Raw genomic sequence first — 144,179 nt, forward strand, 5'->3', positions numbered from 1 at the left:
AAGAGAGAGGATGCAAATAAATAAGATCAGAAATGGAAGAGGAGACATAACTACTGACCTCACAAAATAAAGGCGGTAATAACAGGATACTATGAACAACTTTATGCTACTAAATACAACAATTTAGATGAAATGGATGGGTTCCTGGAAAGACATGAACAACCAACTTTGACTCAAGAAGAAATAGATGACCTCAACAAACCAATCACAAGTAAAGAAATTGAATTAGTCTTTCAAAAGCTTCCTAAAAAGAAAAGTCCAGGACCAGACGGCTTCACATGTGAATTTTATCAAATATTCCAGAAAGAATTAGTACCAACTCTCCTCAAACTCTTCAAAAAAATCGAAGTGGAGGGAAAACTACCTAATTCATTCTATGAAGCCAACATCGCCCTCATACCAAAACCAGGAAAAGATATTACAAAAAAAGAAAACTACAGACCAATCTCTCAAATGAATATAGATGTAAAAATCCTCAATAAAATTCTAGCAAATCGTATTCAACAACACATTAAAAGAATTATACATCACGACCAAGTAGGATTCATCCCAGGTATGCAAGGATGGTTCAACATAAGAAAATCAATTAATGTAATACACCATATCAACAAATCAAAGCAGAAAAATCACATGGTCATCTGAATTGATGCAGAGAAGGCATTTGACAAGATTCAACATCCTTTCCTGTTGAAAACACTTCAAAAGATAGGAATACAAGGGAACTTCCTTAAAATGATAGAGGGAATATATGAAAAACCCACAGCTAATATCATCCTCAATGGGGAAAAATTGAAAACTTTCCCCCTAAGATCAGGAACAAGACAAGGATGTCCATTATCACCACTATTATTCAACATTGTGTTGGAGGTTCTAGCCAGAGCAATTAGACAAGAAAAAGAAATACAAGGCATCAAAATAGGAAAGGAAGAAGTAAAACTATCACTGTTTGCAGACGATATGATACTATATGTAGAAAACCCAGAAAAATCCACAACAAAATTAATAGAGCTAATAAATGAGTACAGCAAAGTAGCAGGTTACAAGATCAACATTCAAAAATCTGTAGCACTTCTATACAGTAGTAATGAACAAGCTGAGGGGGAAATCAAGAAACAAATCCCATTTACAATTGCAACTAAAAGAATAAAATACCAAGGAATAAATTTAACTAAAGAGACAAAAAACCTATATAAAGAAAAGTACAAAAAACTGTTAAAAGAAATCACAGAAGACCTAAATAGATGGAAGGGCATACCGTGTTCATGGATTGGAAGACTAAATATAGTTAAGATGTCAATCCTACCTAAATTGATTTACAGATTCAATGCAATACCAATCAAAATCCCAACAACTTATTTTTCAGAAATAGAAAAACCAATAAGCAAATTTATCTGAAGGGCAAGGTGCCCCGAATTGCTAAAAACATCTTGAGGAAAAAAATGAAGTTGGAGGTCTCGCACTGCCTGATTTAAAGGCATATTATGAAGCCATAGTGGTCAAAACAGCATGGTATTGGCATAAAGATAGATATATCGACCAATGGGATCGAATAGAGTGCTCAGATATAGACCCTCTCATCTATGGACATTTGATCTTTGATAAGGCAATCAAGCCAACTCACCTGGGACAGAACAGTCTCTTCAATAAATGGTGCCTAGAGAACTGGATATCCATATGCAAAAGAATGAAAGAAGACCCATATCTCACACCTTATACAAAAGTTAACTCAAAATGGATCAAAGATCTAAACATTAGGACCATAAAACAGTTAGAGGAAAATGTAGGGAGATATCTTATGAAACTTACAATTGGAGGCGGTTTTATGGACCTTAAACCTAAAGCAAGAGCACTGAAGAAAGAAATAAATAAATGGGAGCTCCTCAAAATTAAACAGTTTTGTGCATCAAAGAACTTCATCAAGAAAGTAGAAAGACAGCCTACACAATGGGAGACAATATTTGGAAACGACATATCAGATAAAGGTCTAGTATCCAGAATTTATAAAGAGATTGTTCAACTCAACAACAAAAAGACAGCCAATCCAATTACAAAATGGGAAAAGACTTGAACAGACACCTACCAGAAGAGGAAATACAAATGGCCAAAAGGCACATGAAGAGATGCTCAATGTCCCTGGCCATTAGAGAAATGCAAATCAAAACCACAATGAGATATCATCTCACACCCACCAGCATGGCCATTATCAACAAAACAGAAAATGACAAGTGCTGGAGTGGATGCGGAAAAAGAGGCACACTTATCCACTGATGGTGGGAATGTCAAATGGTGCAACCACTGTGGAAGGCAGTTTGGCGGTTCCTCAAAAAGCTGAATATAGAATTGCCATATGACCCAGCAATACCATTGCTAGGTATCTACTCAGAGGAGTTAAGGGCAAAGACACAAATGGACATTTGTGTTTATAGCAACGTTATTTACAATTGCAAAGAGATGGAAACAGCCAAAATGTCTATCAACAGAAGAGTGGCTAAACAAACTGTGGTATATACATACGATGGAATATTATGCAGCTTTAAGACAGGATAAACTTATGAAGCATGTAATAACATGGATGGACTTAGAGAACATTATGCTGAGTGAGTCTAGCCAAAAACTAAAGGACAAATACTGTATGGTCCCACTGATGTGAACTGACATTCGAGAATAAACTTGGAATATGTCATTGGTAACAGAGTCCAGCAGGAGTTAGAAACAGGGTAAGATAATGGGTAATTGGAGCTGAAGGGATACAGAGTGTCCACAGGACTAGATACAAAAACTCAAAAATGGACAGCACAATAATACCTAATTGTAAAGCAATCATGTTAAAACACTGAATGAAGCTGCATCTGAGCTATGTTTTTTTTTTTTGCTATTATTAGTACTTTTATTTTTTTTCTCTATATTAACATTCTATATCTTTTTCTGTTGTGTTGCTAGTTCTTCTAAACCGATGCAAATGTACTAAGAAATGATGATCATGCATCTATGTGATGATGTTAAGAATTACTGATTGCATATGTAGAATGGTATGATTTCTAAATGTTGGGTTAATTTCTTTTTTTCTTTTAATTAATAAAAAAAAAAGAAGCACCTAATTAATCCATATGTTATTCCCATCTGTGTTGAAGACATTTATGGAAGGAAAGAACATTGTATTCCTGTCTTCCAACTTGCCATTCAATTAGAAGTGGGATGTAATGTTTTGGCATTTGAATAGAAAAGACTGACTCAAGGCAGTAAGGAAATGAAGCAAGATTTTCACTATCCAAATACGGTGAAAGGGTAATACAAAAGATGTAGACAACCAGAAACCTACTGACTATAAAGTTGTTCAATAATGAGAAGCAACCTTCAGTTTAGGGCATCTGAAAGATCAGAAATGGCCACCCTGGTTCTAAGCATCTTGATTTGTAAATGATTGAACATAAATAGTCTAATAAAGAACATGCAACTATTCTAAAAAAAAAAAAAAAGAAATCAGCATAATTTGCACATCAATCTTAAATTATAAAGACATAAAGAAGACTTTGCACATTTTATCAATGCATTAATTGTACTATTTATCCAAGTGATTGCTTCTTTATTTTAACATAGAGAGAAAAATTAAAATGTTATTTTTAAAGAAGTTATATAAAAAGGTTACAGCTTACAGACTGGCTGTAAACCCAAATAATCTTAAATCTGTGCTCACAAACTTAATTGTGGATGTACTGTGATATTTACTAAATTTTAAAAAATTGGCTAATTTGATCATTTGAGTCCAGCATCTCATTAGATGAAAGGGAAACAAAAAAGAAGAGACAGAAAATTCCATTTGGAACATGGCTTTTCATGCTATGTCTCCCCTAAGAACTATCTTTTGAAACTTTGCAAATTATCTCAAAACATGTCCCATGCCTTTATTTATCTGTCAATTTGCTAAGGTACTTTAACATCCTCTCCACTTTCAGAAAATCAGACAGTTTTCGGCCATCCATCTCCAGCATCACAGTTCACATGCTCATTTTACATTGGAATATTAAAACTTCCCTCAAAAACAGTGATTTACTAGGGATTTGGTTCTCACTTGAGCTAGAGAGAAGAAAATAAAGGGTGGCAATGTGTGATGTGTCAGCACAATTAGTTTATGCTGTAGTTTGACACAGAAAATAAATATTTGCGTTGATATGAGCTCAAGGAACAATTTGTGTTACTATGTCATATGCTATTTCACATTTATTACTATCAGTTTTTTCCTTGGAATTTCTCAATGATCAACCTCCCTAAATATCCAGGGTATATGATTTGAGAAACGCTGATTTCATCAAGTGTCTTAGTCAACATAGTCAAATTACCTTAATTATTGTGATTTCTTTTCCTAGTTAATCAGCCAAATGCATAGAGATTTTTGCTATGGAAGACAAAACAAAAGTGACAGTTCACATTACACCAAAGTATCAGAGTAGTATTGTGCAAATTTGATTATTTACAACTCTCTGAGATACTGTAAAAAACTACATGGAAAACATATCCATTCATACTCAAGAACTTCAATTCAGGAAAAATATTTCAAAAATCTAAAAGAAATATCAAGTTTCTCCAAGAGAACATTTTTTATGCTTTATGTGTAAACATAAATTCATTAGAAAAATTAAAAATATATTTTTCCTTAGATTACACATAGATTAAAACATAAAAGTGAAAAGAAATTAACAAATATGATCACAATTTATATTTGTAGTAGAAATGAAAATAAAGATGTGAATTGCCTTCTAAATTCAACTATTGTTTTTCCATAGATGTGATACTGAGTGATAACAAAGAAAAAAGTATGGTAGTCTAACATCACTGATATCCATAATGTATAATTATGTGCTCATTGAAAGCACAGTGAAATTCTTATTGCAGATTCCAACTGTACATGATATCATTTAATGTTAAATCATAAATGGATTAAATGCCTATCGCAAGCAGATCGCAAATAAGTCTAATTTTTATTTTATTTGCATTCATTGTTATGAGATCACATTATAGTACAATAATAATCTTATGTTTAGATAAAAGTATATAATCATTAACATTTATAGCTCTCTCTAGTAAAAAGACAGATGACATACACTATCATTTTATGTGTAATTCAATTGCTGACACATTAGGGATTTTTAGTGTAAGGCTTATAGTGTAAATTTCAATTCTGTACTCTGTCAGTAACTAACAAATGCTGAATTTCCTTCCTTAGATATACGCCATTGGAATCCATTTGAAGTGCTTAATGATGTATTAATAAACCATGATTTTCCAGCAGAGTTTCTGAACTCCCCTTACTGGTACCAGCTCTGGTGCTGCCAATCAAATTAGAATGTCATAGTTTCTTAGTAAATAAAGGTTAATTGGACATATAAAGGGGCATTGAACATTAGAAATATCTATACTCACATTTTTTTCTTGCCTAAAACTGAATTATTAAATTTCTAGTTATTGTAATTTCAACTAAAATATCCTTAAGAGCCTATAATATATTTTTATTTCTCATTTTGAAAACAAAAGGCTATGCTGTTATAATTTCAGGAAGTTCAGATGTTCCAGGCTTACTATTTGCATATTTTCCATATTAAAATTTTTAATTGATTAGTTCTTAGGAGAAGCAAACTTATGTGGATTTATTTGTATTTGTGTAGCTTCAAAATAAATGCTGTTCTTTCAAACACCAAAACCCTTTCATCTGTAAAAATAAAGATATGAAAACTTATTTACAAATACTGCCATCATTTCTTCTAAAAATCTTCTATTTACAGATCAGTTTATTTAAGCTACTTAATTACATGAAACCTAAAATAGAGAAGGGGATTTTGTTATTCTGTATAGCTTATTGTGATACCCTGATACATTCCGAAGTATGTTTGGCAGAAAATTTAAAAAGTATTTGCAAAGTCCCTTGAGGGACTGGAAGAAAAAAAAAGTGGAAGTATTTAACTTCCCCAATTGAGGAATTTCTGATAATTTCTTAAGAATTAAGGACTCCCAGTTTAATAAGCCAAGCCCTCAATCTTGAGACTTGCCCATATGAAACTTGGTGAAGCTAACCTTACTCATAATTATGCCTAAGAGTCATCCACAGAAGACTCTTCTTTTGCTCATATGTGGTTTCTCTCTCTAAGCTAAACGCAGCATACTGGAAAGTATGATGAAAAGGGACACAGGACAGGGGATGAAGCAGACGGAAGGATACCCTTATTCCAATTCCATCCTCCCCAACCTCACATCTCGCACCTCTAAAGAAGCAAACCTGGACAAGGTATAAGAAAATTTAATACAATTTTCAAGAGAGTATGAATTTAGGAATTCAAGCTATTCTCACTCTTGGTTCTAAACTCTAAACAAATCTGTTGTCACACTATCTCTGTATACCCCAGACCACAAACTTGAAATGTAATTGAAAGTAGATCTACATTATTATTATAGCTATAATTATCTAAGCACCTGGGGAAAACAAATGCAAGCCATTTCTATGAGTAATAATTTCAAATATAAGCCTTAAAGAATTCCTACAAAGTTCCAAGGAAAGTGGTCTCAACATTGAAATCACTAAATTATAGAAAAACCTAACCCCATGGTAAACATTCAGGTAAAACAACAGGACATACTTATGAGTCATTAGGCACAAAACAAATTCAGGTACTAAAATGAGTGAGCAGATGCAGAATATAAATTATATTTTTAAAGAAACCTAGGAAAGTACTGAAATAATGACATACAGGAGGTTATCAATACTGACTAGCCAGATTTGAAATAGAAATTAAATAGCTAATAATTGAAAAATAATGTTAATTGTATACTCTAAATAACTTCAAAGTACATTTTAAAAATGACAGAAATATATGAAGAAATAATAATAGCTAACATTTATGGTGTTACTATGAGCAGATGCTTTTCTATGTGGAAAACATATCCACTTATTTAATCCTCAAAAAAAACTATAATAAAGGTATTATGTTACTTAATATTACTTATTTCTTATTATCAAAGGTAATTAATTAACTAGGATGACTTAAAAAATGACGCAGTTTACACAATCAGTGGTAAAACCCGAATTTGAAGTAAAGTAGGAATTTACTTCCAGAATCCAACTATTTTTCATCTCTAAAGGAAAATTGTCAAAACCTCTAATAAACATTTCACAGAAGAGATTATATTAATGGCAAATAAACAAATAAAAGGATGTTTAATCTCAACAGTAATCATAGAATTTAAAATTAAGTGTGAGGTACTAGTCTATGTCTCCAAAAAGGAAAAATAAGTCTGACAAAACTAGATGTTCATAACAATGTAAAGTAGCAGGGATCCTCATATATTGCTTATAGGTATGTAAATGTATATATAGGCAATCTAGAAAATAGTTTCATTACCTGTTAAATTAAAAATATGTGTACTTGACTATACAGCAATTCCATACCTAACATTATAACTTGAGAAATTCTTATACTTATTTGCCCAGATATCCGTACAAGAATGTTCATAGCAATGCTATTTATATTAGTTCAAACTTGGAAACAACAAAAATATCTATCAATGGGATGGATAAATAAGATGTGATATATTCTAACAATGGAATAATACAGTACTGTAAACATGAATGATCTCTGTAAATCAAATATGAACGCATCTTAATAATTTAATATTAAGTGGGACTCCATTCATGTACATTTCAAAATCAGGCTAAATTAAAAATAATTATTTAAGAATCTGTACTTCTGTATGAAAATGTAGGGAGAAAACAGGAGAATAATGGATACAAACTCAGGAGATTGCCTATTTTGAGGGGTCAAAGGAGAATGCAATTGAAAAAGTACAGAGGAATTTTTAAATGTTTTTATCCAATTTTATATACAGAAGGTAGGTTTAAAATTCTGATTTGCTGAATAGTATTATATGCCCTCTTCAGTACCTCTGCTATATAGGACATTATTATAAAGTAATTTTTGAAAGAAATAAATATTTTACTATGAACCTTGTACACTAAATAGCTATAGGTTTGGGAAAGTAAATATCTTGGATTTTGTTTCTTTTATACAAATAAATGGAGTGCACTGGATTTATTCACTTATTCATTTATTAATTCATTAATTATTATAAGTAATAAGCATCTTCTATGTTTCAAGAAGTCTTCTACCTTATAGGAATATAAAGATATAAGATATGCTTTTTTTCTTTGAGCAGCTGACATTCTAGTATAGGAACAGATGATGCCTCCCAGTTCTAAAATTTTATTTCTAGATAAGCATCAGCTCAATTTATTTCTCTAGTCAAGACAAAGGAAGGAACTTGGCAGGCACTGCAAACTGGGCTCTTGTAAGTTAAGGTGTATAAATAGAAGAAGGTGACATAAAGGCAGAGGGAGAAAGAGGAAGAGAAACTCTTAGTTTCTGTTCACATAAAATAAGACAATAATCATGCACATGGAATATAAATTCATTGCATCCTCACCTTGGGTAACAATAACTTAATGGTGCCCTGGGCTCATGAACCTCATATTCAATTTTACTACATTTACTAATTTCCAAAGCTGTAATAGGAAAAACAAACAAACTGTTAAGGTATAAAATGCTGCTGCCAAGGTTGAGTTGTAGTTTATGATGTTGTAAGGAAATAAAATCTATGCCTGATAGTCATGTTGTATTTGCACTTTGCAAACTTTATACCATTTCTATTAGAAAGGTGAACTGTTTTGAATGTTTTAAGAACTGTGAATTCATGTACAAGTGATAAATCTTGCTCTCCTATTCTAAATATTAGAGTAAGTATTTGCAGGGTGTCTAAAACTGAGCTTCCTAATTTTACACAAGTTTGTGGTGTATGTAGAAGAAATCTCCCTGCAGCTATAAATATCTTTCTAATTGAGAAGTGAATATGTGGCTGTTGCTAAGCATTTACTTGAAAATTTACTTGCCATCTTTTGGTAAACTGATTATAGTGATTGATTGTTCAAGTTTGGAAGGGATACTTTGTTTCACATTTAAATTTATACAAACCTAGGAATTTCTATGACAAAATTGAGGAATCTGATAAGTAACTTTATTTTCAACACTATCAATGTGTTCCCAATAGGTTTGATGTAGTTTGAAAGAAAGATTTTTTAAAAAATGAAGTTACTGTTCTGAAATATTTAAGATATCTAAAATATCAAACTTTGGTTTGCCCTTTTATGATTTTCTTTCTCAAAACTGTGTGAATGCTTCTTTTTATGGAAGCTAAAACAAACTATTTTCCTTTACGTTGGCCTCCTGTGCGTCTACTAGTCAGCTGATGTATGAGTTAATTGACAGGAACATCATTGTAAATGCTATGCAAACGAACTCCCTCTGGGACTCCTCTGAGTTCACTTGATATCCCTGCAAACATAGCACTTTGTAATGTTATTCCAAGACATTTAATTTTGTGGTTTGTTTTGACACTGATAGATTGGTCTCCTGTACTATATATCTCTGACATTCTTTGCTTTACACACATCCCTGTGGCTGATAAGTTTGAAACACAAAAAATAAAAGCTGATAATATTATAGCATCGATGATAAAATTAACAGAGAATTTAAAGTGGTGATCACATGGCTGCCCCATATACTTTGATATGAAAACTAAAAGAAGCCAAGATATCCCAAAGTTTTCAGTGAAGATACAGGATTATTAGCAATAAGAAAATCCAGTGTCCAGATTGTTCAGATTCAAACACTCCATCTTAAAATGTGGCTATAAGCAAGGTGGTTTATTTACTTATTTTAATATTTTATCTCTTCTGTGATTCAGTCCCTGAAAGTACTGTGAAGAGAATTTAAGATTCATCAGTCTGTTTCCAAGGATGATGATCATTTGTTACTTCATAGACTGTTGGTTGAGCTCATTGTTACACATTTTTAGCTCTAAATTGCAAATGTTTTAAAAGGATTTCTAGGTGCTTCTGTTTCTGTCTTTCTTCCTTTTCTCTTTTCTATCTTTCTCTCTTTCATTCTTCACTTTGTCATCAATTTTATTTAGGAATAATTCGTATATAATAAAAGGCATCCATTTTAGCTGTAGAATTCATTGATTGCAACCCCCAGTCATAATAAAAATGTAGAATATTCTATTACCCCCCTCATACCCCTTTGCAGTCAATCTCTGCCCACACCCCTGACCTTAGGCAACCTCAGACTCTCTATTAATATAGATTACTTTTCCAATTCCAGAACGTCAAATGAATGGAATAAGACAAATTTTACACCAGGGACTCTTTTATGTTGGCTTTTTTCTCACAAAGAATGATGTTTTGATAGTATTTTTCCATATATCAATAGTGTGTCTCTATCCAGTTACATTTTTTGTATCAGATATTGTAATTTTATCCTGGGCCTTCCCATTTGTTTTTTTATATATATACATATTCTTTTATTTCTTATTTTTTATGTTTATGTTTTTCTTTAACACACTTATAATACTTTTTAACTCCTTGGTTGTACAATCTGTCATTTCTGGGTCAGTTCCTATTAAACGTTTTTCTTTTAATTATGGGCAGTGTTTTCTTGCTTTTTCACATTCCAATCAATTTTTGATAGGCGATGGGCATTGTGATTATCACACTGCTTAATGTTCGGGTTCTGTTTTTACCCTTAAAGTGGATTGAGTTTTAATCAACAGTGGGTTAAATTACTTGCAAATCTGCTTCTTCCTCTCCTAAGATGATTTCAACCTTTGTTTGGGCAGGTTAAATCCGCCTTCACTCCAGGGCTAGTTTAGATATACTGCCAAAATAGGTTTTCTCAACCTTAGCTCTATTCACATTTGGAGCTGTAAATTCTTTGTGGTAGGGCAGTGTCTCCTGCCTCTTCCTCCTGGATGCCAGTGGGAACAACTTCCCGTTGTGACAATCATAACCATATATCTAGACATTACCAAATATCCATTAAGAGGCTAAGACATCCACATTTGAAAAACATCTGTACTCTGGGTTTTCTACTGGATGTTTCACAGGTTCAATGAGAGCACTCTAATTGAATGGTCAGAACTCAAATGTGTGAGCTCTGGGGATTTTTCTCCCTATGCTTTCTTTCCTATGTTGTTCTTTGCCAGGTCTTGCAGTATCCCACCCTACAGACATGTTGCTTAGAATTAGTTTAAATTCTTACACAGATCCATATGAGAATTTTCCATATAGCTCTTTCATCTTTTACACTGCACCAAAAATTCCAGCCACTTTGGAACTGTTTTCTCAAACTCTGTCTCCTCAAATCAGTGGACTGGATGTGCCCTGCTTACAATCCTCTCCTGGCAGCCAGCAGGAAGCCAAGAAAATCTCAAGGCTCATCTGTTCTATTTTTCTTCTCTTGAGATTCACAGTCTTGTACTGCCTGTGGTTCAGTTTCTGAAATAGTGGTTTTACATAGCTTGTCCAGTTTTCCACTTGTGTATACCAGGATGGCAAATCCAGTAAAAGGTACCACTCCATAGCCAGAAGTAGAAACTAATGTATCTCAAGCAATAAGCTGGTATGTGCTCAGTAAATACATTTGGTGAATGAATAAGTAAGTGGTAAGGTCTTAGCCTAGTCCACTTGCCTAGTCCTTAGAAATAGTGGAAACAATAAATAGGTGCTTATCCAACAGTGATGCTTTTTTAAAAGTAATCTCTGCGAGCTTGGCAAAGTTATAAATGGCACATTAAGAAGTCAGAAATTCCTAAGCAATTTCTTCAGAACACCAATATAGTAAAATCATGCCAGGAATTTTATATATATGTGGAAAGATTCTAAGATTAAATACTTTTTTGAGAAAAACCTGGTAAACGCAAAATCCAACAAATGTTTTGGTAACCTCTAAATGGTTTTAATCAGATAACTAAAGTCTAACTCAATTATTGCAGGTCTAGACAGAGATCAGCAAACTGGCTCACAGTTTAGATCAGGCTACCTGCACCTGTTTTTATTTTTGTTATTTATTTATCTATTTATTCATTAATTGTTATTTTTTTAGGTACATGGTCTGGGGATCGAACCCAAGGCACCCACAAAGAAGGCGAGCATTCTAACATGGAATCACCCATGCACCCTATGCTGCCTGTTTTTGTAAATAAATTTTATTGGAACACAGTCATGATTAGTCACACACGCATTGCCTATTACTACATTCATACTGTAAACAGCAGAGTTGAAGAGTTGCTACAGAGATCACATAAAATGCAAAACTAAAATATTTACTATCCGGACTTTTATAGAAAAGTTTGCTGACCTCTGGTAGGAAATATTGGCAATAAGAACAAAACAAACTCTTCAGCATCCTCAATACTACAGTGACTAACATTCTAAGAGGGTATGTGCCTGTTAATTCAATTACTTGCCATATTTGTATTGGTATGTAATAAATAGAGCTAAAGGGATTTCCTCCTGAAGCCAAATTTTGTCAACTTTGGATAAGTATAATATATATAGAATTAAGTATTGTACACAATTTCAAGTGTATACTTTGGAGTTTTGACAAAGAATGTAGTTCTGTAACCACCTCCCAATTATGATATAGGGCTTTCCATCACCCAAAAATTTTCCTTATGGAAGTTTAACCAATCCCCTCTCACTCCCTGGTCCCTGATAACTGTTGATGTGCTTTTTGTAATAATAGCATTGTCTTTTTTTGAAGGTTGTACAGATGAATCATAAAGCATGTGACTAACTTCTTTCACTTGTTATAAATCTTTTGAGAAACACTGATGTGGTCACCTAGATCATTGATTTATTTCTTTATATTGCTTGTAGTACTCTGTGATATGGATATAATATACTTTGCTTATGCATACACCAGCTGATGGGCATTTGGGTTATTTCCAATTTTTATTATCATGAATAAAGATGTAGTGAATATCTGTATAAAATTATCTATGGGAATGTATGGTAAATTGGGTAAATTACCTAAGAGTGGAATTGCAGGGTCATATGATGTATTTAAGTTTAAAAGAAACTACCAGACTGCTTTCCAAAGTACCTGTACCATTTTGCATTCCAAGCAATGCATGAGAATTCCATTCGTGTGGCATAATCCTAGCATTAGGAATTGTCAGTCATTTTAGGCATTAGTGTGATTATGTAGCAGTATAATATAGTAGTCATGATTTGTATTTTCCCAAGTATTAATAACACTGACCATCATTATTTACCATCTATTTATCTTCTTTGGTGAGGTGTCTGTTCAAATCTTTTGGCTACTTTCAAATTTGGGTTGTCTTTATATATTTGAATGGTAATTGCTCTTTATACATTCTAAGTACTAATCCTTAAGTGGATATATATACTAGTAAAAAAAAAAAAGAAAAAGTCTCCCAGCTTGCCTTTATACTTGCTTAATATTTTGGAAGAGAAAATATGTTTAACCTTGGAGAAATTCAATTTACCAAATTTTCTTTTATAACTCATGTTTTGTGTGTCCCATTAAATAAATCATTGAGTAACCTATGGCTACTAAGATTTTCTCTTGTGTTCTCTTCTAGGGGTTTTATATTTTTAGCTTTTACATTTAAGTCCATGTGCCTTTCAAATTATATACGAGGTAAAGTAAGCATTGAGGTTATTTCATTGCATATAAATGTCCAGTTGTACCAGCACAATTTGGAGATATTATCATTTCCCAACTGTATTACCTTGACACATATCTTGAAAATAATTTTGCCATATAAATATTGGTCTGTTTTTGGATATTTTATTTTGTTTCTTTTATTTTTATATTTATCTTATGCCAATGCCTTGTTCTCTTGATTAATTTAACTTGATAGCAATTCTTGAAATTGGATTAAACTAATCCTTCAATGTTATTTCTTTTTTAATGCTTGTCTATTTTGTAGAGTTTGTACTTCCATGTAAATTTAAAATCAGCTTGAAAATTTCAAAAAAAATGTTTGGGGATTTTCTTTTTACTGTATAGAAAAAAACAGGTTTTTTTATGTTGATCTTGGATGTTGAAACATTGCCCACTCAACTATTATTTCTAGTAGCTTTTTTTTGAAATTTCTCATGTCTATGTGGTCTATAAATAAACTATGTTGTCTGTGAATAAAATATGATTTATTCATTTCTTTGTAACATGTGTGCATCTTATTTCTTTTTCTTGCCTTATTAAAGCAGCTATGAATGACCTTCAGTAAAAGGTTGAAAAGATATCTTGAGAGCGGATTTTTTAGAGTGAAAGATTAAGGCTATGTGTAAGTTTCTGTAGATGCCTTTTATCATGTTGAGGATGACTTCATGTTTTCCTAATATGACAAAAATTATTATGAAGAACTTTATTAAGTTGATGTGTTGTCTGCATCTATTGTGAAGATCATATGATCCCTCTATTTAATTTTTGAATATAATTGTCTTGTTGAATGATTTTGAAAGGGCAAACTAATTTTAAATTCCTGGAATAAAATTCACCTGGTTATATTGCAATATTTTTATATATTGCTACAGCAGGCTTTGATTTGTTAAAATTTTGCTCATTGTTTAATCCATGTTCATTTGGGATGTTCTTCTGTTATCTTCTGTTACTATCTTTGATTTGGATCTAAAAACAATGTTGGCACATTAGAGTGATGTGGTTTGATTTTCTTCCAATCTCTCCTAGTGAAGAATTCCTGTTATTTTTCTTTAAATATTTGTTACAGCAAATTTTCCCACTGTAAAGCCATCTAATCTTGGAGTTTTCTGTGGCTTTTAATTACAGCTTTAATTTCTTTAATGGTTATAAAACTATTAAGATTATCTACTTTTTTCTTAATGAGTTTTAGTTTGTGTTGTTAATGGAATTTGAATAATTCACCTAATTTTTTTAATTTATCGGCAGAAATTTTTTTTATATTTTTGTTATCCTTTTAATATCTAAAGCATATATTCAATGAGCAACTTCTTTCCATCTGCACATTGGTCATTATTTTTTACTTCATAATGCTGATTAGAATGATAAACTCAAGAATTATAGATAAGAAATTTAATATAAAATATAAAAATATATGAAAATATTTTCAAAGAGCTCGCTTTTATCCTCATTAGTTTTTCATTACTGTTATTCTACCTTTTTTAGTTACTTCTACTCCTATCTTTATTATTCTTTCAGTCTGGTTAATTTGACTTTATTTTGATCCTTGTTTAGTTTCTTAAGATGGAAGCTAAGACTATTGATATGAAATCTTTCTATTTTTCTAATGTAACTCTTTAGTGCTAAACAATTTCCTTCAAATCACAACTGAGTATATCCAACACATTTTAACAGTTTGTTTCTTAATTCTCATTCAATGGTGAATGCTTCTTACTTTCCTTTCTGGTTCCTTCATTGATCAAGTGTTATCTAGAAGTGTGTGTGTATGTGTGTGAGTGTGTATCTGTAATTATTTCTAAGTATTTGGTGATACTCCAGATATCTTTCTTCCATTTGTTTTTAAATTATATCTACTAGCATCAAAAACACATTTTGTACCATTTTACATATTCAATATTAAGTAAGAATTATTTCATAATCCAGAATATAGCACAACTCAGTAATTGTTCATGTGCAGTAGAAAAGAATGTGTCTTTTGGTGTAGTTGTATGGAGTGATTTACAAACATCAATCAGATCAAGTTGATTGATCTTATGGTACAACTCTTCCATATTCATACTAACTTCCTATATTTGTTTTACCAATCATTTAGATAAGTGTTCTGACATATTCAACAACAATCGTGGATTTGCTATTTCTCCTTTTGGTTCTCTCAGTTTTGCTTCTTGTACTTGGGCGATCTGGTATTACGTTCATATACATTTAAGATCATATGCCCTCTTGATCCCTTTATCAATAATCTTTTTTCTCTGGCATTATTTTCTCTCCAAAATTAATTTTTGTCATATCAATATACCCATTCTAGGTTACTTTGAATTGTGTTGTGTGATATATCTCTATTCTTTTTATTACAACCCCACCTAATATAACTCTTTGGTGTTACATCTTAACATGAAATTTCACCTATGTTCTTTTTTTTTTTTTAATATGGAATGATTCACGAATTTGTGTGTCATCCTTGAGCAGGGGCCATGCTAATCTTCTCTGTATCGTTCCAATTTAAGTGTATATGCTGCCAAAGTGAGCACCCACCTATGTTTTTATATTTTAAATTGTGGCCAGAATTTAATTGGGTCTTTGCTTTTCTATACAGTCTTGCAATCTCTGTCTCTTAATTGATGTATTCAGAGTATTTATGTTTAGTGCTATTATCTATGTGTTTGGGTTTAAATATGTCATTTTGCTCCTTCTTTCTATCCATTCAATTAATTTTTTGTTCTTTCTTTCATCTTTCCCTGTTTCTCTTAGATTAACAGGGTAATTTATACAATTCTCCTTCATCTCATTATTAGTTCATTAGTTATACTTAATTGTTTCTTTGTTACATTGTTGCATTAAGTTACAATATGGATCTTCAACTTACTATAGTCAGATTATATTATAATATTTCATATAATGTAAAATCCCATAACTTTGTAATTCTATTTTCCTTCCTCCCAGAATTTATACTATTTTTTCCTCATAGATTTTACTTCCACATTTCTTAAATTCACATCATATTGCTAATGGTTTTCCTTTAAAGAAAAATTATCTTTTAAATAGACTTTTTAATGAGATAACATATCTCTTAAATTTATCTGCATAATACCTTCTCTTGTTTTCTTCATTTCTTTGTGTAGATTCACATTTCCACTAGTATAATTTTCCTACTACCTTAAGAGCTTCTTTAATTTTGGTTTTATTTACCTTCTGCTTGTAATTAATTATCTAGGCTTTTGTTTGTCTGAATAAGTCTTTATTTCCACTTCAATTTTGAAAAATATAATTGCAATTTATAGAATTCTAGTCTGGCATTTTAAAATCTCTCTTCATTGTCCTCTAGCTTGTATTGTTTTTAATATGAAGTTTATTATCATTATTTTTTCTTCTATACATTTGCACCTTTTTTCATATTCCCTTAAGGAATTTTTTTGGCCGTGTTTACAAAATATTTGATGATGATATAACATATTTCAGATGTTGCATTTTTCACTTTTATAAGTGTGATAAGGATCATTTTTAAGCTTCTATAACTCTTCTCATGCTCATACATTTCTGTACCTTCTTGAACATATGAAATAATATTCATAATAACAGTTTTAACTTTAAGTATCATCATCTCTTATTTCTGGGTATGTTTCACTTGATCAATTTTTCTCCTGGCTATAAATTTTCTTGTTTTGTGCATGCCTAGTCATTTTCAATTTGGTGCCAATTGTGAATGTATATTGTTGGTTGCTGAATTTTCTTTCATTCCTTTTACAATTGTACTTTTTTTTCCTGTTGTGTCATTACGTCTCCTGCAATCAGTTTGATCCCCTGAAGAATTCTTTCTAAATTTTCTTAGCAAAGGCCCTAAGCAATATTACTCTAAGGCTGTGCAGTGATACCCTTCTGTGAAAACACCTTTCTTAGAACTTTGTTTATAGCCCCATGTATTAGAAAGTCTTTCTGATCTGCCTGATATGAATACAAATTAATCTAGGCCTTGGGTGAATCAGACTTTTCTCCCCTCCCCCCCCTCGTGGTACTTCCCTCATCTCAATAGCTTCCTCACATACATGCACATATCAGTACTCAGCCAATTAAATCTCAAGGAACCACTCTATAATACTAGTTCTCTCTCTCTCCGTACAGCTCCCTGCTCCCAGTATTCTATTCTGCAAATTTTAGCCATGTTGGACTCAAACTCTGTGTCTTCCTCCCAACATGGCAAATCCACAGATTAGGCTATCTGCAAACCTTTATTTCACATGGTTTTTTTTTCCTATTTTTTAGTTACGATTTCATCACGTCAGAAAGTGAAAGTCTCCCAATAGAGCGTTGCATAAGATAATTTATTTAAAGTCCCGAACATTTGCTTGGTTTATAAAATGAGCTCAATAAGTATTAATTCACTTTCTACTTCTATATGCTCACTTAATTCCGTTTTATAGTCTCTGAAAGTCAAGCCATATATGATATAACAACTTGCTTTAATATATAAATATTTCACTATTGAGAGTTGAAGGGGAAATTCTATTAGCCAATGCCTGATTCTTCTGGGAGCAATAACCATGTGCGCATGACCAGTGACGAGAACAAAGTAGGCGGATAATCTTCTCAATATCCATCCTTACATCTAAAGTGTCTTGCCCTTAATTTTACTACAAACTCTAGTCCCATGAGGCAAATCTACTTCATTTTATAGTCGAACTTTCTCAAATATTGCTTGTTCTGAAATAAATGCATAAGATTGCTGTTATGTTGATGGCAGTCAACTCTCTTATATTTTTGATGAAAATGTTTTAATCCACAGTTCCACAATCTAAGCCATATATCCTGAACATAGCTCTTCAGACAGTAATACTCCCTCTGGAACAATAAACTAAATGTTAATAGGGCAATTTTCCCTTCTTAATTCCATTCAGATTTCATATATTGAACAATTCAAGCTCAGAAATTAAATTCAATGCTTAAAGTATTAAATTAATCTAATATTTTAGGAATTAGTATGGGAACATCTGGTGACCTCACATTTGACAGGCAATTCCATACTTCTAAGTGTATATTTTAGCAACTGGAACAGAGGAGACAAAGTGAGGGAATCCTCCCCCTTTTCAAGAGAATATCTGGATGCTATACATGATCACTATTTAATTCACAGAAAGTGGATTCTAGAGCAAATATCTACCCACACCCACCCTCACCACATGAAGGAGTAATTTTACTTTTCACCCAGACCCTTCAAGCTATTCTTAAAACTATGATTTAGCTAAAGTTTTGCAAAAAAGTAAAATAAAATGAAAAAACTTTAAAAGAATACAAAAAACATGAGGCTTAGAATCTCAAATCCTCTCAGCTATATGACCTGAAGTTAGTGTGCTATAAGCTTTCCAAGCTTCTCCATCTCACATAGCGAAAGATACACGCTGATTATAGACGTTATTAGGAAATAAAAAAAAGATAAAGTGCATGTATTTTGAATATGGTTGCTTTTAAAGACAAAACCTTATAAACTATACTGACAGTTTTTCTTTTACAAAATTCTTTAATCATTGACTTCAGGGGATCTGTGCTTAGTAAGAATCTAAAACAGAAAAACTTGCCTTTCAGGGAGATAAACATAAATTCAAAGAGAAAAAGAAGACAAATGTATGCCTTGGATATTCATAACTCTAAATTCAGTTTTTATTTTTGAAGGTTCTATATATTTATTTAATAGAAATTTCATTTCTAAAAAGGTGGTATATAGTACTGCTGAGTGCCCCCATAGAATGTTTTAACCACCCATGTCCTACCACTTGGCACTTCTTGTGCATATCAGTCTCAGTATTATCACGGTCATCTGGAGAAGAGTTTCATAAGGTCATCAATAAGGCTGTAGCAATAGCCATCTCTAAAAGATCTAATCAGGACTGCAACAGGATCAGAACAACTGTTTGTTTATCCACTTAATCTTTAATTTAGTTTTCAAATTTGTTATTTTGAGTTTATCACCTATTTCATAGTTGTATAATAAGGTTCAAAAGATCTTATATTTTTCATACTGAATTTTTGAAATACAGCAATATTGTAATATCTGAGCAATCTATCACAGTCTTTGAAATAAAGGGTAAATGTTTTCTCCTAGGTTAACATGAGACTACCATTTGAACTTAGTTTTCTGTTGAACTGATTTTGATATTATGTGTTGCAATATTGGGTTCCATATATGGAATACCTTATACACTAATGTTAACAGTTGTTCAAGACATGTCCTGAACTTGTGTTATATGGTTAAATTTTTAAAATAATTATCCCAGAATTTAAGACATGCATGCTTTCTCCATAATGTGTACTGTTTCTAAGCAGATACTGTAGACTACATATGTGTATGCATGAGTGTAAGTAGATAGGGAGGGTGGAGGGAATGCAAATTATACTGTTATATAGCTACATAGTGTGTGTAAATACATATATATACACACAATGAAAGTTTTATAGTTATTTAACGTGATAGGCTGAATATTGGTCACCAAGAGATCTTCATACTCTGATGCCAGAAACCTGTGAAAATATTACCTTAGGTCATTAAGGGGACTTTGCTAATGATTAAATTAAGGATCTTCAGATAGAGAGGTTATTTTGGATTATCTGGGGGATGGGGGGCAATGTTATTTCAAGGTCCTTATAAGAGGGAAGCAAGAGTCAGAGGTAGAGAAGGATATTTGATGATGTAAGTAAAGGTCGGAGTGATGTGAGGAAGGAGTCATGAGTCAAGGAACACAACCGACTTCTACAAATTGGAGATCACAAAGAAATGGATTCTTCCTTAGAGCCTCCAGGTGGAACACAGTTATGATGGATAGAATTGTTCACCCCAGTTTGAACACGTTCGTCTTCTTGGTCTACATTCTGGTGAGTGTGGACCCACTGTAAATCAGATCTCTTCAAGATGTTGCTTCAGTTAAGGCATGCCCCCCCAAATCAGATTGGCTTTAACCTGGATTACCAGACTCCTTTATAAACAGAATGAAAGTCAGATGGAGAAAGAAGTCACAGGGAGCAGCCTGAAGCTGGAAATCAATAGAACCTGGAAGATAAAAGGGAGATGCTACAACATGCAATGCTGGCCAGCCAGAAGGCACCAATCCCAGAAGGAAACAAGCCTTCTAGCCTCCGAAATCATGAGCCAATAAATTCCTGCTGTTAAGCCAGCGCACTGTATGGTATTTATTTTAGCAGCTGGGAAACTGAAATACAGCCCTGCAGATCTTTGTCAACCTTCTGAACTCCAAAAATATAAGAGCATAAATTAGTGGATTTTCTTAAGGCACTAAGTTTTTTGTAATGTGTTAGTGCAGCAGTAGGAAATTTATATGTGTATTTATACATATATCCCAAAGTGTAAGGGGGAACAGAGAGAGAGAGAGAGAACAAGAAACAGAATGAAAGTTATGTAATTATATAATGAGTTCTATAAGGACAGAAATAGAATATTAAGGTTTTGTTTTCTACCTTTAACACTTGCTTTTCATTCATGCTCACAAAGATGGATTTGGTTTTTCCCATTGAAGTAATGAGAAAACAAAGAATCTTGGGTTACACTTTGGTTTTTTTCCTATATAAATTTTGGATTTTCGGAGAGATGTAAATCATTTCTATATATTAAGGGTGAACTGTAATATATGACAACAAAGAGTCCAATTGGACATCTCTAGCCTGCCCATTATTTATGTTCTGTGGTGTGAAGTTTCAATGAATGTAACGTGTAGCTAGCAATAGGTTTTTGGATGTGGCAATTTGGCTTAAGCTTAAATTTGCATTTAGGATTCTATCTTATGTCTTTCCAGAGCCTTGACATAAGTTACCTACAGAGCTAATAATAGCAAGCCCCTAAATGTTCTATGTCTTTCAATATTATATGCTAAGATTTTATTATTTGCCTCTCAATTTTATTAGTTCCCTTACAGAGTTGCTATTTGACTCAAATATATTTATGGAAGATAAAAAATACATAAATAAAGCTGCAAATATGTCAAAGAATATCAGTCTCGGTAACTATCATTGAATTACAGAAATTCAAAACTGGAAAACAGCTTCAAATATCTGACCAAACTCCCTACCTTCATAGAAAAGAAGCCTAGCTTAGAGGAGCTATGAGCATTCGAGATCTTACAACAAATTAGTGGTGTTTATACCAAAGATCACATTGTTGCGATGTAGCTAATATAATAAAGATAGTCTCCTTCTTACAAGTATTAATTGAGCTGAAAAATGCATCCATAGTACAGGCATACTTTATGATTATTCCTGTCATTGTTGTTATTGATGTTATTATTATGATTATGGGCATGCAGTTACTTAGACAACATTGTACAGTTGGGTAGTGATCTACAAAATAAAGCCTAAAGCAAAAAGTGCTGGGTTAAATTATGAACTTCACCACTAGCAAGCTATGTGACCTGGACAAATATTTGAACGTACAGGACTCTTCCTTCAAAATAAGACATAGCATGACATTTACATACTTTCCCTTTTCTTGAACGCTGGTTTCTAGGATATGAACTCGACTCTCTATATTTTTTATGTCCAATTATCCATCATTATGAGTATGGATAACCTAATACAATCTCAACTCTAAACTTTTAGTAATTTGGTGAGATTTCTATGCAGGAAAAAAATGAAATACCTGTAATTTCTCAGTCAAGTAATATATAGAAAATTTAATTTTAGTAACAGATACCTGGAAAAATAATTTTAATCAAAAGATGCAGCAACAGACCAATATTGCAAAAACTCAACACGCTAAAGCATAGAAAACAAAGGTTCATTAACTTTACCTGTGGCAAACGTAGTCTGGTCATGAGCAAATCATACACACTTATTTTTGAGAGTCAATGGTTTTTGTTGGTTCAGTTCTATCAGGTGGCATCTAGTTAGGAATAATGTGTAAATTCTAGACATCACATAGCCCTCAAACTTCCTTATTCTACAAACAGGTATAGCATGGAGAGGCTGTCAGAATGGTCACTTCTTTTATGATGATTGTTGTAGTTAGATTCAGGTGTCAACTTAGCTAGGTGAAGGTGCCTGGTTCTGTTGCTGTGGACATGAGCCAATGGTACATGAAGCTCATCTGTTGCTGATTACATCTGCAGTCGGCTAGGAGGTATGCCTACTGCAATGAATGATGTTTGATTTAATTGGCTGGTGCTTAAATGAGAGAGTTCAATGTAGCACAGCCCAAGCAGCTTAGCATGCCTCATCTCAGCACTGGCAGCTCAGCCCAGGCCTCTGGACATGCAAAAAAGGAATCACCCAGGGAAAGTTGTCAGAACCCAGAGGCCTGGAGAGAAGGCCAGCAGAGATCACCCTGTGACTTCCCACGTAAGAAAGAACCTCAGTTGAAAGTTAGCTGCCTTTCCTCTGAAGAACTGCACATTAACTAAATAAATCCCCTTTTATTGAAAGCCAATTCATCTCTGATGTTTTACATTCTGGTAGCTAGCAAACTAGAACAATGATCAAAGTTGCTCAAAAGAAAATAAAATAGATTGCCACCTAAAATGGATTGCATTGTTCTCAATAGCAAATAATGCCCAGAAAGAGGATACTGTCTCAAGATTATGGCAGATGGCAAGCAAAAAGAAAGAATAAAAATATAAAAAGAGCCTAGTGGAGAGAATATTACCATTTAATTAAGGTCTTATGGGGTTCTGGATGGCTTCATTTTGCCTGTTTTTAATTGATGAAGAAAGGAGCTTATGCTCAGGTAAAGTTTATAGGCTTCTTGTTGTTTGAGTTTTGGAAACAGAGTACTGATAAGCTCTTCTATCTTTCATCAGCTGTTTTGAGAAAGAAAGAAGGGAAGTCAAATATCTACTAGCATGAATACTGGCTCTAGAGAGTCAGTCTTAATCAGAAAAAAAGATAGTTCCAGTGTGTGTGCTATTCAGGAAATTAAGCATTCCATTTACCCATCAATGATTTTAGCATCTGATTTTTATAATTAATAAGTGGATTTTCTAAAATTTCAAAAGAAATCATCTCTAGGATAAGACCTTCCAGGGGGAACTTTATAATCTACTGCAAATAGATTTTCAAGAAAAATAGGCCAGCTAAAACACATGAATAATGATAATAAAAAGTCTAATAATTGAAAGCAGTCTTCTGAGAGTAAATAAAATTTGAAAAACCTTCATGAGCCAAGTCTGGAGTTAGAGATTAATATTGGTGAAATCACTGGTGAAAATGATTTTATTTGTAAGTAATTTGTTCCATCAAGAAGCTGATTAAAGAATAGGAATAAAAATTAGCTAAAAATGTGCAGTTTCTTGATGCAGAAGTTGTATTTGAGTTGTAAATATCTACTAATCATATAATAGAATCCCTATCAAATGTCTGTACCAATACTCTAGGGATATCATAGATTCTGTTGAAGAAAAAAGCAGATAAAAGCCAGTGCATTCAGCCTCTGCTCTTTTTAAATCAGTAGGTAGCCAGCTGTTCCATTGCAAAGGATTCTGTTCTTTGAGTAGACACACGACATCTATCAAAACAGTGTTTGCATTTACTTAATAATGTTAACTTAAGCATTTTATTGCCATGCTCTGCAAACTGTCTGAGAGCACTAAAGAAATTTGCTCATGGGAAAAGCAGGTGAGCAATAGGCAAACTACAAAAAAAGCCCAGCATCTCTAGAGGTTAGCTGCGTGACACCTGGAATGACACAAAGACTCTGTAGCCTTTGTCCAGAGCCAACTGGGAATCCCTGTGGTCAGGAAAATGCTGGTGAAAGCAAATGCCCTTCCGCACAAACATCTGGAGCCCTGTAGTTTGTGCAGCTTTAAACAGAGGATGCAGAATTGCTTAGAATCCCAATAAAGTGATGAGATGCAGATTGCTGTTGTTCCTACTTTGTTTTTTAAATGCAAGTTGTGAAACAAGGCATCCATTCTTCCTATTCAGAACTTTGAAGAGCAAATGCCAAAAATCAGAAGTTTTGTAACTAATCCACTCTTGAGTTACCCAACCACAAAATTATATTTGAGTAATTGCCTTGAAGCTAAAACAGAGCTTATTTTTTCTCTATGCTCAAATAATTCAGAGATCAAATTTCAGATGAAAAAAATACAAGAATGCATCATTCCCTCTTCTCATGTCTAATAGTAATAATAATAGCAGTTTTAAATGCATGATAAGACCTATTATTAAAAGTACCGTCCACCATTTTTAGTATCTTATAAAATTCAGAAAAATTATTTTACAGGTAAAATCTGAACCTTAACTTATATGACCTTATGAAGCTGGGAAATCTAGAGAGTTTGAAATTGAAATTTGGGGGGTTTTATCCCAATATCATTTTCTTCTCTTAAACTGATAGAAATGTAATTTCTAGTCTTACTTTGGTGGCATGAATATTACCGTTACACATCCTTAACAAGAATTACATACTGTTGAAACAACAGTATAATTTCTATCTTTCAAGAATTAAAAGCACTTTATCATTTCCACATTGTCATGAAATAACATCAAATTGTTGCTCAGTCAAATGGAATGGGAAAAAGAAAAAGCAGAAAGAATAAACTAAAAGATACCATATATAGTATTGCTGTGCATTTCCAAGTCAATTGGAAAGACAAATTCATTTATTTGTAATATTTTTAGAGAACTCTGTTAATTAATGGATGTTTCTAAAACAATGGGTGGAGTTTTGAGTGCTACACCAGGTAGTGAATGTCAATAAGTTAGTTGCAGCTCAGTCCTTAACTACTGACTATACTTCCTAAAATCTGCAATCAAATCAGGTCAATTAATAATAAGGTTAAAGTAGTAAGGAAATGCAGTATGTCATGGAGTACTTAGCTAAATAAGAAATTTCAGATGGCATTAACTTAAACTCATAATTAAAGTCGAATGCCATGTTTGAACCTATCAACTCAGAAATGCATAATTTTCCTACTTTGTCATAATTAAGTAAATAAATAATAAAAAATTATAGCAATGTTTTAGTATATAATAAAAAACCATCTTCTTTACAAGCTAAAAAATTATATTTACACTTCAATACAATATAAAATCAGAATTGACCATATAATCCTATTGAATCTTTTTTTTTGATTTTGCACACTAAAAATTCTACTATTACTGGATATTGTCAATAAATGAGTATATAACATAGTAGAAAACATAGTTAAAAACCAGCAAATGCTGTTTCTGTAATTAACTTTGGTGATAATTTTTAAATTGTTTTGTATCATTTAGAAAGATCAAATTAAGATCTTCAATGATTAATTTCCCTTTAATACAAATAAAACACATTAAATGTCTATTCATTTCACTTTTTTTGGTCACCAATTAATATACTCCATTATATAATGCATATAAGAAACTGCATGTTTTGGAGGACCCAGTCTACCACAAACTACACATCCATCTTAACTACTATATCACCAGTAAAATACCACTGACAACATTATAACCCCACTTCCACCACAGCAAATGCAGCTTTGTGATTAATCAGGTTATTGGGACTGTATTCCAATCCATCAGTTCTATCCTCTTTGAGTCCAATGCTAAGGCATCTACATGTCACCATCTTGGAGCAGTATTTCACCATTTCATTGGTAAATTGGCACATGAAGCTATCATTTTCACAAAAGAAAAGAAAGAAAACTTGCCTTCTTCCTGGAACTCTACCTTAATGTGGACACCAGTGAGTCTGTCACCCTATCTGAAAGATCCCTGAAGTTCTCTACCAACTGTATTATGAAATTTTATCTCAATGTATTTTAGCCTCTCATCCATTTTGGTATTAGTAAGGGATGGCACAGAATATTTATTTTTCTTTCATTTGGTAATTCTTTCATCAGTTTACGTGGTCTGAAATGACAGATGGATTCTTGAATACCCTGGCCATTATCAATTTCTTGAACATTTTCATTGAAAAGTGATTATGGTCTCTCTGAAAGATTTCCTAATATGACATCCTGACATCTTGTATGTTATGCTCTCTGGAGCTCTGTTGTGAAACTACCTCTATGACAACCTACAAAAATATGTATCCGAGAGTCTCATAGTAGAATTATTGAGCTGTATTTTATTTTGTCAACTCAGGTCAACTCAGGTCAACTGAATAAGATTGAGGATTTTCCAGATATCCTACAAAGTTCAATTTCTACTCTTTCACTCTGCCCAACTTATAACCAACCTTTGCATAAAAGATTATTTATCTAAGTACCACTGAAGTCTATTTTTGATGAAAGTTGAAGAAAATTTATCACTAGTGTTGACTGTTTCATAAATCAGCCTAACTAAAATAGGAATGACTTAAAATCCTCACTTCTTCAAAGACTTTAAAGCACTAATTCTAAGATTCACTCTATCTGCTTAAAGTACCAACAGATCACCGGTTTGATATCAGTTAGATTAAATCAAACCATCAGACGGCACTAGATTTTTCAGGCTATGACCACTAAATGCCTTGAATTTTCTACATAATATGTGTTAGGTTCTCTACAGTTAACCTGAAAATTGGATATTGTAGAGGTAATCCTGAGACATCACCTGACCTGATCATTTCTGACCTTGTGGTTCAGCCTACCTGATATGAACAGATACCTACTCAACAGAATCTATGAACTATCCAGGTCAACAAGAAAAATTCTTATATAGTGGTAAGTTGTTAATGAAATGTACTCAAGAGCTTTGAGTGTACCATGTTGCTACTGTAGGTTGTTCAAAATGTTGAATGTAGCCCTAAGAGACATTTAGAAGCCCAACTTCAGAGAAAATTCCTCTGATATCTGTTCAAAATCAATGGTAACCCAAATACCTAGGGCTATTATCATTTTCTTACTCTGAGTTCAATCTGGGACAACATCCATCATTATTTGATCTCTAAACACATGCCTTAAATGGACCCCAAAATATCCTAGAGACGATTATGCCCTTACAAAGATCAATTACTTTTATCATATTTGGACATCTGTTTCATCAGAGGAAGTATTACCATCCACATTGTCAATAAGATCTGTTACCTAATTTCCAACCATTGTCCTTACGTTTCCACATTCTGCAAACTGTTTCATAAGGCCTGCCGATTATACATGTACATGTCCTTCTTTCTACTATCTGTTATCTATTTACCTACTGTCTGCTAGCTACTTCAAGTTAAATAGCCTAAAGAAGTACATAGAATGTCATGATATGGTTATGGTAACTGTGTTATATTTTATTTTTGACATCAGGAAGTTTTAGTATATATAGTAAAAAGATTTCTACAAACAATGGCAAAACACAAAATAGCACCTTTTAGAAACTGTGTATTATTTGGAAATATATTTTTATGAGGTACTTATAAAGCTCAATTCATTCCCTGGTGATGCTGTGTAACTGTGGAAATATAATAGGCTCCTATGTAAAAAACTCGACAGTATAGTGAAGCTTTCCTAAAGCAATTTTAAGGTTTGTTACACAGTTTAAGGGTTTCCTTTAACATACTTTTACTGACCATAGAAACTGTCTAAAAAAATTGCATCCTCTTAGTACTCTACTCAATTAAGTATTCAGCATAAATAAATTAAACAAACTGCAATTTAAATATAATGGCTGGAAATGAACATGTAGTAATATGTGTGTTATTTTTTAAAGAGACTGAATTATTTCTAAGGACACACTTTAACACTAACAAGCTGCACATCTTTTCTTTTTTTTTTTTTTTGCAGTACAATATCCCACCATAATTAAGACTAATTTTAAACCTCTTATGATTTGCATTTTTATTTGCATTTTTAAAAGCATGCAGGTTTTAGTCCATTGAACAGTACAGATGAAATAATTCTCTGCATAAAAGTTTCTGATAAATTGAGGACCCATTTATGTTCAACTTAAGTATACATGAATTAGTATACCTCTGCATATATGTATGAGTGTGTGTATTTGTAAAATACTTTTCTAAGTTCTTATTTAAATTACCTATAAACTTTCAATTTGAAGTATGTTCTGAAAGAGTCCAGAACAGCTGGAGTCTAAAATATAGCATATCAATGGGATTGGGTTAGCATGGAGCTAGCCAATATTAACTCAAGACAAGTTACAAACAAACACACATGAACCAGTGAATGGTTGAGATTGCTGGCATGATAAAGACTGAGCAGGAACTCTAATGCCAGTCCATAGATAAAGGCTGGAAATGGGTAACTAATTCTGTTTCACAGCTTGTTACAAACAAAGCATTGCACCAAGCAAAATATGAGTATTATTTCATTAAACAAAATTATGAAGTAAATATTTCACAGATTTATTTCACAGGTGAGGAGACTGCTGATGCACAAATTATTGACTTGTCTAAGGTCAAATGTGCTTTTTTCTGACTCCACATTTCACCTTCCACACCACTATGCTGTAGATATCAAGAAGAGCTGAGTGCAGTTAGCAGGGGTAAGAAAAGAGAAAAACAGTTCCATGACATGAGGCAGGTTTCCACATTACATTCTCAAACATGAAGGTAAAAAAACAAGAAATAAGTTCAGGAGAGGACTGAGTAACAGGAGCAAAATAAATGTCTCCCATTATTCGAGGTAGAAATGAATCAGGGGCAGCTATAGGGTTGACTTGAGACTGAGAGGCAAGAGTTGTGAACCAAAGTTCCTTAAATCCCCACTGCTAAAAACAGAATTGTTTCCAGGGTGTAGATGTAACATGAATGAAAATGTAGGGAAAAAAGAGTCTTTGAGGCAATCAACTTATTTTAGTGTTACTATTAGAATCAAATGTGTTCCTATACATTAGAGTAATGTGTAAATGAAGGTGTTTTATTTTTGTTATTGAAATTATTGCCATTATAATTATCAGTAGTCTGTAACTTGTCTTTCTCCATTTGTGGATAATAAACCTTTACACAATAATTCTGGCATGATGCTGTGCTTTACAAGTCTTGTTTCTTAATGACTGGCAAATGCTGACCTATTGTTTTCTAAACCATCAGACACAGCCAGTACATTATGTTTTAATTCTCCAACTCTGCAGGTAGCAATGGTTGCTGTTCTGTTACACTTGAATTTCCATAGACTAGTCATAACACAAGCAACAGTTTCTCCAATGCTATTTATTCTAGCTGGACAGAGAATGTGTGGGTGTTGCCTATGAATTATAGGAAAATATTTTAAATACAGAGAATTTAATAAGTTTTCTAAAAATGTGCTTTGATAGAGAGACCAATATCTTATACAGTAAAGTCAATTAACCTTTTCAAATGGAGAGATTCTCTGATGTTGTTCATGCCCAAACAGATTCAAATGGCAGATTCCACGGTCTTAATACCACAAATAGTGCAGGAATTCTATAACAAAATTACTTCTTTTTATCTTACTAATGAATATAGTTATTAGGCAGGATATTAACAGCATCTGAGATTTTATCCCAAAATATTTAAATATTAAGCTCGGATCTGACTTATAGAGCTACCATAGCATTCTCAAGGTAGGTAGAGCTAGAATAAACCAGTGCTTTATTTAAGCCTCTTTGGTGGTGGCAAGTGACAGAAACCCAACTTTAACAAATGCATGCAAAGAAGGGGGGTTATTAGTTGATGAAACATTTATTAGGAAGGCCTGGATCATGCTGCAGCAATGGACAACTTCAAATTTCACTGGTATGTCTGGTCAAACTATTTAAACAATCTTGACAGGAATCTGTTTCTTTTTGTATCTGTAGACCATACTGGGCTAGCTTCATTTTAAGAAGGATGGAAAAGATGAATAGTACATGTCTCCAGTTTTCATAGTTTAGAATCCCCAAAAGAAAGATCCTGAAATGATCCTGGCATTCATTTTAGTTCACAAGAATAAACTCTTCTTGACTCCACTTCAATCGCTTATACTTCCAATCCCATCACCAATAATTAAAAGCCAAAATTAACATCTCCCTGTGCCGGTAGAGAAGAGGTTTCTTGATGAAAGTTCAGAGAATGAAATAGACAAAGGGCAGGTCTTAAATGAAAAGGAAAAAAGGGCATGCAATATATAATAGATGGCCACTATGTAATTCTTATTTAATTTAGCAAACTGGTGTAGTTCCAAGCACATGCAGAGAATATAAACATTCAAAATAAATTATTTTTCCAATACAAAAGATCTCATGCCCATTAAATAATATCTGGAAAAGTTAGAACAGGAGAAATAAGAGAAAAAAATCCTGTAATTTCCCAACCTGGGAATTACTAATGGTGCCATTTGACAATTTTCTTCTAGTTTCTTTTATATATACCTATTTTCATACTTAATGTTCACACTTTGGCAAGACATTTGTCACAGATAGACTCTGGGCTGTGTTATATAATTTTTCTTCCTTCAGGGCCCAGATTTAATGGAACAGTCACTACCTGAAATACTGGTAGTCAAATATGGCAGAAGGAAAGAGAGCCCTGGAGGGCACACACAAGCAGCTGAATGCGCTGTTCAAATATCCCATGAGTCACTTCTACTCACAATTCATTGGCCAAAATGGATCATATAAATCCCCCCAAACAAAAGTGTCTCAGAACTGTACCTGGATGGCAGGAAGCCAGAAATGCCTATTGAATAGCACATTATAATAGCTACCACAGTTCTTAACTGAATAGAGAGTCAACATTATGAATCTTAAATATGACTGAAGTAAAGGGCAGGAAACTAAGAGGGTGGTTTCTTAGTATTCTCTGCCTTTCAGTGACTCAAAACTCTCTAGTTATTCATGATTCTGCTTCTAATTTTGCTTTCCTGAGCTGATTGAGTCAAATAAACAGAGATTTGCCTGGATTATTCTAACAATGGTGTTATTTTGTAGATTTATATCATGTACATTAAAACTGAATTTTGCAAACGGTTTATAGCACTACTGCTAAGAAAGCCAGTCTGATAAGTGAATGTTATCTGTTTTTCACACTTATAACTGGAGAAATGAGGGAAGAAGTGGGTAACAAAAGTGCAGGTATTTTGCTTAAAATATGCATAAAACTGATTCTAAAGTAATTGGAGAGGTAGAGAGGAAGAAAGTTGAGGATTTTCAAATGATGCTCTTTTTCTTCTTTCTGAAGGAGAAATCAAGTTGAAAAAATGTAAAATGCAATGAATATTATTTGAAGAGATTCCAATTCTCTGTATGTTTACTCTCCAAGCTGTGCAAGACATTTTGGTTACTTTTGATGAAAAAATATTCATGTAAGAGGCTCTATAAGTTAGTTGTTGCTGCTTAAAGAAATCACCCCAAAACTCAGTGGCTCAAAACACTTTGCTATTTTTCATGAGTCTGCGTAGTAACTAGATATTAGCTTGTTCGGGCTAGTTCAGCTAAATTGTTCAGAAACACTCAAGTTAATTCACTTATGTGTCCTGGGCCAGCTGGGCATGTCTCCATGTGCCTCTCAATTTCCTGCTAGGACTGGTGGGCTAACCTGGGCATATTTTTTTCGTAAACATAGCAGAGACATAATAGCAAACAAGCTAGAATATGCAAGTGTTTTCCAAATCTCTGCTTGAATCATATCTTTCAACATCATATTTTTCAAAGCAAGTCAACTGGTTACAAAATTTGTCTTGCCTTAATGGCAAGTGGCATGGATACAAAGTGATATTAAGAATTGGGGTCATCAACTCAACTAACATAATAGCAACTTACTTACATTTTTTTGAAGTTAAAAGAAACATCTTTTTAAATACCAAAAAAATTTGGCACAGAGACATGGCAGGGCATTCTCATCATGCTCATAAATAAATAAGCCGCATATTCCTCCTTATAATGTTCTACCTTTTAATGACAGGTTATTATATTTTTGGCACTTCCCTAAGCCTTTTGGTTTTGGTAATTTAAATGAACTGACCAAACTCTACCAATAAGTGAACAGAAAGAAATACATCAAATTCAAATATTTCCCTAATATTTAAAATTCAACAACTTCACCTATACCAATTCATTCATTGAAAAATATTTACTGAACTCTATATTTTAAATAAACTTATACTTTCCCACCTTCCAAATTCTCTTTTTCAAAGAACATTGCTAAAAGACTGGAATATCTAGTAACTGCTGAATCAAACATTTTTGATCTACAGACAGATTCCTGTACATCTTTTATTTTACTGTTGTGGAACTAAACACTCCAAAATATAAATGAAGCTTATGGGCTTAATATTTTCCAGGACTTTTGATTCAAGAGCTACATTATAAACATTACAATGTTTACATTACAAACATTATAAATTTGTCCAAATAAGGATGATAATGAAGATTATTGCCTAGAATCATGTAAACATTGAGAGTGAACACAGCTTAGTCCCCTAATATTTAATAAGAGACAGTAAAGATGAAAAATATAATAATTCCAATGTTAAGACCCAATATTTATACTACTGTCACAGCAATAGTTTGTAATTAGAATAACTGAATCTCTGTCACTCCCTCATATTCATCTCTCTAATTTTCATATTGCATAACTATTTTCAAAGTAATTCACTGCTTAAACACTTCCAATGACTTCTTATTTCGAGAAGTAGAAGTTTGAAAGTGGTTATGTTAGACTCATCATTTTTCGACTTCAGTTAATTTTCAACAATTTTACTTCACATGCAAATTTTTTGGATAAAGAAACCATTAATACATTTTAATATAGCCCCCAATTTTTCTAACTGATACCATTGAATAATTCTGAGAATATCCTGCCTGCATTCTATGGCAAACTTAATGTCTGGCAAAAAAGCCAAACCCTTTTGGAAACACTTTCATCCTGACCTTTATAGGAGGTAGCCATTACTTCCTCTGTTTTCAGGAACATTTGATATGCTACTCCTCACATTCAACTTCCTATAACAGCTACTTGCCTGTCTATCTATCTATCCACCTCATTTTCCTCCTCTGATAATGAATGCCTGCTTGCTTTGCTTCATTATACTCCACATAATTCCAGAAACTTGAAGAACATAGTTTTTAATGTATTCTCATTTCCATATTTTTATTTCAGGACTTTATTTTATTCAATATTACTATAACTGCCTGCGTTTTTTTTAACTGTCTCTTTTTAAAAGTTGTAAAATATCACATATAAACAAAGAAGAGAAAAAAGAAAAAAACAATAACTTTGATACTAAAATGCTTGGCTGTAAACCCCAACTGTTCCATTTATGACTTTTATAATCTTAAAGATTTGACATAACCTCTCTAGGTTTTAAGTTTACCTCTTTTGAACTAGAGAAAAATAGTAGTACTTACTAGTTCAACTAATTAGTTATTGTTATCTGCTAATCACTACTCTAAAAACTGAAGTTATGGAGATAACATCTTCTATCCTCAATAAATTTATAGACTAGTTGAGGAATAAATAGGTAAACCCCACAATCTCATTTTATGGTCATGATCAGACTCTTCACATGACTGGGGTCTAGAGAAGGCCTTCATGAATAAGTGGTCCCAGAATAAGGTATCAAGCCAGAGTGGTAAAATAGCTTATTATTTTTCTGAATCATTTATTTTTAATCACATGGGATATTGGAAATACAAGCAGGATTTGAGCTCACATTTCATGTTCTCAGTCCAGGGCTCTTTTAATTATAGCATATGAACTTTGTCTTCTTTTCATAAATACTTAGAGAATGTTAATATACTATCATCTGATTTAAATATTTGACTTAATATTGCATCATAAAATAATAACCTTTTCATACTATGAAATCTTAAACCTTGATCTAGAAAAAGGAACATTTTTCCCATTGGTCTTGTGTTAATATAAACCTCTAGACTACTAATCATAATATTAAAGGTTTTGAAATATTAACTAAGGTGTTTTTCATTGTCTGTATTACTTTTTACAAATTTTATATTGTAGTAACATATAAAACTCAAATTTTCCCATTTTAACCACTTTCAAGTGTGCAATTCATTGATAGTAATTGCATTCAAATAAATCCTCCTCATCATCTCTCCCCTGGCCCTTGGTACCCTGCAATCTATAAAATTTCCTTATTATGGATATTTTATATAAGCAAGACATTACAGCATTTGCCTTTTTGTGTCTGGCTTATTTCACTCAGAACATGGTCATCAAGATTCATTCTATTTTTATGTGTAAATATTTTGTAAACCTCATACTGTTCCCTTAATAATCAAATCCAAAGGCCTTTTTTCAAAACTCTTATTCCCCTTTATTTATCTCTTGTGTTCTTGAAAGTTTTCCTTAGTGTTGTTTTGATTTTCTTAAATCTCCTTATCTAAGCAATTTCCATATTTCTTTCTCTTAAGTCAGTGCTTCTCCAAGCCGATTAGATCTTTTAAAAATAGAGAAACCCAAGCCCTATTCCTGGTATATTGAATTGCAATATTCAGTGTGGCACTTTGCATACGTATTTATTAAAAATTCCATAGGGAATGTTTAAATACAGCCAGATTAGAGAATGCCCTCAAGGTGGGCATTATCCAAGGTGCTGTTCAAATCCCTTTTGCATTGCAGATTTTTCGCTTCTGCTACTCCATAGCTGGCTTTATCCTTGAACTACAGTAAAGAGTACTGGAGCATCCATGTGAATGCCTACACTTTGTTCCTTTCCCTTTGAAGATAAAATGAAATCTGTCTCAATTTTGAATGCTTCATAGTTGGAGGCATTCAACTTCAAATCCTCTAGTTGTGTCTTGGCCATCATTTATAATGTCAAATATGACATAACAGAAATAATGAAAGAGAATACAAGACGAGTGAGAGAGTGAGAACACAGTGATAATTGCAACAACTGGAAAGAAAAGGATATAGACTAATGTAGATAGCCCATATAAATGAATTCTTGAAATGCTAATGCCAGAGCACTTTCTGACTCTTGAAGAGCTGGAGAGGTGCTCTTAAATAAGAATGCTTATAGAATCTGAAATCTGAAATACTGGAAGAAGTTTTATCTATATACATTATTCAGTTACAGCAGCTCAATTTCTGTTCATTTCAATATTTATTGATACAAGTAATATAATTTCTATAGCACATAATAGGGTAACTACTTTGAGAAGTTCATTATTCCAAATATATAGATTAATATATTTTTTGTTCATTCTAAACCAAAACTAGTACTTAGTTTTTCTGTATTAGATTTCAGACAAATAGCTTTCTTAGTCTCTGAGAAGTTAAACAGAATTAATCACTGCCTCTTCAGAATGAATTCTCTACCTGGTCAACTTTTAATGACCATCTCAAATCCTCTTTAAAAAAATTAATGCGCATTTATTCCACTAGACTGGGAGCAGGGACCATGACTTCTTTTTCTTTATCTTCCCAATATCCAGCACAGAAAAATAATTACTAAATTCACTGCCATGCACACTTCTAAGTAGTATATATATATGCATATTTGTGTGTATGTATATATATATATAATATTATATATATAATATATATATCATATTTATCATTTTTGTCATACAACTTATAAATTCTATATATAATTAATTAATTAAATTCTCACAGCAATCTAGGAAGATAATTAATATTATTATCTCAATTTTAGTCATGGGGAAACTGATTCTAGAGACATTATCTTGCCATAAGCAGGTTTAGAAAGAGATTCAACCAGGATTCAAACCCAAGCCATTTAGGTGTAGAATCTACTACATGATGCTGGTAAACACCGAAAATATACTTTCCACAACCTTCACATTTTATGGTATTTTCTAAATGAAGAAATTAGTTCTCAGATAAGTAAAGTAATAAGACTGATAGTGCATTTTATGTCTCATCTGTATCCTCTGTCCTTGAAACAAATTGATAATAATCCAAGGGATACTTCAAACTAAAGGTCAATTCTTTTCTTTTCCTAAAATATTATAGAAATTCAAAGTTATTCCTTAAGGAAATTTATATTTATGAAAATATTTGCCACATTTCTTTAATACTATATATGACAGAGGAAAATATTTAAAACATTTTAATTTCTCAAAGTTCTTAAAAATTTAGTAAAAAAATCACTATAAAATATCTATTAAACATCTCATGACTTTGGCACAACATGTCATATAAAGACAATTGGAGAGGCCTAAAGAATCACTCTTCAGATAGTCAAGCTGTTTGGGGTTATAATTAACAATATAATAATAATTAGACAAAAATATTATATAGGTAGGTATAATGTTTCAGGCTTTCAAGGAATTTTGTTCATGTCATAAAATAATCACAATTATTTTTATAATATCTAATAATGGATTTTTATTATTTTATGAAGGAATGTGAAGTAGGGTTGAAGGTAGAGCAGTCATTTCAAAAGAAGAAAACAGTAAAAACGAAGCATAGAGGGCGGTTCAATGGTTGCTCAGAATTCTCACCTGCCGTGCCAGCGACCTGGGTTCGATTCCTGGTGCCTGTCAATGTAAAAAATGAAAAAACAAACAAACAAAAAAAGCACAGAGGTGTTAAAGTAGCCCTTACTCATTCTTTTATCCACTCAGTCAACCCATAATTTGTGAGTGTTACTATGTGCCAGGCATTTTTTCAGGCATTGGTGATTCTGCAATGAAAAAAGAAATCTTTACTGTCATCAAAATTAAACTTCAGAAGGGAAAAAACAATAAACAAATAATTGAAATAATTCATGCTATTCAGTTATTAAAGTTGCGAGATGTGATAAAGCACTACCAAGTGGACACCCCAGGCTGTGTGATGTCAGTAAGATACACTGTGGCGACATTTGAGGAGAGTGAACTGAATAACACCAGACAGTGAAAACAATGTGAACATAACGAGTACCATTCCAGACACAGCATTCAAGATATGATGAATTTAAATGATGAAATATACAAAGACAAGTAAAGAGTTTGGAATATAGTGCTCTGAGGAATGGAGCAGGATAAAGATGAAGAAAGAGGAGGCAGAGTCCATATCTTATAAGCAAGAAAAAGTAGGGAATGATCTGATTTATTTTCATCAAAATTCCTCTGATGAGGAATTTGGGTTAGCAAAACTAGACATAGGGTGATTAGGTAAGAGACTATTGCAGAAGTCCAAGAGAGAATAATGACTTACTTTTAAATGGTTAGTTAAATCTAGAGATGGGAAGAAATCGATGGATATAATATTGGAGTTAAATACAACAGAATTTGCCAATTAATTGGATTAGATAAGGTGGATTTATTAAAGACAAGTCAAGAATGACTTAACTTGAACAAGGGGATAATTTACTGTGATATGGAAGTCTGGGGAAAGACCAGTTTTGGAGAGGGTATGAAAATGAAGAGCACTGTGATAACTTTTATACATCTATTAGAGAGATGATAGATAGATGATAGATACATAAGTAAGTAGTTAAGAAGGTAGGTAGGCAAGTAAGCAGGTAAATAGTTAAGCAGGTAAATAGATACATTGAAGGCAGCTGGATATACATTTCGAGAATTTCAAAAAAGGCATAAGGCTAGAGGTATACGGCTGTGAGTCATTAGGACATAGAACGTAATTAGAGTGTAGAATTGTATACAGCTCCCCAAATACATTACATGTACAGGAAAGAAGAGCAAGACTACACTAGTTACTATAATATTTAATAGATGAACAGAAGAGGAGGAAGCAGCAAAGAAGATTGAGGGCAGAGAAGGTTGGTAATTTGGGTCTGATTAGTGGATAAACAAAATAGTATGAACTGAAGATCCAGATATTGAAAAATGACTGAAGGCTTGGGGTTCAACCTTGAAGTCAGGAGTTATTTCTTGAGGAAAGATGAATTAGATAAAGTTGGAGAGTCTAAAGGTAGTACTGATTGTCCTCTTCTGTAACTTCTTATATCATGGTTGCCAAAGACTGAGTAAAGACTTCGGGTGAACTTCTGTATAACCAGTTTTTCACTTTAGATCCTAAATCTTTCTTCAGAAGAAATTTCTCACAGCACATGCTTTATTTGAAGACCCACCTGATTTTGTAAATCATCTTATTTGTCTTCCCCACATTATGTCTAACAAAAAACTAAAAATAAATAAGGAAACAAATGCAAATCCTAATTATGTCTAGGGCAAATTAAACTGTTTCTTTTTGAAGACCATCTCTCTCAGAATACAGAACTTTCTTCATATGGAATGGTTGAACCCTTTAAAAAATCAATCTGCAACTGCTTTTTAAAATTTACTTGTACATTTGTACAAACTGTATAGAAAGCTGCTTATGTTTTTTGGATATCTTTGGTTGCAAATTTATTTATTTGAAAAATCTATGTGGTTATTTCACTGTAGCAAGTACAGTGCTGTTAAAACCAAGAAGGAAAAGAGTAGCAGTTCAGTTGGACGGTGGAGCCATGGCAGGAGATTGTATATACATTGCTTCAATAGGATAGGAAAAGAACAATAGGAAGGGGGCATCCTGAATCCAGTCTTCATGTAGGATTCTAGGGAGATAATAAAACAGAGAGGAGAGTTAGGTTAAGCCCATTTTGAGCATTTAAGAGTAAAACCATGTGTAGTACTCCTAGAGATATTGAAATCTTTTCTGGAATCTTTTTGTTTTTTATTTCAGGAAATGTTAGAAATAAAGGAAATGGACCAAAATAAACAATATGAAAAAAAAGGGCTTTTCTGAAGTCAGAAAAGCAGTTTAGACATCATTATATTTTCCATGATTGTATTTTTTAATGAAAAACTACTTTTTTATCAAAAGTTGCAAGTTTACTATTTAGACATTGTAAGATTTCAGGGAGGAAATATCTGATTTACAAATAGATTATTCACTTGAAAACTCATTTGCATAAGTTCCTTTTCAATAATATCTCCTTCAGTTGATTAACAAAATGACTTATTTTACAAGAGAACATTACTCAGGATCACTGTACAGCTGCTCCAAAGTGGGAGATATACATGCAGTGTTAAAAAAATGTAAAAAGTAACCCAAATGTCAGAACAAAATGTAAATCATGTGAAGTAACTAAACAATAATGTGTACTACAATATCAAAAGGGAAGGCTTTAATTTGCTATAGCTTAAGATTTTTAAGACCTGAAATTAAAGATAGTTTATTAAATGCTATTTGTTCATTTCTTACAAGCACACAAACACACATATCCTGCCTACTTCCAAGAAAAAACTTAAAGTAGTAATCATATTTAAATTTGCATATATAAACAAATCACAAGAGAACAAATATTAGTAAGTGAATAATTGAATTAGGAAGCCTAGGCTGAGGATAGCGCCTATATTTCAGAACACAACTTGGTTCAATCTTCCTGGAAACCAAGGCTAAAAGAGAAACAGAATGAATTACAGAGACTAAATTATAAAACCAAAGATAAACAGTCTAATTTCAAAAGGGGGACTTCCTCTAATTGTTTTTAATCTTATCTCTAAATTTTAAGAAGAATATATTGAAAAAAATATTTTTAAAAATAATAGAGAGCGGTGTAATGGTGGCTCAGTAGCAGAATTCTTGCCTGCCATGCTGGAGACCTGAGTTCGATTCTCAAAACCTGAACACACCAAAAAGAAAATGAAAACTAATAGAGAATTTTGCACAATAGTAAATACAATAGTTCCTAAACCACCTCACCAAAAAAAAAATCTGCATAGAACCTATTCATATGTTCAATGTCTTTATCCACATAAGTGGAATAATGGCAGGGTACTAAATAAGGATTCTGTTCCAACATTTCTGAGGTGGCTTACAGTTCACACAATACATATTTACATAAGCTTTAGCAGTAGATTGATAACTTAATTTTCTAAAATGGGACATTGTCAAGTTAAAAAGGGTGCTATCAAAACATAGCCAGATAACAGAATTAAAATAGGGCCATATCTTTCAAATCAAGAACTAATGTCATCCAAATTTTGTGAACAAAATGGCATTATCTGTACTGAACCTTAATTTAACAATCTTAGCTCAAGTTAAATGTGAAACCAGAGATTTTTAGAGGCAGCTAGCTCCTGGAGTTAAAACTATTGTGGGCCCCACATTTCATTCGTGAGTGACTCCTCCTGCAGAGAGCTATTATACATACATTCAGCTAGTGAACTGCTCAAGGTTGGTCTAGAATCCTAACCTGTCCATAGTTGTATTAGTTAGGGTTCTCTAGAGAAACAGAATAAACAGGGAATACTCACAAATATAAAATTTATAAAAGTGTCTCATGTAACTGTGGGAACACAGAGTCCAAAATCCACAGGGCATGCTGTGAAGCTGACGATTCCAATGGAGGGTCTGGATGAACTCCACAGGAGAGGCTCACCAGCTGAAACAGGAAGAGCCTGTCTCTTCCGAATCCTTCTTAAAAGGCTTCCAGTGATCAGATAAAGCATTACTCATTGCAGAAGACACTCTCCTTTGGCTGATTACAAATGGAATCAGCTGTGGATGCATCTGACATGAACATGATTTAATTCTATGAAATGTCCTCATCACAACAGACAGGCCAGCACTTGCCCAACCAGACCAACAGGTACTACAACTTGGCCAAGTTGACACATGAACCTGACCATGACAGTTCAGCCCTTGTCAACTTGGCAGCTATACATACCACCTTAAACCATACCTAATTTCCAAACAAAAAACAGTAAAACACACATTTTTTTTTCACCTGACAATGCTCAACTGTCCTGCACATAACTGGAAACACATTAAATCTCTCCAGAATAGAGTGCAAGTCCTTGGGTAATATTCACTCTTAAACTTGATATCTTACAACATAAATAGTATAACAGGAACAAAACAGCATCATGGTCCTCGTTTCTGTAACTGATTACGTGGTCGTAGTTCATATTCATCACTACCTTCTTCCACCACCCTTTCCATGTTCCCTTTACCCTCAGCAAGCACTTAAGCTGGCCGTGGTTCTTTGCCTGGTGGGGTGACCCAAACCTTCATTCCTGAAATATCAGACCCATTGGTAGTATTGCCTGGATTGGGCTGTTGCAGTTTTCCATTGGTTTTAATCACAGGGGATGTTGGTACTAAAAGACGCCCTAGGGGATCTCCTATATTCCAAGAAAACTCTTCTTTACCTCCATTGTATAGTTGCAGTCCTATTTCCCCCTGATAGTCAGGGTCCATCACCCGAGACAATAATGTAATCCCCTTCTTGACTTGTTGATCCAGAGGCGAGAGTAGCCCAAAGTGACCAGGTGGCAGTTTTAGATTCCAGTTCAATGGAATCATTGTTCTTTCTCCTGGTGGAAGCACTCCGCATTTTGGACTAAAACCTGTAGGCCAACATAGCTCAGGGTCGCAGGGACAGGAAGCAAAACTTTTCCTAGTGGATCACTAGGGGTAATAGCGAGTAGTACCACTCCCATTTCCACCGCTTGGCTCCTGGACCCATGGATCCTGGCTATGGGAGAAACAGCACCATGCAGCGGATGCTGATTCAGAGCATACACAGCTTCCTGGAGAACATTACCCCAGTCCTTCAAGGTATTGCCACCTAGTTGGCACCATAATTGAGTTTTCAAAGGGCATTCCACCGTTCTATCAATCCAGCTGCTCCTGGATGATGGAGAACATGGTAAGACCAGAGAATTCCATGAGCATGTGCCCATTCCTGCACTTAATTTGCTGTGAAGTGTGTTCCTTGATCAGAAGCAATGCCATGCGGAATACAATGACGATGGATGAGGCATTCTGTAAGCCCATGGATGGTAGTTTTGGCAGAAGCATTATATGTAGGGAAAGCAAACCCATATCCAGAGTATGTGTCTATTCCAGTTAGAACAAATCGCTGCCCCTTCCATGAAGGGAGTGGTCCAATATAATCAATCTGCCACCATGTAGCTGGCTGGTCACTTTGGGGAATGGTGCCATATCGGGGACTGAGAGTGGGTCTCTGCTGCTGGCAAATTGGGCACTCAGCAGTGGCTGTAGCCAGGTCAGACTTGGTAAGTGGAAGTCCATGTTGCTGAGCCCATTTATAACCTCCATCTTTACCACCATGACCACTTTGTTCATGAGCCCATTGGGCAATGACAGGAGTTGCTGGGGAAAGAGGCTGACTGGTATCCACAGAACGGATCATCTTATCCACTTGATTATTAAAACCTTCCTCTGCTGAAGTCACCCTCTGGTATGCATTCACATGGGATGCAAATATGTTCATATTTTTAGCTCACTCAGAAAGATCTATCCACATACCTCTTCCCCAGACCTCTTTGTCACCAATTTTCCAATTATGGTTTTTCCAAGTCCCTGACCATCCAGCCAAACCATTAGCACCAGTCCATGAGTCAGTATATAAACACACCTCTGGTCAGTTTTCCTTCCAAGCAAAATGAACAACCAGGTGCACTGCTCGAAGTTCTGCCCACTGGGAGGATTTCCCCTTACCACTGTCCTTCAGGGACACCCCAGAAAGGGGTTGTAGTGCTATAGCTGTCCACTTTCGGGTGGTACCTGCATATCATGCTGAACCATCTGTAAACCAGTCTCGAGTTTTCTCTTCCTCAGTCAATTCACTGTAAGGAACTCCCCAAGAAGCCATAGTTCTTGTCTGGGAAAGAGAAGGTAATGTGGCAGGAGTGGAGACCATGGGCATTTGGACCACCTTTTCATGTAACTTACTTGTGCCTTCAGGACCTGCTCTGGCCCTATCTGGTATATGCCATTTCCATTTTACAATAGAGTGCTGCTGCACATGCCCAACTTTATGGCTTTGTGGGTCAGACAATGCCCAACTCACAATAGGCAACTCGGGTCTCATGGTAACTTGGTGGTCCATGGTTAAGCATTCAGTCTCTACTAGGGCCTAGTAGCAGGCCAAAAGCTGTTTCTCAAAAGGAGAGCAGTTATCTGCAGCAGGTGGTAAGGCTTTGCTCCAAAATCCTAAGGGTCTGCATTGTGATTCTTCTATAGGGGCCTGACAAAGGCTGCAAACAGCATCTCTATTTGCAAATGACACTTCCAGCACTATTGCATCTTCTGGATCATACGGCCCAAGTGGCAGAGCAGCTTGTACAGCAGCCTGGACCACATCTGGAACAGCAGCGGCAATTGGGGTTACCACCTGGTTGGGCTTACGATAATCCACTGTCATCCTCCAAGACCCATTTGTTTTCTGCACAGGTCAAATAGGAGAGTTGAATAGGGATGTGTTGAGAATCACCACCCCTGCATCCTTCAAGTTCTTAAGAGTGGCAGTAATCTCTGCAATCCCTCTAGGAATCCAGTATTGCTTCTTACTTACTATTTTGCTTGGTAGGGGCAACTCTAGTGGCTTCCACTTGGCCTTTCCCAGCATAATAGCCCTCACTGCACAAGTTAGAGAGCCAATGTGGGGATTCTGCCAGTTGTTCAGTATGTCTATACCAATTATACATTGTGGAACTTGGGAAATAACTACAGAATGGGTCCAGGGACCCACTGGACCCACTGTGAGATGGACCTGAGCTAAAACTCCATTGATCACCTGACCTCCATAAGCCCCCACTCTTACTGGTGGGCCAGAGTGATGTTTTGGGTCTCCTGGAATTAATGTCACTTCTGAACCAGTGTCCAATAATCTCTGAAATATCTGATCATTTCCTTTTCCTCAATGCACAGTTACCCTGGTAAAAGGCCGTTGGTCTCTTTGGGGAAGGCTTGGATGAAGATTAACAGTAAAAATTCGTGGAAGTAACAGGGTTCTCCCCCAAAGGGACCTGGCCTCCCCTTCTTTCAAGGGGTTCTGGGTCTGTAAACTGTTTCAAGTCTGGAAATTGATTAACGGGCTGTGACTCTGTGTTTTTGTAATTCAGGTTAGACTTCTGTTCACTTGACCTAGAACTCTTTTGTTTATACAGCTCAAACAAGAATTTAGTAGATGGCCCTTCTATTGTATTTCTAGGTACCCCATGATTTACTAGCCAATGCCACAAATCTCTGTGAGTCATATAATTTTGACTGTTCTGCTAAAAAAGTGCATCCTCCAGACATTCCTGGGGTGTAAGAGCAGGCTTTGCATGATAAATCCACTCTAACATTCCAATCTCTCTAAGCCTCTGGATCCCCTCATCTACAATATACCAGCGCAGTTCTGGCATTTCATCCGCAGTAATGTCGGCCACCTTTTGATCCATGTTTCAACCAACCATCCAAACAAACTGTTAATACCTTTCCTAACCCCTCGAGCTATAACATTGAATGCAGAATCTCTGCTTAGTGAGCCCATATCAATAAATTCAGCCTGATCCAGCTTTATATTCCACCCACCATTATCCCACACCCTTAAAATCTATTGCCACACATATTCCCTGATTTCTGTCTATATAGATTGGCAAACTCACACAGTTATTTTGGAGTATAATATACCTCCTCATGTGTGATACTTTGTACCTCATCTTTAGGGTCCTGTTGGGACTTTAGTCTAGTTAAAGGTCTGGAAGAAATGAGGAGTGGTGGGGGTGGATCATGAAAGGAATTAGAAGTATCTTCCAAGCCATTTGCTTCAGGTCTTCATTTGCAATTTCATCTGGTGAAACAGGATTAATCACTCTAGGGCTAATCCCGTCAGGAGGAGGTTGGGTGGCCAACTCCTCAAGGCAGGCCGGAGGCAGGACAGTTATGTCCTCAGGGCAAACTATTACAGGGTTCTCTAGAGAAGACTCAGCATAACTTAGGGTTTCACCCTCACCCCTGACATCATTATCAATCCATATGTCACCATCCCATTTTTCAGGGTCCCACTCCTTTCCAATCAATGCCCTTACTTTAATGGCAGACACCATGAAACACTGAGATATCAGTTTACATTGCAAAGTTGCTACTCTAACAATAAGATTCTGAGTCTGATTTTCAGAGATCTCAAGTCTACGCCTATAGGAAATCAGATTTTCCTTCAGGATAATCATAGAAACATCTACATCTGTCAGACAGTGCTTAAGCTTCTCATTTGAAGCCTTAAGCCCATCCTTTTCACTCCTTAATGCAGCCAGTGAACCTAACAACAACCAGCCAACATCTCTATACCCCTTATTTCCACAAAAACTCTGTAAATGTATCAAAAACATTATCCCCAGAGCCTGGCTTCATACAAGCAAAGCATTAGGAGAATTGAAAGGTGATATTTTGACTATCTCTTTTGCCAACTCACTCCATGGATTGGGAGTGTCATTCTGATTATGGGAATCAGAGTCCTTAGTGCCTTTGAGTCCAGTCAGAGTAGAAAATCATTCATAAAAACCCATTCTTAAGATTCTGTTTCTTAAGAACCACTCCTGGTACCAAGATGTATTAGTTAGGGTTCTCTAGAGAAACAGAATCAACAGGGAACACTCGTAAATATAAAATTTATGAAAGTGTCTCATGTGACCACGGGAACACAGACTCCAAAATCCGCAGGGCAGGCTGTAAAGCCGACGATTCCGATGGAGGGTCTTGATGAACTCCACAGGAGAGGCTCGCCAGCTGAAGCAGGAAAAGCCTGTCTCTTCTGAATCCTCCTTAAAAGGCTTCCAGTGATCAGATTAAGCATTATTCATTGCAGAAGACACTCCCCTTTGGCTGATTACAAATGGAATCAGCTGTGGATGCATCTGACATGATCATGATTTAATTCTATGAAATGTCCTCATCACAACAGACAGGCCAGCACTTTCCCAACCAGACAAACAGGTACCACCACCAAATTGACACATGAACCTGACCATGACAATAGTTAATTGAATAAATTTTCAACATATAGAACTTATTTTCATCTATACCAGATGTCTATTTTCATAGGTTGTTGAATTTAGAACTCCTTACAATTCTACTTACATAACCTGATTTTAAAAGCTGTAACTGTACATTGCTACTGTGTTAGTTTGCAAGCTACTGGAATGTGATATACCACAACTGGAAAAGCTTTTAAAAAGGGGAATTTAATAAGCCATGAGTTTACATTTCTAAGCCTATTAAGATGTCCAAACTAAGTCATCCAAGGAAAGATGCCTTAATTCAAGGAAGGTTGATGTGTCAGGAACACCTCTGTCAGTTGAGAAGTCACGTGGCTGGCATCTGTTGGTCCCTCGCTCCTAGGCTCTTGGCTTCTGTTCCTGTGGGGATTCCTCACTTTGCTTCTCTGGGGCTGGCTTTCATCTCTTGGCTCTCTCCAGGTTTTGACTGGCAAACATCTCCAAAACACCATGTGTCTGTTCTGCAATTCTCTGCATGTGTTAGCTCTACTCTGAAGTTCTGTTCCCTCTGTTATTTATTATGTTTCTGGTTCTCTCCAAAATATTTCCTCTTTTAAAGGCTTCCAATAAACTAATCAAGATCCATCAGGAGTGGGTGGGGTCACTTCTCCATCTAACCAAATGTCACAACCACAATTGGGTGTGCTACATCTTCATAGAGATAATCTAATCAAAAGTTTTTTGAATCATCTTTAAAAGAAATGTCTGCCCTCACAAGATTGAATCAGAATTAAAACATGATTTTTCTGGGGTACATAGTATTTTCAAACCAGCACAACCAGTTTCCTCTTCTTTCATCAGTCTACTTCACATCTCCAACAAACAAAAAATATTATGTTTTTGATAAACTTCAATGCATTTCCAGATGGGAAAATTAATACAAATTCAATCCATATATCCCTGTAATCCACAAATTAATATAAATTCCTATCAGATTTTGATCAGCATTATTTTGTAGAATATTTTTATATTTCCAGAAAAATCTAAGAGTGTTAGAAGAGCATAGAGAGTTCCCATGTCATTCAACATTTACATTAGTTTGGCACATTTGTTAAAATTAATGAAACAATATTGATATTTTCTTATTCACTAAAGTTTATGCTTTATTCAGATTACCAAAAGTTTTGCTAAACATCCTTTTTTTCTACATGATTCTATTTTCAATACCACATTGCATTTCATTGTTTTATCTACTTTGCCTCCTGTGTTCCGTGACACTGTTTCCCACTTCCCTGTTTCTTTTTGCTTGATTGTGTTTGTTCTTTCTTTACAAGAGAAGTTGCATGATTTCAGAACAATCATGCATACAATGCACTATTCCCATGCACCACCCCACCATGAACACCTTGCATTAGTGCAGAATATTTGTTGCAATTGATATAGCATTTTTTTATAATTGTACTATTAAAGTTCACAGTTTGAATTAGGATTCACTGTTTGTGTAGTATACTTGCATTTAGTACAGTATATAATTTAATTTTTATAGTTACCATATATGCAATCTAACATTTCCCCTTTTAATCATATTCAGATATATATTTCAGTGCTGTTAATCACATTCACAATGTTGTCTTATAATCATCCCCATCCATTAACAAAACATTTCCATTATTCTAAATAGGAACCCTGTACATTTTAAGCCTTAACTTCCCATTTCCTATACACACCATATTCCCTGGCAACTTATTTTCTAGGTTCTGACTCTATGAGTTTACTTATTCTAAATTTTTCAAATCAGTGAAATTATAAAATATTTGTCCTTTGTTTCTGGCTTCTTTCACTTAATATATGTTTCAAGATTCATCCATGTTTTCATATATCAGGACTTCATTCCTTTTTATGGCTGAATAATTTTCCATTGTGTAAGTACCCCACATATTATTTATCCATTTGTCTGTTGATGGACACTTAGGTAGCTTCCATCTTTTGGGGTATTATGAAAAATGCCACTATGAACATGGATGGGCAAATATGTATTCAAGTCCCTGCTTCCAATTCTTTTAGGTATATACTTAATAGTGGAATTGCTGGGTCATATGATAGTTCTATGCTTGGCTTTCTGTGGAAATGTCAAAATGTCTTCCACAGTGGCCACCAGCAATGAATGAACATTCCTATTTCTTCACATCTTCTCCAACACTTGCTATTTTCCATTTTCCTTAATAGAAACCATTCTGATATGTATGAAATAGTATCTCCTTGTGGTTTTGATTGCATTTCCCTGATGGCTAATGATATTGAGCATCTTTTCATGTGCTTTCTGGTCATTTGTACATCTTTGGAGAGCTGTTTAAATTTTTTGCCCATTTGTTAATTGGATTGTTTGTCTTTTTGTTGTAAAGTTAAAGGATTTCTTCTTATATTATGGATATTAGAGATTTATCAGATATGTAGTTTTCAAATATTTTCCCCCATTGTATAGTTTATTATATTACTTCCATGATAAAATTCATTGGAGTGCAAAAGTTTTTAATTCTGATAGGTCCCATTTATCTATTTCTTCTTTTCTTGCTTGTGTTCTGGGTATAAGGTCTAAGGAACCATTGGCTACCAAACCATCCTGAACATGTTTCCCTACATTTTCTTCCAAACATTTGATAGTTCTAGTTCTTATATTAAGGTATTTAATAAATTTTGAATTGAGTTTTGTATATAGTGTGAGGTAGGGACCCTCCTTGTCTTTTTATATTCTTTTTGCAAATGGGGATCCAGTTTTCCCAGCACCATTTTTTAAAGAGACAATTCTTTCCCAATTGAGTGGTCTTTGCCACTATATCAAAAATCAGATGGCACAAATATGAGGGTTAATCTCTAAGCTCTCATTTCTATTCCACTGATCTATCTGGCTTTCTTTGTGCCAGTACCATACTACTTTGATTATTATAGCTATGTAATAAGTTTTATAATTATGAAGTAGTGCTCCAATTTCATTCTTCTTTTACAAGATGGCTTTAGCTATTCAGGATCAATTACCCTTCCAGATATTCTTATTGATTGGCTTTTCCATCCCTGAAAAGAAGGTTGTTGGCATTTTGATAAGCATTGCACAGAATCTATATATATTGCTTTGGTACTTTTTTTAGTTTACTAAGGCTGCCAGAATGCAATACACATGAGTTGGATTGGTTTTTGCAAAGGGGATTTATTTAGCTATAAATTTATTAATTTGAGAAGGCACATGATGACATTTGCTGGGCTTCTCTCCCAGCTTCTGGGTTCAAGTGGCTTTCTCTAGGGCAGTTCCTTTCTGCATCTCAAACGTCTGGGTCTGAGCTTCCTCTGGGCACTGAGCTTCATTGTTGTGAGTTGTTTCTCTCTCTTCTGACTACTCCTTTTTCTTTTTTTCCACATGGTTAGGCACTGGAAATCGAACCCAGGTCTCTGGCATGGCAAGTGAGAACTCTGCCACTGAGCCACTGTGGCTGCCCTGACTTCTTTTAAACCTCACTCATTGCAGAAGGCACTCCTTTTAGCCAACCATAGATGTAATCAGCCATAGATGAAATCCACATGCTGATGATTTAAGACAACAGCAACAGAACTACTGGGCATTATCATCTGGCCAAGCTGACACCTGAATTTAACTACTACAGTAGTATTGTAATCTTAACAACGTTTATTCTTAAAGTCAATAAATACAGAATGCTTTTCCTTTTTTCTTTTTTTTTAAGGTATTCTTTCATTTCCTTTTGAAATGTTTTGTAGTTTTCCGTATAGAAGTCCTTTCCATTCTTGGTTAAATATATTTCTAAATATTTGATTCCTTTAGTTGCTATTACGCATGGATTTTTTTCTTGATTTCTTCTTCCAATTGTTTATTGCTTGCATATAAAAACACTACTGATTTTTAGGGTTTGATCTTTATATCCTGCCATTTTGCTGTACTCATTTAATAGCTCTAGATTTAGTAGATTTTACAGGATTTTTTCATATAAGATCACCTCATCTGAAAATAGGGAAAAGTTGACTTCTTTTCCAATTTGTGTACGTTTTATTTCTTTTGCTTGCCTAATTGCTCTGGAAAGATCTTCCAGTTTGATGTTGAATAACAATGTTGACAATGGGCATCCTTGTCTTATTAAAGATTTCAAAGGGAAAACTTTCAGTATTTCAACATTAAGTAGGGTGTTAGATGTGGACTTTTCATATATGCTCTTTAAAATGTTGAGAAAATTTCCTCCTATTCCTACTCTTCTAAGTGTTTCTATCAAGAAAGGGTGTTGTGTTCTGTCAAATGCATTTTCTGCATCAATTGAGATGCTCATGTGTTTTATCCCCTTTATTCTGTCAATGTGGTGTATCACCTTAGTTGACTTTACTATGTTGAACCAACCTGACATATCAGGGATAAACCCCACTTGATCATGGTGTGCAATTCCTTTAATATGCTTTTGGATTTGGTTTGCTACCATTTTGTTGAGTATTTTTGCATCTGTATTCCTAAGAAATATTTGTCTTTAATTTCATTTTCTTGTGGTATCTTTAATTGGCTTTAATATGAGGATGATTGCTGGCCACATAGAATGCATTAGGAACTATTCCCTCTCCTTAAATATTTTAGAAGAGTTTGGGCAGAATTGCAGTTATATATTCTTGGAATCCTTCTTAGTATTCCCCTGTGAAGTCATCTAGTTCTGGAAGTTTTCAAATAAGTAATTCAATCTTTACTTGTAATATGTCTATTGAGCTCTTCTATTTCATCTAAAACAAATGTAGGCTATTTGTGTGTTTCTAAGAATATTTGCATTTCATCTAGATTATTTTATTTTAGCGTCTTATTGAATTGTCCCTTATATGAGTATGTAATGACCATCTTTGCCCCTAATAACTTTTTTACTTCAAGTCTATTATATCTGATATTATTATAGTCACTCCATCTCTCCTTTGTTTAATAATTGCATGGACTATTTTTCCATGCTTTCATCCTCAACTTGTATCACTGAACTGAAGATAAGTCTCTTGCAGACAGCATATGGTTGGGTCATGCTTTTTAATTCAATCTGTCAATCTTGCCTTTTGACTGGAGAGTTTAATCCATTTACATTTAAAGTCACTACTGATAAAATAGGTCTCTCTTCTGCTATTTTGTCAGTTCGCCTTTGTAAATCTTATACTTTTTTCCCCTGTACTTCCATAAACACCTATCTTTATATTTTATTTGCTTTTTTGTCTTGTAGCATATTGGGTGTCTTCTCATTTCTACCTGGATATTTTTTTTTCATCTATTTTCCTTGTGGTTACCATGGGATCAAAACTTAAAATCCTAAATATATGATGATCATATTTGGTTTCATACCATCTTAATTTCAAAAGTGTGTATACATACTTTTTCTATAGCTCCTCTGTCCTCCCATCATTTTTTTGTACTTGTCACCACTTATATATTTTTTACCGTAAGTCCAAAAACATAGATTTATCATTAATTTTTATGTATCTCCAATTTAGCACCTGTAGGATGCAAGAAATAGGGCTACATCCCCAACAGTATAATATAATAAAACTGGCATTCATAATTACCCAAATGGCTACTTTAACCACAGATCTTTTTTACATTATACTTCTTTGAAACACTGTCTAGTATCCTTTCTTTTCATTCTGAAGAACTTGCTTTATTTCTGATTGTGGGGCAAGTCTAATGGCTATGAACTCCTTCAACTTTTATTTATCATAGAATGTCTTAATCTCCCCCTCAATTTCAAAATAAAGTGTCTCCTGATATAAAACTTTGACTGGCAGTTGTTTTCTTTCAACTTACTGCATTCTTGCCTCCATGGTTTCTGATAAGAAATCAGTACTCAATCTAATTGGGATATCTTGCTTTTCTTCTGCAGATTTCAGAACTCTCTCTCTCTTTGTCTTTTGCAGTCAATAATTTGGTCAATATATGGCAGGGTATATTTTTCTTCATGTTTATCCTGTTTGATGTTATTTAAGCTTTTTGAATATGCATATTCATGGTTTTTGCTAAGTTTGGGAAGTTCTCTGTCATTATTTCTTTGATTATTCACTCATTCTTTTCTTCCTTCCTTCTTCCTTCCTTCCTTCCTTCTTCCTTCTTTCCACCTTCCTTACTTCCTTCTTTCCTTCCTTTCTTCCTTCCTTATTTCTTTCTCTTCTGGGTCTCATATAATGCATGAATTTGTGGTTTTGATTGTGTTCCAGAATTGTCCTCGGTATTTTTTATTTAAATATTTCTTTTTCATTATGCTTATCAGCCTGAATTATTTCAAGTATCTTGTCTTCAAATTCATGGATTTTTTCTTCTGCCAGCTCCAATCTGTTTTTGAAAGCTCCTGGGAAGTTTCCATTTCAGTTATTGTGGTCATTAATGGCAGTAGTTATGCTTGGTTCCTTTTGATTTTTTTTTTTCTTTAGTTAGACTCTCATATTGCTCATACATTGTTTTCTTTATATCCTTAAGCTCTTTCTCTGTATTTTCCTTTATCTCCTCAAGCATTTTTATGGTCATTTCTTTTAAGGCTTCATTCAGTAAGTCCACACTTTTTTTGTTCTTCATAAGTGTTTTCTGGATTTTTATCCTCTTCCTTTGGATAGGCCATCATTACTCATTTTAGTATTTTAAAATATTAACTCTGGGTTTTATTTCCTGAGATGTCTGTTTCTTGGTTTTGTGACCAGCTGGTGATGAGACAGAGATCGTCTTGTGCTTTAGCCCTTCTATCAGGAAGGCTGCCCAAGGCCAAAGCAGTGTGCAGGGCTTTTCTAGTTTTCTGGGTCTCTGCCTTGTCCTGGGAATTCACGTGCCAGTTGTTTTGGAGTTCCTCTATCCACAGGAGTTTGGGTGTCCACTCTAGTTCCTATTAGACAGACTTCCTATTCCTGAGTGTTTGAAGCCTGCAGGACTTTCCAAGACCGTCCACTTCTCTATATTTAACTGTGCCTTCATTGTCTTAAGCAGCTTTTGCCCAGAGGGCAAATTTTAGGGGGAGCAACATCCCAGAAAGGGCTTTTCTGAGTTAGTCTTTTCCAGTCAAACAGGGCCAGTGATCCATTTGTGAGGTGTAGACCAGATCCAAAAGTGCCCTGGGGAAGGAATCAGGAATGGTTTGAAGATCTCTGATGGCTTCGGAAAGGTGAGATTTCCTGGCCTGCCCAGCAACTGCAGCCCTTCAGCTAATTCTCCCCAGCATCCCTGAAGAAGCACTGCATCTTTAAGTCTCCACTTCTTCCACCCTTGTCCAGGCAGGGTGGAAACAATGGTTACCACTTTGTCAGGGCAGCTCCAGGTCCCCATGATCCAAATACATTAATCAAAAGCCATGATCAGTGATCAACCATGTCCAGCAATATTCTTGGGGAAGAATATATTTACATTCTTTTCTGTCAGCAGCAAACTATCCAGGGCTAGACCTTATTGTGGTCTGCCACAAGAGTCAGGTATGAGCACCAGTAGCTACTATAAGAAGAAAGTAATTTATTGTTCTTTACCATTATTTGTCAGCCTCTCCTTCCTATTCTCCCCTGGATCCCATGCAATGTTCTTCTGGCTTCCAGTCTCAGAATTGTTGTTTCCAACATTTTCTGCCTGTTTAACACTGGTTTTGTGTAAGGGCTGAGTCTTGGAGCTCCTTATTCTGCCTTCTACCCCCCCAGTCTTTACTCTGAAATATTCTCCACAGACTCTTTTCCTGTTTTTGAATGACTTTGGCATTTTTGAGGAATATGTATCAGCTATTTTGTAGAACACCTCTTACTTGGAATATGTTTGATACTTTTCTCAAAATTAGCCTATGGTCTTTTGGAGGGAGTCCTCAGAAGTTTCATTTTCATCATATTAAATCAAAGGTACCATTTTAGTTTGCTAAGGCTGATAAAATGCAATATACCAAAAATGAACTGGCTTTTAACGATGGGGATTTATTTATTGGCTTACAAACTACAGTTCTAAGGCCATGGAAATGTCCAACTTAAGGCATCAACAAGGTGATAACTTCTCCCTGAAGAAAGACTGCTGGTGTACCTGAACACTTCTGTCACAAAGTGATGTCTTCTGGTCTCTCCCTTCTTTCCCATATTTCATTGCTTCCAGCTTCCAGTTCAGGTGCTTCCTTGCTGAGCTTCTGTGTGTTTCTTTCTTATAGCTTCTGTCTCTCTTAGAAATTAAGACAGAAATTAACACAACATTAGAAATCATTCCATTCTACATATGCAATCAGTAATTCTTAACATCATCACATAGATGCATGATCATCATTTCTTAGTACATTTGCATTGATATAGGAAAAGAACAAGCAAAACAACAGAAAAAGATATAGAATGTTAATATAGAGAAAAAAATAAAAATAATAATAATAGTAAAAAAAGACACAAACAAACAAACAAACAGACAAACAAACAAAAAAAACCTATAGCTCAGATGCAGCTGCATTCAGTGTTTTAACTTGATTACTTTACAATTAGGTATTATTGTGCTGTCCATTTTTGAGTTTTTGTATCTAGTCTTGTTGCACAGTCTGTATCCCTTCAGCTCCAATTACCCATTATCTTACTCTGTTTCTAAGTCCTGTTGGACTCTGTTACCAATGACATATTCCAAGTTTATTCTCAAATGTCGGTTCACATCAGTGGGACCATACAGTATTTGTCCTTTAGTTTTTGGCTAGACTCACTCAGCATAATGTTCTCTAGGTCCATCCATGTTATTACATGCTTCATAAGTTTATTCTGTCTTAAAGCTGCATAATATTCCATCATATGTATATAACACAGTTTGTTTAGCCACTCGTCTGTTGATGGACGTTTTGGCTGTTTCCATCTCTTTGCAATTGTAAATAACGCTGCTATAAACATTGGTGTGCAAATGTCTGTTTGTGTCTTTGCCCTTAAGTCCTTTGAGTAGATACCTAGCAATGGTATTGCTGGGTTGTATGGCAATTCTATATTCAGCTTTTTGAGGAACCGCCAAACTGCCTTCCACAGTGGTTGCACCATTTGACATTCCCACCAACAGTGGATAAGTGTGCTTCTTTCTCCGCAACTTCTCCAGCACTTGTCATTTACTGTTTTGTTGATAATGGCCATTCTGGTGGGTGTGAGATGATATCTCATTGTGGTTTTGATTTGCATTTCTCTAATGGCCAGGGACATTGAGCATCTCTTCATGTGCCTTTTGGCCATTTGTATTTCCTCTTCTGAGAGGTGTCTGTTCAAGTCATTTTCCCATTTTGTAATTGGGTTGGCTGTCTTTTTGTTGTTCAGTTGGACAATCTCTTTATGAATTCTGGATACTAGACCTTTATCTGATATGTCGTTTCCAAATATTGTCTCCCATTGTGTAGGCTGTCTTTCTACTTTCTTGATGAAGTTCTTTGATGCACAAAAGTGTTTAATTTTGAGGAGCTCCCATTTATTTATTTATTTCTTCAGTGCTCTTGCTTTAGGTTTAAAGTCCATAAAACCGCCTCTAATCGTAAGTTTCATAAGATATCTCCCTACATTTTCCTCTGTTTTATGGTCTTAGACCTAATGTTTAGATCTTTGATCCATTTTGAGTTAACTTTTGTATAGGGTGTGAGGTACGGGTCTTCTTTCATTCTTTTGCATATGGATATCCAGTTCTCTAGGCACCAGTTATTGAAGAGACTGTTCTGTCCCAGGTGAGTTGCTTGACTGCCTTATCAAAGATCAAATGTCCATAGATGAGAGGGTCTATATCTGAGCACTCTATTCGATTCCATTGGTCGATATATCTATCTTTATGCCAATACCATGCTGTTTTGACCACTGTGGCTTCATAATATGCCTTAAAGTCTGGCAGCGTGAGACCTCCAGCTTCGTTTTTTTTCCTCAAGATACTTTTAGCAATTCAGGGCACCCTGCCCTTCCAGATAAATTTGCTTATTGGTTTTTCTGTTTCTGAAAAATAAGTTGTTGGGATTTTGATTGGTATTGCATTGAATCTGTAAATCAATTTAGGTAGGATTGACATCTTAACTATATTTAGTCTTCCAATTCATGAACATGGTATGCCCTTCCATCTATTTAGGTCTTCTGTGATTTCTTTTAACAGTTTTTTGTAGTTTTCTTTGTATAGGTTTTTTGTCTCTTTAGTTAAATTTATTCCTAGGTATTTTATGCTTTTAGTTGCAGTTGTAAATGAGATTCATTTCTTGATTTCCCCCTCAGCTTGTTCATTACTAGTGTATAGAAATGCTACAGATTTTTGAATGTTGATCTTGTAACCTGCTACTTTGCTTTTCTCATTTATTAGCTCTAGTAGTTTTGTTGCGGAATTTTCCGGGTTTTCAACATATACTATCATATCGTCTGCAAACAGTGATAATTTTACATCTTCCTTTCCAATTTTGATGCCTTGTATTTCTTTTTCTTGTCTAATTGCTCTGGCTATAACCTCCAACATGATGTTGAACAATAGTGGTGATAATGGACATCCTTGTCTTGTTCCTGATCTTAGGGGGAAGGTTGTCAATTTTTCCCCATTGAGGATGATATTAGCTGTGGGTTTTTCATATATTCCCTCTATCATTTTAAGGAAGTTCCCTTGTATTCCTATCTTTTGAAGTGTTTTCAACAGGAAAGGATGTTGAATCTTGTCAAATGCCTTCTCTGCATCAATTGAGATGATCATGTGATTGTTCTGCTTTGATTTGTTGATATGGTGTATTATATTAATTGATTTTCTTATGTTGAACCATCCTTGCATACCTGGGATGAATCCTACTTGATCATGATGTATAATTCTTTTAATGTGTTGTTGGATACTATTTGCTAGAATTTTATTGAGGATTTTTGCATCTATATTCATTAGAGAGATTGGTCTGTAGTTTTCTTTTTTTATAATATCTTTGCCTGGTTTTGGTATGAGGGTGATGTTGGCTTCATAGAATGAATTAGGTAGTTTTCCCTCCACTTCGATTTTTTTGAAGAGTTTGAGGTGAGTTGGTACTAATTCTTTCTGGAATGTTTGATAAAATTCACATGTGAGGCCGTCTGGTCCTGGAATTTTCTTTTAGGAAGCTTTTGAATGACTGATTCAATTTCTTTACTTGTGATTGGTTTGTTGAGGTCATCTATTTCTTCTTGAGTCAAAGTTGGTTGTTCATGTCTTTCCAGGAACCCATCCATTTCATCTAAGTTGTTGTATTTATTAGCGTAAAGTTGTTCATAGTATCCTGTTACTACCTCCTTTATTTCTGTGAGGTCAGTGGTTATGTCTCCTCTTCCATTTCTGATCTTATTTATTTGCATCCTCTCCTTCTTTTTGTCAATCTTGCTAAGGGCCCATCAATCTTATTGATTTTCTCATTGAACCAACTTCTGGTCTTATTGATTTTCTCTATTGTTTTCATGTTTCCAATTTCATTTATTTCTGCTCTAATCTTTGTTATTTCTTTCCTTTTGCTTGCTTTGGGGTTAGTTTGCTGTTCTTTCTCTAGTTCTTCCAAGTGGACAGTTAATTCCTGAATTTTTCCATTTTCTTCTTTTCTGATATAGGCATTTAGGGCAATAAATTTCCCTCTTAGCACTGCCTTTGCTGCATCCCATAGGTTTTGATATGTTGTGTTTTCATTTTCATTCACCTCGAGGTATTTACTAATTTCTCTTGCAATTTCTTCTTTGACCCACTCATTATTTAAGAGTGTGTTGTTGAGCCTCCACGTATTTGTGAATTTTATGGCACTCCATCTATTATTGATTTCCAACTTCATTCCTTTATGATCCGAGAAAGTGTTGTGTATGATTTCAATCTTTTTAGATTTGTTAAAACTTGCTTTGTGACCCAACATATGGTCTATCTTTGAGAATGATCCATGAGCACTTGAAAAAAAGGTGTATCCTGCTGTTGTGGGGTGTAATGTCCTATAAATGTCTGGTATGTCTAGCTCATTTATAGTAATTTTCAGATTCTCTATTTCTTTATTGATCCTGTGTCTAGATGTTCTGTCCATTAATGAGAGTGGTGAGTTGAAGTCTCCAACTATTATGGTATATGTGTCTATTTCCCTTTTCAGTGTTTGCAGTGTATTCCTCACATATTTTGGGGCATTCTGTTTCGGTGCATAAATATTTATGATTGTTATGTCTTCTTGTTTAATTGTTCCTTTTATTAGTAGATAGTGTCCTTCTTTGTCTCTTTTAACTGTTTTACATTTGAAGTCTAATTTGTTGGATATTAGTATAGCCACTCCTGCTCTTTTCTGGTTGTTATTTGCATGAAATATCTTTTCCCAACCTTTCACTTCCACCCTATGTTTATCTTTGGGTCTAAGATGTGTTTCCTGTAGACAGCATACAGAAGGATCCTGTTTTGTAATCCATTCTGCCAGTCTATGTCTTTTGATTGGGGAATTCAGTCCATTAGCATTTAGTGTTTTTACTGTTTGGATAATATTTTTCTCTACCATTTTGCCTTTTGTATTATATATAACATATCTGATTTTCCTTCTTTCTACACTCTTCTCCATACCTCTCTCTTCTGTCTTTTCATATCTGACTCTAGTGCTCCCTTTAGTATTTCTTGCAGAGCTGGTCTCTTGGTCACAAATTCTCTCAGTGACTTTTTGTCTGAGAATGTTTTAATTTCTCCCTCATTTTTGAAGGACAATTTTGCTGGATATAGGAGTCTTCGTTGGCAGTTTTTCTCTTTTAGTATTTTAAATATATCATCCCACTGTCTTCTAGATTCCATGGTTTCTGCTGAGAAATCTACACATAGTCTTATTAGGTTTCCCTTGTATGTGATGTATTGTTTTTCTCTTGCTGCTTTCAAGATCCTCTCTTTCTCTTTTACCTCTGACATTCTAACTAGTAAGTGTCTTGGAGAACGCCTGTTTTGGTCTATTCTCTTTGGGGTGTGCTGCACTTCTTGGATCTGTAATTTTAGGTCTTTCATAAGAGTTGGGAAATTTTCAGTGATAATTTCTTCCTTTAGTTTTTCTCCTCCTTTTCCCTTCTCTTCTCCTTCTGGGACACCCACAACACGTATATTTGTGCAGTTCATATTGTCATTCAGTTCCCTGATCCCCTGTTCAAATTTTTCCATTATTTTCCCTATAGTTTCTGTTTCTTTTTGGAATTCTGATGTTCCATCCTCCAATTCACTAATTCTAGCTTCTGTCTCTTTAAATCTACCATTGTAGGTATCCATTGTTTTTCCCAGCTTTTCTACTTTGTCCTTCACTCCCATAAGTTCTGTGATTTGTTTTTTCAGTTTTTCTATTTCTTCTTTTTGTTCAGCCCATGTCTTCTTCATGTCCTCCCTCAATTTATCGATTTGGTTTTTGAAGAGGTTTTCCATTTCTGTTCGTATATTCAGCATTAGTTGTCTCAGCTCCTGTATCTCATTTGAACTATTGGTTTGTTCCTTTGACTGGGCCATGTTTTCAATTTTCTGAGTGTGATCCATTATCTTCTGCTGGCTCTGGGCATTTAATCAGATTTCCCTGGGTGTAAGACCCCGCAGGTTGGAAGATTTTTCTATGAAATCTCTGGGCTCTGTTTTTCTTATCCTGCCCAGTAGGTGGCACTTGTGGCGCTCATCTGTCTGCGGGTCCCACCAGTAAAAGATGCTGTGGCTCCTTTAACTTTGAAAAACTCTAGCTGTAGGGGGGTTCACCAGCTGAAGCGGCTTGGGGGAATGTCTATCCATCATTCCCAGCCGGACCGGGAAGCCACGTGTTTGGAAGGGACCCTGGTCGCCGTTCTCCACGGCTTGGGAATCTCCGATCCAATTCTCCCAGCTGGTCTGGGGGGCCGCGCATGGGGGGAGCGCCAGCTGCCATGGCTTGAGGGGACCACCTGTCCAATTCTCCCAGCCGGCCCGGGAAGGAGGGAGGGAGGGACTCCGGCCGCCTGCCTCCCCGGCCCGGGGAAGCCTGCACCCCTCGGTGATCTCACCAGAGCGGGTTCTCCCAGCCAGTCAGCCATTCCAGAATGGGGTACACTGTCTTCTTGGTCTCTGTCGTGGCTCCGGGAGCTGTTCTGTATCGTTTCTACTTCTCTAGTAGCTGTTCTGGAGGAGGAACTAAGACCTGCATGTCTTACTAAGCCACCATCTTCTCCGGAAGTGGGTGTCCTTCTTTTTAAACTTCTTTGGGCTTTTTTCTGTCTTAACTTCTGTCTCTTAACTTTTTATAAAGGACTCCAGTAAGAGGATTAAGATCCACCTCAAACAAGGTGAGCCACATCTCAATTGAAAGAACCTAATCAAAAGGCTCCACCTATGAGAGATTTACACCCACAGGAATGTATTAAAAGAACATGCTTTGGGAGGGGTGCATACAGCTTCAGACTCTCACAGGTGCATATTACCATTGTAACCTACCACTGTTGATGGTTGACTTTGATTACTTGACTGAGGTGCTATTTTTTATAAATCTCCATGGTAGAGTCACTCTTTTTATCTACTCTTCCACACTGTCCTTTTTGGAAGAAAGTCATTTTATGCAGTGCGTTCTTAAGGTCTTAGGAGTTAGGCTTGACCACCTTGAGGTTGTGACCTTTACAAAACTTATTGGGAATTCTTTTGCCCAAGTGATTTCCATCTTCTCTCTCATTTATTCATTTATTCAAAAATTTTATATCAGTATGGACACATGGATTATTATTTTACATTTGTTTCGTTGCTCAAGTTGTTCCTGCTTTGGTCATTGGGATTTCTTTCAGTTGGTTCCTGTGTCACTTTGACCTATTTCCATCATTTTGTGTGTCTGTATGCATGTGTGTGTGTGTGTGTGTGTGTGTGTGTGTGTGTGTGTGTGTGTTTTGACTTTTGAGCACTTCCTTGTTCTCTGGCACTAGAAGATACTCAAGTCTCATCTTACATAGTCCTTACTCCAGTTTTAGAAACAGCCATTTCTCAAGGATTCCTTGTTCCTTTCATTGGAGAAATATTAAAACTAAGATCTGGATAGTAGTTGTGCTCATTGCTACCAGGGTACCATTTTAACTTAAAATCTATTCTTTTTAAATTTATTCCATGAATATCTATCAAAATCATACTACATAACATGCACATTTTTAATTATTTAATATACTTATTATATTGTAAAATAGTTTACTTAAGCAAACATAAAGAATGCTAAATGTTTGTTCAATATTTTTGACACTATACTTTCAAAGTGTGTATCATTTGAGTGTACTCTAACATTATTTATCCATTTATATTTTCGTCCAGCCTTCAGATTTCATCAAATATTATATTGTCAAATGATGAGGAATTTAGCCTGCTTTTATTTCTTTCCACCAAAACTTCACATTTTTGTTATATTTTGCAATGTTTAGATGCAGGTAATTAAGTTTTCATTATATAACATTTCTAAACAATTATTTGCAAAATACTTATAAAACTCTCACATGTGGAATATATCATGAGAAAAATAAATGCAGTATGCATTTTGACCTTTAAATATGGCAATATCATTTTATTGTCTTTAGAAGAAGAAGAGGAATTGGCTATGTATAACAATCTGAGGTCACAACATTTTCCTTGCAAATATCTAAGGATATTGCTTTGTTGCCTTAAAAGTCTAAATATTATGTAGTAGAAATCTGAGGCCATCCTAACCTGGTAAACTTTTTAAGTGGCCTCTTTTATCCCTTGAATATTTACAAAATGCTTCTTTAAATTCAAATATTTCACTATTACATATATTGTGGAATTGATTCATTGCAACAATTTGCCTGTTATTTACTATGTTTTTTCAACATGCAAACTCATGTCTTTTCTCTACAGAAAGTTTTTTTCTTTTATTTTAGCATGACATCTAACGTATTTTCTTTTACATTTGTAAAATCAGTTATTTGAAGTTCTGGGAAGATGAAATAATAGTTCCCTGCTCCAAGGAACAGCTAGAGAAGAGACGGGAAGTTGACTGGGATGGCAATTCCAGGGTGTAAGTGACCTGGGAGGGTCTTCAACCACATAGGGAAGCCCTGGATGCAAAAGCTGAAGAACTGAGATGCAGAGAATCAGAGACTGTCCAGCTAGTGCAAACAGCCTAATGTACCTCTTGCTCCTTTCCAAATGGAAGCCCAGAGCCCTCAGGATTCCAAGGGCAGGGAGACAGGGACCTGGACATAAGCCAAGCTGCATCCCTTGAACATGCTACCCTCCCATGCACAGCCCCCACCCAATGACCTGTGATTCAGCCCACACCCCACGCACCTGAACCAGGTCAAATGACCCCCACCGTACTCCAAGTCCCTCTGTCCCGACACCCCCACCTGCAAATCCCTGCCCCAACTTCAAACCCTGCGTACCCATGCTCCAGCCCGACCTACATTTCCTGTGCAAGCATACACTCTTGCCCCATCCCTCCCTCGATACATGTGCACCTGTGCCTAGTTCTTACAACCTCACCTCTTCATCCCTAGCCCCAGTAAGCAGTTGCCTGTTGTATTAGTTAGGGTTCTCTAGAGAAACAGAATCAACAGGGAACACTTGCAAATATAAAATTTATGAAAGTGTCTCACATGACCATAGGAATGCAGAGTCCAAAACCCACAGGGCAGGCTGCGAAGCTGATGACTCCAATGGATGGCCTGGATGAACTCCACAGGAGAGGCTCACCAGGCAAAGCAGGAATGCAACCTGTCTCCTCTGAGTCCTCCTTAAAAGGCTTCCCATGATTGGATTTAGCATCACTAATTCCAGAAGGCACTCCCCTTTGGCTGATTACAAATGGAATCAGCTGTGGATGTAGCTGACGTGATCATGACCTAATCCTATGAAATGTCCTCACTGCAACAGACAGGCCAGAGCTTGCCCAATCAGATGAACAGGTACCACAACTTGGCCAAGTTGACACCTGTCCCTAACCATGACAGTCCACCCCTTGTCAACTTGGCACATATATATATATATATCACCTTAGACCATACTTAATTTCCAAATGAAAACAAATAAGCACACATTTTTTCTTTTACCTGACAATACTCAACTGTCCTGCATATAACTGGAAACACATTAAATCTCTCCAGAATAGCATGCAAATCCTTGGGCAACATTCATTCTTAAACTTGATATCTTACAACTTAAATAGTATAACACAAACAAAACAGCATTACAGTCCTCGTTTCTGTAACTGATCACGTGGTCGAAGTTCATATTTATCACTACCTTCTTCCACTATCCATTCCATGTTCCCTTTCCCCTCAGCAAGCACTTCAGCTGGCCGTGGTTCTTTGCCTGGTGGGGTGACCCAACCTTCATTCCTGAAGTCTCAGAGCCATTAGTGGTCCTGCCTGGATTGTGTTGTTGCAGTTTTCCATTGATTTTAATCACAGGGCATGGTAGTACTAATAGACGCCCCAGGGGATCTCCTATATTCCAAGAAAACTCTTCTTTACCTCCATTATGCAGTTGCAGTCCTACTTCCTTCTGATAGTCAGGGACAATTACCCCAGACAATAATGTAATCCCCTTCTTGGTGTGTTGATCCAGAGGCATAAGTAGCCCAAAGTGGCCAGGTGGCAATCTAAACTTCCAGTTCAGTGGTATCATTGTTGTTTCTCCTGGAGAAAGCATACCCCGTTTTGGAACTAAAACCTGTAGACCAGCAGAACTCAGGGTAGCAGGGACAGGAAGCAAAAATTTTCCTAGTGGATCACTAGGAGTAATAGTGAGTGGTACCACACCCATTTCCACCCCTTGGTTCCTGGACCCATGGATCCTGGCTATGGGAGAAACAGCACCATACAGCGGACGCTGATTCAGAACATACACAGCTTCCTGGAGAACATTACCCCAGCCTTTCAAGTTTTTGCCACCTAGTTGGCACCGTAATTGAGTTTTCAAAAGGCCATTCCACCGTTCTATCAATCCAGCTGCTTCTGGATGATGGGGAACATGGTAAGACCAGAGAATTCCATGAGCATGTGCCCATTCCTGCACTTCATTTGCTGTGAAGTGTGTTCCTTGATCCGAAGCAATGCTATGTGGAATACCATGACGATGGATAAGGCATTCTGTAAGCCCACGGATAGTAGTTTTGGCAGAAGCATTGCGTGCAGGGAAAGCAAACCCATATCCAGAGTATGTGTCTATTCCAGTTAGAACAAATCGCTGCCCCTTCCATGAAGGGAGTGGTCCAATGTAATCAACCTGCCACCATGTGGCTGGCTGGTCACCTCGGGGAATGGTGCCGTATCGGGGGCTGAGTGTGGGTCTCTGCTGCTAGCAGATTGGGCACTCAGCAGTGGCTGTAGCCAGGTGAGCCTTGGTGAGTGGAAGCCCATGTTGCTGAGCCCATGCATAACCTCCATCCCTACCACCATGACCACTTTGTTCATGAGCCCATTGGGCAATAACAGGAGTTGCTGGGGAAAGAGGCTGACTGGTATCCATAGAATGGGTCATCTTATCCACTTGATTATTAAAATCTTCCTCTGCTGAAGTCACCCTCTGGTGTGCATTCACATGGGACACAAATATCTTCATGTTTTTAGCCCACTCAGAAAGGTCTATCCACATACTTCTTCCCCAGACCTCTTTGTCACCAATTTTCCAATTATGGTCTTTCCAAGTCCCTGACCATCCAGCCAAACCATTAGCAACAGCCCATGAGTCAGTATACAAACGCACCTCTGGCCAGTTTTCCTTCCAAGCAAAATGAACAACCAGGTGCACTGCTCGAAGTTCTGCCCACTGGGAGGATTTCCCCTCACCACTGTCCTTCAAGGACACCCCAGAAAGGGGTTGTAATGCTGCAGCTGTCCACTTTCGGGTGGTACCTGCGTATCGTGCTGAACCATCTGTAAACCAGGCCCGAGTCTTCTCTTCCTCAGTCAATTCACTGTAAGGAACACCCCAAGAGGCCATAGCTCTGGTCTGGGAAAGAGAAGGTAATGTGGCAGCAGGAGTGGAAACCATGGGCATCTGTGCCACTTCTTCATGTAACTTACTTGTGCCTTCAGGACCTGCTCTGGCTCTATCTCGTATATACCATTTCCACTTTACAATAGAGTGCTGCTGTGCATGCCCAACTTTATGGCTTGGTGGGTCAGACAACACCCAACTCATGATAGGCAACTCAGGTCTCATGGTAACTTGGTGGCCCATAGTTAAGCGTTCAGTCTCTACTAAGGCCCAGTAGCAGGCCAAAAGCTGTTTCTCAAAAGGAGAGTAGTTATCTGCAGCAGATGGTAAGGCTTTGCTCCAAAATCCTAAGGGTCTGCATTGTGATTCTCCTATAGGGGCCTGCCAAAGGCTCCAGACAACATCTCTATTTGCCACTGACACTTCCAGCAGCATTGGATCTGCTGGATCATACGGCCCAAGTGGCAGAGCAGCTTGCACAGCAGCCTGGACCTGTCGCAGAGCCTCCTCTTGTTCAGGTCCCCACTCAAAATTAGCAGCTTTTCTGGTCACTCGATAAATGGGCCGGAGTAGCACACCCAAATGAGGAATATGTTGTCGCCAAAATCCAAAAAGACCAACTAGGCGTTGTGCCTCTTTTTTGGATGTGGGAGGGGCCAGATGCAGCAATTTATCCTTCACCTTAGAAGGGATATCTCGACATGCCCCACACCACTGGACACCTAAAAATTTTACTGAGGTGGAAGGCCCCTGTATTTTTGTTGGATTTATCTCCCATCCTCTGACACGCAAATGCCTTACCAGTAAATCTAGAGTAGTTGCTACTTCTTGCTCACTAGGTCCAATCAACATGATATCATCAATATAATGGACCAGTGTGATGTCTTGTGGGAGGGAGAAACAATCAAGGTCTCTGCGAACAAGATTATGACATAGGGCTGGAGAGTTGATATACCCCTGAGGTAGGACAGTGAAAGTATATTGCTGACCTTGCCAGCTGAAAGCAAACTGTTTTTGATGGTCCTTACTAATAGCTATTGAGAAAAAAGCATTTGCCAGATCAATAGCTGCATACCAGGTACCAGGGGATGTATTGATTTGCTCAAGCAATGATACTACATCTGGAACAGCAGCTGCAATTGGAGTTACCACCTGGTTGAGTTTACGATAATCCACTGTCATTCTCCAAGATCCATCTGTTTTCTGCACAGGCCAAATAGGAGAGTTGAACGGGGATGTGGTGGGAATCACCACCCCTGCATCTTTCAAGTCCTTAAGAGTGGCAGTAATCTCTGCAATCCCTCCAGGAATATGGTATTGCTTTTGATTTACTATTTTGCTTGGTAGGGGCAGTTCTAGTGGCTTCCACTTGGCCTTTCCCACCATAATAGCCCTCATGGCACGAGTTAGAGAACCAACGTGGGGATTCTGCCAGTTGCTCAGTATGTCTATGCCAATTATACATTCCGGAACTGGGGAAATAACTACTGGATGGGTCCGGGGGCCCACTGGACCCACTGTGAGATGGACCTGAGCTAAAACTCCATTGATCACCTGGCCTCCATAAGCCCCCACTCTGACTGGTGGTCCAGAGTGACGTTTTGGGTCCCCTGGAATTAATGTCACTTCTGAACCAGTGTCTAATAATCCCCGAAATATCTGATCATTTCCTTTTCCCCAATGCACAGTTACCCTGGTAAAAGGCCATCGGTCTCCTTGGGGAAGACTTAGAGGAAGGTCAACAGTATAAATTTGTGGCAGTGTAACAGGTTTCTTCCCCATAGAGACCTGGCCTCCCCTTCATTCAAGGGGCTCAGGGTCTGTAAACTGTTTCAAGTCTGGAAATTGATTAAGGGGCCATGACTCTGGGTTTTTGTAATTCAGGTTAGACTTCTGTTCCCTTGACCTAGAACTCTTTTGTTTATACAGCTCCAACAAGAATTTAGTAGACTGCCCTTCTATTGTATTTCTAGGCACCCCATGATTTACTAGCCAATGCCACAAATCTCTGTGTGTCATATAATTTTGATGCCTCCTTTGAGTTTGTTGTCTATTATAATAGCCGCGTCTACCCTGTCTTTGGTGATTAAGTGCTGCCACCTGGCTTCTGCCAACTCGGGATCCTGTCATCCCCATTGTGTTTAAGGATTCCAGCTCAGTGACAGCAGTTCCTACAGTAATATCTGACCTACAGAGAAGTGCAACCACAGAGCTCTTGAGGGATGATGGTGCTAGTCTCATAAACTTATTTCTCACTGTTCTGGTAAAAGGTGCATCTTCTGAACATTCCTGGGGTGTAAGAGCAGGCTTTGCATGATAAATCCACTCTAACATCCCAATCTCTCTAAGCCTCTGGATCCCCTCATCTACATTATACCAGGGCAGTTCTGGCATTTCAACCTCAGGTAATGTTGGCCACCTTTTGATCCATGTTTCAACCAACCACCCAAACAAGCTGTTAACACCTTTTCTAACTGCTCTAGCTATAACATTGAATGCAGAATCTCTGCTTAGTGGGCTCATATCAATAAATTCAGCCTGATCCAGCCTTATATTCCTCCCACCATTATCCCACACTCTTAAAATCCATTGCCACACATATTCCCCTGATTTCTGTCTATATAAATTGGAAAACTCACACAGTTCTTTTGGAGTATAACGTACCTCCTCATGTGTGATACTTTGTACCTCACCTTTAGGGACCTGTTGGGACTTTAGTCTAGTTATAGGTCTAGAAGAAATGAGGGGTGGTGGGGGTGGATCATGAAAAGAATTAGAAATATCTTCCAAGCCATTTGCTTCAGGGCTTTCATTTGCAGTTTCATCTGGTGAAACAGGATTAATAACTCTAGGGCTAATCCCTTCAGGAGGAGGTTGGGTGGCCAATTCCCCAAGGCAGGCTGGAGGTGGGGCAGCTATATCCTCAGGGCAGACTATTACAGGGTTATCTAAAGAAGGCTCAGCATGGTCTAGGGTTTCAACCTCACCCCCAACATCATTATCAATCCATATGTCACCATCCCATTTTTCAGGGTCCCACTCCTTTCCAATCAATGCCCTCACTTTAACAGCAGACACCATGCAAGACTGAGATTTCAGTTTACGTTGTAAAGTTGCTACTCTAACAATAAGATTCTGAGTCTGATTTTCAGAGATCTCAAGTCTACGGCTACAGGAAATAAAATTTTCCTTCAGGATACTCATAGAAACCTCTACATCTTTCAGACGGCACTTAAGCTTCTTGTTTGAAGCCTTAAGCCCATCCCTTTCACCCTTTAATGTAGACAGTGTATCTAACAACAACCAACCAACATCTCTATAACTCTTATTTCTACAAAACTCTGTAAAGGTGTCAAAAACATTATCCCCCAGAGTCTGGCTTCGTACAAGCGAAGCATTAGGAGAATCGAATGATGATATTTTGACTATCTCCTTTGCCAACTCAGTCCATGGATTGGGAGTGTCATTCTGATTATGGGAATCAGAGTCCTTAGTGTCTCTGAGCCCAGTCAGAGTAGAAAACCATTCATAAAAACCCATTTTTAAGATTCTGTTCCTTAAGAACCACTCCTGGTACCAAGATGTATTAGTTAGGGTTCTCTAGAGAAACAGAATCAACAGGGAACACTTGCAAATATAAAATTTTTGAAAGTGTCTCACGTGACCGTAGGAATGCAGAGTCCAAAATCCACAGGGCAGGCTGCGAAGCTGATGACTCCAATGGATGGCCTGGATGAACTCCACAGGAGAGGCTCACCAGCCAAAGCAGGAATGCAACCTGTCTCCTCTGAGTCCTCCTTAAAAGGCTTCCCATGATTGGATTTAGCATCACTAATTGCAGAAGACATTCCCCTTTGGCTGATTACAAATGGAATCAGCTGTGGATGTAGCTGACGTGATCATGACCTAATCCTATGAAATGTCCTCATTGCAACAGACAGGCCAGCGCTTGCCCAATCAGATGAACAGGTACCACAACTTGGCCAAGTTGACACCTGTCCCTAACCATGACACCTGTGCATCTGGGCTGTGAATGTGTACTTCATATCTCTACTACATGCCCCCTAGCACATACAGTCATACAACCCAGCCTCACCATCCCCAGGCTCTCTGCACATGTTCATTAGTGTACAGCCTTCCCAGATCCATGCACACATACTTGTGTAGCCCCACCATGGCCTCCAGCTGTGGACAAGTGCAGATCTGTGTAATTGGGCCACACCCACACCTGGCATATGAAGGTGCATCCTTGGCCCTCTGCCTCTGAGCTCTGGGCATGTACACACCAGGGCCTATCCCCTAGAACAATGCACACCAGGGCTTCACCCTCCATGTACAAACATAGCCACATCCTCCACACTTCCACATCTGGATACCTCTCCTTGGAACCTTCCCCCTCTGCAAAAACACACCCATGCTCACTCTGTCCTTTCTGTGCCCCAACCTCTGTGTCACTTACCCCACACCCTGATACCCACAACCCTCACCCTCCATGCACCTACCCACATGCTGCTTGCTCCCTAGACCCTGTGCATCCACACAGCCCCCTCCGTCCATCAGCCTCTGGCATTACCTTACCTCTGTGGCCCCCAGGCTGTACCCTGCCCCTGCACTTCAAGACCTGCCTGCAGGACCTGTATCTTGTCCCCACAGCCTCTGTTCCACACCTCCACAACCCAGCACCTATACCCTATGCTCTCAGGCAACAGTGTAGCATCCCTAACACTTGCTTATACCTGCACTGCAACCTGTCACCACATTGTTGCCTTCCACCCCATACCCTGCATCCTGCTCCATATACATCCCACAAATACAAAGCTTTAGACTACTGAATGAAATCAACTTCCAAAATAACCACATCAAGCCATTTACATGTCTCAAAGGCAACAGAAGATCACTAAGCATATCAAGATGCAGTCAGATATATAGCCCAGCCTAATAAACAAATTAAACACCACAGGAGATGCAGACTTTGGAAGAACTAATCAAAGATTTTCATATAGCACTAATAAATAAAATCAATGGGATGGTTAATGACATAAAGGAGAACAAGAAGATGATAGAAGAGCATAAAGAGGAATTTGAAAGAATAAATAAGCAATAGCAGATATCACAGAGATTAAAGATGCTGTAGACTAAATCAAAAATATACTAGAGACACACAACAACAGTTAAAGAGGCAGAAGGAAGAATAAGTGAACTACAGGTCAGGGTAATTGATTTCAAATGCACAAAAGAGCAAATGACAATATAGATGGAAAAATTTGAAATGGATTTCAGGGAAATACCGGACAAAACAAGCACACAAATGTAAGAATCACTGGTTTCCCTGAAGGAGAAGAGGAAAGTAAAGGGCTAGGAAGATAAATTGAGGATATATTGTGGTAAAACTTTCCAACCTTCATAAAGGACATAAATACGCAAATCGAAGAACCCCAATGAACTCCAAACAGAATAAATCCAAATAGATCTTCCTTAAGACACTTACTAATCAGTCTGTCAAATGTTGAAGAGAAGCAGAATATCCTGAAAGTGGCAAGAGAAAAATAATCTATTATATACCAAGGAAACTGTATAAGACTGAAGTTTAGACTACTCAACTGGCATTATGGAGATGAGGAGGTAGTGGTATGATATTTAAGATCCTGAAAGAGAACGACTTCCTGCCAAGAATTCTGTACCCAGCTATATTGTTGTTCAAAACTGAGGGAGGGATTAAAATTTTCATGACAACAAATGCTGAAAGAATTTGTCAACAAGAGACTGGCCCTACAAGGAATAGTAAATGTGGGTGGGCCACAGTGGCAAAGCAGGCAAGAACGCTTGCCTGCCGTGCCTGAGGACCAGGGTTCGATTCCTGGTGCCTGCCCATGTAAAAAAAAAAAAAAAAGAAATACTAAATGAAGTTCTGTTGACTGAAAAAAAAAATACAGGAAAGGGAAACACAGAGGAGGACACAGAATTGAAGACTACCAGTAAGGGTAACAAGAATGATAAAAAGAGAAAGAGGGAAAAGAATATATAAATGTGACAAATAAAACCCATAGGATGCATGCCAGAGACCTGGGTTTGATTCCTGGGCCTGCTCATGCAAAAAAAAAAAAAAACCCACAGGATAAGATGGTAGATTCAAGAAAACACCTTTACAGTAATAACTTTGAATGTTAACAGACTAAATTTACCAATTGAAAGATACAGATTAGCAGAAAGATTAAGAAATATAATCCAGCTATCTGTTACCTACAAGAAACTCATCTTAGACACAAGGATATAAATAGAATGAAAGGGGAAGGCTGGAAAAAGATGTATCGACATAAACTTTAACCAAAAGAAAGAAAAGTAGTGATACTTATATCAGACAAAATAGACATTAAACGTAAAGATATTTTAAGTGACAAAGAAGGACATTATATATGACAAACCCATAGCCAGCATTGTATTCAATGAAGAGAGACTGAAAGCTTTCTCCCCAAGATCGGGGATGAGACAAGCATGTCCTCTGTCACCATTATTATTCAACGTTGTACTAGAAGTTCTAGCCTGAACAATCAGGCCAGAAGAAGAAATAAAAGGTAGACAAATTTGAAAGGAAAAAATAAAACTTTCATTACTTGCAGATGACATGATACTATCCTTGGAAAATCCTGTGAAATCTACAGCAAAGTTACTTGAACTAATAAACAAATTCAGCAAAGTGGTGGGATATAAAATAAATGTGCAAAAATCAGTAACATTATTATACACAAGAATGACATGAGGAGTAAATTAAGGAAAAAATGTCATTCAAAATAACAACTAAAAGAATCAAATACCTAGGAGTGAACCTAAGTAGGGATGTAAAAGACTTGTACACAGAAAACTATGTAACATTGCTAAAAGAAATCAAAGAAGATCTAAATAGGTGGAAAGGCATTCCTTGCTCATGGATAGGAAGGTTAAATATAGTTAAGATGTCGATTCTACCCAAATTGATTTACAGATTCAATGCAGTACCAATAAAAATTCCAACAACCTACTTTGAAGACTTGGAAAAGCTAGTTACCAAATTCATCTGGAAGGGGAAGAGACCCTGAATAGCTAAAAGCATCTTTAAAAAAAAGCATGATGTGGGAGGATTAACACTTGTTGATTTTAAAAAGCCATAGTGGTCAAAACAGCATCATATTGGTGCAAAGATAGAAGTATTGATTAATGAAATAGAATCAAGAGCACAGAAATAGACCACCAAATCTATGGTGTACTGATTTTTTAAAAGGCCTCCAAATCCACTGAACTGGGGCAAAATAGTCTTTTCAATAAATGGGCATGGGAGAACTGGATATCAAGAGTCGAAAGAATGAACGAAAACTCTTGCAACCTATACAAAGAGGACCTATACAAAAATTAATTGAAAGTGAATCAAGCACATAATATAAAAACCAGTATCATGAAGCTCCTGCAAGAAAATGTAGGGAAATATCTTCAAGACCTAGTAATAAGATGTAGCTTCCTAAACTTTACACCCAAAACAGAAACAACAAAAGAAAATATAAATAAATGGGAATTCCACAAAATCAAATGCTTTTGTGCCTCAAAAGACTGTGCCAATAAGATAAAGAGGTGTCCAACTCAATGGGAGAAAATATTTGGAAATCATACATTGCTTAAAGGTTTGATATACTATATAGATAAAGAAAAAATACATCTCAACAACAAAAGAACAAAAACCCAATTATAAAATGGGCTAAAGATATGAACAGGCATTTTTCTGAAGAATAAATGGCTGAAAATCAAATGAAGAGATGCTCATTCTCATTAGCTATAAGGGAAATGCAGTTCAAAACTCTGAGATACTACCTCACACCTTTAAGACTGGCTGCTATTAAAACAAACAGAAAACTACCAATGTTAGAGAGACTGTGGAAAAATTGGGGCACTTTTGCACCGCTGGTTGGAATGTATAATGGTATAGCTGCCATGGAAGTCAGTTTGGCAGTTTCTTAGGAAACTAAATATCTAGTTGTCTGATGACCTGGCAATAACACTACTTGGTCTGTACCCCGAAAAGCTGAAAGCAATGACATAGACAGACATTTGCATACCAATGTTCATAGCAGCATTATTCACAATCGCCAAAAGATGGAAAAATCCAAGTGCCCATCACCAGATAAGTGGATTAACAAAATGTGGTATATACATACGATGAAATACTATGCAGCAGTAGGATGAAATGATGTCCTGAAGCACATGACAAGATGGATGAGTCCTGAGGACATAATGCTGAGTAAAATAAGACAGACATAAAAGGATAGACACTGTATGATTCCCCTTTTAGGACCATTATAAAGGTAAAATCAGAGGCTTATAATACAGAATATAGGGGATTTAGAGATATATGGAAGCTGGAGATGGGTGAAGAGTTAGTTAACTCTTAGTTAACTCAACTAAGTTAATGAGGTTAAACTCAAATATAAGGGAATAAATAGAAGTGAAGGCAGTTCACTAGTGGGTCTATAAGTAATATTACCATATTGAAGGTGAACATTATTGAAAAGGGTTGTATACATCCATGTATACTATCAATTAACACTACAAATATAAATTATTTCTTTCATGAACTACTTCAAAAGCATGAATCATGTACAAAGAGCACATACACTTGGGGAATAGGGGCAAAACTGCTATTGCATGCTATGGGCTATGTATAACAGGAAAACATCAACAGTACCACAGCAACAGCAGGGGTAAATAATGGAGGGGAGAGACAAGAGATAAGGGGAGGTTTAGATTTTCTATTTGGTCAGGTTGTGTTTAGTGGTTATCTTTCTCTTGGGAACAATGAAATTATCTAAAATTGAGAGTGTTGATGGACTTTTGACTTTGGAAATTATACATGATGCCTGATCAATGGAGGTGGCTGAAGGATGCACTGACTGAGAAATAGATTGGCAAATGATGGTGGATACATATGATCTAATATTGTGCTGCTACAAAAAGGAACTAAGTCATGAGGCACACAACATTGTGAATGAACCTGTTGGACAATTGGTGAGGCAAAATAAGCCAGAAAAATAAGAGCAATTATTGCATGGTCTCATTTATAAAATACTTATAAGAAAACAGGGTCTTTGGTTGTAAGCTCTTATAGCAGTCATATCTAGTCTGGAGAAGTAATTATTATTTCTGAATTTTGAGAGGCTGTTTTATATATACATAACCTGATCTTTAGAGATAAAAATGAAGCTGATCAGGTCTGGATTAGGGTAATTCAGAATACCAGGGTAAGGAAGACATTGTCTATATTTTAGAACCACATCTACTCTTTGAGACCAAAGGAAAAAAGTTTTATCTTGTCCAGAACCTAAATTTTCTGCAGCACATAATCTAACTCAGCCTGTCTAGATAGATCATTTAAACAATTCAAACTCAGGGATCCCAGAATAAGAATGAGAGCTGTTAATTCTGTATAGCTTAATATAATGCTTGGATACATCCCAAAGTACATTAAGCAGTTAATCAAAAAATATTGGCCAAGTCCCTTGAGGGATGGGAGAAATAGAACTATTAAACTCTACCACTGGGAAAACCCCAGATTCTGTGCCAAACATTAAGGACACCCAAATCAACAGCCTAAGACCTTTATCTTGAGGCTCGCTCTTGTGACACTTATGTAGGTAGTGGAGAAGCTTAACCTACTTATAGGTAAGCTTAAAGTTACTTCCAGAAGAACTCTTTTGTTGCTCAGATGTGGTCACTCTCTAAGTCCAACTCTGCAAGTGAAATCACTGCCCTCCCCACTATATGGGGCATGACATCCAGCGATGAAAGTCTCCCTGGCAGTGTGGGAGATGACTCCCAGGGATGAGTCTGGCCCTGGCACTGTGTGATCAAAAATTCTTTCCTGACCAAAAAGGGGAAAAGAAGTGGAACAAATAAGGTATCAGTGGTTGAGAGACTTCAAATAGAGTCAAGTGGATACTCTGGAGGTCACTCTTATGCAAGCTTCAGTTGGACATTGCTACCTACCATAATTTGCCAAACCCCAACCCAAACCATTCCTGTCCATCCTAAAGAATACTAAGGTGTTATATAAGATTCTATAAAGTTTTCATGCACTAGGGTAACTTTCCAGAACCTACAACTTCCAGATGGGTCCCTAGACCAGATAAGTCCTGGAATGCAGAAGGGCCAGCCTCTCAAGCACATCAACTAGTTCAATCTCCTTATTCCATATTATCAACAGCCTCCTTCAAAGTGAAAAAATTAGAATGGGTATAGCCCAAATACCCTAAAGAATGAGCAAAAGATCAAAGTTGATGGTGGAGTTATACAGAGAAGTGGGTTTAACAAATGAGTATGGTTGCTGAATCATTATACTGATATTTCTTTTAGTCTACAGTATCTCAGAAGAAATAGAAGTAAAAATATAAAATTGTGGTAGTGTAACCCAAACCAAATTATGAAATCTGTCTACAACTAATTGTTGTGATATGCTTTGAAATTTATTATTATTTTGTATATATGTTACTTTTCACAAAAAAAAAGGAAAAAGAAAAACCAGACAAACCAAAAAAAATTGTGTGTTATAGGATGTTGGCTTGAAGATTGATTTCAAGATCTTTTTTGATAATTTAAATATGTAAAATATGCAGGAAGTGTTTTGATTATGGAAAAACAGTATTTTTCCCCTAAAGTAAAATAACTGATTTCTGCAGAATGAGAAATAGGAATGTGTAAGACAAAAATGATGGATATAGAAAGTTGTAGAAGTACTTTTCAAAGTGAATTTTATTGGTTGTGGTTAAGGTTAGCTAAGATTTTATAGTTTTATAGGATTTTTCATAGTTTTCTTGTCAGATATATCTTCATGCAAAACAAGAATTTGGTTTTCACTCTGTTAAAATGACAATGTTTTCTGGAATTGCTTGTTTGCTTTTAGTGAGAAGCTATAAATGAATTTTAGCCATCTGTGTAATCTGCCTGGATGAAAAAATTCTGTCTTATCAGACCAATATACTTATTAATATGTATTTTGACCATCTCCTTCCTTATTGTTTTAGACAATGCTTCCTCACTTTAAAAAAATCATGTCTTTTAGAAATCATGTTAACTCCTCTATTTACTTTCAAAGTTTTATGTCACCTTGATGAAGTAAAGAACGACAACAAAAAAAAAAACAGTCAGTTGGATGTTGAACTTCCATTCTCTCATTTATATAGCTCTCATCATCTGCTTTACCGTGTCATCTTCTTTATACATTCTTCCATGTTTAAGGCTGATTTGTCAAGATTGTCCTCCATATTATATATTTGATACTATGCATATTTAGTTATATTCCTCAATTCACAGTAAATATTTGATGTTGTATACTTATCTCTCCAAGTTCCATTTCAGAACTGCCTATTTCATAATCTACTCACTATTGTCATGTGTCTTCCTTTTTTTTTAGTTTTATAATGTTCACTTTATTTCATATAACACTTAACCAGGTATCATTTACATCTGAGGAAGAGATGGTCCGTGAAATTGATCTATGGTAAAACACTTTAAGAAATATAGTCCCAATTTCATATATTTCCAAGTATCCTTAGACATATATATCACAATGCATGAATGTGGGTATCAATACTACATTTTACAGAAGATAAAGGAAACTATCAATGAACTTCAGAGAGTAACAAATTCACTTGCCCCTTAAAATATGGTTAGCCAATTGTTACAATGCCATAGTAAAAAGTTCATAAAATATCATTTATTTTATATTATGTTACTCTGTTGTTACACAGGGTATAACATTTTCACAAGGTTTTTTGGGGGGCTACGATCAATGATTAGCAACATGCAATAGTGGACCAACTCTCTAAACGACAATCAATAGACAAAGTGGATACCCTCTTACATCTGTACAAATCTGCATAGAAAAGTACTAAAGTTTTTGACTCGAACTTGTATTCTTTAATTTATATTCCCTTTCTAGTGTATCAAGAAAAGACATGCAATTAAATTTGCCAAAAGCAATGCGTGTATTCTGGCAGCAATAGGCTACTTGTATTACATAGTAAAGTAAATACCAAAACTATAAAGGCAGGATTCTATGCATGACCACCATACTATATTATGTAGGAGGCATTTCAACTTATGACCCTCCCGCTCAGAAATTTCAATTGTTTTTCCATTTGAGCTATTACTTATGGATTCCTACTAAAAAGGAATATATTAAGAGCATGGAAATGTTGCTTATTGAAAGGAAATCCCTGAAGAAGAATAAGGGAAAGAGTGTAGAAATTAAGAAGTTATGTAGAATACTCTTTAATTATAATTAACTACATTTTCACATCTTCAAAGTAATACAAAATACAATCACTTGTAGAACTGGTTCAGATTACTTAAATACCAGCTACATTTTATTCCCCTATGTAAGTGTTGGGAAGTTACTTATGTTTATATAAAATGAAGCTATTAATACATTTCCACAGCACACAGCGCACCAGGAAGACCAAAGCAAACACAAATCAAGGAATAACGTTTCCCCAAAGCTGCAGTGTGAAAAGACAATAAACAGTTGACTCCATACACATGAATGGGTTTCTTTGCTATACAAAAACCAAGTGGAATAAGAAATGGAGATGTGTAAAAAGGTTTCTTGAGGGGAAGAAGGATGTCACCCTGTATGTATTTAATTTTCTGCCCCTTCTGCTGCATCATATTCTTCTCCTGCATTCTCTGAGGTTCATAATGTTAAGTTGTCTGTAAGCAACTACATGATGAGGGTGCTGTATGAGTCTTCATTTGCTGTCCTAAGTTCTGAAATGGCCTCAGAGAAAGCCATTTTAGCTAGTGTACAGATAAACTCTGGGTTATTAAGGATCTCATAGTAAAATAAAGAGAAGTTAAGAGCCAGCCCAGGGAGGATTGGGTTTGTGGGTTGCACCTCTTTCTTGCTTCTATCATATGCTTCTTGGTAAATTCCTTGGGAGCTTTCTATCTTTTGTTTTCTGGTGTCACTGCATAATGCCACTTCAGCAAGGTACCAAGTTATCTCCCTTTAATTTCAGATAAATGAGTTTACTCTCTGGATTAGTTGCGTTGACTATCCAAAAATTCCAGGACCATGGTGCAGATGGCTATCAGTTCCGACTCCAGTTTCTCCTGATAGTCCCTAATCTGGACAACTTCTTGTCGGAGGTATCAGTTCTCGGCTCACTAGGGTAGATGACCCACCAGGGGGTCCCGGGGTCCCCTGAGGAAGTTCCTGTGGGCCACCAAGAACACAGTGCACTCCTAGTTGGACGTCTTGGGCCCCTGCTCCTTCAAGGCCTTCATGCAGGTGACCATGTGGTCAAAGGGCTTGGCTTGCTCGGCCGGCTTAGCCTTCTGGATCCATCTTCTCGACCACACGTGAGACTGGTGGGAGGGATGAGGGGTGGGGGCGGGAGCTGGTAGCATGTCTTTTCATTTCACCATTTATTTATTCTTAAACAGACTCCATTTACTGCTATAACACAAAAGAGATGCTTTGAAAAACATTTTCCGTAAATATTTTCCCAAAATATATTTTGCCTGTGCATATTGAGCACAGCACCCACATTACCATATAAGAAAGAACACAAAACTGCTCATTATTCATGTGATTTGTTGATTCTCAAATTAAATATGTATGGGTATGACCTGGGAGGATTGCTAAAATGCAATTAATGGGCCTCACTTGATGCACTTGATACACTGAAAAATATATTCTCGTGTTACGGGAGATTACAGTACTTTTCACACTGATTTTCTCTCTCCTTTGTAAAAGTAGAATACACCCTGCCTCTTGCTATATGGTTTGTAGTACTTTACAATGGTCCTTGCTTTGGCCAATGAAATGCAATTTTATAGTACACATATCACATTCAAGCATGAGTTTTAAATAAAATTATGTGTCTCTGATCCACCTCTTAAAATTGCCCTCTGGTTGTCCTGGGAGTAGTTTCTTAGCTATGTGACATCTAAGAATAAAAACACATGTAGATCAGAGATCCAAAACACCTGAGTACTAGATGGATGTTTGTAGTTCTAAGTCACTGATACTTCAGGTTTGTATCACAACAAAGGTGACAAATGTGGGCAAAAGGAGGCTGGGGAATTTATATGTTTAAAAAGCTTCCAAAGTAATGCTGATGCAGGTGGTACATGGAGCACATGCTGAGAAGTAGCAGCCTAGTGGCTGTTAAAAGTCTCTCTCACATCACTGATATTTCAATGTTTTGTTTGTTGCTTTATTCCAAAGCCAAATTTGCAATATCCAGCAGCCATTTATCTGGCATGGCCCTACTGGATGGAGAAGAAATTGCCTGCTCACCGTGCTTGATCTTCCGATTGTGAGAAGGCACTTTTTCCAGACAATTTGAAGCAGTCTGTAATTCTTTTCAGCTTGAAACAATCCAATAAAAGTGCACCCCCAGAGGGCTCTGTTCCACCCATTTTCTGTCACTGATTCCACATTCCAGGATGTAGCGCTCTGCTGCTTTCCCACTCCTCTTTCTGGTAACACTGCTGAGAAATTTATATGATAAGTGATGCAGGCTAAAAGAAATACCAATGGGGGAAATAGGGAAATGAAGTCATTCTTATCGCCTGCCTGCCTCACAGAGCAAATCCAATGTAGAAAGAGGTGTGGCTGCCCTCCTGCAGGCCAGCAAATGCTTCTAGCAACTTTCATCTGAGAAAGAAAAATACTTCTGAAAATAATTCCTTACAGGGCCCTGGCCAAGACAGGAGCTAAATTTGCCCCCTCATTTCTTGCATACAGTGAAATGGAAGCTTTTGGATTATGTGGAAATATATTGGGGATAGGCTGTAGTCTATTAATTTCCTGCTTTGTCCTGTTGTTCTAGAAATCCTCTTAGGGGCTAATAGATATTTAACCGATTTTCCTAATCTCCATTGTTGCTGCCACTTTATTTCCCTTTCTTTGTTTTCAGTGGAAGGCTGCAGAAGAAAAACTAGCTAGCTACCATCTTAACCTGAAAATCGAAAATGACCTTCTTTATAAGATTAAAAAATGTCACAGGAGCTAAATAACAACTAGCATCTGAGGGAGAAGAGATGAACAATCTTGAGTTGAGAATATGAAGTAAGCAATCAGTGGGTTGTAAGTAGTACTGTTATAACGTTGGTCATGTGAAGCTCGGCAGGACATCCTAACCCCTGCAGGAAGCTGCAGTCGAGATTACTCTATGCCCTGCAAGTAGAAACAAGTCTATTGTGACTAAAAAACTTGTCTTAAAAGAGTCAAAGTCAGTTTTAAAAAGGAAACACAAGTAATTCATTGTATTTATGATGCTTATCAAAGGCAACTAGAACAAAGTTTTGACATAAATAATCATTTTCAAATTCAAAGAGTACAAATTTCCAAAAAACAGCCTGTCTGGAATATAGATACTGTCTTAAAACATAATTTTTATTACTATAGTCCTAGCAGCTTTCATCTGAGTAGGAAGAATAATTCTGAAATTAATTCCTCACAGTGCCCCTGGCCAAGAGATGAGATAAATTTGTCCACTCATTTATTGCATATAGAGAAATTGAGGCATTTGAATCATGTGGAATAGACACATTATTAGCATGTTTATTATCATAATTTTAGGGGTGAAGGCATATGGCATTTTATGGGTTTTTTTTGGCACATGCATTGTGAGCTTTCTAAATTGACGACAGTAATATCCTTCTTTTGAAATAACCCCATTCCCCCTTCTTCTAAAAGAACAGCAAACAGTCATGTTTCTTTTCATTGGAAAAACCTCTGGGCTCAAATTGAGAACATGCCTGTCCCTGATGGGTTATAGCCAACAAGGCAAATCTTTCACATATAATCTGATGATGCTCTTCTAGGGAGATGCATTAAGAGATCCATGCAACAGTGGTACATCTCAGATTGTTTTTTAAGGGAACTCATAAAAATTTAATTTATACATATACTTACTACTCTGGTTCTCTGACCCAAGTGAAATAAATTTAGGGGAAATAATTCAATAGAGAAGCCTTCCCCAGCTAGGGCATTCAACTTCAGCCTACAGCATAAAGAATAAGGACAGAGTTTGTTCCCTAAAGGAATTTTGGGGTAAAATTGTTGTGCCCTGCAGAGCTCAAAAGGAAGAAGCAGAGTGCATGTCTTGATTTTTCTGGGAGTAAAACTTGCAGTTGAGCTGCAATATGGTGCATGCTATGCCTTCTGAACTGTGTGGAACCATTTTCAGCTGTATATATTTCACATTTATGTTTTTCAGAACATTCAAATGTTCTAATGAAACTTAAATATATTTAGTGGTTCATTAAATTACATTAAATAAGATCATTTTTATCATTATAATATATGTATAAAGGATAAGAGCTGTTAACCAAAACATAGTAATGATCTCTATATACAAATTGCTAATGAATATAATTTTATTTCCAAATTTAAAAACTAACAAATAAATTGCTTATCCCAACCTGTGACAATCTCCTAAGAATGGTATTCTGCCATGTGTATCAATTTAAAAAATACAGTTTAAAAATTAAGTAGGCTAAAATTATAGATAAAACTGTAACAAACCAACATAAGTCAAAGTTAGATTTAGGGATTGCTGTCTATAGTTAATTCAACACTCTTTAAGTGTTGGATAACATAAAATTTTAGGTGGCTTAAGTGAAATTCTGGAAACCCTTAGTTATCATAATCAGATTTATGAAATTAGCAAAAATATAACCTATGTCTTGGTGAGACCTAATTTTCACCAACCCAGAAGCTCTTGAAGTTCAAATCAAAGCAAAATTTATTTCTGTTGCATGAAGCCCGCTTATCTCATAACAAACATAAATGGTAGAGGGCCTTTGGAATTGACTGGCAGAAACCCACTACTCCAGAATTGTAGCTTTTGAAAAAAGAAACTACATTATTGTGGTAGTTAGGCTCAGCTGTCAACTTGGTCAGGTGAAAGTGCCTAGTTCTGTTGTTGTGGACATGAGCCAATGGTACGTGGACCTCATCTGTTGCTTATTACATCTGCAGTCATCTAGGAGGCGTGCCTGCTGCAATGAATGCTGTCTGATTTAATTGGCTGGTGCTTACATGAAAGAGCACAACATAGCACAGCCTAAGCAGCTCAGGATACCTCATCTCAGCATCGGCAGTTCAGCCCAGGTCTTTGGAGATGGAGAAAAGAATCACCCCAGGGAAAGTTGTTGGAACCCAGAGGCCTGGAGAGAAGGCCAGCAGAGATCAGCCTTTGCACGTAAGAAAGAACCTCAGTTGAAAATTGGCTGTCTTTCCTCTGAAGAACTGTATGTTTTAAATGAAATAAATCCCCTTTCATTACAAGCCAATTCATCTCTGGTGTGTGGCATTCTGGTAGCTAGCAAACTAGAACAATTATGATGACTCACATTATGTAGAATAAAGTTGAGGGAGTGGACTTCATTTTGAGACAATAATAGAGGGTCAGTTAGAAATACTGGGGCTATTGAAGATAATTGGGTCAAACAATTCCAAGTCCAATTTTGAAAACACTGAGGTAGCCAAATGGACTTATAAAATGTGTTAAGTTATGAACTGCCAAAGCTTGAAAAGAATTTGGGGATGTAATCTTTCTCATGATTCTTCAAATATCCAATTATGTTACCAGCAACTAGATCAAGAAGAGTTCTTATAATTGGATATCTAATATAAAAAATGGACTGCAGAATTAGAGCTGGAGAATACTGTAATTTTAGAAATGGCCATACCATTATGGTTTCTATGACTTTGCAAACCTATCATTGCTGCAGTGATGATCAGACCTTAGGGAGGTATTTGGAAAACAAAGCCTGTGACTGTTTTCATTTGCTGGTACCTAAAGAGAAATCTAGCGTAGATATACTTAAAAGTCAGACATTAAATTATGCTTTATGATTTCTTCCGCTTTTAAGTTTACCTTGTATATGGTTTCCTTCCACTCCCACCCTCTATCTTTCCCGTTCCAAGTTCTACTTGTCTGGAAACTTTAGATAGAACAAAACATTCAAACGATATTCATGTCTTGCCGTAAACAGTGAACAAAATTGAGCTTCTATCTGGGTAAATGTTGGCTCAGAATTACGGTCAAGGTTCTATAGGTTTCTGAATTACAGTTGTGAAGTTGGAATGGTAAGTACCTTTACTAGTACTTAAACTCCCATTTTACTCAGGAAACTACAAAGAAGAAATGAAAAGCAACTGAGGCAGGCTGTTTATATATTTGCTTAGAACAAAGAATGGTTTCCCTGCCACTTTGCTTTAAGCAGTAACTTTCTTTTAGTTCTGCTTTCATGTTTGCCACTTAGCTCGATAAACTTACCCTGCACCTTGGTTTCCAGAGTCTGTGCATTCCATTCAGAATTTAACACTATGGAGCAGTCTCTTAATACTCTACTATTTCCTTTCCGCCACATTCAGTGTTTCTGTAATACTCTAAGGATCATGATACCTCAATCTTTAATCCTCTCCTATAAGGATCTTAATTTGAAGATCTAAGCCTCTCCAGCTGATATCCTGGAGCCAAATCTGTGCAATCCAGCTGGACCAGCCTGACTACACAGATAACACTAACCAATGTCCAGTGAAAATTGCTCTACCTCCATCTTTCTGTAGTTTCTGAACCACTGGACAACTATAGACACTTTTGGATGGTGGCTAGGAATAAAGCACCAGGAGCAAAATCACTTAAATCCCTGAAATGTCTCCTTCTGGCATCTCAGAAAGTAATGTTGGGCAAATTATTTACTCTCACATTGCTGCAGTTTCAGCCTCTATAAAAAGGGAGAACAAAAATACCCACCTCTCAGATTTGCTGTGGGTTGAGTGACAAGTGCTTGGCACATAGGAAGAATTCAATAAATAGAACTTTTTTTTTTTTAAATCTCAGCTATCAATTTCATTTTGAGCTAAATTTCTAGATCAGGAAAGCAAATGCAAGGAGTTTACTCTAAAATCCTCTTTTCCTTAACGATGGTAAGACATTTCTGAGCTACCCAAAAACCTTTCTCATACTCTCAGCTGTTGTCTCACATTCTAACAGCAGTTATATAGGCAGAGAATTTCAATTAATCAGAGGAGACTATAAACAATGCCCATATGCTATCTTTATCTGTGATGATAAACTTTTCTTAATCTTTTGTTATACAGTAATTGCAAATCCTTCCTAGAGCTATTAAACTTCTCAGTGTATAAATCACTTGATCTGCACTTGAATAGTGAGGAATTTGGCCTCCAAAAAGAAGTCTGGCCTCTTCTGAGGGGTAACATCCAGACATGGGAATTTTCCCAGGGTGTCTTTGGTATTCATAGTGAGTCCCTCTGACAATAGCTCCTAGCTTATAGGAGGAGATGCCTAAGGAGGGAGCTGGCTATGCTAGAAAGACCAGTCATGGGATGAGAGAGGGCTGTGGGCCATGTGACATCAGTTTGACCTCTCCTGCCCCAGGGAAAGTCTATTTTTGTTAGTGTTTTGATCCATGGTCACATTTTATATTCTTCGTTCTTTAAATATTTGAGCTATAATTATTTTATATCCCTTTTTCATTAATTCCAACATCTGAAATCTTTATGATCTCATTCTACTATTTGTTTTTGTTCCCTCTCTCCTTGATGGTTTCTCTCTCTATGTGTGTGTGCATGTGTGCAATTTTCATTTATAAGCTAATGGTCTACGAAACTCTGTTTTTGGTGAGCTGGGGTGGCTTGTGTTGATGGCATGCTCCTCCCAAAATGCTTTGTGTTTGATTCTGCCAAGTGCCCTGGTAGCTGCCAACTACAAAACAATTTAAGCAAATTTATTAACTTGGAATTTTTCACACACATACACAAAATTCTTCCCACTCAGAGGCCAAGCAGAGAAGACAAGTCTCATCGCCATTGCACTCTCTCTTTTCGAGAGTATGGATTTTCCTAGTCTACACTTTTGCTTTTCAATCCTCTGGGGGGTTCATGGAGCATCCATGTGATGTGGCTCACCTTTGGGACCCAAATAACATTGTTATTATCTCATGGCTGCTAATGACCCAGGCATCTTTTCACTAAGAAAGGCATTTACTTTCAGAGCACCACATGAATGCTTAGAGTCATTTTCTGACTCTCTTTATTTTTCATTCTTCGATATTTCTTTAACTTTCTTGGAAGCTGAACCCTGCATTTCAAATTATGTTTTTTACAGCATATTCAGCACTGTTTTATGTGGTGGTGTTTCAAGATCTAGTTAACCAAATTTCCCAGACTGAGTAGCCCTAGACGCCAATCTCTCTCTCTCCCTCTTGAACTCTTGTTCTCTGTCTCTCTCTCTCTCTATATATATATATATTAGATAGATATGTCTGGGTATATATATATGTATATACATATGTGAATATATGTATATGTATATATAAATAATAAACTTGATTATATTCTTCTCTACATTAGTGTGACCCAGTTTTTGGCTCTGCCACTTACAAGCTGTATGGCATTGAGTAAATTACTTGACATTCCTGAATCTCAAATTTTTCATCCCTAAAATGAGGATAATGATAACCTCTACTTTATAGAATTTTGTCATGATTAAATCAGCAAACATGCATACCAGAATATATGTGTATTTAGTAAGTGTTAAATAAATATTAATTACACTTATAATGAAAAGACCAGCAAATAAACAAAATCAAGTAGAAAGAAAATTATTACTCATATGATTGGTATCTAGATACTAGATACAAAACTGGTAATATTTATTTGCATTTCCTATAGCATTTTTTTTTTTTTTTTTTTTTTTGCATGGGCAGGCACCAGGAAATGAACACGGGTCTCCAGCATAGCGGATGAGAACTCTGCCACTGAGCCACCATTGCCTGCCGATTTTTCATCCTTTTTAAATAAAGTTTATAAACAACCAATTTTCACATATTTTAATGACATTTATAATATGAGAAATAGTTTTACAGAGGACAATTTTTTCTAATTGATTTGAGAGCATGGAGAAACTAACACAAATGACCAAATGAGTGTGATGGTTTGGAGCTGTTATGTACCTCAGAAAAAACGGTTCTTTTATCACTCTTGTGTGTGCAAACCTGTTGTGGGCAGGACCTTTTGTTTAGGTTATTTCCATAGAGATGTGACACACCCAATTGAAGATGGGTCTTAACCCTTTTCCCTGGAGTCCTTTATGAGGATAAAAGTGAGAGGGAGAGAGGGAGGTTAGAGAGAAATGCCCCTGGAGAAACAAGCAAGGATCCACAGGAGCTGAGAAAGTCATTGAAACCTAAACAAGAGGAGAAGGACCAGCTGATGCTGCCATGTGACTTCCCTAGTGACAGAGAAACCAAGGATGTCTGTAACATTTCCTCAGAGAAAATATCTTCCTCTTGATGCCTTAATTTGGACATTTTCATAGGCTCAGAACTGTAAATTTGTAATCTAATACATTCTCAATGAAAACCCAACCCATTTCTGGTATATTGCATTTCAACAAATTCACAAACTGAAACAATGAGTATGGTGTAAATGAGTACCATTATAGATTTATTCTATGACAAGATATTTAAGAGCATGTGCTTTAGTATTTAATTTTATATTTGACATCATATCATGGTTCTGATTTATCTGATGAGTCACAAAAAGTGTTCCTTTTACACAATGTTAGCATGTTAATCCTTTTTATGAAGTAAATATAAATTGATTTTTGGATAAAAAATTGTACATTTACAGCAATATATAGGTAGGTATGTGTGTATGCCTATAAAAGATTAATTGATCAGAAAACAGAAGTAGTAGATGATAAGCAAATGTCATCATGATGCAAATAGTATTACATACTTCACTAAATTTCTGAAATATTTAACAAATCAAATTTTACTTCAGAAACCAGGAGAATCAATCCAGTTTTCTACTATAGAATACTGAAGAATTCTGACATCTTGTCCTTTGGGTGATGTTTGCCAATCTCAGAACCTGCCTTTAGGATGGAAGTGAAATCATGGTAGCATCATAATGCAGAGTCTTCCAGCTATACAATGGAGTCCAGGGAAAGAAAAAAATTTACTATACTATTCCTAACTTTTGACATTGGTCATATTAAGAAAAATTTCTGAAAAGGTTTCTAAAGTTGTTTATCAGATCCCTGACAAATGTTTCCACTGTGATGTTCTGAAGTAACAAATGAAGAGGCCACTGGGAAAAGTATAGACATCATGTCTTCAGTTCATCTGATCTGGACTTTATACTTCTTTTTCCATATTCTTCATGGCTAAAATTTCTACCTTTTGATTTCACATTTATAGATTTCCTTATTTCACTTTAATAACTTGGATTCCAAGTGAGGCTTATCAAAAGCAGGGCTTGCAGTTCCACGCATGTGGATTCTATCCTTCTCTGGCCTCCTTTCCCCAGAGGATGGCTGCCTTGTGAGGTGAAGAAGAAAATGATTAGCAGTTTGGGTTGGAGTATTAGTCCTATGGGGTCATAGGAGTATCCTTCTCCCAAGTAAAATCTGAGTATGGGACCCTGCCTAAAATATGCAAGTTATGCATATATGGCTCATCTTGTTACTAAGGCAATCACTGAACATAAAATTGATTCAGTGAGTTGGATGGAAAGAAAAGTATATATATGTGGATGATTTCTGTTTTTGATGATTACACTTGGTTGATTCCAAAATGCTGAGTTGTACACCATGAGTTTTTATTTTAGAGATGAAATTACTGGCAACTTTTTACTTTCCGAGGTGACATGACAATTTGTTATGGTGTATCACCTGAGAATTGCACTCTTACCACGATGCTAACAGAGGCCTGCATAATGCACTTCCAGGCCTTTGAAATATGGTAGTACAGTCTCAGAGTCTGCGATGCATTCTGGGGACCTTTATAACTTGCTGAAGGAGACAGAAGGTTAGTATACAGAGGTGTTCAAATTCAAATCTTTGTGTGTCACATCTCAATTTCATGATCTTTCCATACTGACATTGCACTTAGTTAAAGAGCAAGCAGAAGGACCACTGTTTGGGGATAAACTTTAATCTCTTTGCACTTACGTTTTTTCTGTGTTTTAAGCAAACTCCAAAAATTCTTATACTTTTTGACATTGTGTGATATCTGCCAGTAGAGAGAAGGTGAAGAGCATAGCATGGATGAACTTCTTAATATCTTCCTTCCTTGCATGTATTTTCCAAAACTTGTGCTCAGAGATTACTTCTTTGAGGTTTCAGTAGAGGCACTAAATTTTCAAATGGCTCCCTGGCAGCTCTCTGCATCTCATGCCAGTATATAAACACTTTCTAAAAGGCCATTAGACTGTGCAAGGAAGTTAAAGAAGTAATGTAGTCTAGTTACCTCTCTTTACATGGGCAAGAGTCACTTACCTTTATTTTATACATAAAGAACTTGAGACATAGAAATATTAATTTACTTGTTCATAGTCAAATTTAGTTAATGGTGGAGATGCAGGTAGAGATAAGGATCCTTTTCTTGTGCTTACTCATTCACTATGGTGCATTGCTTTTATTATTAATCTACTTCTCTGTTTTATAAAGCATCCTGCAATCATCAGTGCCAAATATATATTTAATAAGAATGAATGTTGCATTTCCTCAGTACTCTATTTACATACAAATTGTGGCTCTATGTAATGCAGGAGCCTAGAGTCAGGAGCTACCAATTCCACTGTCAGAGTTAGCCCAAGATAGAGATAAAACCACAGCATGTAGCATTACGCCTGCTGTCTAAAACCCAGGGTCGCAGCACCTGAACTGCAATGTTAGTAAGTGAAACAAGATGGTGCACACATGAAGAGACCTTCTTCAAATTTCAAGGCATAAAAACATTCAGTTATAACTATGGTGATAGCTGTAGCAGTAGGCCATCAAAAGAAAGACTAACTTCTATGGCAGCATGTAAGGCAATACATCGACAGCTACCAGAAGATGCAAATAACTCAACCTGAACCTAAGAAGCACGAGCTGGAGCAAATATTCATTAGTCACCTCATATTGAGAAGAGAAATGTACTTCTAAATTTCTCTATTTTATGCTTTACCCAGAGCCTACACTTTGGCTGAGCTTGCAATTTTATTGAAATATTATTAGTAGTCATTGCTTGAAATTAAAACACGGGATCCATCTGATAAATGTACAAATAATATAGATGCATGTATAACAGACTGAGTTGAATGTTGTAAGCCTATTAATATACAATCCAGTCCGAGAAATTTCTGGATGTTGTTATCTTTTTAAAAGCTTTGCAGAAGTACCAAGCCAAGCAAGCAAATAAACTGAAACAGCCTGCCATTTACTGATTTTCAGTTAATTAATAGAGGTTTTACTGTGACTTCTTTTATTGTATTTTTTTATTCAAATGCACATTATAATTCACTGTCTGCTTTTATTTATATAGGAATATCCATTAAAAGGAATATTGCTATTCATCCTCGCTGAAGAAAATCAGAAGCAAAACAAAAAACAAACTGAAAAATCTCCCATAATTCCATCATCCAAAGACAATAACTGTTAATATGTGTGTACATCCTTCCAGTTTCTATTTCTCAGTGACACAAGCACATATTTACATTGCAAGCATACTGCATATGAAATTGGTGTCTCTTTATATCGTAATACAAACTGAATATTTTTAAATGTTAGTTATTCTAAAATAGCTTTCAAGCCGCTAATAGTAAAATGTAATATTATAATGGAAAAAGCATAAATTCTTGGTTAATTGTGTGGCTCTATAGATAGATTACCTGGGTTTCAATCTGGCTTTACCATTTCACAGCTGTGTGAGAGAAGGCACATTTCTTAAACATTCTGTTCTTCAGTTTCTTTATCTGTGAAATGAAACAATGCTGTAATTTTCTAAAAACATTGTTATGGAGATTGTCAGTTAATACTTTTGATGTGCTTAAAAACTACTGGTGTGCAAATATTGTTTTCAATAAAATATATGGCATTATATCACATTACTAAACAATGTGTGTCTGTAACACCTTTAATTTTATATTAATCTACTTCCAACTTTCTTTTCTCTTTTACAAGTATACATAATGCTGCAATGAGTATTTTTCTATCTATTCTGCAAAACCTTATTTATTTCCTTAGGACAAATTCCCAAGAGTGAAATTTTAATCAAAGTGTGCACCTTTTAAAGGCAATACATAAAACCAAATTATCTTCTAGAAGCATTAACTTAATGCATTACTATAACATTTATGGAGGTTACTCTGAGTCTTTACCACACTGATGCCTGCACGTGTGTGAGTGTGAATCAGATATATTCTGGGCAGTATAAATGTCCATTGTAATGCCTGTCAATTTGATATGCCTTAAATACAAACAAAATGATTCTCATTGTTTACACTAGTGCATTTTAAGCTTCTGAGAGCACAGTTCTCCATTGCTGAATGCATACACTATGAAAAAAAAATCTATTTCACACTTTCATGAACCTAAAGATAATAATAATGTTAATCCTTAAAATACCTAGGGTAAAAAATAGTCTATGGAGGAGAATGTTTTTTTCTAATCAATTATTAAGAAGGCGGGTTATCAATAAATACTTGAAAGGTCCTCAAATGTATTTGCAGAATATATTCACTTCATCTGAACAGTCTGTAATTTTCAGTCTTAGAATTTAGTTTTAAAGTATCCCATCTTTAAAGTACTCTAAAGAACCCAGGAGAAGCAAAATCAAATTCTCTTTGGATGGAATTATCTTCAACCCAAGACCTCAAGAGTTCCAACAGATAAATCTTGAAGAAACATGACTCCCAGTTAAAACAAGAACTCTCTCTCTCTCTCTTTCTCCCCACAAGTACAAGACACCAGAGTCTGACTAAATGTGTAGCAGCTGTTCTGACTCTCAACTCTCCCAGAAATGCTAGAAGTATGACCCTGATGTCCTGCTTTTTCCCAGCTCTCAGGAATGATTGAATTTAGATGAATGTGAAATGTGAACTTGTCTGGGCTATAGCAAGCAGATTATACCTGCTCATCAAAGTAGTTTAATATGACAATATTGGTGAGAAATGGAGCAGACAGCATGCCTGAGAGAAACAGTCCACATTTACATCAACCTCAACTGTCCCAGCTGACTTTGTCCCCCTGCATTAGGCAGGCCTGGAAGGTGTGCCTGAAATTTTGTGAGATCTCCAAATACAGCTTGGCTGTGCTGAATTATCTATATTATATTTTTTAAAACATACTTAACTGTAATCACACAAAACAGTGTTTTGTGAGTCCTTCTCTTTCTTTTTTCTAATTGAGATATGATTTACATGTAATCATGCACACAAGTATTAAGTACAAAGCTCCATGAATTTTTAAAATAATATAAACCTGTGATCTCAATCACCAATTCAAGATACAGAATATTTCACATCCTTAAAAGGTTATACCTTGCCTTTCCCAATCAATACCTAGCTGTCACATAAATAATCACAATGTTTTTCTTCTATTACCTTCTCTTTTATTAACTTCTCTTAACTTCGTATAAGTGAACTTCATACCATATGTGTTCTTTACGGTGTTTGACTTTTTTCCAATAAACACAATCTTTTTAAAAATGCATCCATGTTATAAGATATATCAAGAGCTTGTTTTAATTTTGTTATTGTTTTTGTTGCTTTTTGTTTTGTTTTGCTGATTTTTATTTTCATTTTTTGTGGATTAGAATATATGCAACATAAATGTATGATTAGAGACATTTAGTGCATCCACAATGCTGTGCAGTCATCACCACTATCCACTTCTAGAACATTTTCATCGCCCACAGGGTAACCTGTAATTCGTTAATAATTCATTCCTAATTTGCCCATCACCCTAGCCCTTGGCAACCACTAATCTGCATTCTGTCTCTATGGATTTACCCACTCAGGACATTTCATATAAGTGGAATAAAAAATATATGGTCTTTTATGTCTGGCTTCTTTCACTTAACATATATTTAAGGTTCATTATGACTGAATAATATTCCAAGTTTTGTTTAGTCATTCATCAGTTGATGGGCACTAGGTTGTTTCCCCTTTAGCTATTGTGAATAGTGCTACTACAAACACTGCTTTACAAGTTTTTGTTTGAACACCGATTTTCAATTCTTTCAGGTGAACTTAAAAGTGGGCTTGTTGACAGCAGGGGTAAATAATAGAGGGAGCGACAAGAGTTAAGGGGAGGTTTAGATTTCCTATTTGGTGAGGATGTGTTTTTGTTATCTTTCTCTTGGGAACAATGAAATTATCTAAAATTGAGAGTGTTGATGGTCTGTGGACTTTGGGCATTAAACATGATGCCTAATGAATGCAGGAGCTGAAGGATGCAGTGACTGAGAAGTAGATTGGGGAACGATGATGTGTGCATATGATTGAATATTGTGCTGCTACAAAAAAACAGGAACAAAGTTGTGAGGCATGCAATAATGTACATGAATCTGTGGGACATTCAGTGTGGCAAAATAAGCCAGAAATGAAAGAACAATTATTGTATGGACTCCTTTAGAATTATGCTTCTACAAGGATCTAGACTATAAGCTCTTATAGCAGACACATTTACTCCAAAGGGGTAATTATTATTTCTGGATTTTGAGAGGCTGTTTTATATGTTGATAAGCTGGTATTCAGAGATAAAAATGAAGCCAATCAATTTGAGGTTAAAGTAATTCAGAACACAGGGGTAAGGAAGGCATTGTCTATATTTTAGAACTGAACCTACTCTTTGAGACCAAAGGAAGAAAGGTTTATTTTGTCCAGAACCTAAATTTCCTGAAGCACATAATCTAACTCAATCTGTCTGGATAGCTCTTTGAACAACTGACTCTCAGGGAGCCCAGAATAAGAATGAGGGCCTTTAATCCTGTATAGCTTAATGTAATGCCTGGATATACCCTAGAATATATTAAGAAGATAATCAAAAAGTATTGGCAAAGGCCCTTGAGGGATAGGAGAAAAAATATGAAACTATTAAACTTTACCATCAGGGAATTCCCCAATTCTGTGTCTGACATTAGGGACACCCAAACCAATAGACCAAGCCCCTTTTCTTGAGGCTTGATCTTGTGAAGCATATATATGAAGCAGAGAAGTTTAGACTACCTATAGGCATGCCTAAGAGTTACTTCTGGAGGACCTCTTTTGTTGCTCAACTGTGGTCTCAGTCTCTTTAAGTCCAACACTGCAAGTGAAATCTTTGCCCTCCCCCCTATGTGGGATATTACATCCAGGGGTGAAAGTCTCCCTGGTGACATGGGAGATGACTGCCAGAGACGTGTACGACCCTGGCACCATGGGATCAACAATTCCATTTTGACCAAAAGAGGGAAAAGAAGTGTAACTAATAAAGTATTAGTTGGTGGGAGAGTTCAAATAGAGTGGAGAGGCTACCTGGAGGTCACTCTTATGCAAGCTTCAATTGGACACTCCTACCTATCATAACTTTCCAAATCCCCACCAAAATCTTTCCAGCCAATCCTAAAGAAAACCTAGGGCAATATATAAGATTCTACAAAGGTTCCATGCACTGGGGGAACTTTCCAGTAACCTACAATTTCCAGATGGGTCCCTGGGCCAGACAAATCCTGAAACCTAGAGGGCCCAGCCTCTCTAGAACATCAGCTAGTTCCATCTCCCTACCTCATAATATTGACAGCCCCTTCTAATATGAAAAATTTAGAATGGCCATAGCCCAAATACCCTTAAAGAGTGGGGGCAGAGAGAACAAAAGCTGATGATGGAGTTATGCAGAGAAGGTAGGATTTAACAAATTAGTATGATTGCTGAGTCATTGTATTGATATTTCCTTTAGTCTCCAGGATCTTAGAGCAGCTAGAAGTAAAAACTTGAAATTGTGGAATTGTAACCCATCCAAACTTTGAAATCTGCTATAAACTAACTGTTGTGCTGTGCTTTGAATTGCTTTTAGAATACATGTCATTTTTCACAAAAAAGAAAAAAGTGATAAATATATATATTTATATAAATATATATATATTCCTTCTAGCCTCCAAAGTTCTGGAGCTCCAATATTCTGGAGCAGCTAAAAGGAAAAATCTGAGATGATGGTATGATGGTCCATGACAAACTCTGCACTGTACCTGCTTGTTGAAGAGTGCTTTGAAAACTATTGCTTTTTGCTTTCTTTCTTTTGTATGTACACTATATTACATAATAAAACATAATACTTCTGTTTATCTTATTGAGGAACCTTCAAACTGCTTTTAACAGTGCTGCACTGTTCTACATTCTCCCCAACATTGTACATAGGCTCCAATTTCTCAACATCTGTACCAACATTTTCATTCACTATTTTTTGTTTTTGTTTTGTTTTAATTATAGCCATCCTCATGTATGTGAAGCTGTATCTCATTGTGGTTTTGAATTGCATTTCCCTAATGGTTAATACAGTTCCCTAATGTTCAGCATCTTTTCATTACCTGCTTTCATTACCTGTTACCTATTTTGTGTATCTTTTTTGGAAAAGATTCTATTCAAGTTCTCTGTTCATTTAAAAAATTGCATTGTCTGGTTTTTTTTGCTGTTGTTAAATTTAAATGCTTTTATATATTCAGGATTCTAGACCCTTACCAAGTATATGATTTGGCAGTATGTTCTCCCATTCTATAGGTTGTCTTTTCACTTTCTTGAAAGTGTGCTTTTACACACAAAAGTGAGAAGAAATTTATTCAATTTTTCTTTTGATATATGTGCTTTTGGTGTCATATTTAAGAAACCATTGCCAAATCCAAGGTCACAAAATTCTAGTTCTTATTATATTTGGGCCTTTGATCTATTTTGAGTTAAATTTTTGCATATGATGTAAGTTAAGGTTCCAATTTCACTCTTTTGCAAATGGGCAAACACTTGTCCTAGCACCATTTGTTGAAAATATGATTCTTTCTCCTTTGAATAGCCTTAGCACTCATGTTGAAAATCAATTAACCATAAATGTATGTGTTTATTTATGGATTCTCAACAAACTGGTTTTCATATTTTGATCTCATACCCTGAAACTTTGCAGAATTTATTTTAATAAATAAATTATTCAGCTTTTTTTATATATTACTCTTGAGGATTTTCTATATAGAGGACCATATTATATATGTGAATAGAGAAAATTTTTCTTCTAATTTGAATAACTTTTACCTGTTTTTCCTTCCTTAGTCTCTTGGTTAGAACTTCCAATATAGTGTTGAACAACAGTGGTGAAAACAAGAATTCTTGTTTTGTTCCCAGTCTTAGGGAGAAAGCTTTCAGTATTTTACCACTAAGTATGATGTTACTGCCTTCATCATGTTGAGAATTCCTTTCTATTCATAGTTTACTGGTGCTTGGTTAATCATGAGTGGATGTTGAATTTTTTCAAATACTTTTTCTGCAACTTTCAAGATGATCCTGTGGTTTTCCCCCTTCGTTTGAAAATGTAGTGTATCACAGTGCTTGATTTTCTTATGCTGACACACCTGTGCATTCCTGAGATAAATGACACTTGGTCATTGAGAATAATCCTTTTAATATGCTATTGGCTTCAATTTACTAGTATTTTGTTGAGGATTTTTTCATCTATATCATTTAAATAGATGTCTATATCATTTTTATCTCTTAAATCTATTTCATTTGAAAGACTCTGCTGGGTGAATTAAACAGCAGGTTAAACTTAGCTAAAAATGTGACCAGAACACTAAAAAGTAGTTCTATTTAGAACAATAGAGACACAGATTGGGGAATATTAAATTAGTGGAAGTTTATGGTCAATAAAGAAAATTTGAGAACATTTAATGACATGGACTAAGTTGTGTCCTCCCAAAAGATATATTGAAATCTAATCAGCCCAAGGGGTCATGGCCACCACCCCAGAGTTTGGAGAAGGCAGTGTTGTCACTCCAGTGTTTGAAGAGGATAAGCCACCAACTCAACAGGCCCAGAGGACAGAGCCTCAAGCCTCAGAAGATGACTCTCAGGCCTTGAAATATAATTAAATTTTCTCTGCTATGTTTTGGACTTGCTTGATATCCGTGACCCTTTTTCTCCCTTGCAATGTCTCCATTTTAAAATAGAAATGTATATTCTATGCCTGTCTCAGCATTGTAATCACCAGATAACTTGTTTAATAGTTTTCACAGGTCCAGGTGGAGAAGAATTTTGCCCCAGGAGGAACAACACTCATAACTAATTTAGATGGGATTTTGAATGTAAGAAAATGAATGCTGGATGTTGAAGGAATGTTTTGAAGGATGTTGGGATGGGGTGGATGTTTTCTTGCTGTGGGAAGGTCATGGATTTTGGGAAATCAGAGGGTGGACTGTCATGAACTGAATTGCCTCTCCCCAAAGGATATGCTGAAATCTTAATCCCCAGTACTTCAGAATGTGAACTTATTTGGAAATGCTATCATTATAGAAGAAATTAGGCAAAGTGAAATGAAGTCATACAGGAGTTCAGTGGGGGTAGAACTTCATGTGACATCCTGAATGAGACAGAGAATACCAAGGATTGTCTGTACCACACCTGCAGAAGTGAGGAGAGAGGCACGGAACAGAATCTTCCCCACGGATGTCAAAGGGAGCAAGATCTTGCTGGCAACCTGATTTTGGAATTCTAGCCTCTAGTACTCTGAAACAATAATTTTTTTTAACCCACACAGTTGGTGGTGCTTTGTTACAGCAGCCCTGGGACACTAAGGTATCCAAGTGATTATTAGTCTTATTTCTAGAGGAAGAAGAAACTTGAATTTTGGAATGTCTATATTTGATGTGTATTAGCTTGGAAGTTTCCAAAATAAATAAGATATAGTTCACATATTCAGAACAGCAAAAAAAAAAAAAAAAAAAAAAAAAGCAAATAAAAACAAAACCACACACAAGCAGAATAGCAGAATAAGGAAGTGAACACATAAGACAGACAAAACAAAAATAAAATCATAGCATATCCAGGACAGGTTGACTATGTTAAATACGCCCAAAAGAAGGAGAAGGTGGAGAGAAGGAGAAGAAAGAACAACAGCAATAGCAGCTCCCTAATTACCTTGAAAGGAATTGGAACGGGAGCAGACCTCTGAATACTAAATACCAATATTGAAAATAAGGAGACAACGAAACAATATTTTATCAGCACGGTAATTATATAACTATATTCAATATTCAAGCAGTCATAACAGAACTCTATACATAGTAAAATATATTTTGAGGAAAATATAAAGATAGTTTTTATCACAAAATGCCTCTAATAGAAAGAAAATTTAACTGCATTGAAATGAAAAGCATCCAAATAAAAATGGTGAGCAAAGAGAATATAAATTATCCAGACATATTTAAGTGGACACTAAAAGTACAAAATAATAATAATGTGTTTTAGCTTAAAAATGAAACAGAATAAAAGTAAAAGGTCTGAAAAAAAGCACAAGTTAAGAGATTAATGATTCTCTTTACATTTTAGAAGAGGTAGATAATGATGGAAGTGAACAACCAATTAAAATAAAATTCTGTATAAGGAAGAAAATAGTAAGCACATCTGGATAAAAAAGAATCTGAAAGCAAATGGATGCTGAACAAAGTCAAAATATACTTTGGAAAAGACTGAGAAAAAAGAGGAAGATTAAGAATTAATCTAGCAAAAGATGCTTAAGAACTGTACACAAAAAAATTATGAATCTTTTCTAAGAGAAATTAAAGATGTAACTAAAGAGACATAACATGTTCATGAGTTGGAAGATTCAATTTCTTTTAATATGTGGGTTCTACCAAACTCAATCTATAAATTCAATGCAATCTCATGATCCCAGGTGGCATTTTATGAAACCCAGCTATTTTTTTTTCAAAAATTTATATGGAAATGCAAAGGTACTAGAATTACTTAAGCATTTTTAAGAACAAAGTTGAAAGATTCACTCCACCATATTTTAAGGCTTAAATAAATCTATAGTAATCAGGGGTTTTGAGTTGTTGAGAAAATACATCTATAGGTAAATGGAGCAGAATAGAATCCATAAATGCCCCCACTATATATGTATATAGTCAAGTGATCCGTAAAAATAAATGATGAAAGTATTCAATTTAAAAGGAAAGTATTTTCAACAACTTGTCCAAGGTCAACTGGATATCCATTTTGGTGAAAATGTTGTAAAAAAAAAAGTTCAAAATAGATAATATAAATAAATATAAAATTGAAAACAATAAAATTTTTAGAAAAGTAAAACATGAGGGGAAAGCTTTGTGACCTTGGGCAAAGCTTTCTTAGAGCACAAAAATTTAAATCATAAAATAAAAGCAATAACTTATCAAATGGACTTCATCAGTATGTGGGCTAGTTTGAAATTGTTATGTGCCCCAGAAAAGCTTTGTTCTTCTGATCGTGATTGAATATTTTAGGTTGGGACATTTTTATTACATTGTTTCTATGGAGATGTGACACCCAATTGTGGGTGTGATCTTTTGATTAGATGGAAATGTGACTCCACCCATTCAAGGTGGGTCTTGATTAGTTTACTGGAGACCTTAAAAGAGAGGACATCGACACAGATATTTGGAAATGCTTGGACTGCTGACACACCACAGGCTTGGAGAGCCATTAAAAACCAGAGCCCAGCAGAGATTGCCGTGTACCTTTTCATGAGATGCTGAGCAAGGACCCACAGTACCAAAGAGCCAGAACCTGGAGAGGGCCTGAGGAAGATAAGAGATGAAATTCAGAGTTGCCTCAGGGCCAAAATAGACACAGCTGACAGAGATGCTTGGACACAGACAGAAGCAGCTCAGAGGAACCCCCATTGAAAACAGAGGCTGAAAGCAGTGGAGCCCAGGAGCAAGGGACCAGCAGATATCAGCCACATCACTACTCGGCTGACAGAGGTGTTCAAAATGTCAGTGGAAATCCAGATATCATATTATTAATGCCTTAGTTTGGACATTTTTATGGCCTTAGAACTGTAAATTTGTAACTTAATAAATCCCCTTTATAAAAGCCAATCCATTTCTGGTATATTGCATTCCAATAGCTTTAGCAAATTAAAACACTATGAAACAGCTTTGTTATTTGAAAGACATCATTAGAGAAGTGAGAAAGCAAGTCACAGGCTGGGAAATATTTGCTATCATTTTTATCCAGAAAATATAAAGAATTCTTAAAGTTCAATAATGAGTCCAAACAACATGATCAAAATGAGTAAAAAAAAGGAAAATATATTTCACAAAAGAAGATAAAGAATATCAATAAACATATATAAATATTATCATTATTCATAAGGGAAGTACAAATTTAGGTCACAATGGAATTTGTATAGTTAAAATGAAAAAGATTGACATCACAGAATGCCGGTCCAAATGGTGAAGTAAGGAAAACTGTCAGGCATTGCTTCTGGGAATGTTAAGGGATGCAGCTACTTTGGAAAATAGTTTTTCAATTTCTTAAAAAGAAAAACATACATATAAGATGAACCAGCCATCTCATTCATAGGTATTTGTCCAAGAAAAATAAATGTACATATCCACACCAAAACCATAAAACTTCATAGCAGCTTCATATGTAATAGTAAAATGCAACCCAAATATCAATCAATAAGTGTATAGATGAACAAATTGCTATATAACCAAAGAAAGAAATGCTATTTAGCAATAAAGAAATTAATGAAATTAATCCTATTAAACTAATATATTTCAAACATTTTTTGTGCTGAGTGAACAAGCCAGAGGAAAAGAATGCATATCGCACAATCCAATTTATATAAAATTCTTGAAAAATACAAAACAGTTGTTACAGAAAGCAAATCAGTAATTGCTTATGCATGGAAGTCAGAGGGTTTATCATGTATTTGATGATAATTCCTTGAATATGTAGTCATCAAATTGTTCACTTTAAATATATGCATTTGATTATATGTTTATCATAACTCAATAAATTTTATTTAAAAATTTTCAGATTCTCATTCTATTCAGAGTAGCTCCTTTTGCTCCCCCACACCACACCTCTCAGACTAAATTCAGTCAGGGTATGGATCGGAAATCATAGGAATGCATTCTGTATGTTCACTTCCCTTTATCACATTATACTTCGTACTCCTTGATGCGGTGCGACTAATGGTTGCAGGAGGAGGAGGGATTAGGGGAAAGGAGGCAATAAGAATAAATCTTCATACCACAGTTAGTGGTCCTTCTATTTTTCTCTTTGCCAAATGCCCTCTGTAGTGGAAGAACCAAATGTTTGCTCTCTTCGGTGAATTTCTGTGAGTTCTTCAGACACTTCCTTCCATAGTATATAGGCACTTCATATAGAATCCATTCTTTGACAAAGGCCAGGGTTTTGCCCTTTTATGATTCTCCTCAATTCCTGATTTGGGAGATGAGTTTCTCTTACTCCCTCAGACAATTTCCATGGGTAAGGGATCTATCAAGATAGCTCCTACCATCTTTTGTATGTATGTGTGTGTGTGTGTTATTGTCATAGTCCACAGGAAACATTATTAATTACTCATTTTGATCACACTAAACACCAGATATGCAGGATACTCTCACTGTAAACTTTTATAAGTTACTATTCCCACCATTTAGCATTCATAAATCTTCAAATTCCTGAGGAATTTCACTATATATACGTATATACATATATATGTATATATATATATATACACACATATATATGTATATATATAAATGTACATACATATATATATATGTGTATATATATAAGCCAGCCCTGGAAAAGCAAAGTAAGGAATCTCCACAGGAACACAGGCTGAGGGCAATGGAGCCCAGGAGCAAGGCACCAGTGTGCCTTCCCAGTTGACAGAGGCATTCCTGACCCATTGAACTTTCTTGAATTAAATTATTACCTGGATGACTTAGTTTTGATATTTCCATAAGCTTAGAACTGTAAATTTGTGACTTATTAAATTCCCCTTTACAACCGTTTAAAAATGAACAGAGATAAACAAGTACTAACAATAATGTGGAGAAATAGATGAACCTATTTGCTGAAGGTTGGGAAACTGAGAGGTGCATCCCATTGGAGGGCAGCGTGGCAGCTCCACAGGAAGCTAGGGGTAGGGTTGCCATATGATCCTGAAAATTGTTACTTGGTATTTACCTGGAGGAACTGAGTATGGGGACTTGAATAGACATTTGCACCCTTATGTTTATGGTGGAAATATTTGTGATCCACACTGGATGGAGGTGGCCTTAGAGTACAATGACTGAGGAATGGAAAGAGTAACTATGGTGTATACATACAATGGACTACTGAATGGCTGCAAGAAGGAATGAAGTTGTGAGGCACGCAATTAGGTATGCACCTTAAGGACAGTATGTTGAACTAAATGTCAGTAACAAAAAAAAACAAATATTATCATGCCTCAATCATATGGACTAATTCTAATATAAAAACTCAGTGAACGGAAATTGAGAACATGGGTTATCAGTTTGAGGCCTATTATAAAGGGTCCTAGATTGTAAGCTCTTACAGCATTCATGTTTATTCAGGAGCTATAACTGTCATTTCTAAATTCTGAGATACTGAGACAGCTGATTGTTTATAATCTGGTCATTCCCAGAAACTTTGAATATTTATGACACCTGAGACTCAGAGTTTGAACTCTGAAGTTAAGAAAGTCAGCAGTACCCCATATAGGAACTCTTTAAAAAGTTGAACAAGGAACCAGACTTTATGAATGAAGCCAATCTGAATAAGACTGGGGTAGATCAGAATACAGGGTAAAGGATGATGTTGTCCATATTTTAAAACTTCAACTTCTGTGTGAGACCAAAGGGAGAGATATTAATTTGGTGCAAAATTGATATTTTGGGTAATGCGTTTCCTTATATAACTTGTATGGTCAATTTAGTTGAACACCATAAGTACATGAAATCCTGAAGAGGGTGTGAGATATTGTTGGTTTCTCTATTAGTGTGATGTCTGATATAGCCCAGAGTAATTTGGGCAGTGAATAAAGAAGCATATGTAAGATCCCCTTTGGGGACTTCCCCATTTGGAGAATTTCTGATAGTCTCACAAGCAGTGGGGACAACTAAATCAATAGGCTGAGCCCTAGATCTTGGGGTTCACCCCTATGAAACTTATTCCTGCAAAGGACAGGCTAAGCCTACTTAAAATCAGCCTGAAGGTCACCCACAGAGAACCTCTTTTGTTGCTCAAAAGTGGCCTCTATCTCTAAGCTAACTCAGCAGGTGAACTCATTGCCTTCCCCTCTACATGGGACATAACTCCCAAGGTTGTAAATCTCCCTGGCAACATGGGACAGAATTCGTGGGATGAGCCTGATCAGCATAAGGGATTGAGAACACCTTCTTGACCAAAAGGGGCAAGAGAAGAATAAGAAAAAGTAAGGTTTCAGTGGCCAAGAGATCTCAGAGCCAAGAGGTTATCCTGGAGGTTATTCTTATACATTATATAGATATCCCTTTTTAGTTTATGGTATATTGGAGTGGCTAGAGGGAAGTACCTAAAACCATTGAGCTGTGTTTCAGTAGCCTTGATTCTTGAAGACAACTGTATACAAAGTTAACTTTTACAATGTGGGATTATGAAAACTTCTGTGTCTGTTTCTCCTTTAATCCAGGGTAAGGACAGGTGAGTAAAATAATAGGGATAAAGAATAAATAATAACAGGAGGGATAGAGGGTAAAATAAATTGGGAAGATGGAAATACTAGTGGTCAATGAGAGGGAGAGATAAGGGGTTTGGTATGTATGAGTTTTTTTTTCTTATTTTCATTTTTATTTCCTTTTCTGGAGTGATGCAAATGTTCTAAAAATGCTCATGGTGATGAACATACACTATGTGATGATATTGTGAGCCACTGTTTGTACATCATGTATGGATTGTATGTTTGTGAAGAGTCATCAAAAAAATACTTATAAAAGTTGTACATATAAATTCAAATAAGATGATTTCTCCAAAATTTCCAGTATAAAGTGCAGTATATTAAAATGTGTCAAAACATTACCATAACAATGAGCACAAGAAGACATATGTTTGACAACTATTGTAATCACATGCCACATGTCGCATAAAATAGTGTAAGAATTCAATGTATATGCATTGGTTGAAGAAATTTTACCTTTAGGGAACTGCTTTTCAAAGCTTTTGTAATAAATGAAAAATTTGAAAGTGAAAGCTGAGCTATTTGACAAATAATTCTTATGATTACCTAATAAACTGATAAGAATGGTAAAAACACCAAGAAGTATACAGTTTTTTTAAGTACTATACTAAAACCTAGATACATAAAAGTTAATTCTTAGGGAGATCTAAAAATCAAGTTTAATTTTGAAGATAATCTACTGTTATTATTATGTGTGTATGTGTGTGTATTTTTTTTTTTTTTGACATGGGCAGGCTCCAGGAATCGAACCCGGGTCTCTGGCATAGCAAGCAAGAATTCTGCCACTGAGCCACCACTGTACCACTCCAATTATTATATAATTTTAATGGCATTTTTCATACAAAAATAACATGGCTTACTGTATTTCTTTCACTCATTCTCTTTCCAATACTGTCAATGTATTTAATTTCTATTCAGTGAGCATATTGGCCAACTTTCTGTCAAAGATCAAATTAATCCATTTTCAGATAAAAAAATGAAATGTTTTCCATTATCCTTAAAAGATTACAATCTAGGATAAGAGGCACAGAAGTGAACAAATAATAAAAATTTAGATGAAGAAATCAAGATTTAAAGATTTAAAGGAATTTGCCAAACGACAAGCAGCAAATAAGTAATTGGTGTAAATTCTGAATCTATGCCTTCCTGACACCAAATCATAGTCACTCTAGCGCCACAATGCCTCCCAAGGCTTACTATAATGTTGAGGACACAGTATGAAAATATGGAGATCATGATTACAAAAAATGATATAACATTTAAGTTTTCAATTGTACTAACATTTAGGAAATGGACTTAGCACAATCAGACAATTTATTTAGACATTTTAAAGAACAGATTTGTCTATTTTTCATTACAAAGATGTTCTATTTATTTTCCTAACATTAATATTTAAATAATACAAAGCCTAAAACTATATCATAGAGTGAAAAAAATTGTATACCTCCTACATAATATAATCATATATTAGCAAAATTAATCTCATCAGCGGTATCAAGCTTCTTGAGTCCACATTTATTTCTAAGCAAAAACTAAGACCTGCATGCTAATGATAGTAAGCAATAAATGTAGTTGTTCTCCTTGGCAACTCTTCTAATGACATTTAATAAAAATGCTTTGGGTTTCATATTTTCATCATACCCCAACTCCAAATTAAGAATTTTTGAAATTTACAAGCAGACTTAATGGCACAAATCTATATATCTACTGAGTTATTACTGAACTGTCAGAAGTATTTTTTGATCAAGAGGAAACTTAACCTTTTCCATGGTGTGCTTCTGTCCTGGACAACTGTTCTCTGGAACAGTGGTTGTCTATCTCTGTCCACCTTCTCTTCCACCTAAGTGTGTGCCACCACTCCATGGAACATACAATGGACATGGACATGAAGTCTAAGTCCCCAGAACTCTCTTTTTGGTTGTGAATTGAAGGCAGACAAAGAGTATTGCTTTCATGTGGATAATGATGAAGATGAGCACCAGTTATCCTTAAGAACAGTCAGGTTAGGGACTGGTGCGAAGGATGAATTGTGCATTGTTGAAGCAGAAGCAATGAACTATGAAGGCATTCCAATTAAAGTAACACTAGCAACTTTGAAAATGTCCATTCAGCCAATGTTTTCCCTTAGGGGCTTTGAAATAACACCACCTGTGGTCTTATGGCTGAAGTGTGGTACAGAACCTGCGCATTTTAGTGGAGTAAGATGCAGAGTCAGAAGATGAAACGGAGGATGATGTGAAATTCTTAAGTATATCTAGAAAGCAATCTGCCCGTGTAAGTGGTAGCAAGTTTCCATTGAAAAAAGTAAAACTTGCTGGTGATTAAGGTGATGATGATGAAGATGAAGATGATGATGAAAATGATGAGGAGGAAATAGAAGAAAACTCCATGAAGAAATCTATGCAAGATACTCCAGCCAAAAATGCAAAGAGGTCAAACCAGAATGGAAAAGACTCAAGGCCATCAATACCAAGATTGGAAGGTCAAGAATCCTTCAGAAAACAAGAAAAAACTCCTGAAACAAAAAAGGACCTAGTTCTGTAGAAGAGATTAAAGCAAAGATGCAAGCAAGTATAGAAAAAAGGTGGTTCTCTTCCCAAAATGGAAGCTAAATTCATCAATTGTATGACGAATTGTTTTCCAGATGACTGAACAGAAAGCAACTCAAAATCTCAGGCAATGGAGGAACTCTCCTTAAGAAGATAGTTTAAATAGTTTGTTCAAATTTCCCATTTTATTTCAGTTCTGTAACAGCTGATTTCAGGCTGTCCTTTTTATAACGCTGAGTGAGAACTTTCCCTACCATGTCTGATAAATGTTGTACAGGTTCCTTTGCCAAGAACATGTTGTCCAAAATGCCTGTTAAGTCTTTTTTTTTTTTTTTGCATGGACTGGCCCTGGTAATCGAATCCGGTCTCTGGCATAGCAGGCGAGAATTCTTTCACTGAGTCACCATTGTCCACCCATGTTTAGCTTTTAAAGATGGAACTCCACCCATCGTTTGGTTTTAAGTATGTATGGAGGTCATAATGGAAATGGTGGGGAGACAAAAAATATCCATGTGAAATAAATTCAGTGTTTTATTAAAGTAAAAAAAAAGGAATCTTAATGGAGGTAAAAGAAAACTGAACAACGCCATGCATGTCTAAACATTTGTAATATCCGACAAGCACCTAGAGTTAAAGCAAACACTTGTTTTCACACACAAAATTAGGAATGAAGTAAGGATTTAGATCATGTTTACAAAAAGGTTTTTACAGAAAAAGTACAGGCATTTCATTGACTCTTAAAGTTATTGGTCAGCATATTTGAAACAAAATGGAATGAATTAGGATGGGCAGTGGTTGCTCTGCAGGCAGAGTGAGTTCTCACCTGCCATGCCAGAGACCCAGATTTGATTCCTTGTGCCTGCCCATGCAAAAAAAAAAAAAGAATAAGTTAGGTTATCATTCAATTCTTAGTTTGACACTGTGGTTAAATGTGAAGGGAGACAAATGGAAACATTTGCAAATAATGAAATTTATTTTTAGGACATATTCTTTAAATTATCATTTTCACTTATAAATTGTGAATACCCAAATATGTATGTATCTTTTGGTTGAATTCTATCTTTCATTATTCTGCATGCCTAAGAGTTATAATTACATGGTGCTTGCACAACATGATCAGTAAATATGAGTTCTAAAGTAACATTCAACTTATTCTAGAGTTTCAACTTCATCGATACACAAAGTTTCCATGATATTGTGATACATGAAATTAATATTAATTTATATATTGTCTACTAGTTGTTACTTTCCCTCTGAAAATCATATTTGTTTTACTTTTTAAAATAAAAATCATAAGACATTTCAGTTTTGTTTCATTTTTTGTCTAGTAGTTATAAACATATTAGTGTGTCTATCTGCCAAGTGCAATTATCCTCCATCCTTTTTTAGGAGTTTCTTTCAGGCTTGAGATGAATGACACAAGACTGATTGGATTATGTCTTCCAGTTCCCCACTCCAGGCCTTTGTTTGTAAAGAAATCTGAAGAAAATATCTAGCCATTTGTCTTAGTTTGCCAGACTACTTTGACAAACGCCACACAATAGCTTGGCTTAAACTATAGGAATTCATTGGCTCGCCATTTCAGAAGCTAGATGGTTTGTTTCCTCCCAGCATCAGTAACATTAGGTTCCTTGGCTTTCTGATCAAGTAGCCACAGCTTCTCTTCCCCTTGTGGGTCTGTTTTCTTCGGCTTCTCCTTGTGGCACTCTCTCACTCTGCCTTCTGGATTCTTTCTCTTTATAAACCCTCTTTTACAATCCACATTAATACCCAATGTCATTCAGTTGGGCCAGAGCCTAATTTAAAATGACAGCTTCAAAGATCCTATTTACAATGGGTCTACACCTACAGGAATGTGGATTAAGATTACGAAAATGTCTAGTTTGGGTCACAAAATCATTCTACCACCAACTGCCCTCTGGACCCTAAAAGAACATGTTCTTCCCACATGCAAACTACGTTCACCCCATAGGTATAGTCTATGCTGGGCAAAATCCCTCTCAGTCTGTGGACCTAGAAAACAAGTTATTTTCTTCCAAACTACACTGGTTAGACAGGTATAAGTTAAACACACATTCTCATTCCAGAAGGGAACACAGGGTTATGGGTCCTGAGCCAGTTTGAAAGCCAACAGGACAAACTTCCTTACATCTTAAAGTCTCAGAGTCATCTGAGCAGTTGCCATAGGTCATGGATGAGCAGGGAGTAGGGAGTTGATCACAAAAGAGCAAAAATGAACTTATAGGTTGACATAAATGTTTTTGAAAAAGGTGAACTGAATAATATAATATTAAGGACTCTGTTTATCAAATAACATTATTAAGAGGATACATAAAATAATGAAAGGGAGAGATCACCACAAAGCCTATATCCTACAAAGGATGTATATTCAGAACACCTAAAGAACACAGCTCAGTAGTAAACAGGGACCAAGACTTGAACAGATAATTCAAAGCACTGGTTATCCAAATGGCCAATAAGCTCATTAATCATTAGGGAAATGCAAATTAAAACCATTTAAAAAAAAGTAATAGATAAATAAATGGATAAAATAAAATAGGTAAAATAAAAATGTATGGGAAATGTCTAGGGTCAGCAAAAATACGATGCTGGAACTCTCCTATGCAGGGGGAGTGAAGCATTTGGTAGAATCTACTAAAATTGAAATACATGTATATTCTCACAGCTCTACTTTCAGGTATATGTCTAGCATATAATCTACATGTGTATTCATCTTATGCTTATATATATGCTGACCAATGGGCATGCTTCAGAATGTTCATAACAGCACTTATATAACACTCTAAAACTGGAAACTGCCCAAAGGAGTATCAATGGTTAATTGTTTAAATAAATAGTATTCATTTACTAATGGAATCTTTTTTTTTTCTTTTTTTATATATTTTTATTGAGAAATCTTCACGCACACACATCCCATACATGGTATACAATCAGTGGTTTACACTATCATCACATAGTTGTATAGTCATCATCATGATCATTTTTTGAGCATTTGTGTCACTCCAGAAAAAGAAATAAAAAGAAAAAATCAAAAACTCATACATACCATACCCTTTACCCCTCTCTCACATAGCCAAGAGAATGAATTATCTATGACTATATGCAATAAAATGTTTGAATTCCCAAACATATTATTTACAGAAAAAGCAAGAACCAAATGAGTACATACTGTATGTTTCCCAATGTCTGCCTTTAATTTTTAACTTTTGTTTTAATTAAAAAAAAACTTACCTTTTTAGGAGATATGCTGGAATAGGACACAAAGTGTATTCCTGGAGGGCTAGCAATATTTTGTTTCCTGATCTGGTTGCTGTTTAAATAAATTTGTTCATTTTGTGTAAATTCATCAAGCTGGCTGATATGATTCTTAAGTATTTCTGCCTCTATGCCACATGTCAATTAAAAGTTTGAAAATATATAGATGTACTTATACACAAATAGATGTTTTCTGGCAACTTAACATTTTGCTAACCCTCAATATATTAATACATTTTTCTTCTTTCCCACAGAGTAGCACAGACTTACCTTGAGCTTGCTTTCTATCAAAAATCTCTTTGTAGTTTGCATACCTTGTCCCAAGTCCCTATTTAATCTAGAATTAACTATTTTGACTCTCTGAAAGTCCATTCTTTTAAGTTTGCTCCCTGTAATAAAGAGGAATGAAAGATCATTCCTTTCCCCTTTAGTCTTTAAGACTTTAATTATCAAGTTCACTCAGACTTAAGATTCTTTTAACTTGAATGTTTTATGTATGACTTTAGCTAATAACCTCATAAAGGACTGTATTCCACTATTTTCTAAGAAGGACAAAAGATTGCCACCTCACAAATAAGTTTTTTTGATAAAATTATATGTCTTTTACAGATTTATCTCAAGACAGTTCCCAGTTCGTTATGGTTTTCTTATGATAAGATAGCACTGCCTCTGTTTCTGTTCTATTCTTCCTATCAGAATACTGCTAAAACTTGTGGAAACTTCCCAATCCCTTCTCAAGTCTACCTATTAATTTTGTAAATAATGGAGAAATTAGCAATTTATCATATTGTATATTCTGAATATTTGCTAGGGATTTCATAACTGTGTTGCAGAGATTATTTTTTAATAGGTGAGATCATTTTCATTTATTTTTGTGATCAGGATACTGTAAACATAACTGAATTTAAAACATACACCAACAGTATTTGAAAATAACAATGAATATTACACAATCTTTAATTAAGAGTGTCCCATTTCAAACACAACTATGAATATGTGGAGGTGCTCTTATAGAGCTCATTTGTTTCCCTGTTTATGTCTGATGACCTATTTCACCTTTTACAATGTATCTCAGCAATGTTTCTTCCAAATATACCAACATTTCGTTCTAATGAACTGAAAATAGCTGCCCACTGTTGCTATAGCCATGAGTTCCCCATTTTAGCTGCATAAGGTTCACTGGACAGTTTGTTCAAAAACAGGGATCTCTTTACCTCATTCCTGGAGATGGCAGAATCTTTCTCTGACTTGCAAGGCAAAATTTGACACTTCTTGTTGGTGTTTATGTTGAATGTTGAAACAATGCTGTTGAAATTTTCCTTATTTTGTGTTTTCATCATTTATCTACGTGTTTCAGTTTCCAATCATAACTGCAAATACTAAAGGTTGGGAGAATAACCTTAAGTAAGTCACTCAACATAAGCTTCAGATTTAATCACATATGTATTGGTTCACTAAAAATAAATTTATTTTCTTGGTTATTTATCGAGCATGTTCTAGGAATTAGAGTAGGTGATGGGGGAAAACAAACCAAAAAACCTGTCATTGGGATGTACAATTACCACCTTATTACCTCTGCTGTTACTACTACTATCAGCAACAGCTAAAAATGCTACCAAAGCATAATAGCTAAAGCAACCTTTGTGACATCTTTAGTATATGAGCATTACTTCGCCTGCCCTGAGTATTTTAACCACCACAGCAACTTGTTGAGTAAGAACCTTAATCCCCTCCCTAACAGAAGAGAGAATTAAGGTTCAGAGTCATAACTAAAGTTCTCAATTTCACCCAGTTAATAATCTATCAGGGTATAATGAATGCAGCAAAATTAAATGCAGTAAGACTGCCAGAAAAGATTAGTCATATGAATAAAAGCTGAGGGGCTATTTATTGATTCTGTCTAACAGTGAGTGTGATACAAGTGGATCAAGAAAAACTTCACAAAGAAAGTGACCTTGTTATAAGAGCAATGAGTATTTTCTCGATGGAGAAGGGCCTGAGGGATGGAAGGGGTGAGAATATTGCAGGAAGAAAGGAAAACTTAAACCATGGCACTAAGGCAGAAACAAAGTTCATAGAACACTTGTGGAACATGATAAGAATAAAGCAACGGGTGAGTAGCCACATGTGTCTCGAAGAATCTAGAAAGAGTGGTTAAAATGAAATGATGAAGCAGGAGGTGATACAGTGGTTTCAATTCTCAAAAGAATTTCTTGGTTTAGGTTTTAGTTTATGACTAGTTTTAGGAGAAAATATCTATAACTCAATGGAGATTATAAATAAATAGATAAAATAAATTTTTTTTCCCACACAGTTAAGATTTGGGGGTCATGCTGTTCTCCATATTTACCAGAAAACAAAACTAAACAACAAAAAAAGACCTTTAATAAAGGCTTCTTATCTGATCAGTCTTGACTATCTCTGAACATAGTAATTCCAATACCTGGAACAGATGTGTTAAATGCATAACTAAATGAGGTGCTCATTTACACAGTGGAAAGGACTGTGGTTTTATCTGGATATATCATAGGTCGAACAACTGGCTATATGAGGAAAAAGGAGGGCAATTTTCTTTATTTTATTGTGATTTTAGAAGTTTATAAAGAGAAAACTGGCCTTTAATTCAGAAAAAGTAACTACAAGGATTACAGTCACTTCTTTATTCTCAAAGACTAAAGATTTTATTCAGTTGTTAAATGAGTTTAAAATATGTCTTCAGAGATATACTAACTTCTGTCATCTATTCTACAGCTTGTCTTCTACCAGTTGAAGGTCTATGAATATAACAGCTGAAATTAAAATTGCTAATCCTATATTTTAAAAAAAAGACTGCATTTACATTTTAACTGGCACATTAGACTAAGAACAACTAATTTCTGTCAAATAACAATGTGCTCAGTACATTTTCTCTTGTGAATGAATGAAAATGTTTCACAGAATGCTTAAAATCCTCTCACATACAACTGAGAGAAATGGCTAAATACACATCAGTATACAAAGTATCCGCTTAAAGCAATCTCTTTGGAAAATTTTTACAATGGAAAAAGAGGAATAGATTTAAGTAGATCTTAAGGAGAAAGAACCTCCAGCGTTAAAAGGATTAGATCAGAATGTCAATATCCACCTTGGTACAAAGATGAGTTTGAGGTTTTATGGATACATAAAGATAAAAATAAAAAGTCTTATGGTTAAGTAACTTGAAGATCACCTGGTTTCCACATGTATGGAGCTTATTGCTAAATTCAATGCAGCTGTAAGAAGCACTACTTTATTACACTGCAGTAATTATTATCAGTGCTATTTTACTGAAATCAAGGTCTACTTATGCAAGACAGTAATACGTGGTTTTTATGCTGTGTAGATTGCTTCATGGCTATCGTTATTTCCAAAATTTAACAAAGGCGTTTTTTGAATTCTCCATATGTCATTAAATTTACTTCCTTCTCTAATTTATGTAGCAAAATCTTACTGAGAAGTAAAAATTGAGTTTAAACACAACCCATCTGGGGTAGGCCACTGTGGCTCAGTGGCAGAGTTCTCGCTTGCCATGATGGAGACCCGGGTTCGCTTCCTGGTGCCTGCCCACGCAAGAAACAAAAAACAACAACAAAAAAATGAGACACATCTGTTAAGTCCTTTTGGACTTCTTATGACTGACTGTGTTCTTTCGATAACCATATCATTTCCCTCCCTGTGTCCTTAGAGACTTTGAAAAGACTATATTATAGTATTTAAGCTGGGTTAAGTCTTTTTCTATGTCTTTCTTCTCAACTAGATTGGGAAAACCAGGGAGCAGAGAGTGCTTCTTTGACTTGAAGGATTTTCTTGGAACTTGGCACATGTTAAGTAATAAATGAAATTTTCTTAATGACAAAATAGACATAAATAGAACAAACAAGAAAGTGAACAATAAATCAATGAGTGGATGCATGGATAAAGTCAAAAGTGTTGGTAGGCAGGGTGATTATCATGCTTCCACTAGTGCTTCCATTATATTGATCCATAACTCTCTATAAAAGCCAGCACGAGTTGTTCTATCATTCATTCCTTCTCTTTACTAGTATGTGCTGCCCCCTCATTCCACTTTTGGTTCTTTTCTCTCTCCATTCCACGTGTCTTCAATATCCATTCAAATGATTGGCATTTCAATTGCATGATCTCTTCATCTTCTGAGCTATTCATCTTCTCTATAATTCCATATACTTCTTGGTACTTTGCATTAATTGAAATTGCTCTTCTTTTGACATGATAACTTGAAACTCCTATTCTTTAATCACACCTTCCTATTCACTAATATGTTGCCTTATAATATCCTCTCATTATATCTATTACTCAATTATCCCAAGATTGTCAGGCCCTTCTTCCCTATATATTTTCACTTCCTTTCATTCCTCTTTATTCTTTTTATTCTCCAGCTCACCATAGTCCATATAGCAAACACTCCATTAAAAACATTCTCAAGATTCTTTTCATGAGCCTGTACCTTACAAATCCTAGGATTTCTGAGATTTGTGCAATTGTGCAGTAGTGTTTTTTCATTTCAAGATTGTGAATCATCACATTCTTCCAGGCATCTCCCTCTCTTATTCTCCAGAGTTGCAAAACGCTAAGCCATCAGCCTATGACTTGTTTATTCAATCAAATTGTAAATGCTCTTGATGATATTAAAAAAATTTCCTTCTCTATTGCTCAGTTTTACATAATTATATTTACTGTTAAGCTTTTAGCTTAAATATCACTTTCTCTATTCAGCCATTACTGACTCTTTAATGCAGATTTATATACTCTCTCCATGCTGTCTCTCATCCATTATAACAGTTTTTAGCAGTTTTCAATTTCTGTTTTAATTGCACATTTTTGTCAGTTTACTGTTAGTACCATAGGAGGAATAAGAATCTTTCCTTCAAAATAAAAGAAATTGATATTTTCTAAGGTAATATATGAATATGACAAAAATACCTAATAATACAAAGGGGCTTATGATGAAGGAACTCTCTATCCTACTCCAAAACTCCATACACTGAAACTTACTCCCCAAAGGAATTATATTGAACAATTTTAACTGTTTATATCTTCTAGGAGATGATGTCATAACTGCATATAATCTCCTTATATCATTCTTTGTTTTTAAAGGCATAAACGATTGCCTTTTTACAATAATAGATAAAAATTAACTCACCGCATCCATCTCCTCCTTTTCATTAGTTTATATATATATATATGCTTTTTGTTTGTTTGTTTGTTTTTTTCACATGGCAGGCACCGGGAATCGAACCTGGGTCTCTGGCATTGCGGGTAAGAATTCTGCCACTGAGCCACCATCACATCGCCCCTTAGTTTATATTTATATATTTAAATTATATTTATAATATCTTTGCAACTTTCAATAATATACTGAGGTTGTTATTTCTTGTTTGTTTCTTGGTCCAGGAACTATAGCCTACTTTTGACTTCAAACTTGATCATGGATATTAGATCCTGTACATATCCCTCACTTATGCTCCTTCTTTCTGCTCCCAAATTTGTCTTTCTTTCATATTTTAAAAATTGATAGCCAGTTCATTCTCTTCCATATCCACCACTTGTAGCAAGGTGTAAAATGGGAATACCAGAGACAGGACCAATTAAAAGGTGACCATATTTGCCTTCTTACTCTGACCCATTGCAATCAGGACCCATGATCAAAATGCTAGAGGGTACTGAAAAAGAAAATGGTAAGGCTGTGGCCATCCTATTATCGCATTCAAGGTTCTCCTTCATTACCAAACCAAATGGAGTCAGCGGTATGCTGATAAACCGATTTTCAAAAAGAAAAACCAAACTGATGTTTCTCCGCATTTTCAAATTTCTGTAGTATGAATACTTTTGAAAGTATTTTTCAAATACCTTTCAATACTTTTACAAAAGTGTTTTCAAATACTTTTACAAAAGTATTCATACACCAACTTAATGTCATGGAATGTGATGTTTGAGAGAGATTCACTGGATCTCTGCTTTCTAGCCAATACAAGCTGGTTTCAGCACCTCAGTCATCATGAAGGAGGAAACACAAAGACAAGGACATACCTCCAAATGCAAGGATGATCCAAGCAGTTGGCTTTCAGGACCCACTAACAAAACTTTGTCAAATGGTCTCAGCTGACTCCAAAGAAAATTGAGAAATGTAGACCTGATTCTGTGTGACATTGTGCCCCACTAAAAGAATTTCTTTACTAAAAAGGGAGGGCTCGTAGCTGATATCCAGCATCCCTATCGCATCTATTTTTTCTTATATCGTGTATTTCAAGGTTTCCAGCTCAAACGACTCTACTGCGGTCCTTTCATAAATAAACATCGACAAAATCAAGATTCAAAAGATTTCACCATCAAATTCCAAGATCCGTCTCACTTTAAAGGTTACCTGTGGCAAATATAAAAAAAATATGTTTTAAACCACAACATTAGCTACACTATTTGAAAGATACTCCAAGTACATTAGAATCAGGAAACATTTATGTTTGCAAAATACATGTATAGCCATTCATTTTCTAATGATATATGCAGGTAGAATGTCAACAGACACATTCCCAGATGTTTAAACTAAATATAACATATATTAACACTTTAGGACATGACTAATTATATGATCATGGTAGAATCCCAGGCACACTAAGAGTACGGATTTCAGAATTATTCAAATATGATTTTGTAAAATAAGCTTTATTGTGGTCAAATTTATTCAATATATTCACCAATTTTAAGTGAATAATTTTTGACCAATATGCATATTTATGTAACTACCATAATAATTAAGATATAGAACATTTTGCATGATGCCAATTGCCACTTCGCAATTAATCCTCTCTCCTGAACCCTAACCCCTGGAAATCACAGATCTAATTTCTGTCACAATTTCTTGCCTTTTTACAAAGTGTACATAAATGTAATCATACAGTGTATGTTCCTTTTTATCTGCCTCCTTTTTCTTAGCAAAGTGCTTTTAAGATTCATCCTTGTTCTTGCATGATAAGCTGCTCCTTTTTTTTTTACTGAGTAATTCTCAGTTGTCTGAATGTGCCATACTTGTTTATTCATTCAGAATTGGTGGACCTGTGATTGTTTCAGTTTTTTTTTTTTTTTTAGCATTTTTTTTTTATTAATTAAAAAAAGAATTAACAAAACAATTAGAAATCATTTCAATCTACATGTACAATCAGTAATTCTTAATAACATCACATAGTTGCATATTCATCATTTCTTAGTACATTTGCATCGATTTAGAAAAAGAAATAAAAAGACAACAGAATAAGAATTAAAACAATAATAGAAAGAAAAAAAACAAAAAAAACAAAAACAAAAAACCTATACCTCACATGCAGCTTCATTCAGTGTTTTAACATAATTGCATTACAATTGGGTAGTATTGTGCTGTCCATTTCTGAGTTTTTATATCCAGTCCCATTGTACAGTCTGTATCCCTTCATCTCCAATTATCCCTTCTCTTTTTTTTTTTTCTTTAATTAACGGAAAAAAAGAAATTAACCCAACATTTAGAGATCATACCATTCTACACATGCAATCATTAATTCTTAACATCATCACATAGATGCATGATCATCCTTTCTTAGTACATTTGCATTGGTTTAGAAGAACTAGCAACATAACCGAAAAAGATATAGAATGTTAATATAGAGAAAAAAATAAAAGTAATAATAGTAAAATCAAAACAAAACAACACAAAACAAAACAAAAACCTATAGCTCAGATGCAGCTTCATTCAGTGTTTTAACATGATTACTTTACAATTAGGTATTATTGTGCTGTCCATTTTTGAGTTTTTGTATCTAGTCCTGTTGCACAGTCTGTATCCCTTCAGCTTCAATTACCCATTGTCTTACCCTGTTTCTAACTCCTGCTGAACTCTGTTACCAATGACATATTTCAAGTTTATTCTCGAATGTCCGTTCACATCAGTGGGACCATACAGTATTTGTCCTTTAGTTTTTGGCTGGATTCACTCAGCATAATATTCTCTAGGTCCATCCATGTTATTACATGGTTCATAAGTTTATCTTGTCTTAAAGCTGCATAATATTCCATCGTATGTATATACCACAGTTTGTTTAGCCACTCTTCTGTTGATGGACATTTTGGCTGTTTCCATCTCTTTGCAATTGTAAATAATGCTGCTATAAACATTGGTGTGCAAATGTTCGTTTGTGTCTTTGCCCTTAAGTCCTTTGAGTAGATACCTAGCAATGGTATTGCTGGGTCGTATGGCAGTTCTATATTCAGCTTTTTGAGGAACCGCCAAACTGCCTTCCACAGTGGTTGCACCCTTTGACATTCCCACCAACAGTGGATAAGTGTGCCTCTTTCTCCGCATCCTCTCCAGCACTTGTCATTTTCTGTTTTGTTGATAATGGCCATTCTGGTGGGTGTGAGATGATATCTCATTGTGGTTTTGATTTGCATTTCTCTAATGGCCAGGGACATTGAGCATCTCTTCATGTGCCTCTTGGCCATCCGTATTTCCTCTTCTGAGAGGTGTCTGTTCAAGTCTTTTTCCCATTTTGTAATTGGGTTGGCTGTCTTTTTGTTGTTGAGATGAACAATCTCTTTATAAATTCTGGATACTAGACCTTTATCTGATATATCATTTCCAAATATTGTCTCCCATTGTGAAGGCTGTCTTTCTACTTTCTTGATGAACTTCTTTGATGCACAAAAGTGTTTAATTTTGAGGAGTTCCCATTTATTTATTTCCTTCTTCAGTGCTCTTGCTTTAGGTTTAAGGTCCATAAAACCGCCTCCAGTTGTAAGATCCATAAGATATCTCCCAACATTTTCCTCTAACTGTTTTATGGTCTTAGACCTAATGTTTAGATCTTTGATCCATTTTGAGTTAACTTTTGTATAGGGTGTGAGAGATGGGTCTTCTTTCATTCTTTTGCATATGGATATCCAGTTCTCTAGGCACCATTTATTGAAGAGACTGCTCTGTCCCAGGTGAGTTGGCTTGACTGCCTTATCAAAGATCAAATGTCCATAGATGAGAGGGTCTATATCTGAGCACTCTATTCGATTCCATTGGTCGATATATCTATCTTTATGCCAATACCATGCTGTTTTGACCACTGTGGCTTCATAATATGCCTTAAAGTCAGGCAGCGCGAGACCTCCAGCTTCGTTTTTTTTCCTCAAGATGTTTTTGGCAATTCGGGGCACCCTGCCCTTCCAGATAAATTTGCTTATTGGTTTTTCTATTTCTGAAAAATAAGTTGTTGGGATTTTGATTGGTATTGCATTGAATCTGTAAATCAATTTAGGTAGGATTGACATCTTAACTATATTTAGTCTTCCAATCCATGAACACGGTATGCCCTTCCATCTATTTAGGTCTTCTGTGATTTCTTTTAGCAGTTTTTTGTAGTTTTCTTTATATAGGTTTTTTGTCTCTTTAGTTAAATTTATTCCTAGGTATTTTATTCTTTTAGTTGCAATTGTAAATGGGATTCGTTTCTTGATTTCCCCCTCAGCTTGTTCATTACTAGTGTATAGAAATGCTACAGATTTTTGAATGTTGATCTTGTAACCTGCTACTTTGCTGTACTCATTTATTAGCTCTAGTAGTTTTGTTGTGGATTTTTCCGGGTTTTCGACGTATAGTATCATATCGTCTGCAAACAGTGATAGTTTTACTTCTTCCTTTCCAATTTTGATGCCTTGTATTTCTTTTTCTTGTCTAATTGCTCTGGCTAGAACCTCCAACACAATGTTGAATAATAGTGGTGAGAGTGGACATCCTTGTCTTGTTCCTGATCTTAGGGGGAAAGTTTTCAATTTTTCCCCATTGAGGATGATATTAGCTGTGGGTTTTTCATATATTCCCTCTATCATTTTAAGGAAGTTCCCTTGTATTCCTATCTTTTGAAGTGTTTTCAACAGGAAAGGATGTTGAATCTTGTCGAATGCCTTCTCTGCATCAATTGAGATGATCATGTGATTTTTCTGCTTTGATTTGTTGATATGGTGTATTACATTAATTGATTTTCTTATGTTGAACCATCCTTGCATACCTGGGATGAATCCTACTTGGTCATGATGTATAATTCTTTTAATGTGTTGTTGGATACGATTTGCTAGAATTTTATTGAGGATTTTGGCATCTGTATTCATTAGAGAGATTGGTCTTTAGTTTTCTTTTTTTGTAATATCTTTGCCTGGTTTTGGTATGAGGGTGATGTTGGCTTCATAGAATGAATTAGGTAGTTTTCCCTCCACTTCGATTTTTTTGAAGAGTTTGAAGAGAATTGGTACTAATTCTTTCCGGAACGTTTGGTAGAATTCACATGTGAAGCCATCTGGTCCTGGACTTTTCTTTTTAGGAAGCTTTTGAATGACTAATTCAATTTCTTTACTTGTGATTGGTTTGTTGAGATCATCTATGTCTTCTTGAGTCAAAGTTGGTTGTTCATGTCTTTCCAGGAACCCGTCCATTTCCTCTAAATTGTTGTATTTATTAGCGTAAAGTTGTTCATAGTATCCTGTTATTACCTCCTTTATTTCTGTGAGGTCAGTAGTTATGTCTCCTCTTCCATTTCTGATCTTATTTATTTGCATCCTCTCTCTTCTTCTTTTTGTCAATCTTGCTAAGGGCCCATCAATCTTATTGATTTTCTCATAGAACCAACTTCTGGCCTTATTGATTTTCTCTATTGTTTTCATGTTTTCAATTTCATTTATTTGTGCTCTAATCTTTGTTATTTCTTTCCTTTTACTTGCTTTGGGGTTAGCTTGCTGTTCTTTCTCCAGTTCTTCCAAATGGATAGTTAATTCCTGAATTTTTGCCTTTTCTTCTTTTCTGATATAGGCATTTAGAGCAATAAATTTCCCTCTTAGCACTGCCTTTGCTGCGTCCCATAAGTTTTGATATGTTGTGTTTTCATTTTCATTCGCCTCGAGGTATTTGCTAATTTCTCTTGCAATTTCTTCTTTGACCCAGTCGTTGTTTAGGAGTGTGTTGTTGAGCCTCCACGTATTTGTGAATTTTCTGGCACTCCGTCTATTATTGATTTCCAACATCATTCCTTTATGGTCCGAGAAAGTGTTGTGTAAGATTTCAATCTTTTTAAATTTGTTGAGACTTGCTTTGTGACCCAGCATATGGTCTATCTTTAAGAATGATCCATGAGCACTTGAGAAAAAGGTGTATCCTGCTGTTGTGGGATGTAATGTCCTATAAATGTCTGTTAAGTCTAGTTCATTTATAGTAATATTCAGATTCTCTATTTCTTTGTTGATCCTCTGTCTAGATGTTCTGTCCATTGATGAGAGTGGTGAGTTGAAGTCTCCAACTATTATGGTATATGAGTCTATTTCCCTTTTCAGTGTTTGCAGTATATTCCTCACGTATTTTGGGGCATTCTGATTCGGTGCGTAAATATTTATGATTGTTATGTCTTCTTGTTTAATTGTTCCTTTTATTAGTATATAGTGTCCTTCTTTGTCTCTTTTAACTGTTTTACATTTGAAGTCTAATTTGTTGGATATTAGTATAGCCACTCCTGCTCTTTTCTGGTTGTTATTTGCATGAAATATCTTTTCCCAACCTTTCACTTTCAACCTATGTTTATCTTTGGGTCTAAGATGTGTTTCCTGTAGACAGCATATAGAAGGATCCTGTTTTTTAATCCATTCTGCCAATCTATGTCTTTTGATTGGGGAATTCAGTCCATTGACATTTAGTGTTATTACTGTTTGGATAATATTTTCCTCTAACATTTTGCCTTTTGTATTATATATATCATATCTGATTTTCCTTCTTTCTACACTCTTTTCCATATCTCTCTCTTCTGTCTTTTTGTATCTGACTCTAGTGCTCCCTTTAGTATTTCTTGCAGAGCTGGTCTCTTGGTCACAAATTCTTTCAGTGACTTTTTGTCTGAGAATATTTTAATTTCTCCCTCATTTTTGAACGATAATTTTGCTGGATATAGGAGTCTTGGTTGGCAGTTTTTCTCTTTTAGTATTTTAAATATATCATCCCACTGTCTTCTAGCTTCCATGGTTTCTGCTGAGAAATCTACACAAAGTCTTTTTGGGTTTCCCTTGTATGTAATGGATTGTTTTTCTCTTGCTGCTTTCAAGATCTTCTCTTTCTCTTTGACCTCTGACATTCTAACTAGTAAGTGTCTTGGAGAACGCCTATTTGGGTCTAATCTCTTTGGGGTGTGCTGCACTTCTTGGATCTGTAATTTTAGGTCTTTCATAAGAGTTGGGAAATTTTCAGTGATAATTTCTTCCATTAGTTTTTCTCCTCCTTTTCCCTTCTCTTCTCCTTCTGGGACACCCACAACACGTATATTTGTGCGGTTCATATTGTCCTTGAGTTCCCTGATACCCTGTTCAAATTTTTCCATTCTTTTCCCTATAGTTTCTGTTTCTTTTTGGAATTCAGATGTTCCATCCTCCAAATCACTAATTCTATCTTCTGTCTCTTTAAATCTATCATTGTAGCTATCCATTATTTTTTCTATGTTTGCTACTTTATCCTTCACTTCCATAAGTTCTGCGATTTGTTTTTTCAGTTTTTCTATTTCTTCTTTATGTTCAGCCCATGTCCTCTTCATGTCCTCCCTCAATTTATCGATTTCATTTTTGAAGAGGTTTTCCATTTCTGTTCGTATATTCAGCATTAGTTGTCTCAGCTCTTGTGTCTCATTTGAGCTATTGGTTTGTTCCTTTGACTGAGCCATATTCTCAATCTTTTGAGCGTGGACAGTTATCTTCTGCTGCTGGCGTCTGGGCATTTATTCAGATTTCTCTTGGTGTTGGACCCAGCAAGGTTGTAATATTTTTCTGTGAAATCTCTGGGTTCTGTTTTTCTTATTCTGCCCAGTAGGTGGCGCTCGTGGCACCCGTTTGTCTGCGGGTCCCACCAGTAAAAGGTGCTGTGGGACCTTAAACTTTGGAAAACTCTCGCCGTCCTGGGGGTTTGTTAGCCGAAACGGCTTGAGCCGGCCCGGGGTCCGAACGCAGGGAGGGTTGCTGGTCGCCGCAGCCAGGGAAAGAGCCCGTCCGAATTTCCTAGTCGGCCCTGGGCAACAAGTGTGGCGGGAGGGCGCCAGCAGCAGCGGCCCGCCCGAGAGAGTGCACGTTCCCCGGGAGTCACGGGTTTGGAAGGGGCCTCCCCCACCCGTCACCGTTCTCCGCGGCCTGGGGGTTTCCGATCCAATTCTCTCAGTTGGTCCGGGGGCTGCGCGTGGTGTGGGCGCCAGCCGTCTTTGTTTCAGGGGACCGCCTCTCCAATTCTCCCAGCCGGCCCGGGAAGGGGGAAGGGAGTAACTCCGGCCGCTTGCCACCCCGCCCGGTAAGGCCCGCGCGCCTCGGCGATCTCACCCGAGCTGCTTCTCTCAGCCAGCCAGCCGTTCCAGGATGGGGTACGCTGTCTTTTTTATCTCTGTTGTGGCTTTGGGCGCTTTCTGTATCGTTTCTACTCCCCGAGTAGGTGTCCTGGAGAAGAAACTAAGATCCGCGCGTCTTACTAAGCCGCCATCTTCCAGCGATTGTTTCAGTTTTAACAATTATGAATAAAGCTGCTACAAACTATGGAACATATGCTTTTCATTTTTCTGTTAATATGTCTAGGAGTGGGATTTCTAGGTTCTTTAGTAAACATGTGTTTAACTTTTTGTAAAACTACCAAAATGTTTTCCAAAGTGGGTTTACTATTTGGCAATTTTCCAGTAATTTATGAAAGTGGCAATTGCTATACTTTCTCACCAACACATGTTTTCAATCTTTTAAAATTTTAAACTTTTCTGTGGGTGTTTTCATTTCTGATAAAATATTCACCTATTTCTAATAACAAATGCTGTTAAACAGCTTTTGATATATGTCATTCTTTGATAAAATGGCTCTTTAAATATTTAGCCCAGGTTTTAATAGAGTTGATCGTCCTTTTCTTGAGTTATGAATTCATTTTAATATTCTAGATAAGTCCTTTATCATATATATATATTTTACAAATATTTTACATCAATTTATGGCTTTCTTTATATCTTTCTTAAGTGTCTTCTGATCAACAAACATTTTAAATTATGATGAATTCAATTTATATTGCCTTTTGTTGAAGGTTCAGACTTCTTGTGCAGTAAGAAATTTTTCTTCAACCCAAGATTACAAAAATTTTCTCCTATTTTTTTCTGTAATTGTATAGTTTTAGCTTTTGGGTTTAAAGATATTACTCATTTCAAAGTAATTTTTTATAGCGTGAGATAAAGATCAAAGCTCAGTTTTTCCAGTTAGCTACCCAATGATTTTATCAACATTTGCTACAAGGATTATCCTTTTTATTGAACTAGCTTGCAGTTTCTGAAAATCAATGAAATATATATGGGTGGGTGTGCTGATTTGAATCTATATCCTAGAAAAGCCTATGTTCTTCTAATCCATTCCTGTGTGTGCTGATTTATCATGGGTGGGACCTCTTGCTTAGGTTGATTCCATGGAGAAATTCCATCCAATTCAAGGTGGGTCTTAATCCTTTACCAGAGTTGTTTGGGAAAGGATAAAAGATAGTAAAAGCCCAGAGCATTTAGAAAGAAATGTCCAGAAACATTTGGAGACAGCCTTTGAAATAAGAACCAGAAAAAAAGGACAGGCAGGCATCACCATGTGCCTTCCTGTGAGATGCAGGAATCCTAGATACCAGCAGCTTTTCTTCAGAGAAGGTATCTTCCTTTCGGTGCCTTAATTTGGATATTTTTCATGGCCTTAGAACTGTCAATTTGTATCCTAATAAATTCCCATTAAAAAAGCCAACCATTTCTGGTATATTATATTCTGGCAGCTTTAGCAAACTGAGACAGTGGGTTTGTTTCTAAACTATATTTACTGCTCAGTTGATCTCTGTTCTCTACTAGTGCCCAACACCACTCACTTATTTTTGTAGCTTGTTAAAAGAATTGAAATTAGGAAGTTAAGACCGAAATTAGGAAGTTCAGACCTCTAACTTTAGTTTTCTTTTTCAAAATTTATTTGCCTATATTCTAGATGGTTCATATTTTCAATGAAATTTTATAAACAATTTCAGTGTTTTGCAAATCTTAAATTCCAGCAAATTTACAATTTCCAAAAATGATCTCTAGTACTTCGTGTTATCCTTGCATGTCATAGAATTTATCAAATCTATCATTTTCTTATATTTATAAAATAGAAATAAGAATTAAATTAAATTCACAGAAAACAATGGTGTTCTAGTTTGCTAGCTGCCAGAATGCAACACACCAGAGATGGATTGGCTTTTAATAAAAGGGGATTTATTTTGTTAGTTCTTCAGAGGAAAGGCAGCTAACTTTTTTTTTCACATGGGCAGGCACATGGAAATTGAACCTGGGTCCTCTGGCATGGCAGGCAAGCATTCTTGCCTGCTGAGCCACCGTGGCACACCCAGGCAGCTAATTTCGACTGAGGTTCTTTCTTACGTGGGAAGGCACAGGGTGGTCACTGCTGGCCTTCTCTCCAGGCCTCTGGGTTCCAATGTCTTTCCCCTTGTTGATTCCTTTCTGCATCTCCAAAGGCCTGGGCTGATCTGTGAGTGCTGAGATGAGGTATGCCAAGCTGTTTGGGCTGTGCTACCTTGCGCTCTCTCATTTAAGCACCAGCCAATTAAGTCAAATATCATTCATTGCAGCAGGCTTGCCTCTTAGCTGACTGCAGATTTAATCAGCCACAGATGAGGTTCACATACCATTGGCTCATGTCCACAGCAACAAAATTAGGTGCCTTCACCTGGCCAAGTTGACAACTGAATCTAACTACCACAGATGGTGTTGAATAACCTCCACCTTGTCTGGTGCATTTCTATATCCATATCAGTTTCCTTAGCTGTGATTTCCTCTTCACCCAAAATAAATAGCTTAGGTATCTATGTATTGGTATTTATTAGATTTTCCTAGCTTGAAACTTATATAAAGATACATTTAGGTGCAAATCTAAGTTCTTGAATTTCACTGAGTTCATTTTATTGCGAACTTATTTCATAAGCCTATAGTGAAGACTGTGCGGTTAAGACTACAAAATCAACTGCCTTATATATAAGCACTATATGGATTGAAGATTTTTGTAACCTATTCAACTGTTGTTGAGTTGAACAGAGTAAAAGATGTAAATATCATTGGTCTTCACATCCTTCAGTTGAAGCAAATGCTTATTGATAATTTCTCTCCCACTATTTTGAAAAATGCTCATTTTAGCTCAATAATATAGGCAATATTAAAAATTTGGTATTTGAATGCTTCTGGTTAATTGTCCTGAATGAGGACAAGGAATACAGTCTTCAAACTCTGAGGTTGTGAAGTTTTATGTGCTGCTGAAAATTTGTGCATATTTGCCAAATTTCTCACGATTTCTCAGTATAAAGCCATTTATGATCTAGAGAATCTGCTTCCTTTCTTCCTACCATGCAGCATTTAGATTTCTCTGTTTTTTTTATTTTTATTTATTTATTTATTTATTTTAAATGAGTAGGCACCAGGAATCGAACCCAGGTCCTCTGGCATGGCAGGCAAGCATTCTTGCCTGCTGAGCCACCTTGGCCCACCCTGTTTTATTTTTTTATTTTATTTGAATAAAAAGTACTATGTAGCAGTGTGAAAAAACAAAAGTAGAAAAATTCTTGTAGTAAAATGTAATAATATTTGCTTTGTATTATAGATATAGGTAGGGACTCCCCAATCTGTTGTTTCCATTACCCTGATGTTGATTACTGACAAACGAATACCTTCAGAACTCCATGATTCAGGTTAATGTTCCTAAATTCTAATTAAATATATTTGTCTTGATATATTCAGGGATCTCAAAATCACATGTTAAAGGCAATTATCTCTTTTCAAAAGAGATTTTTGTCTTTAATTTCGATTGACTTTTTCTCATTAAAAACCAATATGTTATTTGTATATGAGAATTCAGAAAGCTATAAAGATTAAATGTATATCATCTTTATTTTCATCACATACCAGGAATCCCTTTCTGCTCCAACCTATTTCTATGTGCATATATCAATTCATATCACATTGTGTTAACATGTATCTTACAAAATTCATATATAAAATAGAATGAGGTAACATTTTCATTAGGTCATGAAAGTTTTCCAAACCATTTAATAGTATTTGATAATATTATTTTAATGATTGCATAATATGCCATGTAGATAAGCTGTTACTAGAGTTGTAGATGTTCTATTTTTTAATTTTATAGATTATGCTGTAATAACATCTTTGCATATGTAATTTTCACCATCCAATTGTAACTCTTCCATAGACTCCCTAAAGACAAATAAGTGATTAGGATATGTAAATCTTAAAGGTTCTTCAAATACAAGATCAAATTGCATTTCAGATGATTTTATTAATATAAACTATCACTCACAAATGGCACCAAACTTTCTTTACTATTAAAGTTTTCAAATTCTTTACCTCTTTTGGTGGGTAAATGTATTAATTTTTCATTTATTTTTTTGCTGTGAAGTTAAATATTTTATGTTTATTTATAATTTACTACAATTCTAATTTCAAGACTTATCTCTATGTATTTTTCTCTTTTAAATTTTTCAACTGATATTTCTAATGGATCATTGGCTTTCATTATATATTTAAAGATATTAATCTTTAATCATGGTGGCATCATTTTTGCAAAAATTTTCACAGTTGATTTTCTTCATTATTGCGTTTTGCTATTTGCTATTTTTAATGGAGATTTCATTTTGTGTTTTCATTGTCTTTTCTTATTTTAACTACTCTGTATCCCTTTCTGTTTTAATATCAGCCTACTCCATATCTATTCATCAAAATATATTTTAATGATTCCAAGAAGTTCTAATCTATTGTTATCAAAATTATTTTCAAATTTATGGTCTGTGTCTTCAAAATGAAGCCTCCTCTCCTTGCAGAATTTTTGTGAGTCCAATGTTGTGGTGAATTTGTTTTTCTTTTTTACTCATCTTTGCATGAGGAGAGATCTAGTTAGGTCTATCATTTAATAGCAGATAGAGTAGATGAATACTGATAGGCTCTATCAATATCAATTTGGGTAGTGGCTGCTTCATTCCTCAGAGATTAGATCAAAAGCACAGGTTTAAATGTAGAGATGTCTCTAAAGGACACTAATTCTCTACTTTTCTTGGAGGAACATCTTTAGGGCAACTCACTCCTCTTCTCTTCCTACCCTCTCAGTTAAATCTCCCTCGGGGTAAAAGTGACTTGAATCATGAATTTAAGAGAAGGAACTGAACAAACTTGGATCAGCTACTCACTTTTCTTTGAAATGTACTCTCCTATACATTCTGTACTGTTCTTATAGTTCATACAGGGATGGATTCTCCACAGAGTTGTCCTGTATTTGATCAGTCCCATTGCAATGACAGTGAATGGATTAAGCCTGTCTAAATTTTTTTAAATTTATTTTTTATTATCAAACCAAAACAATATACAAACATGAACATTCTTACCATACAAACATTCCGTGCATAGTGTAAAATCAATAAGCCTGTCTAATTTGAGAATGAAATATTAGCTTACCCACGTTATGGCCTTAAATTCTCATTTTCCAGTATCATGTTTAACTGTTATAAAGGTAAATTTTATCTCCATCTGCCTAATTCTTCTGTCTTCTTGATACTTACTAATATTTTTAATTCAAGAACAAGGGATTGAGCTAAATATATTCATCAAGCGCATAGCACATCTTTACCATTGACCTTGATTGATCAAGGCCACTTTCTTGTTTTATTTATTTTTATCCCTATTCTCATATTTCATTCCCATTGTCTCACTTTTCTATTGTGTTCTATGCATTTATTGATATTTAAGTGTGTTTTTAAAAAAATTGTTATTAGTGTTTGTGTCTATGTATTTTTAATGCGATTTTGTTGAATTATATCCACATAGCATACAATCCATCCAAAATGTACATCAGTGGCTCACAGTATCATCACATACATATGCATTCATCACCATAATCAATTTTAGAACGTTTTGATTACATCAAAAGAAATAAATACAAATGTATACATACGTATTTTAAATAATAATAATACATGTATTATTATTCTTAATAATAGGCATGGTGGGCAAAGGGTATGGGATGTCCATATATTTTTAATTTATAAAAGCAGCATCATGTTCTGTAACTTATTGTCTCTCTTTTTTTAAAACTAAGAATTGTTTTCAAGATTCACTAATTTTGCTAGGTATGGAACAACTCCATTTCCTCTTACTGTTGCATAAGAGGCATGGTGTGTGTTTATCACATTTTGCCTATCTTGAAATGTTATGGATTAAATTATTTTAAAGTTTTGCAACAGATAATGTAGTTATAAACATCCTGTAACATGTCTCCTTATAGACTTGTACAAAGATTTCCTTGGGATATACATGTAGTGTGGAAATAGCTGAGTCATAGGGTGTATTTCACTTAATTTGAATTAATAGTACTAAAATTCCTTCTGGAATGGATGCCCCCAATCTACATTCTCACCTAGAGAGCATAAGAGTTTTGATATACTCCCCTCCCTGCTAAAGTTTGACATTCTCTCACTTTATAATGTTTGCCTAATACGTCTAATGAGGTACCTCTTTGTTTTAATCTTCATTACTCTGATTACAAATGTTTGCTTATGTATCAATTAGTGATTTTAACTCATGATGCATTTGTATGATAGTTATTATGTCAAGACAATGCTGTTATATTACACATTTTCCTTTTGTTATTTCTGCATTTCCTTTTTCTTTTTACTTGATTTCAATTGGATAGTCTGAAAATTCTTCTGCTTGTTTCAAAGGTCTTTTTTAACACAGATATTCTTTAATCTAAGATCCGTACTCATATGTATTACCCCAAATGCTACCTCTCAATAGGTCCTCTTTTGAACATATATTCTCTCCTCACTGCATTCTGTCTATCTTTACTGTAATTCTAGTCCAGTTTAGAGTGAAAACATTGTCTTTTCCTTTTTCCAAATCCAGGTATTTAATAAGATATTTGATCATTCATATTCTCTATTTCTCTTGAAACATGTTCTGGATTTATTTTATTCTCTTCTCCAAAAGCACTTCCATCTGAAGTTTTATTATAGGCCTTGATGACAAATCTTCCGAGACTTTCATTCTTAATGATATTTTATTAAAACTTGCATTAAATTAAAGAATGTCCTAAATACAAAGTATTAAGTGCTGCATTCTTTTAATCAATACATTTAAAGTGTTATTCAATTGTTCTCTTGCTTCAACCACTGCTGTATAGAAGTCTCATGTCAATTGTTCATCTGCTCAAATTTGAATTTTATTGCTTTATAACCTTAAACTTCACAATGATGCTTTAAGATTTTTTTCTTAAAAACCTCTACTCTTTGGCACTCTGTTTTCAGTCAGAGTTATCTGATCTTTCTTCTGGAAAATTTATATCCATCTCTCTAAATAATTTCTCCACTTTCATTTAGTTTTTATTCTGGAACTCCAATTATCCAGTATTTTGAACTTTGACATTTATCTTCCAATCTGTTACTTTTGAGAAAAAGGTATCTCTGTCGTCTTTCTTGCTGCCCGTTGCAAGAGATAAACAATTTGATCTTCCAAATCACTCTTTTAATATTTGGCTTTATCTATCCTATATATTTAATTCATTAGGGTCTCTTTTTTAGCTAACATTCTTGCACTTAATATATCCAGTGATATTTTCTTGTTCTTGCTTTTGATAGTTACTGTTCTTTATCTCCCTGAATATTTTCATCCTGCTTATTTTAAATTTGTGGCTGATCTGTTCCAATGCATCTGCTTTAGTTTGCATAGGTCATGCAATTTGTCTTTCTTTTGAGTTGTCCCTTTGGGGTTTTCAGCTTCTCTGTATGGAAATCCATATTAGGAAATGGTCAAGACCAGGATCCAGTCCTTGGAAAGAACCCCAGTTGTGACTGCTGATTCATATTGATGACTGCACTTTTTTTTACACTCAATTCTGCTATTAAATTCCTTATAATCATCTTAAATCAAGAACCAGAGAATCTTACTACTAAGGATTATATCACAGCTAGAGATCCTGTTCTTTGAATTTCACAGAACTTTCTTATCACTCAATATGACTCTTTATAATAAACTCCCTTTATTAAACAAATATGAATGAGGTACTCTTTTTGTTACCAAAAGAACCAATCTAAAACTGTACCAGATATTACCCTAGGTGCCAATAAAGGTCTTCTGTGAAAATTATTTATTTGTAGTTAAGAAAATTTTAATCCTTGAGACCATTTAGAGTTTTCCCTAATCTAGTCAAGCTGCAAGTTCATCCCAGAAGCCTGATTCACTGACTAGCAAACTTAGACATTAAGAACCTAGTCCAATCGGAGAAAGTTTCTGCTTCTACTTAAAGAGACAAACAACCAACAATGAGAAATTAGGCAAGCTCTTAATAATTGTACATTTGCTTTAAGTACTAAAATCAGTGATTCATTGTTGAGTTCATAAAAATTTTCCTCAAGTTATGGAATGAGATTTCCCCCGGCATTAATGTGATACTGCGATCAATATTCATTTTCTACTCATCTACTCATTGCTGAGACAATACAAACAGCAGCTTTATGATGAAAGGAGAAGGATTCATCAGGTCCCAATCACTTTTCATGAATGAAGGACTGATGTCAGTGACTGCCATCTATTTTCTCTGTAAATCTCCTTTTCTTGCAAAAGTGAAGCATTGTTCCCTAACACTGCACAGATTCTTGTTCAGGCTTTCTGTTGTATGAAATTTAATGACAATGGCCACAGAAAAATCAAGAACTGAGTAGGTGTCAGAAAGAAATCCTCAAGTTTGGTGAAATACATACAATTATCGGTAGGTTTTTGTTTGGTTTTAGCTATCAGCTTTGCTTTTGAAAGTGGAAAAAATCACCTTCAATACCCAATATCAATACTAAATGATCACCACTGTGTGTGTGTGTATACATATACATATGGTCATAAACACACACACACACACATATATATACATATATGTATATATATATATATACAATTAAGACTTGTTCTACTAATATGAGACTTCGATTTTGATGGTGGGATGTTCTATCTTCCCTGGTACCCTGGCCACATCACAATTTACAAGAATTTCACTTATTTTCTTTTTGCTCTGCAGCAGCCATCAGTTGCTTGGCTGCTCCTGTTTTCTGTTGCCAGGGTCAAGCCCCTTGAGGCAGACAGCTGTGCCTCCCTGATGGAAGATTCCCACCTCTATAATTCACCTAGACCTTTCTGATTTACTCCCACCCATCATCTGCCAGAGGTACAGCTTTACGATTGTTCGAACATAGCACAAGATGTATCTGTTTGCTCTGGCCTTTGGGCACACTAATCTTTTTTCTGAGCCTGTGTACTTATTGGGGGAAAGGCTATTGTTTCTAGTTAAGGGGTGTGAAGAGGTAATGAGAATGTACTTAATTTATGGTTACGGTTTCCATTTTGCTCATCTGTGTTTCTCTGTCCTTTCCAGATATTTCCCCATGGAACACTTAATTCATCTAAAATATTTCACTTATAAATCCATACTTATGTGTTTAGTTCAGTGACACATGGTATAACCTCATTTCTTTCTGTTTGCCAATCTGGCTCAATATACTCTATACAGGAAAGTTTCTCTGACCAAATGGAAGAAACAAGAAACACTAATAGAAGGAATATAGGTCCCTTTTCCTACATTCTCTCCAAATGAAACCTATAAAACACTCATAGTATTATTTTTGCAAAATAATGGAGGGTAAGTGTTGGATAGAAGGAACCAGTTTAAAGGCTTGCTGAGGTGGGAGATTTTGAGTTCTTTATTCTCAGAGTTAAAAGCCTGTACAAGAACAAAAGATTAAATCTGGGTCGGCATTTTTACTATGGTGGGATCAAATGCCACCGATTCACGCTCATTAGGGCTGCCTCGCCCTCACCTGGGAGGCTTAAAGAAGTCTTTATGGAAGCTCAGTGAGGATTAACTTCATATGCCAGAATAATAAGAAAAATCTGTATGGTTGGTCTTAATTTGTGAGAGAATGAGATCATTTAGTTATTATGCCCTGGGAACCTTTAAAAAATTTAAATGTGTTATAGTCAGAAGCATAGGTATTAAATCCTTTATAAGCTATGAGAGATGAGGTTACTACAATGGTACTTTTATTTTATTCCCAGTAAGAGAAAGGCTAATGGTGGTATCATAAGAGTAAAAAAAAAAAAAAAGGCTCACTACCAGTTTCTCTTGGTTGATTTTAGTATAGCAAAGTTACCATACGGTGTACTTGGTTTATGTGTGTGTATCTATCTGTGTGTCGGTATGAGTGTTAGAACCTGTAATTTCAATTCAAAAGATATAAAGCCCCCACTATATTTCTAGTATTATAAAACATATCACAAATACACATAACCACATATTTTTTAATAATGATTTGTCTTGGTCTAATGGTCATTTACCTACAAAATAATTTGGAATAGCCTTAAAAACAAATGAACTTACCATATAGTTAGAGGAATCGGAACTCAGAGAACAGAAGAGTGTGTTGAGAGTTTTGGCATCAATCTGTGACTGCTCTGATAATGCCCAAACTCTACATTCTCCAGGATACCCTATAACCTTTTTTATAGCCAGTCATCATTATGAGGCCAGGGAAAAGTTCAGATCAGGGTACTATCAAGGTGATGCCTCCTTCCTAAAGTCTGTGGCATCTGGAGTTGGCTTGGTCCTATTTTGTCATATGGCAAGGCACATGGTGGCATCTTCTGGTCCCTCTGCCTTCTTTTATGGGTTCCATTGATCACCTTTCCATTTCTGCCCTGGAAATTTGGCTTGGGTATAGCCATGAGAGTGCAAGGATTCTGGCTGAGGGCTTTTTTTTTAACCTCTTCTAATGATTATCCTTGAAAGAGGAGATGGAATTGAATGACCACTCCATTTTAAAACTTTTTATTCCAATCAACACTTCTCACATATGGTTTTAACTATTTCTCCATCTTTTGAACTATGTGCTTCATCTTGGATGCTGTTTACTCACCTACTTCCAATTTGCTAATTTTCTGTTTTGTATCCAAACTGCTGTCAAACCTATCTATTGAGCTTTAAATTTGGATTATTAAAATTTTCAAGTCTATATTTTCAATTTCACATTTGTATATTATTCAAAACTCTAGGAAATTTCTGCATTGTAATCCCTACTTTCTTGTATATATTCATCACTGCTATTTTAAAGGGCATCTTTATTAATTCCAAAGTCTGCACCTCTATTTAATTTCTCTACTATTATCTTTTGGTCTTTTTTTCTCGATGCCTTATGATTTTTTTTTAATGATACTGACATGTATAATAAAATTTGGGGGCTCTGTAAAATGTTGACATCATCCAAATAAGTAAAAAGTTTTGGAAAGTGATAGCGCCTTCTCTACGAGAATCACATTTTCTTTCATCCAATAATGGTTCACACTTGCATTTGTTTACTCAATATTGATAGATTTCCTACTACATTTGGTACTTTGCTCTTTCCTTACCATAAAAACAAGAATATAACAGGGATTTTTTTTTTAAGAATAAAATAATACTGTGCTACAAGGTAAACATTAGGGAAGTAATTTATCAAACATTGTGCCAGAGTAATGATAAAGTAGGCAACGCATATAGTTATTGGATGGGCATGGAAGTGGGATTATCAAGCTACTAAACAGCTTGGAGGAAGGGAATGTGCAAAATATCAGGGGAGATTAAAAGAATTCCAGTACTTCTTGAATACTTAAAAAGGAGTTAGCCAAGCAAATCAAGTGTGTGAAAGTAGGCAGAATGGGAGGCTCATTCTGAACAGAAGAGGCAGCTTTCAGAAATGGAGAGAAGTGCATAGAGTATGTGGGGAATTGCAAAAATGTAAAGTAGATAATAGGAAAGATGGAACCTGAGAAATGAAGGAATCAAACCATGGAAGATCTTTTGATCATTTCCCATTTTCTGAAATATGTCAAGGAGCTGGTGAGAAGCCATTGATGTGATTTAGACAGGAAAGTGAGGGTATCAAATATGCATATTAGAAAATTCTTTGCATAGTAAGATAGAAAATGACTTGTTAGAAAATAATACTGGGGCAGGAATTTCTGTTAGCATAAAAGACCTGTTAGTATGTTGTTAAAGTAATATTGTAAAATAGCACATTAGATAAATATTTGGGACTAAGGGTAAATGGGAAAAGAAAATGTGGGAAAGAATCAGCAATGTGCTGGAGCTAACTCTCAAGAGTGAATTGAGTGTGCCTTTCTTGTTAACTCTGTTCAGTGATATCACTTTGATGTCTTGAATTCTGTCACAGTAGAGACTATTTAAACCTAGAAAATCAGCAAATGCTAAAAATCAGACTTTATTTTTTCCTAGACAACTAATCATTAAACATTTACAGCACAATGCTGAATGAAATGGATTAGCAAACTGTTTAGAAGCAAGCTGAAAGACTAAATGATTAGCTGTACTTGGATGCTGAAAGAATGAATGAGTCAAGTTTGTTTGTCAGGTTGTTAGCTTGGGTGAACAGTTGAATATTGTGTCTATTTACTGTGAGACCACTTAAGAGTAAGGTTTAGGGCAGGATCTTGAATTTTAGATATACTGGAATATTCAAGTCAAGAAGTCCAGCAAACAATAAGACACATGAACTTCTGAGCCATCAGCATGTACCTACATAGTTAAAATACTTTCATTAAAGGAGATTGGCCTGGGAGAATAGGCAGAATGAAGTCTGAGGAGAATATTCCAAGAATTCCACATTGCATAAGATGAGGAATTGCAACCCATTAATGAGGCAAAGATGAGTGGTCAAACTGATATGAAAAGAACACGAAAACTTGCCTTGTAGGAAGCAAAAAACAGAATATTTTCCAAACAGAAGGCATGATTGGTAACGCTAATGCTGCAGAAATACCCACTAAGATCCTAGAACTAAAAACTAAAAAAAAGTGAACTAAAAAAAAAGTGCATTTGAATTGGATAAGAAGTCACTGTTGACACAAATAAGTGAAACCACAACTTTTGAAGGAGCAAATAAGTGGTAAAGAAGCAAATATAATAATTGCAATCAAACAAATTTGAGTTTTGCTGAAAGGGTAGAATAGAAAGACAGAGTGGAAGAAAATCAAACCATTCAGAGAATTGCAGAGAAGAGCCATCATCATTACAATCCTGGCAATCTTTTGCAAAGTGTGATTATGGAGTGCATGTTAGTAGAAGAGCACAGACTGCAGAATCAGAGAGATCTCTAATTGCATCTGCAGAGTCTGAGCCTCAGTTGGCTCTCTGTTCTAATGATGAGGTCTGTTTTCTTAGGTTTCCTTGAGAAATACCTGCTAAAATATTTATACAGTCCCTGGGAAAAGAATGCATAGACAAGTTTATTTTTCTACCTTTGACAGCACAGTAGTAACCCTGAATCACAAAAGGATCAGCTTTCAGGTTATAAAGGGCATCTGAATGAGAATGTCAAAGATATACCTACCTCCCATATTAAGTTTAACAATGTTCCTTATTTTTACTCACAGTTTGTACCCAAATTCTAACAATGGAATTTCTTCTTATCCTTGGAAGTGAGTTTTCACCTTTTTCCAAGGTTTTTTTTTTTTTATTTGGATTTTCATCTTCTTGACCTACGTGTAAGTCCTGTTCTTTGTAATCTGCAGGTCTCAGTTTCCTAAGATCCCCTGAATTTTTCCAAAAGTAAAATACATGCTTTCTTTCACTCAGCACATTGAAATTCTACTTTTTCTTTTAAATCTGGGCTAAGATGCACCTCCACCTGTCTATTAGTTTGTTAAACTTCCAGAATGCAATATACCAGAAACAGGAAGAGCTTTTAAAAAGGAATTTAATAAACTGCAAGTTTATAGTTCTAGTACCAAGCAAATCTCCAAGCTAAGGCGCCACAAGAGATTATTTTCACTCAAGAAAGGCTGATGGGCAGCTGGGAGGGCACTGGCTAGCATCTGCTGGTCCCATGCTCAGGGACTACATTGCTTTCAGCCTCTATTCCTGTGGAGATTCCTTACTTTGCCTCTACAGGGCTAGATTTCATCTCTTGGCTTCCCTTGGCTCTCCCCAAGTTTTGGCTTGCTTAACATCTCATGGCAATGTCTGCTGGGCTCCAGGCATGTCCAAACATCTATGTCTCGGTTCAGAGCTCTTTCCAACATGTTTCCTTTTCAAAGGACTCTGGTAAACTAATCAAGATCCACCTGCAATGGGTGGAATCACACTTCCATCTAATCAAAGGTCACTCCCATAATTCGGCACATCACCTCTCTGTGGTGACAATCTAATCAAAAGTTTCTGCTCTATAGAACTGAATTAGGACTGAAAGAAACAGGTGCCCCCCACAAGATTGGATCAGGATTGAAACATGGGTTTCCTGGGGGTACATAATACTTTCAAACTGGCATAACCTGTAAGCCATTTTTTTATTCCACCTACTTCCTTTGCATTCAGCCTTAATATTCTTAATCAATCCTTGAATAACCCATAATTTTGTGACCTCTGTGGAATCATGTATCAAATTTTCATTTAATTCTCAATTTAAATGTCAGTGTAATGCATGTCTTATCTCTCTAACTAAAATATATGTTCCTCATGGGTTTATTTTTCTTTGCATCTATCCAAAGGAGCTCATAATGGTATAATACTCACAATAAAACTCTAACTGATGTCTTTTGAACACTGAACCATCTCTGAATACTCTGGTTATTCCAAGTGAAGAATGCACTTACACTGCTGGTAAATCCTTTGAGAATGCTCAGCTGCTCTAGTCACATAGATACTTTATTAAGGATTTTGAAGTACTATACTTAAGAGCAACTTGCATCTCAGTCAAGTTCTCACCATGGCAACAGCTGTTTATTTCACAAAGAAAGCGACTGATTTCTACTGTAAGTAATATGAAGCTTAATATTCAGGTTGCTTCTTTTGTCTTGTTTTTAAACTGGATTTATGCACACACAAAAGAATCCTGTTTAAATGTATTACATGTATAAATTCTTTAGGAATCAGTTATGTTTATGATTCACTTTAGAAATATATTTTACCCAAAAGGAAGATTGCAGCATGATGTAACTTTAGCTTAGAAACAGTATTTGCAATACTAAGCCAAGTACAGAAGACCAGGTGTTCTCCTCCCCACAAAGTTGTTTAACCAGGGATTTACTTGATTCACGAGGTAAAACGACAAGAAATTTTTTTTTAGGGGAGCTGAAAACTTAGCACCTATGGGGGATCAATGAACTGAAGACTATTAGTCCACAGGAACAACTACTTCAGTAATGTTCAAATACCTTAAAAAGGTCACATTTTAGGCTTTTTATGGCAACAACTCATTACAATTTGTTTTAATTTTACAAAGTAGTTTTGTCATATTAGTAATTCCTCCCAACTTAGAACCTACACATGCAGTTACCTTTAAAAAATAACATGGGTCTTCTCATAGTGCATGCCATGCTCATACACATTTTTAATTTATTTCCTTATGGTACAGTGTAGCACTAAGACCCACTGGCGTTCTGGTGACTTCTTTCCAAACTCTATCCAACTTAACTCAGCTGAAGTCCCTTTCTAGCAATTTCAAAGAGACTGGAGAGAAAGAGAAAAGGCTCTTAGTAGGAAAACCCTGAATGAATGATAATTTTCGCAGGATGTATGGTCTTCTGAACAAGAAATAACATTATGTAGATAATGTCATCTGAAGTGGAATGTGCTTGTCTTCTTCAACGAGATGAAATGACATTCTAAAGGGTGAAAATTGTTTTCATCGTCTGTCATATGGCCACCTATGTTCACAGTTAATGTTACGATAGATAGAAAGATATATTTCACTCTAAAGCATTTTCTTAATATTTTATCCTAATCAAATATCTGAGTTCATTTTTCTCTCTAAAAAACAAGATTTGCATTCATGATAAAATCAATATGTATTATGTTTTCCTTGGTTTGGGCACAGCAGAAGTCTACTAGAATTTTGGGCACCAGAACATTTGCTATTGCAGATTTTGCCAGTTCTTACACTGAATTACTATTTTATGTTTCAAAGAACCATGTGCTTGAAAGAGAAGAAATCAATGTCCATTAGTCATGCTAAAATGGACTTTATTTGTATCAGACAATAGAAAATTCAATTCTTTGCAATAAACTTGTATTGCTTCTGTCAGTTTCATGTCCTTTCTGTAGGCACTGTAGATACAAAAATGAACTAGAAAAAAAAATGAAACAGACATTTCCCTATAAAGTGATTAAGGAAAATCACTTTAAAATAAATAAAATTTGTTCACAGCAGTATGAACAAAAAGCTGTAATACAATATGAGGATTGTTATGACAAAGAGAGGCCTAAAGTAGAAGTAGAACAGATGATGGAGATTAGAATTAAGGTGACGAGATACAGAAAGGAAACTTGCAAAGTAAAGGTAACATCTCAATGGGGTCTAAAATAATAAATGTTCCCCAGAAAGAAATATTATCCATTTCTTTTTTAAAATTTGTCTAAGCCCTTTGCCCAGTAACTTTTATAAGGCCATAAAATTTCTATATATTATTACCCAAGTTCTTACCATAAAACCATTCCTAGTGCCTATTTATATTTCACAAAAAGCTGGAGAAAAACAAGCTATTTGAAAAATACTTTAATGGTCTTGATTTTAGGTGGAATGAATTCAAAGAGAAGTATTTCTGAGAAAGTCATTTTAGTTCTGGAAATTTCTGATTTACCTTTTCTATTATCATCAACAGCTAAGTAACACACAGAATCCATTAAAATATCAAGGTATGATCACCATTAAATATTCTCTCATGATTAAATATTCTCTTATCCTGTACTAAATCCAACTGGGTCTATCTTGGAAATACATTGAGCCCATCACATCTTTTCCGTTTTTCCTCAAATCTCTAATAACTTCTCCTCTGATGGAATGATAAAATAGAAACAATCATGAGATAACTTTGGTAAATTCTAATCACTACAATTAACTAATTCATGCTTGTGCTTTCTCTCTCATTATCATTGATATACTATCTGTTCTTATTTGAGGCCAACCTTTGCAAATTGTACTGCATTCTATCTACTCTTACTCATTCATGGGCAGTGTTCTGCATTTTTGCCCCTCTTCCTATAGCTTCATTTTTCTCTGTCAATCATTCTCATCGTGCACAGAATTGCCATTATTTTCCCATATAATAATAATAATAGTAATAACAATAACAACCAACAACTTGTGATTTCTTCAAACTTATCACTGACTGGGTATGGTGACTTGGAGTCAGGTTCCAGCAGAAAAGCATGTTCTTAATCTTAATACATTCCTATGCATGTGAACCCATTTTAAACAGCATATTTGGATGAGGTTATTTCAGTTAGGAGGTGAGCCACTGAATGAGGATGGGTCTTAATTCTGTTATTGGAGACCTTATAAAGAAGTCCAGAAAGTTAAGCATGAGGGAGCAGCCAAAAGCTGGAAATCAATGGAAACCAGAAGAGAAAGGAGAAGATGCCACCTTGTGCATTGCCATGTGGCAGCAAATCCAAGGAGCAAGGATCACTAGAAGCCAGCCTAGAACATCATAGTTTTCAGCAAGAAAGCATCATCCTGTTGACACCTGTATTTTAGATTTCTCCTAGTTTCAAAACTGTGAGCCGATAAATTCCCATTGTTTAAGCCAACCCAATGTGTGATATTTGCTTTAGCAGCTAGAAAATTAAAACACGTGTCTGCTTTCCTTGAAAAGAAACCTCAAAAGAGCAGTCTATACTTGTTGACTTCACCTCTATCCCTTGAATCAATTTTATAAATTGGTGTCTAATTTACATAAAATAAAATGCTCACTTATTAAGTGTAGGGCTTGATAGCCATTAATAATGGCATATATGCATGTAATAATCATCCATAACAAAATATAAAACAACCTACAAAATGCCCTCAAGTTTCAATCAAGTCTGTCTCCTGCCCCCAGACAATAATGATATACAGCATTATGTATCTAGCAGTAAGGTTTCTCCCACTGAAACATGGAATCACAAATTTAATTTTAAAAAGCCAAAAGTGCATAGACCAAACACCAGAATCTAGAGCAAGTGAGAATATAAGACATTGGATGAGTGACTATCCAGAATGAAACACTTGGGAGAGAAAAGCAAGAGCTACTGACATGTAAGTTAACTATTGGTACAAATTCAGAATTTTAAAAATTCCAGTCAAAACCCAATAATGTGAGAGAGGGTAAAAGTAAGGAAGCTAGAAAGAACAGGTTATTCTGTAGTAAATCTTGTGGCATTGGTTCTTTGTCATGCTAGTCTTGTTAAAGTCCTAAGTTTTATCCCCATAAGTATATCTTCCCCTGTCCCAAAGATGATACACTTCCCTGAATTTTACTGAAGAAATTTTAATACAGTCTCTAGAAAAAAAAGATATAAGCATTTGTGAAAAGGGTTTCTAATCACAGGCAAACAACTCTGCTCTTCAATTAAAATTAGAATCTTTTCTAATTAAATTTCCCTTGCTGTAGGCATGCATGGATATTCATCAGTCATATGCAAAAACTGTACTTTTAGATGACAGCATGTTCTACTTACAAAGCATAAAAAGGTCATAAATCTCTTCCACAAATCAAAATTTGGATATCTTTTCGCTGATTGATTTATTACTTCATATTAGAGTCCTTGGGCACACTGGAAATTACATGAGCCATGTGACATAGACAAGGCAGTTGTTTGTAACTGCTGCCAATGTATCTTTATATTTAAAGTGGATGAGTTGTAGAGCATTTGCTTTTTTGTTTTATGGGCTGTTATAAATGGTCATTTAAACTGCAAATATTGGTTTTCCTTTGATTATATATCATATTCAATTTTCTGGAAGGTGGGGACAAATTAATATTCTTTATAACAATATTCATAGAATTCAATTAATATTTTCAGGAAATAACATAAAGTTACATGTAGAGATATCAACAAAAATGGGTCATTCGAAACTATTGTGTCCCAAACAATTGCAAATTTTTTTTTTGGCAAATGTAAGATGCAACAGAATTGAAAACTCAAAAATTGAAATGACATCTATAAAATTATGGCATTAAACCTAGATTAGTTAAATATAAATTCAAGTAAAATACATACAAAGATTATTACCATATGGTAAACAATTAAAATTAGAAAAGAATGTTTCCTACCTTTTGAGATAACAAAATATAATCTGGAAAATTCATAAATACAATGTTTCAATTATCTAAACTCTGAAAAAAAAAGAATACAATTTTTAAGAAGTTAGAAAAATTTTTTTCTGGATAATCGTAAGGGCTAGAACTAATGATAGATGGAGGAATTAATACATTTGAAGGCATTGGGAAAAGCATAATTTATATATCTGCCATACCTAGTTAATAGAAATGAATAAAATAGCTATAGATGTCAAGACTTAGCATGAGCCTGCAGTAATCAGGGCATTGAGGAATGGGATAAGCATAAATATATAGATCAATAGAACAGAATAGAGAACATATAAATAGACTCACACATATATGGCCAATTGATTTTCAATGTGGGTGCAATAATTCAATAGGAAAAGGATAGGTTTTTTGACAAATGGTACTGGAACAACTGGCTATCCATATGCAGACAAAATGAACCAGAAAAAAAAAAATACCACACACACTTAGAAACTTCAGCTGAAGTTGAAGTGGATCTAAGCTTTGAAATGTAAGATTTACTTATAGCTCAATTATAATGCAGTTGAAAATTTCAGCGACATGAGTAATTTCATAATATTTTCAAATTTGACTCAAGACATTATTGAAATTCCATTCCATAACCCTGACAACACTGAAAAAAAGAATTTGGTCATATGTCCTATAGCACCAGTGAAAAGAAATACAGCAATAACAACAACAAAGGATTTATTGCCTCACATAACTGGAATGAGTATAGTTAGCTCTCTGTGACCACAAGTAAAATCAGGGGCTGATATCGTCAAGACTCTCTAACTCTTGTCTAAACTTCTGTCTGTATGTGAACTATATTCTCCTCTACTTGCTTAAAGGGACTATAACTATGGCTTCTTTGTGGGGCCTTTACACAGGGCCAAAGAATAAAGAGCTTCTTCTTAGGCATCCTTTATAGATCATTTCCAGAGACTGATGAAATAACTTTGAGTACCATGACCATCACTAAACTAACACCTGGGACCAGGGGTATGGCTTCTATGAATTTCATTGTTTGCTGATTCCTGTGTTCAGGAGGAAGTGGGTTTTTAAATCAAAACATGGATAGAATCACACACATTATTCAAGCCACTGGCCCAAATAATTTTTATAGATAATTTCTTTAACACAACCAAGGAATGGTAGTTGAAACTTTTTTCTCTTCCTCTTTCATTTCCATTATCTGAATTGCCTTTGTACTTTATGAGTCTTAGGAGAAGATAATAGCATACTTTCCATTAACTTTGAAAAAAAAAATCATGTACATATTTTCCCCATCCTCCCTTGAAGTCACGGGCTTAGGCATGTGACATAGCTTCTACAGATAAGATCTTACCCAGACTTAATTGGAAAGTGATTACGTAAAGACCTGGGCAATAGGGAAGAAAGCCGGCTAGTATTTGTTTAAGTTATAGGAAGATGAGATCCAGGAAGCTTTAGACAAAGTAAGACTAGTGACAGCATCTACTGCCCAGTGCTAGAAGTGTCAGCAGCGGTAAAAGCTGTAGTACATAGTGCTTGGAGGTAGTAGCTGAGATTTCCTAATTTAAGTGGTTCTGCTGTATGATTGTGAAAATGCTTCCTGACTTTGAAATCCCAAACTTGGTGCCCAAAGATCTTTAATAAATCCCTTTCATAGTTAAATTCTTTTCTAGTGCTTTCAACTTCAAAATTGGACTAGAACTGAAAAATCTTCCCTAAAATAGAGGCTAGTAGAGGAAACAAAAGAAACAAACTGAAAGGAAAAATTAAAGCTCAATGTGGTAGGAAAGCTGCCAGCTGAGAAATTACATGAAAATTAGTCTAGAGCTAATAAGAACCTGGAAGTAAATGGGAGCAATATGGAAATATTTTCACAACTCAGAACATGTAGGACTCACAAAGAATAAGTCGGCTGTGCTCACAGCAAAGGAAAAATAAATACACAAGACATAGATGGAAACAAATAACCATGAACAAGCATCGGTGAATAAAACAAATAGAATAATTAGCATTGTTGAGAACATCAAATAATAAAGCAATACAAAAGATACTTTTTAAATAATTATACTTAAAGCTATAAAAAAGAAATACAGACCATAATACAAGAAAAGAATAGTGTGATATATGAAAAGTTAACATTAAAAACATCCAAAATAAAGCTTCTCAGGATGAAAAAAATAGATGATGAAAGGAAACATTCAATGAATGGGATGAGCAGCATTTAAGACACAGTAAAAATCAAGTAAGTGACATGGAAAATATATATGGGGATTGATCCAGAATGTGGCACAAAGAGATAAAGATATTTAAATTATGAGGAAGTTCTCAGGAGGCATAGAGAATAGTACAAGAATTTCTGAACTCATTCAATGGGTCAAAAGAGAAAAGAATAAAGGTGGTAATAATATTTCAAACATGAATTTTTGAGAAATTTTGAGAACTGATTAAAGATTTGAATGTTTAGACTCAGGAATTACTACAAATAAAAAGTAGGAAAAAGTCAAGTGATACATAGATACATTACAGAGAAAGTGCATATTCCAGCAAAACACAGAAAAAATTGTTAAAAAGTAATATAAGATAAATTATCTAAAAAGACTACATATTTTGACAGTATACTTCTAATCAGCAAAAACAGATAAACAAGAACATTAAATTGACTAGGAAAACTAACTTGACATGTACAGTCACTTACATATTCAGGAACAAAAGTAAAATTAAAACATTCTCAAAGATGTAGTGACTCCATAATTCACAGGTCCTTATTAAAAGAATTATTAAAGTATGCTTAATAAGAAGGAATATAAGGCAGGCCACGGTGGCTCAGCAGGCAGAGTTCTCACCTGCCATGCCAGAGACCCGGGTTCAACTCCTGGTGCCTGCCCATGCAGAAAATAAAAAAAAAGAAGGAATGTAAACTCAAAAGAAAAGAGTGGGATGCAAGATGCAATGGAAAGTAAGGAATCAATAATATATTGGTAAATTCAGTTACTATTCTTTAAGTAGCCATACTATTCTGAATCTATATACACATAATTATATAGCCTCCATAAATGTATGCAATTAACAGAATTATAAGAAGAAATTGACAAGTCTATAATAATATTTGGCAAGTGATAAAAAAAAATCATCTAGAGACTGAAAGACCAAAATTTTATAAGGCTATAAAAGACGCAATATAGCAAATCATCTCCATCCACTGGGCAAGTACATGAAACTAAGCCCAACAAATATCAGTTAAAAAAATGTGTGCTAGAGTCTGACTTTAGTGGTTCAAATGCCAGCTCTGCCAATTATTAGCATGTTGAATTTGAGCTAGCTACTTAATTTCTCTGCCTCACAATATCTTCGTTTTCAAATAATAATAATTATGATAATATAATATTAATGATTTCTGCCTCACAGGATTATCAGAGGGATTAAATGTGCTAATGCACATAAAAAAGTCTGATTCACAGCAATTGTTAAATAAGTATTAGCTACTATTATATTTAAGATTTCATAGCTTTGCTCAAACTTTTTACATATGACAAATACATATATATATCCCACACTTATCTCACAATATGGACTTCTAATTTCTATCATTTAAATTAAAAAATATATATATAATAACTTGAACATTT

The 144,179-nt window shown here is 35.5% G+C and overlaps 1 long non-coding RNA gene, 1 other non-coding gene and 2 pseudogenes across 5 annotated transcripts; 1 reads left to right on the forward strand and 3 right to left on the reverse strand.

Annotated features, from left to right (window-relative positions):
- Positions 1-15,989: 15,989 nt before the first annotated feature.
- LOC143651032 (U6 spliceosomal RNA) lies at positions 15,990-16,096 on the reverse strand. Its single transcript, XR_013159778.1, has one exon. It is a non-coding gene; the product is annotated as a U6 spliceosomal RNA (small nuclear RNA).
- Positions 16,097-38,687: 22,591 nt separating this feature from the next.
- Positions 38,688-109,901, reverse strand: LOC143649520 (uncharacterized). Of its 4 annotated transcripts, none has more exons than XR_013159081.1 (3): positions 109,531-109,901; positions 89,642-89,725; positions 38,688-38,881 (listed from the first exon to the last, which is right to left on the reverse strand). It is a non-coding gene; the product is annotated as an uncharacterized LOC143649520 (long non-coding RNA). The 4 variants fall into 4 exon arrangements; XR_013159084.1 differs by lacking the exon at positions 38,688-38,881 and adding an exon at positions 79,191-79,431; XR_013159082.1 differs by lacking the exon at positions 38,688-38,881 and adding an exon at positions 79,191-79,434.
- LOC143650949 (14-3-3 protein theta pseudogene) lies at positions 77,576-78,345 on the reverse strand (annotated as a pseudogene).
- Positions 104,353-105,189, forward strand: LOC143650951 (nucleophosmin pseudogene; annotated as a pseudogene).
- Positions 109,902-144,179: the final 34,278 nt, after the last annotated feature.

This window comes from Tamandua tetradactyla, chromosome 11, assembly GCF_023851605.1.
Source record: "Tamandua tetradactyla isolate mTamTet1 chromosome 11, mTamTet1.pri, whole genome shotgun sequence".
NCBI lineage: Eukaryota > Metazoa > Chordata > Mammalia > Pilosa > Myrmecophagidae > Tamandua > Tamandua tetradactyla.